Source organism: Oppia nitens, unplaced genomic scaffold (genome assembly GCF_028296485.1).
Source record: "Oppia nitens isolate AA-2021 unplaced genomic scaffold, nextdenovo-longstitch-racon4-pilon3 scaffold2_pilon_pilon_pilon, whole genome shotgun sequence".
Taxonomy (NCBI): Eukaryota; Metazoa; Arthropoda; class Arachnida; order Sarcoptiformes; family Oppiidae; genus Oppia; species Oppia nitens.
In genome coordinates this window covers 5,064,168-5,184,019 of record NW_026533210.1, presented here as the reverse complement: position 1 = coordinate 5,184,019, position 119,852 = coordinate 5,064,168, and the positions used below count along the sequence as shown (strand labels likewise).

Below are 119,852 nucleotides of genomic sequence, written 5' to 3'. Positions count from 1 at the left end.
AAAATGTTGATTTAATAGACAACTTATTTGACAAAATAGTATGAAATAAATTATAACTTATAAAAATTTAGTATTTTTATTGATAAAATATTCTTATAATTATTATTTTTAGATTATAATAGTAATTCTATTTAATTAATATTAAAATTATTTATTTCAAATATTTCAATATAAAAAACAATTAAATAAAATAAAAACAATTTTCATTAGTTGATTTAGAATCTAATTTTAGAAATTTATCAATATAATTTATATATTCTATTATTATTTAAATATTTAAATTTAAACAAWTCAAATAAATATTTTAAACATAAAWTTGTTTTATTGTTTTRTCACAATARATAAAAATAACTTTTAAAACAATTGTATTACAAATAATTTATTAATAAAGTGATTAGAAAAATATATTTGTTTTTTTTGAGGAACCAAGTTATGAGTTARCATATCATAACAACTATACAGTATTTTCTAATCATATAATTGTYATAAAAATATTYAAATAATTATTTTAAAAACACAATTTCATTCAAGCATTTAAACATATTTCTTATATTTTATTTTGATTGAATACATTTTAAGAAAAATTAATATTTTATGATAATATGATATGATATTTTGTTTAATATAAAACAATTAAACTCTAATACTATTTTATTTTATAGCATAATTATTAACAAATGTTATTTTAATATTATATAAGTTCTATAATATAAGTACACAAAATATTATATAATGTAAATCAATTATATTTTAAATATTGATCGCTATATATTGTATTATACATATATATATAAWTTATATATCTAAACATTTAATTACTTTTGAACAACAATTTGAAAAAATCCATAAATAAATTCAAACAAATCATTKTCTGGTCTCTTAGATTTCATTACATTTGCCAATATCTGTGCTTTGATTTTAMTATTTTTTTTAATTGTGTATCCCTTCGTAGTTCACAATATATTGTTTTCTCATAGTTGTAAATATAGGTAAAGCGGCTACAAATAAAACAATAATCAATATTAAATATTTAACAATAAAACAGTAAAAATAATAATAATAATTAATTAAAATTTCATACTTTCTTCAAACGATTTCAAATCATATTCATTGGGTGTCAATAAAAAATTGTGCGAAACTACAGATAAATTACTTTTAATGAATAGTTTGATCCAAATATCTAACTGTTTCTCTTTCGGAGGAATATTCAWAAACACTTTTCGGTGAATCGCTAACTCATTATCAGTTAAATTGCTGAACGGATCAGAAATCCAAAAAATATTTGCATATATTTTAGCCGATTTTTGAAGCAATCGTTCAATATTTTTGACACATTWTCTTTGTTGACAATCCAATGAAAACAATAGTTCGTAAAAATCAACGAMACCTTTGACTCGAGTGACCGAATCTGTGGCGACAACTGATCCCAATCAACACTAATGTCTTGAGACAAATATGTTATGTTTGGTTTTGAATCATAGATGCAGAGCATTTGACACGCATTGGCTCATATTAGWRCTAAATATGTAAGGGTCAGTTTATGAATTATTTTGAAAAAATATATTGTTGTGATCTAAGTTTAAAATTATATTTTAAGTGGCATTTATAACATTAAACTATAAAATAGTTTTGTKACCATAACAATATAAATTTTTAAATTAAACTATGATTGGATTATGTCAATTGCTCTCATGACTGTTTTGAATGGTGTTGTCGGGCAAACTCAATCATATCGGTGTCCACATCGAYGCCATAGATGTGATYAACAKATAATTTGTCATTTAATGTTTGTGTRATATTTCCAGAAYCGCATCCAATATCCAYTATTATATCATATTTTCTTAACAAAAAAAATAGAAATAAACACAATTTTTAAAAATTTCTTATATAAAACTATAATATTATTGAATATTATATTGAAATTTTTTTCTAATATTAAGCGCATATTTTTTAATACCTGTATATAAACKATTAAAATATATAAAATATAATATTTTATAAATATTTAATTTTTAAAAAAATATTTGTCTATGTTTTCATTGTTAATCCTATCTATTAGATCGATTGCATCGCGAATTTGAYATTTATTAGATTTGTTATATTTATTAGCATTAAAMTCCATTTAAATATTTTTCAGATTTTTTTAGAAAAAAAAATATTTAAAACTTATTTTACAAATAACAAAATTTTAGTAATTATTGATATTTTTTTAAAAAATGGACAATGAACATAAATAGTTGCTATTTATATACTAAAACATAATAAACTTTATAATTTATGTTATTTTATTTATTTTAATAAATTATTATATAGTAATAAAATTGTATAATTATTAATATTATAATTGACGTCAAATATAATTTGATAAGACCTTGGACTGTTAGTATGTAATAATAACAAATTATTTGATAAAATGAAATAAATTAAATAATTTCTAAAAATTGTATTTATCAGTAATTAGAGTTTTAAACATAGCATTGTTTGGATCAAAAAACAAGTATTTAATGTTTTAGTTATAGGTGGTACACATATTACGTTCGCATTTGAGGTGAGGGGAGTTGCCCAAAGCGAACTTTTGCGGAGGAGGGGAGGGGTATAGACTTTAAGAACGTTCGCATTTAAATAATATTTTATTTCTTGTGGTGGGGGGGGGGTTAGAGGTTAGATAYATGCGAACGTAATTTTTTTTAAATGACTACATGCGAACAATTGCTAACATAGGGGAGGGGGTCTAGATTTCTTAATAAATGCGAACATAATATGTGAAACGTCCCTTATAATAATGAAAATTAATTTTTAAAAATTTAATAATGATTTCAATTTACTTTATGTTTTTGTTGTCTAAGCAGTACTATTGTTTTACGACACTATTGACAACAAACTGCGGTAAAATTAATACTTTTATAAAGTTATTTTGTCCTCAATTGTTAGGCGCGAAAACTCGTCAGACGTTACCGCGGGTTAGGGATAATAAACGGACAATACTTATCGATAATTTTTTAAAATTAAGATAAAATRGGTTTCACTATTGCGAACAATATATATATATATATATAGTTATCAGCAATTAATATGATATACAGACTAATAGCTAATAGCAATGAATATTATGGTTATTGTATGACTCATACAACAGGACTAATATTTTTCAGTGATTAAAATATTTAATATATTATAACTTAAACAAACTAAATGGTAATTTATGTAAATATTTAATGTATGTAATATATAATAAATATGGACTAAACAGCCTAAGCAATAAAATATGATTTTAAAGTTTATTTATGGCAATGCTATCTAGCATTCTCAACTGGTTTAATTTTGATAATCAAGTTATGGAAATTATATAAAAATTACTTTAAACATATCTATAATAATATTTACAGAATTATTTCAATATTTATATTAAATAATTATATAAATTACGGTTATTGCTCTGATATTGTATTATTTAAATAATTTTAATATTAAAACATAAAATATATTTACAATACATTTCTTGCAAAAAATATATTTATAATATTTTTAGAAAATATTTTGATATATAATACTAATAATCAAGTTATTTATATACAATAAATTTATTTTTTTAAATACTTAAATATTTATTTTACAAAACTATTAAATAACACTTTTTATTAACAATTAAACGTTTATTATATTATTATATAATATTTATTTTTATTAAATCACGTATAAAATATTTCTTTATAAAATTATTAAATTTAATACAATATATACATTATAGGTATTTTCATAATAATTAATTAGATAAATAAAAAATATTCTACTAATTAATAATAATTATTTTTTTTATTTAAGAGTTGGTTTATTTWATCTAACATTATTGTACATAAACTATAATATAAATMAAAAATATTATATTTATTTATATGTAATCTAACTATATTTTATTAAAAGATTTCAATTACTTTTGAACAACAAATTGAAAATATCCGTAAATATGTTGAATCATATCGTTGTCGGGACTCTTAGTTTTCATTATATTTGCCAATATCTGTGCTTTSATTTTATCATTTTTCAATTGTCTGTCAATTTTACAATCGACTAAATATTGTTTTCTTACATTTAATTTTAATGGTATCATTACTGTAAATATAGAAATAACAACAACAAAATCAATAGTAAATAGTTAGCAATAGTAAATAGTTTGTGTTTTATGACAATAACAACAACAAAAATTAATAATAAATATCATTATTAAACAAAATATCATACTTTCTTCATATAATTTTAAAATCATTTCAAATGATTTTGTTAGAAAGTTATGCGAAACAACCGTCAAATTAYTGTCATTGAAATGTTTGATCCAAATATCTAACTGTTCCTCTTTTGTTGGAATATTCATAAACTCTTTTCGGTGAATAACCAACTGTTCATCAGTTAGATTGTCAAACGGCTCATGAATCCAATAGATATTTGCATATATTTTAGCCGATTTTTTAAGCAATCGTTCAATATTTTTGACGRCATTATCTTTGTTGACAATCCAATGAAAACAATAGTTCGTAAAAATCAACGACACCTTTGACTCGACTGACCGAAGCTGTGGCGACAACTGATCCCAATCAACACTAATGTCTTGAGACAAATATGTTATGTTTGGTTTTGRATGGTGTTGTCGGGCAAACTCAATCATATCGGTGTCCACATCGATGCCATAGATGTGATTAACAGATAACTTGTCATTCAATAATTTGGTGATATTTCCAGAACCACATCCAATATCCACTATTATCTCATATTTTCTTTGCAAAAAATATTAATAAATTAAATATTAATAAATTTCTTATATGAAACTATAATTTAATATTATATTGAAACTTTTTCCTAATATTAAGCGCATATTTCTAATATATAAACTATAAAAAATATAATAAAATATATTTTATAAATATTTAATTTTAAAAAAATACTTGTCTATGTTTTCATTGTTAATCCTATCTATTAGATGGATTGCATCGCGAATTTGATATTTATTAGTTTTATTATATATATTAGCAYTAAACTCCATTTTAAAATAATTTGAATATTTTTCAGATTTTATTAGAAAAAAAGATTTAAAACTTATTTTACAAATAACAAAATTTTAATAATTATTTATTTTTAAAAATAGACAATGAACATAAATACTTGCTATTTATATACTACAACATAATAAACTTTTTAATTTATRAGTTATTTTATTTATTTAAATTATATTATTTTTTATAAATTATTATATAATTTTAGTAATAAAAGTGTATATTATTAATATAATTATCAATATTATAATTGACGTCAAATATTATTTGATAAGACCTTKGTCTGTATGCATTAATGACTAATTATTTAATTTTATTTAATTATTTCAACATAACATTGTTTGGTTCAAAAAAATAAAATATTTAATGGTTTAAWWAWATGTGTGAAAAATAATTTTTAAAAATTTAATAATGATTTCAATTGTTAGGCGGGAAGACTCGTCAGACGTTACCGCGGGTTAGGAATAATAAATGGACAATAATTATCGATAATTTTTTAAAAATAAGATAAAATGGGTTTCAATATTGCAAACAATATATTTATATTTATCAGGGTTAAGTAAGGGGGTAAAGCCAAAATACCCCTTAAGATCGAGATTTTTGGAATTTTACCCCCCAGACTTTTTTACCAAATTGTCGCTTAAAAACGAGGAGAAAAGACCACCCTAAAATTTTTAATTTTAATTGATACTATTTTATTAAATGTTATTGTTTAAAAAATTTATTTAAATCTAATTATTTATAAAAAAATAAGTAAAATATTTAAAATCACGTTAAAACTTATCCAAAAATAACATTATTTTAATTTAAATAATCAAATATAAAATTATCTATTTGTCAAAAGACAGTAATCATATTACAATTTAAATAGAAGTTTAAGATATATAAAGTTAGTAAAACAATAAATACTTATAATATAATGTTTTAATAATAATTTTTAAAATTTTAATTAAATAATTAAAAAATATTTTCAATTTTATAATTATTATAACTATAACTTTAACAAAAAATTAAGTTAAATAATTAGAATTCAGTCAATTTTTTATATAAAAATAACATTTTAAAAATAAAATTATGTACCTATAAACTATGAACATTATTATTTAATTATAATTTATATAATTATATTGAAAGTTATAAATTATTGAAATATTAAAAATAACTTATAGTGTATCATTGATGCTTTTATCAACTATTTTTAAATTTTAAATACAGTATTTTATTTTTTGCTAAAATTATACCTGGAATTATTCCTGGAAATATATACGGGAACTTATGAGAATTTTATGGAATTTACATGGGAATATTCGAGAATTTAAGGAATTCTTAGGGAATTATCTCTTGATCTCCCACCTTAGTATTTAATTTTTGAAAAAATTGCAGTTTAAAAATGCATATTCCACCCAGTCTATACACCCTAGTCTATACCCCACCCTAGACCGCCCCACAAWTTTTTTTGCAAATTTCACCCTAGCTTAYCCCACCCACTAAATTCCAAAACCTTGTTTAACAGTGATATATATATATATATATATATATATATATATATATATATTTATCATCAATTAATATGACATACAGACTAATAGCTAATAGYAATGAATTTTTTTATTATTGTATTACTCATACAACAGGACTAATAGTATTTAGTAATTATAAAATATTTAATACATTATAACAAACTAAATGGTAATTTAAGTAAATCTTTTGTATGTAATATATAATAAATATGGACTAAACAGTCTAAGCAATAAATATTTTAAATAGTATTGTAAAAAACAAAACTATTAAATAACACTTTTAATTAACGATTAAACAATTATTATATTATTATAGAATATTTATTTTTATTAAATTATTTAATTTAATACAGTATAAACGTTTACAACATTTTCATAATAATTAWTTAGATAAATACTCAAATAATTAATAAAAATGAATTTTTTTATTTAAGAGTTAATTTATTTTATCTAAAAGTATTGTACATAAACTATAATATAAATCAATAATATTATATTATATTTATTTGTAATCTAATTATATTTCATTAAAAGATTTCAATTACTTTTGAACAACAAATTGAAAATATCCGTAAATATGTTGAATCATATCGTTGTCGGGACTCTTAGTTTTCATTATATTTGCCAATATCTGTGCTTTGATTTTATCATTTTTCAATTGTSTRTCAATTTCACTGTCGACTAAATATTGTTTTCTTACAGTTACTTTTAATGGTATCAATGCTGTAAATATAGAGAAAAAACAATCCATATTAAATAGTTAGCATTTGTGTTTTATAACAATAAYAACAACAAAAATTAATAATAATTATCATAATTAAACAAAATATCATACTTTCTTCATATATTTTTAAATTCATTTCAAATGAATTTGTTATAAAGTTATGCGAAACAATCGTCAAATTACTGCCATTGAATAGTTTGATCCAAATATCTAACTGTTCCTCTTTTGTWGGAATATTCATAAACTCTTTTCGGTGAATAACCAACTGTTCATCAGTTAGATTRCCAAACGGATCATTAAGCCAATAGATATTTGCATAGATTTTAGACGATTTTTTAAGCAATCGTTCAATATTTTTGACGACATTATCTTTGTTGACAATCCAATGAAAACAATAGTTCGTAAAAATCAACGACACCTTTGACTCGAGTGACCGAATCTGTGGCGACAACTGATCCCAATCAWCACTAATGTCTTGAGCCAAATATGTTATGTTTGGTTTTGRATGGTGTTGTCGGGCAAACTCAATCATATCGGTGTCCACATCGATGCCATAGATGTGATCAACAGATAATTTGTCATTTAATGTTTGTGTGATATTTCCAGAAGCGCACCCAATGTCCACAATTATATCATATTTTCTTAACAAAAAAAATATAAATTAACGCAATTTTTAATATTTAATTATAATAATTAAACTAAATACCTGTTAATGTTTTCATTGTTAATCCTATTTATTAGTTGGTTTGCATCGTTAAATTGAAATATATTATTTTTGTTATATTTATTAGCATTAAAATCCATTTAATAATTGGATTATTTATTACTATTTTTTAAAAATTGTTTAGATCTTKTTTTATGATTTATAGAAATTTTTAAATAATATATTTAAATATATTTAAATAAGTTTAAGATTGAATATTATCAATTWTTATTTGTAAACATTAGATATTACAGAAAATATTAAATGTAATCGACAAATATTTTAATTTAATTAATATTCAAATATAAAAYCTTTATATACTTTAAGTAAATATATATTTATTKATTAATYTGTTATTTATCAGTTTATTTTCTCACATTAMTTTAAATGTTTTATATCARTTTAAAATTAGTTTATTGAATATTAAGTTAAATATTATGAAATATATTATGTTGTTTATTTAGTTTAATCTAAAAGTGTGTGATTTAATGGAAAAATTGTATTTTTTAAGACAAATCTAAATATTTATAACAAAATGAGTCAMACTTTATGTTCGTATAAATTATAGTATTAATTCTTAGTCTTAATTTTAATTCTAATTTTATATTTAAATTTTTTTTATCAAATTAACATAAAATATAACAATGATTATATTAAAATTAAAAAATATGAAAAATATAAAATATTCATACGTTATTATTATTTAATCAAATCAATAATTAAATTTGYAAATACTTAATCTATACTTTTTTTTGTTTTGTTTAATATTTTTATTATAGATGTTAGATAGARTATCAGAATTTAAAATAATATTTATATATATATATATAAATGCAATGTTTCACAACAATCCAAGGTCTTTTAAATATAAGATTTAATATATTATAATAGCAATAACTTTMRCWATTCACTGGAAATTAATGCCTTTTAATAGTTTATAAAGTCAAATATAATAAAAGATAATTGAACTTGCACTTTTTTKAAATATAAATATAGATATCACTATTTATTTACAAAACTTTAATATTTGTAAATAATTATAAACTTAATCAATATTGTTCATTATAAAAATTTATAAATTAAAAAATGTGCATTATTTAATATAAAATATAATGATTTTTTAAAAAAAAAAGTTTTAAAATTAAAGTTCATTTTTTTAATTCATATATTTATACCTTTCATTGCCTTAATTATAACAACTTTTTTAAGATTGTATTTTTATCAATGATCAAGGGCAATATTATTTTTTTTAAAAGTACTTTTAATACATAAATTTTACAAGTTGTAACAAAACATTTTACTAAATTTTTAATTAAATAAAAATATATTTTACAAATTTATCATTTTTCCAAAATCACTAAGTTTTTAATTATTTCCAAAAATTTATGAATCGGACATAAATAGTGTTATAAATATTTAAACTCTAAATTTAAATGCCATTATATTTCAATTTAAACAATCTAATTAATAATATAATCAAAATATTATGTTATATTTAGACTGTATAAATTTTAATATTATAATTACTTCATTATAAAATTACAATYATTGTACAAAATAAAAACAATTTTTATTTAATTGATTGAAAATTCAATTTAACAAATACAGCAACATAATTAATATATTTATATAATTTTGGATATATTTAACTTATCAAATACTGTATAATTTATCTATTAAATTATAATTTAAATTTTAACAAATTAAAWCAATTATTGTAAACATAATTTTTTCTAGTTTTGTCACAATAAATAAAAATAACTTTAAAAACAAATATATATTTTATAAACAATTTACTAATATAATGATTAATAAAATATATTTGTTTTTTTTGAGCTWTTTTAAACTGGCTCATTTACTTTTTTGCAYMWGTAGAWTACATTGAATATATGAATAATATTWAAAAATAAACATATTTATTTATATCATACAMAAATTATAAATAAAATAATAATAATAAWAAACAATATAACAAAWAATAATAATAATAATTACATATAATTTAATTAAAATTATTATAAATCGCATACAGTATTTTTTAAAAACTAAAATTCATAAAATTTTAAATACATAAACTATAATTAACAATTAATTATCAATTATACAGTAATTGATATTTTGTAAAATACTGTATAATATTTTAAGCATTTTTCATATACAGAGAATCAATAGTCATTATAATTAATATTTTATGATTTGTCGATTCATAATAAGTAKACTTTTTTCTGTATTAAAAAAATTATTATAATTTATATCAATAATTTATACCTGAAAAAAATCAATCTAAAAATATTTATTWATCATTAACACACACACAYGTCTATTGTGTTACATTCAGCGGCTTATAGCCAGTGTTGCCAACCCATGGATAAGATTTAGGACAGGGCTGACATGTTTTCAAAAAACGAGCCCCATTTTTTGAACCGACATTACAAACGGTTGGATGATTACATGGACCAACCCTGTCCTCGAAGTCACACTTCCAGGGGTCGAAATTATCTATTCGGGACAATGGTTGCGGATTTCTAATCCACTGAATCATCTGATAGTTGGTMACAAAGTAGACATCCTTTTTAGTGATCAACTCGTCGATGAAAGCCATAAACCCTTTYCGATGATGCGGTGTATTAAACCAAGCGCTGTGATAGTATAGACCAAACGGGGCCCGATTGGACAGGTAGTGGCGGTTAAAGTTTTTCATTAACATCTTTTGGACGCCATCCTCGTCGCTCGGGTTGGAACAAGCGTCGGCCATTGAACACCGGCCACCTTTTAGGTCGTGCCACATAACCATACCAACCTCCCAGACACCTGTTCCCCAGTACATAAAAAAACAAACATAAAATTAAGTTATATTTACAAATCACAATTGCATACACTATGTAATCATAAAGTTCAGGATAACTTATTATGTTATCAAATATGATGATAGGTTATCATAACATACCCGGAAACGATTTGGTAGGACAGGGAGCTATCATACACTCATGATTGACGGCATAGTCCAATGTGTACGGCCAGAATGGGGGCGAGTTTTCAAACACCGGCATTGTTGAGTCGTACGTAAAGTTAAGATCATAGAGCATTTCAAACTGTCTATTGCCGCCTCCCTGTAGAAAGGGGGCGCGCATACCCCTTACATCAGCCAAATTGACCCCACCATACATATGCAAGATCTCTCGCTGACCACTGATTTCTTTACCCCATTTCTGTACCGAAAACTTTTCGCCAAAACTATGACTAAATATATATATATAAGAAAATAAACGAAACAAAAATTTTTAAAAAAATTATTTATAAAGAAATCTCTGTACCAATAATAGGGATCTGTTATCAAACTAAGACATACGTTACTGAATGCGATGCCATTTCATGTCCTCTGGAGTACAATGTCTGTACCTGTCCGTAATCAGTCCATTCGTGCGACGCATAGAAAGTACCTAAAATGGGACAACCGTTTGGATTGTATCGATCGCCGAATACTTCCTCATAGATCTCCCAATTGAGATCATTAACAGAATCATCAAACGTAATCATTACCATCTGAGGTATGTCTGTGGCAGACATACCTAACGGTACGGCTGCGCCACCGCAGAAACAGTCGGGTAGTTTACACTTGGATTGCGTGCATTTTGCTGCCGGTGACAATAGTTCAGGTGTTTGATATACCGGTGCCGGACGGGAAGCTAATGCTGGCGATCCTTTTTTCGGTCGACTTTGTTTGTTTTGTTTGGTACGTTTGCGTTCAACCGGTGCCGATACTGTAGTCGTAGGAATCAGCGACTCATCAACAGTTGAATGATAATATAGACCGCTATTGTTGGCACCGGGATCTATGTAATCATAATAATCGTAACCATTGATAGGTGGTTTAGTAGCAATAGTTAAATGTTCGCGTTGTGGTCTAGCAGTTGTTGTTTTAGCTACCGATACGGGTGAATGTCTATTTGTATTAACTGTCCGATCAGAGCTACCATCACCCAATCGTTTACCATTGTGACCCAAATTAAACCTAACAGATGAATCTGGTCCTTGACGTAACTGATCCTTATAATGATAACCACTGTTAGCTCCGTTATGATTGATTACTAGTGTCTCGACAAATGGCTGTGTAGTTGTCTCGACATTTTGTGGTCGGATATTGATTCTTGTATTGAAGTTTTTGCTATCATTTTTAGGCCGATTATGTCTTCTACTATTACTTCCATTGTTAGACTTCTTCTTATTGTTGTTATTGTTGGTGTTATTAACTCTTTTTGATGTCTGTTTGGGCTTAACTCTAACGGATGTCCTATTATTTTGGTTACCATTTTGATTATACTGAAGAGATACTCGTTTCTCGAAAGTGTTTATATTATTATTATTGTGATTGTCATCCCTGACCAATACATACTCAGTTAGTTTAGGCCTCGATCTAGACGGTGATGATCTGCTAATACTACTACTACTACTGCTGCCTGTCTGTACTTTATTAGGCCTAAACACAGCTAACAGTTCCATATTAGGTTTGACTGTATGCACCGGACCTGTTGGCGGCAATATCTGTACTTTTCGTAGGTATGACATGGATGGACCATAATATGAAATGTACGGCTGGTTTTGCTCCGGTAGTAAAATTCTAGGCAATGGTTGTTGTTGTGTCTGAGTTTGTCTATTTTGACTGTTCTTTGACTGCATTCCTCGACTGCCAACAATCTTCAGCAAATCATCGGTCAGCGCAAGTGACAGCTCATCGCCGATATCTTCGTGTTTTCGGGCAATCATTCGTTGGACAACACGAACTCKTTTGCGGCGATTATTGTTGGCCACGGAATCCACTATAAAATAAAGTTGAAAACAAATACACCATAAAAAACATACATTTAGTTAAACACAACYGACAGTTAAAAAAACTTACCATTTTTTACTAAAGGCATGGCTATGATATCCCCGGCCTCGTTACGTGTGGCCACAAATCCGCGAATTTCAATCTTTTTGCTATTATTATTGCCATCTCTGGTCAAATCGATAGCATCGGTAGGTCTAATACGAGACGATTGTTCTCTAAAATGCTGCTGTTGTTGACGTTTCTGATTTTGATAATGTTGTGGCACTGGTGTTGTGTCGTCACTTCGGTCATAATCACCTCCACTTCTATACCGTCTAACCTTTTCTTCACGACTGTCCTCACGACTGCTGTCATCGTTTGTATTTTCTTCGCTCTCCTTATCCATCATAAGTACCGGTATATATTGATTTCGTAAACTTTTGTTTTTATACTTAGAGCTACCGAAGTTTGGCTCCTTATTGTTAATACGATAGACATCATTACCGCCAATAGTTTGCTGATCAGTGGCCACCGATTCAGGTCTCAAACGTTTGCGGATTCGTGTCACTCGGACTACTGGTCGCTTTTCGGCCACTATTTTTTCAATAAACCCGGAATCCTTATCATTATAATCTAATTGACCGCTATAACTATGTATATGATTGCGATCGGGTAAGCCATAGACACCTCCCGGGCCGTCGTGCATATGTACGCCTCCTTTTTCATCAACCATAGAAGATATAGATTCGTCATAACTGGGCTGTTGGGGGTCGGCGTCCATATTAACTTTGTTGCCGTGAATATCATCAATTTTTCCGGCATTACTGTCCAATGCTAACCTACCATCCCGTAGTCCACCAGCACTACGACCCACAACAGTGCCGCCTCCGCCGCCACCACTGTTCCCATTAATCCCATTAGTAATAGCGCCGGTATTTTTAGCCTTATTTTTTGATCGCCTTCTGATATCCAGAGCTCGGATATAAAACTCGGTGTCATTTGTTTGTTTCAAAGTGTTTGGATTTTGTTCTTCACTATTAAAATCTTTATTATTATTATTATTATTGTTATCATAACTAAAATCAATATTCATATCATTGTTGTTATTGTTGTTATTTTTATAATAATAATAATGATAACTACCATTATTATTATTATTTGTATTAAGATTATTATTATTATTATTACTATAACTATCGTTATATATGCCATTGTCTGAGACTATGTAATCTTCATCGTCAGCATTACCGGCATTGTCTTCATTAATATTATCATCACTTTTACTATTAAGTTCTCCTTCTTCTTCTGCTTCCTCATCATTATAGTTGTCCTCATCATTGGTCTCCACTTCCTCCTCATCCCTGTTCTCATTATTTTCACTATCATTGGCTATATTATCATTATTACTATTATTATTATCATTGTTTGTATTTCCAATATTTCTATTGTTATTATTATTATTACTACTACTTCTAGTATTATTTAGTCTATTATCGATATCTTCATCAAATGTTTGATCCAAATCCTCATTAAAAGCTGTTTTTCATGTTTTTTTTAAATATAAATATATATATTTGATATTATTTTGTTGTTATTTTTGTTGCATAAAAATTATTTTGCAAAAAAACACGTAATAAAAAACAATAGAAAAATAAAATTAATATTATTTTAATTTAAAAAGAAAATTATTTTTTTTCTATCAGATATGAAAACAAACGTTAAAAGTTTTTTATAAATGAAATAAAATAAAAACAGATTAAAAGTTATTTTAAGATTGTATTAAGTTTGCATAAAAATATAATATATATAAGAAACATAAATAATTGTCTATTTTAATTAGTAAAACAAATAAAATAAGTGATAAATTATAGTTTTCACAATAATTACTAATTTCATTGTATATATTATATACTGTATTACTAAAGTAGTATATAATTTTCATTACTGACGTATTTAAAAGACATTTGCCTTAAACTTGACATTAAATTGTGATAATTATAATGAATTCCTAAAATATTTCAAATAATTAAAAAGCTATTTATATAAAAAAAACTAATTATTAATACTACTAGTAGTAGTAGTGATAGTAAATAATAGTTTTATTTTCTGAATAATTTAACACTATTTATTGTCTAAAAATATTTTATGACTAATTATTGTTTCATATGTGTTGACACACAGATTATTTGATGACATTATTGTGATGTTAATGAAAATACTTATTATTATATATATATATATTTTTGTTTATTTCATAACTAACAATACGATGTTGACATAAACAGTACAATAGTTATGTTTTTTTAAAAAAATATTTTGATATTTTATATAATAAATTTATATGTTTAGTACAAATATTTCTTAGAATAAAATAATTATGATTTTTATGTTTAATTAACTTTTTATTTATAAATACTTAAATTATTATTTGAGAAAAATTTTAGGTTTTAAATATTTACTATTTACTAAAGTGTAAACCTTTTATTGAATTGTTAATTTAATTACTAGATATTTATAAATTAAACAAAAAAACATTTTATTTAATAATCTTATATTATTTGATAATCAAAAAATTTAAAATATAAATTACTTAAATTTAAATCTTTTGAAATTTTGAATTTATAAATATATGTCGCCATAATTATATAAATTAGTTAGGAAATAGCTTTTAAAAAAATTATTTAATTTATAGATTGTTAAATATTAAATAAGTTAATACATTATAGTATTATTGAAGATTTATTTTTATCCTATCTTACATAAATCATACGGTATTCATAATTTTTATTTTTTTTAAAAATGTTTATCTATTATTTATTAAATTTTGCAATAGTTTGTAATATATAATTTTAAATCATAGAAAAAAATCCTACAAAAAAAATTATATTATTAAACTATTTTTTCTGTCATAGGATTTCCAAATGATATTTTTTATATTTGATTATTTGTATTAATTATATCTATTATAAAATTTTAATGTCTTAAAAACACATAATAAAAATTTAAATAATTTATATTTTTTAATAACATCAACCCATAAGTTTATATGATTATTGTTAATATTATTATTATTATTATTAAACACATTTACCCTATAATTGTATTTCTAAATATTGCAAAATCTGTGAGAATATCACAATAAAATATTTTTAAATAAATAAAAACATTATTTGAGTGATCAATGATATAGCAATGTAAACATTAAATAAACTTTTTATAAATAAAACTCATTATTTAATGTTTGGCATAAAATCCATTGTTTTCAAACACGATTATAAAATACAGTTTACATTTATATTATATAATATATTGTGATATTTACGAAATATATTGTTATATAATTATAGCTAATAGCGATCACTAAACAAATAATATATTTTCATAAAATTTTAAAAAAGGTTTACCTCAATAAATATCAATATTAATTCAAATAACAACGTTTTCGTATATTATATGTATAATAATGTATTATTTTTATACGCTTTGCAAAAAATCATAAAAACTTTTCTGAAGTTTATTAATGATTTATATTTTTCTATTTCATATATTACTGTAATATACTGTATATTAGTAAAAGATCTTATGAAATATTTATTATTTTATGGGAAAATTATTATTTAACTAAATGCTTAGTAGTAAAGTAGATTGTGATCTCTAAACATAATTTGATAACATTTTATATACATTAGTATTATACATATATTGTATATTATAAAATGCAATCTTTCTCTCTCTCTCTCTCTCTCTCTCTCTCTCTCTCTCTCTCTTCAAAAGTTTGACTATTAAATGATTTTATTTGTAGAAATTAATGGCATACAAATTGAGGTCAAGTTTACAACACGTAAGTAAAGTTTTTTAATCTATAACAAAGTTTTTAATTTAGAAATAAACTATTATTTTAATTTTTTAATTAAAAAAACACAGTCGGAAAGTGTCATAAACTGTATTATTAAAATTTATTTAGTAATTATATTATACTGTATAAAGTTTGGATATATATAATATATTATAATACTATGTATAAAAACACTATAATATGTATTTTACAAGTTAGGTTAGGTTTAATTATGTGACACACACTAAAAAAACATACCATATTTATTGAGCCGAGTGCGACCATTGACCAGATTATGAGCGCACTGGACATTGCGAGGCCAGTCACATGTTTGCAGGTCGTGTGAAAAATACAGACCACCCGTACAGGTCTCGTGTAGGGCATCACCGAAAACGCATACATAATATTTGGAGCAATCTTTGTCATCGGCATAATAGCCAAACTGTTCCGGACATTTGAATTGGACACTCCTATTGTTTGTAATGGCAATGCTATTGTTAGCCAAGGCGTCTATGGCAGTCGTGACTTGATTTCGACTATTAATAGCATTATTATTGTTACTGTTATTATTGATGGCATCGGTGGTGGCATTATGTGCACCATTAACAGCACCGACAGCTATAACTGGTTGTATAAATAAAAATAGAAATATTTTATTTTATTAAATGAGTTTATATTTTATTTATATATGTATTACAATAAATTAATAAAAAGCTATAATTTATAATAAAAATACAACATTTTTAACACATTTTTTTGCTGTTATAAGATAGTAGTAGCAAATAATAATAACATTATATACAGTGAACTAATTTTGCGATTAAACTATTTATATTATTTATATACTTTTTTTGCAAAGTTCAATATAACAGTAAAAGTTGTCAACAATTATAAAAAAATTGTTTATAAATAACAGCAATATTTCAAATATATATTTAATAAATAAGTTATGCCTTTTAAAACTTTCAATAAAACTGATAGTTTAAATTTTTAGCTTATATTTATTAACAAAAGTTTTTAAGTTAAAATAATTACATAGCATACTGTTTAAACTATATGTTTGATAATAATTTCAAAAATAATAATATAAAATTTATATAATATTTATTATTATAATAATTATATTAATATTCATTATAGATTATTTAATAATTGTGTTTAAATACATAATAAACTATAAATTATTTCTAAATTACAACCTATAATAATAATTATTATTTTATTTTTAAATAATAAAAATAGCATAATAATGTATAAAGATTTGTAATGCTTTTGTAAGAAAAAAATTTAATTAAATGTATTGAACAACAAAAATCAATATTATTTAACTCAAATATAACAACAAAAAATAATTGTTAAATGCTTATCAAACTAATAGGGAAATAATATAATTGTAGCATAAATTAAAACTTTTATTTTGTTTTTTTTGTGTATAGCTTTTGGATTTAAATACCATAAGCTTTATTAACTCATAAAAAAGCATTTGTATTATCAAAAGATTTAATAATATATTTTTTAGTGCTATTATTCAAAAGACAAAATACAATTTACTACAGTTTACTATACAAATAGACTTAAAACTAATTTATTTTAAATATATAGTATATTATAGCAATAAAAAACACTTTCATACAAACAATTTGAGAGCTAATTTTAAATCATTTAATATGATATTTAAATAATAATAATACACATCTTTATTTAAGCCAAAAAAAWATATATTATAATAAATACATAATAAAGATTTCAAAAAAAGTATTTAAGTAGTTTTATGACTGGCATATAAATGATAAGTATTTTATTGTTGTCTATTATTATAATTATTATAAATAAAACTTTTTCTGATTATATCAATGGTATCTAAATAAAGATATTTTTTGATTATATATTCACATAATAAATATTAGCGCCATTAACATCATTTGAATTTATAATTAAACACACAAACACACATATTTCTATACATATATACACACATACATACACGTACACACACACACACACACACACACACACACACACACATATATATATATATACATACACGTACACACACACACACACACACACAYACATATATTATATCATAATTAATGATAACTTAATATACCATATAAAAAATGTAGTTGTGTAAATAAAATGTTTATTGCAAATTTCCTAAAAACATTTACTGTATACATTTACTTTATAAATTGATAAACTTCTATGTAATTTTTTTAAAAATAATTATTTAACATATTTATAATTTTAAATTAAATTATAGAATAAAATATTGTTTTTAAAAAAACAAAAAAAGTAGTATTTATAAACTGAGTGATAATTATACAAAACTAATTAAATTTATATTTTTTTTATTAATTAAAATTCAAATTGTTTAAAAAAAATTAGCAAATGTGTGATATATTTATTAAGTTTTTTTACTCTACATTATATGCATTTCTAATGAGAAACCTTAATAATTAAAAAAATAATGTTTAAAGGTAGAAATTTTGTTATTTAAATAAAACAATTAAAATTTGTAACTAAATTACTGTAAAAACAATATTAGTATAGTTTATAAACTTAGACAAAAAAAATCTTTAGTACATAAAAATTAAATACAATGGCTATTTTTATTTTTTTTAATTAAAAAAATTACTAACAGTTTTATCAATAAATAACTGAAGTTTATATCAAAAAATATTTCTATTAAATAAATATAATAAATGTATTATTTTATAATATTTGTTTAAATTATTTTTTTTAAATTAACAATTAACATATATGATAAAAATTTATATAATTTATGTAATTAGTAAGCTATATATTGCATAAATTCAAAACTATATAATAAGTAATATTAATAAATATTTATTGTAATTGTTTTTAATTATTTTATAAATTTGTTTCATATTTATGTTGGTCTACTAATAAAACCGAAACCAAAAAAAATAATATTTTCTTAATTTTATGGGTTAGGTTTGTTTTTCCACAAATAAATGAGTTTGTAGTGTAAGTTATTGTTTAAAATAAACAAAACATTGATAATAATGATAACATTTGATATTCATATTGTTGTTTTTTTTTAGTATACTAATATAATATATATATAAAATTATTGTTATACATATGTAAGCAAACTAGAGATTTGAAATCGTATTTTAAAATCAAATCTTAAAATAATATATTTTAATGTTTTTTTTAGTAAAATGATATATCTTAGGCAGATCTAAGTGAAATTTATTATTATAATAACAATACTACTAATAATAATGTTAAATAAGATTATGTATTTATTAATTTAAATATATATATTTTTATATAAATATTCAGTTTATAAATATATAAAATAAATTTATTTATCATTCAATAGATTATTTTAAAATATTATTTAATAGATTTAATGGAGAAATAGGTTTATTGTTAACTTATTATTGGATTTAATGTTTAAATTATCTGATATTTTTAATTTAATGGGTTTTGTTAGCCAAATACTTATAAATAAATTATTTGAATATATATATAAAACTTATTCATAATAAAAATTTTATTAAATATTAGTTATTTTTAGATGTCATATCTATCTAAAATTGCAAATATCATATAAATGTTTTAATTGATATTACAATTTTATCTAAAGTTTTAATACAATATTTCTTTTAAATAAGTATTTTATTTTTATACATTAATACTTTATAAATTTTTTGTTTATTCTATGATAACTCAGTTAAATTTAACTTTATTTTATTTGGTATCAAAATTATAAATTTATCTTAATAATTTTAAACTAACCAAGATATAAACAAAATGTATCTTAAATATATATACATAATATATTTTGTTTGTTTTTTTATTATTATTGAACTACCCTTTATTTCATTATTAATTCAAAAATGTAAAACACACTAAAATTTATGTGAAATATATTGTAATATTATTTTGCAAACTGTTATTTAATCGTGGATTAAGAGCACTCTGTTAGGGGTAGGTCTTAGCAAATGAGTTAATGATTAAACTTTTTTTATTATTATTATTTAAAACAACTAAATAACAAAATTAATTGAAAAAATGATTATTAAACATTTATAAGCCTTTAAGTCATTTTAGATAACTCACAATAAGCTATCATAATATCAAAATAAATTTATATATTTGAGCTCTCATTAAATTTAAAAAAAGAGGAAATAATTTTTAATAGATTAAGTTATTCGCGTGTTATATGCAATGTAAATAGCGATTCAATTGAGTTACCTTAATATAATACAATACATATTGAATTATGAATTATATACATTAAATTTAATAAAATTTGATTTTAATTATATATTACTTTATTTAACAACAATGACTTCATTGAGTTTTTTGTATAACTAAGAGCCACTCAATTTTGATAATTAATTTTATTTATCATCCGATTAATATATATTATTAATATTTATATTACACTATAATTATACACTAAATAATAATTTTAAAAATTTCATTATCTGTATGACTATTGAATTGCTGTCATTTACACACCACTGATGTAATGAAAACTTAATAAACAATTTCCTGATCATCTCATTGATGATGAGTTATATATTTAAACAAATATAATGAGTTTTAAAAAAATAATTGATAATTTATTAATCTTTTTTAATGCTATTTAGTTTAATATACTTAAAATGTTTTATAATATTATTAATAATTATTTATGGTTTTTTTGTATTTCAAAACGTTAGTGGAAATAACATTTGTTAGTCACACTATGTTTAATTTAAAGCAATTATTGTTATATTGATTTGTCTCAAAATATTTATAGTTATATATATATATATTGTGTGTAATTACCATAAATGTTAAGCAATCTATTTTTTGTTTGTTAATTTAAATATTTAAATTAAATAGTTGACCAAACAATGTAACTATAAATTTCTTATCAACCAATTAAACAGTAAATAAACAAAAATTAAATAATAATTGTTATCATTGCACACCCAATACTCAATATATTAGGTCATCAGTTGTTTAGGATTGTAATATTTTTAAACGTTATATTTATTAAATATTTTAATATATATATATATATAGTATAATATTAATTTATTATTATATATATATATATAAATATTTAATAAATATTATGATAATTAGTTTTTTTAATTCAACAAAAATTATTTATTATTTTTAGTTGACATATTATTCTTAAAATAATTAATAAAAATAAGTATAACTTCATCTAGGTTTCAAAATAATTTTTATAACACTTCAAAATAATACATTACACAGTATAATATAAATTATATACTGTATATGTGTGTAAAAAAATTATAGTAACTATCAGTGATCGTACAAATTAATTAGCAATATTACTGTAATTATACTGTAATTAATAAATATATTATTATCTAATTGTTTTTTGTTCAATATAGTTAAATGATATTTTTTGTGCAATGTTTTATAAGCATTTATTGAAAGTAAATTTCAATTAAGTAATTATAATTAATACTTATATTGTAAAAGTACAGGAATTTTCACAAAAAAATTAATAATAAAATAAGTATATATTTATTTATGTTAATAAAATTATGAATACTGTATATTATTTTATAATTATTATATTGTCATTGAAATAAAAACATTGGACATAATATCGTCTTTATATGGCTTTTAATGTCATTTATATTCATAGATTTTAAAGCATAAAAAGGTAATAAATTATAAGAAAAAACATTTTTTATATAATTTTAATTATAAAAAAATCTATAAGAATATGTGTTAAACTTACAAAAAAACTATAGATTTTGAAATCATTTAATTTACAATTAAGTTATATAATAAATTTGGAAAAAAACATTTATATTCGACAATAGCTGAAAATATTTAGAGCATTTATTGTATAAAAAATATTTTATGTAATTTTTTGAATAAATAAATTTCTTTATAATTTTTTTTATAAATACAGTAAATAAAAACTTTCAATTGTAAATAACAATATAAATATTGATGTTTTTATTATATGAATACACCCAAACTGAATATGGATTTTTTTTCATTATTACTTTTTTATTTTTTTAGTATTTTATTTAATTAATTATCAAATAACAACTATAAGATTAAACTTTTGCTTTTAATTTTAAATTTTATTAGGATTTTTTTTTAAATATTAAAATATTTTTATATATCATTGCAATTATATATATTGGTCGATAAAATCAAAAAGATCAATCAAAAGTTATCATTTATTTATTATTTTATTATATAATATTTTATATAAATTATTAAAATGAATATAATTTTGTGTATTTGAAAAATATGTAATGTAAAGGTGTGTTTCAAATTATTAAAAATAAAAATCGTTATAAAAGATTAATTTATTATTGATATAATAAATGATTTTTTTTGTTTCAATAGAGCCATGCATTTGTGTTTAATTGCATTGAAAGCTAAATACTTTTTTCTTAATATTTAACAAAAGATTACATTAATTATATGAAACATTATATATATATTTTAGATATTAAATATTTTATAACTTAAATTTTTATTTTATTAAATAAAAAATAATATATTTATCAAAAAATCTTATATTATCTAAGTTATAAATAAATAATTAAATATAAACATTAATAAAATCAAATATTTAAAAATATTTATTAATAAAATATTTAATTTTTTTATAAATAATCTCACATTTGATTAATTTAAGCACACCTTTGCTAATAAATTTATATATTTTATTAAATTATTAATAAATAATTAATAAAAACTAATCATTTAGTTAGATATTTTAATTTTCTTTTAAAAAATAATTTCTAAAATGATGTTTTTTATTTTTATATTTATATATTAAATATATATTGTTTAAGAGAATGCTATTTAAAAATAAATTTTATTGTCTATAATTAAAGAGTTATTGTAGATTACATAAGATTGAGTGAAACTAATGAATAAAATAAATATCAATCAAGTAATGTACTAAAATATACGTATATTTTATATATCTATAACAATAAAAACTTTTATAGTTTGTTTTATAGTTGCAAAGTGATGGATAGAGAGAAAGAGAGAGAGAGAGAGAGAGAGAGAGAGAGAGGAAATTTTAATACATGTACTGATTTTTTTGGAAATAATATTGTATCCATGATTTTAAATACTAATAACAATAAAATTATTTTTAAATTTTATTTTAAATTCATTGTTTTCAACGGATTAACTGAAACGCGTGTATAATTGAAAGCGATTAACATGTGATGGACTGTAAAAATTCAAAACTAGAGTAATATATGCTTTTAAAGTATTAAAACGGAAATTTGGGACAAAACAAAATTATTTGTATTATTATTATTATTTAGATGCATATGTTTTTACGATGATTTAATTGCATTATTTGTTGATTTAATTGTATTATTTGTTGATTTAATTGTATTATTTTGTTGATTTAATAAACAAAATTATAAATATAATATAGTAATCAAAACAAACATATTAAGAAATCCAATTATTAAATAACAATAGTGCTATCATAATAAACGATATATTTAATAACAAAACGTTATGTAAATATCAATTATACAAATTAACAACAAAAATTGATTTTAATAATTTCATAACAAATAGTCATTAATTTTTTTATTGCTTGTAATATATGGTAATTTTCGAGAAAAAAAACTTTATTTATTTTATGTGTTTTATTTGTAAAATATAGATTGAATGATAAGTTTATTTATTATATATATGTAATATAAATCAATTTTTTTTATTTATAATCTTTTGTTATAATATGTTGAAAATATTGTACTGCATTTTTTAGTAGTATATTGTATTATTATAATAAAAAATATATAAATATATAATAAAGCAATAATAGCCAATAATAATAAATGAATCGTCTTATACTACATGTTGTTATAAGTGACCCAATACTGTATATAATGTTTATTATATAAAAATTTATATACACTGTGTATATGTATGGTATGTAAAACATGAATAAAAAAATTATATGAAATACAAGCATTATTTGACGAAAAATATAAAAATTAGTTGTATTATTATTATTATTATTATTATTGTTGTTGTTATTTAAAATAATAAAAAGTTTTTTTTTGTGGATCAATCATATCATACATATATATATATATATATAATAAATATGATATAAATTATATATATTATATATATATATACAGCATAGATTTTTGATATATAATTCAAGTGGGTTATTTTTTTGTTGTATTTTTTTTATTTTTTTAATAAATTATGATTTATAAAGCATTCAATAAAAATATTTTAGCATAAGCTGCTTATATTATTTGTATTAATTTTACGGTCACATATTGTATACTTATATGAATTAAATAGTTAGGATTAAATCAATTAGAAAATTGTTTTAAAATATTATTTGATGTTTATATAAGTAATAAATACAAATAATAAACAAACCAAAAAAAAGTTTATTATTTGTATAACATATTATTTATTATATTTATTTTCTATAATCTATATATAAATTTATTAATACTTTTACTTTTTCGCATCAATTTATGATAAGATTAGTTTTGTTGAATAAATCAATTGAATAACTTGTAATTTATTGTCATTACAAATCATCTAATATTTGTTGATTTAATAATTTATTTTTTAAAATATTTTAGTCATAAACTAAAGTAAAATATTAATATTGGAAAAAAACTTTCAAATTGAATGTATAAAATATTTTTGACAAATATGTACTTAAATTGTTAGCTAAAACTTATAAGTTATAAACTATAATTTGTTAATACTTTAAAATATTATTTCCTAATGAAAATGTGATTAAAATTACAATTTATTTAATAAAATAAATATTATATGTATATAAATAAATATTGTATTAAACTAATCTTTTTTTATTATAAATTCATTGACTTATAGTTTTATCTTTATTTATATATATTTTTTTAATTTACAAAAATATATTTAGTATTAGTTGCAAAAAGGGTACGGCGTTTACATTTATTTGAAAAATTTATTTTTAAAAAAAATTAGCTGTTATTAGTTGTGAATATTTTTTTAATGTTATATATATTTATATTTCGCGTCCATTAGAAGTGATTTTGTTAATGTATTTCAAATTAACAGAAAAATAATAATATTGTAAAAACTAAATAAAAATCTTATATTTTAATTAGATATGCGCTACAGTTATAAACAAAAAACTACTTGAAAAACTTGAATCAAAGAAAAATATTTGCAAAAATATTTAATATAAATGAAAAAAATTTGCCCCAAAATTTGTGATATTTATACGATATATCAAACATATTTGCAACATATATATATATATATATATATATATATATATATATATATATATATATATATATATATATATATATATATATATATATATACTGTATTTATAGCTGCATTGAAAATAAAATAAAATTAATTAAAAAGTAAATTTTTAGTGAATGTTTGAATAATTTTGATTAAAAATATTTTTTTGGATAATTAATTCGTCAATCAATATAATTCAATATATATATTATAAAACATTTGTTTCAAACAAAATTTATAAAAGAAGATTAATTATTTAAATAAATTTATTATATTAAATAAATTATTATTTATAAATAGAAAAAATAAAGCAATTACTAAAATATTGTTTTATTTTTAAACAGGTATTATTTCGACAAATTAAAAAATTGTAAAACAATTATTATATATTTATTTACTTATAGCTATTGTTTTATAATTAGAATTAATATAATAAAAAAATTATTGTTTTTTATTATTATATTGTTTTATATAGTTATAATAAAAGTTATACAATTAATAAGTGCAATGATGATTTTTCAAAAATGATTGATGAGAAATATAAACTATAAATAGCAAAACATATAAGATTTATGTGTTTCAACATAAATATATTGTTAGTTATTTTTAATTTGTAATTTTATATTTTGTAAAACAAATTAAAAATTTTAATTTCTAATCAAAATAATAATAATATAAATTTATGATAATTAAACAGATGTCTAAATATATATATATATATATATATAAACAGTATATTCATACAATGATTTTAGTTTTTTTATTAAACAAAAAACAAATAAACGTATAAATAATGGGTAAATTAAAATTTTGTTTAATCGTGTGCTTAAATTATAGTTTGTCTGTTCATATTTATAATCAATTAAGACAATAACCAAAAAAAACAAATAACTAAATTATATTATATGTCTAAATGTAGTCTTAAATAAATTATACTAATATATTAAATTACTATAATTAAACCAAACTTTTTTTTGAATGAAGAATTGTTTGTAATTTTTATATAATGTGTCAATTTTTTACTTGTTTTTTCATTTGTAATAAAATTTTACGTAAAATTATTTTTTTAAAAACATTTTTAATTTATAATTTACTATTTTTGTACATATTTTTTTGCTTATATATAGTCAAAGTGGTGTTAATTATTTATAATTATTATATAATTATGTTAATGACAAATAATACTTATTTTTAGTGTTAAAGTTTAATGAGTAATCATTTTATTTATATATTTATAAATAAATAAATATGTTATATTAATAAATTAAAACAATATATTATTAAATAAATATAATTTTATATTAATTTTTTATTTTTTATAATATGATTAAAATTATTTTTTTAATATTAAGTTATTAAATGTTTATATTCTATATGTAAAATAAATATAGTTTCTAATAAATAGTTTATACTAATTATTATTTTTATTCCAATAGTATTATAATAATACTAATAAAAATAATAATAATAATTTTGTTTCATTAATTATACTAGATTTCACAAATAACAATAATATTTTTTTTGAAAGGCTATGTGGGGTTAAGTATTTAATTTTGAAACTAAAAACATTATAAAAGTAATATAATAGCAAATATATAATTATAAAAAACTTGTATGACTTAACACAAACAATAGTGAAGTCAACATTAATTTTTATTGTGTATTTAGATATATATATATATATACTGTATATATATATTTATTTATAAAAATATAATACTTATTGTTTGGCATAAATAAAACAAAAAATATCAATTTTATATTTTTCATTAATTATGCAAACAAATGTCGGAAATTGATTTTTTTGTTAAAAATCAATACATCAAACATTTTTAATTTAACGAATAAAATATTTTATGATAATTCAATTTAAACAGAAATAAACTTTTTTATTAGTGGTTTTCTAATTAAAATTCAATATTTAAATATAAATTAATATATTAATATTATTATTGCCAATCAAATAAAATAAAAAACAAATTTTTGTATGTTTGACAACTTTTACTTATTTAGCAAATACTGTTCATAAATATATATATAATTAATTATTTTTGTGGTCTAAATTCAAAGTAATGCTTAAAGTTGTGGGAAATTATTTAATAAATAAATATTTATTTTACATAAACTTAATAACTGTAACCAACAATACTAACAAAAATCATATTATCATTTGTAACAATATAAATAAATAAATAAATAAATAATTTTGGATATGATTTATCCATCTAATAGAAAACACTTACCCAAACCAATGAATATTATTATTATTTGATTAACAAATGTTTGTCTATTAAAATTGATGAACAAATTTGATGTCATTTTAAATCGGACTCTTTTGAGAAACATTTTTTTATAATTTATAAAATATTTTTCTTATTATTATTATTAACATATATAATAATTTATTATTAAATTTTATTATTAAAAGTTATTATAATTTTATTATTATGTTATTGTAATCTCTTACTGCTATTATTCATTATAAACAGCATTATTATTGTCAGATTATCTAATCATATAATTATTTGATTAAAAAATTTTCACAATAACAACAAAATAAAATAAAATAATGTTTTTGTATTATCAGTTTCACTGAAAACTATTAGTTCCGGTCAGAAAACATTATACTTTTTCATAAACTGATGATTATATTTTAAAAAGTTTATTTTATATTATTTTTTTCTATTAAAAAAAGAAAATGAAAACAAAACACTGGTTTCAATGATACGACAAAAGATTATAATAAATAATACTGTTTTTGTAATCTAATAAAGCAATGATACCAATAAAATGATTATTAAAAAAATGATATTTTTATATAACATATACACACAAAACACGGAATTGAAAGATATATTATTGTTTTAATATTTTAAAAGACAAACTGACTCTTCATTTGCTACACATTTTTTATATACTATATCATCATCTCATGAGACATACAATTAAAATTTAAATATATATTTATATATTATTATTATGTATATATTCATAGCATAAGTATAAATTGTAGGGAAAGTGGTCGCAAATTTTCACAACTATATTCAATTAAAATAAAAACACTACAAAAACAAAACACTATTGAATTAACAAAAAGACGGTTTTATTAATAGTTTTGATACACTTATTCTACATTAATAGTAGTTTAATATTATGCACAAACAAAAAAAACAAATAAACAAACAAACAAAAAAGTTTTTACATTAAATTAAAGTTAAACTTAATTTTAATTTAAAATATGCCAAACACTACTACTACTACTGCTAATAACAGCAATCTTACAAACGGACAGTTGGTTTTTATAGTCCCAGTGAGTGAGTGTTGAGAGTGTGAGAGAGAGAGAGAGAGAGAAATGATAAAAGATTTAACATTTATATCATTACTGAATACTTGATATTAAAAATGATATATAAAATGAAACTTTACTGTCGATTGTCTCTATCTATCTCTACCTCCTCTATATATCAGTCAACCCTTTCACATAACTAGTGACCGGAGTCTCTGACTATTCATTGGCATCAAAAAAAGGAGTGTATAATACTTTAATACACTAAACACACATTACATACACACGATTATAGTCTGAGAGACTATTATAATCTTTAATAACATACACACACAAAGTGAATATACTTTTTTATGTGAACAACGGTGCGGCCTGTATAATGGGTATACTGTGAAAAACGGGATCAAACCTATCATATACTTGTGCTCCAACTCATGTATCTGTATGTGGTATGTGTGTGTGTGCTATTAAAAATAACGGTGCGATGAAAAGGAAAAATTATATACACTTCTCTCCCAATAAGTCTATACATAAGATCTCTCTCTCTCTCTCTCTCTCTCTCTCTCTCTCTCTCTCTCTCTCTCTCTCTCTCTCTCTCTCTCTCGCAACCAATAAGTAGGTGAACAGGTTTTTGGAAGCACTGGTAGTGGTGTATAAAGTGATCATTGATATATATGAAGGTACAAGTGCTGTAACACTTATACCACAGCATAATAATAACAACAACACTTGACGAGACAATTATACCAACATATCATATAAAAGATGAGAAATAATAAAATTAGAAATAATAATAATAATAATAAACCCTTTAAATGAATAAATACATTATTATTATTATTATTATTATTATTATTATTATAGCAATCATTAATTCTGAAATGTTTTTTTTGAATTAAAATCTTTTTATTTTATTTGTCTCTAAATTTATGTCTACTTATGTTAAATAGTATTAAAGATAAAAGAAATATATTTTACATTTAAAATAGTCATTAGACGAGACATTGATTTTTTTGCAAATTTTTAAAAAGAAAGAGTTTAATAATACCTTTTGATTATAACAATAAAAATTAGATTTTTATTATTTATTTTTATTATTCATCATTTAGCTTATAAAACAAATTTAAATACATAAATATTTATTGTCTTAACATAGTTAAAAAATCTTAATATTACTATTGATTATATATCGAAATCTATATATAGAAAATATTATAGATTAAAAATGTTTATAACATTAATCATTAAAAAATTAAAAGACTTAATTTTAATTTTTTTAAATAAATACTATTGTTTGATATTTTTTTAAATAAATATAATACAGTACTTATATTTATTAAGATTTATAAATACAAATTTTATTTATTTGTAATGATTGACCAAAAAATCTACTCTAATTTATTGACATTTTTATTATTTATTAATAGCTCTGTTTGATAGGTTTATTATATAAGTATATAAAGATCTTAATAAAACTTAATGTATAAAAATATAAGGATATATAAAATGTTAAATGCACTAATAAGCATGTATTTAATATGTCATTATTTAATTGTTTGTCAATTGCATTACATCAAAAAATAAGACATCAAATTATATATATCTATAACTGGCAAACAATGTGTCCAAAGTTTTGTTTTAAAAAAATTGATTTTATAAAATGTTTTTAAAGTTGACAAAAATTTTATAATATTTTATATTTCAAGTGTATAATCTAATTATTTATATTATTTAAACTATTGATTATATAGTTGAATTTTTTTCATTTAAAATATGTATTGTTTAAAAATGTAAAATTTATAAATCATTGTTTGATGTTAATATAAAATTTTGTTGTATTATATAATTTACATATATCATCATTGTTTATGAAAACTACAATATAAATTATTAACTGTATATACATTATAAATATATACTATTTTGTAATTTTAATATTAAAGTTAGCTTATTATTATTATTACTATTATTATTATTTTTTATTTTATTTATTATTTTAATATTAAAATTATTGCATCAAAATTAATAATAAAAAATAATAAAAATTTTTGATTAAAAAAATTATAACATACAATACTGTTGTTTATATATCAGGTGAACTAAAAAAAACAAATCTGAAGGTACTAAATAATATATGTACATATAGTATACAGTATATACTGTATATATATATATATATATATAAAAAATAATTTGTAAAAATATTGTACAATACTGTATTAGATTATTGTCTGGTAAAATATATTTGAAAAGCGAAACTAACAAATAATAAAAAAAATAAAAAATAATAAAAATCTTGTAATGAAAATAAAAGTCAATTAATTTTTTCTATATAAACAAAATAAATAACAAATAATATAACAATAGTTTATTTTATATTTATAAGAAAAATAAAATATATTGTATTAGTAACTATCTATTAATTAACTTTATGGTCAATCAAGCCATTAATGAATTAATAGATGAGAAATTAATTGAGAAAAAAATATCATACTTGACTTGACTTTTATAAAATTGTTAAATTTAAAAACTTTATCTTATTTAAAAAAAATAATTTAATTAATTGATTCTTGTATCTAAAAAATATCTAAATTTAATACATTTAGTACTCATCAAAATAGTCTAGACTTAAAATAAAAATTTATAACACACTGTCACACAATCATATACACATAAATTACTTATATATATATATATATATATATATAAAGTATTAATATATTCAAACTGATTACAAACATTTAATTAATTAAATGACATAAATTTTAAGCAATACTAATCATAATATTATTAATTTATTTTAGTTAATTTGATAACATATGAATTAAGTTTAAGGTTAATATACTAAAATAAACTAAAAATTTGTGTTAAAATTTCACCCATAAATAAATAATTAGAAAGACAGTAATGTATATAGTCTATTTTAAATAATTTATATGCTAATTAGTTTTATTTCAATGTCGCTTAGACATAAAAAATAAATATACAAATATACAAAATATAAATAAAAAAATTTTTAGTTGTTTTATATTTTGTATACAAACATAAATATAATGTATATACATTATATATATATATATATATATATATATTGAAAAATAAACAAAATAATTTAGTAAACAAAAGTTATTATTATTTAAATTAGATCCTAAATCGAGATCAAATAAATCATAGTTAAAACTGTAATATTATATATGAATTTATATTTTTGTAAGAAAAATAAATGAATTAATTTTCACACATAAAATACATTAAATTTGTTATAAATATGAAAATAAAATTGATTTATGAGTTATTTATTGTTAAAAATACAATGCTAGATGTTGTTGTTATTTATATTATATTATAAACAATAAAACCAAAACCAAAATAATAATATTAAAATTTGGAKAAATGTAAATATAATAAATTCACTTTTTATATGATATTTATAATTGTTAAAAAACACAAATAAATATTTAAATATAACAATTATAACTATTTACATATAAATAAAAAAAACACTTTTTCATTTGATAATACATTACATGTAATTAGAAAAAAATAATATCATATATAAATAATTTATATTTATAAAATTAACAAAAATAGCTAAAAAAATAAATAATATTTTCTGAATTATTTTTTAATATTACAAATCTGTATTATTTTACATTAAAATACCTTGAACTGATTCTTTATATTCAAATAAAAATATAAAAAAATATATATATAATCTCACAAATTTTGAGACAATGTATATGATTTTTTTCTTAAAAATACTAAATACATATTAAAAGTTTTACATTAATTTGAAGATTAGGTTTAAAAGGGTTTTAAATAAATTAGGAAAGTAATTTTTTCTATATATACTGTTATCTAGATGAAAAAAACTATAATTTATAAATTAAAAAAGGTTAATTGAAAATATTTACCAACATTTATCACCAGAAAAAAATATTTAAGTTTACCTAAATGACACAATAATATTAGTTTTTATAATAGTTTTTTTTATTTGTTAATATTTAAAAAACAAAACATGTGTCTTAAAATAATGTTTAATAAAATAACAAATAATAATAAGCCCACATAAGACTGGCCATGAAAATTAAATACAACAAACAAACAAAAAATTATAATGAATTTAGAAATCATCAAAATTAGATAAAAACTTTTATCACTATTGAAAATCACTGTTAAATAGCCACCGATGACTTTGACCCACAGATACATTATATTATTATTATTATTATTATAGTATATGTTTTATTTGATAACTACCCACCATTTGACTGATGATTTTTTAATAAATTAATATAAATTTTAAACAGTAGTTCATGTTTTAAATGATATTTAAAAAAAATCTTTTATTATAAATATTAAGAAAAAAAACTAAGTTTTATACTTTGTTTGTATCATAGGATGATTGATTGAACGTTAACCCTGGCTATAATATTAATACAGTATTATTATTATTATTATTATTATTATAGTATTATGCATTATTATAATTATTATTATATATTTACTTTTATTACAGTTATGTAATCGTAATGCATGATGAAATAAAATGTAATGATTGATAAATATCATAAATACTTGTTATGTATTATATCAAATAAAATTGATTATTGAAAAAAATGTGACTAACATTTACTATTATAATTGTGATTATTGTTTTACAATTCATGTTTTTTTCAGTACAGTATTTTTTGGTGTGTATTATATTTAAAAATAATCAATTGTATATAAATTATTATTACAGTGACATATAAGTTAGTACTTTAGTTTGTTTTGTTTGTTAATTAAAAAAAAAAATAATAATAAATATTGTTTTGATGTTTAACATTGATTTTCATGTAAAATGTTTAGGTGTTAACACTTATAAAAAKATATACTGTTTATATATATATATATATGTATTTGTGGTATATGTATGTGTTTGGTGTGCCATACATGCATTTATCATTGGTGTCATTATTATATTTGTGATTTTGGATCCATTATTGATAATATATTAACATTGATACCTTGAAAAACAATTAATTTACTTTGAAAAATTTGTTAATTTAAAAAAAATTGTTTATTTTTAAATCTTTAGTATTATATCTTTAGTTATTATATTTTATTAAGAAAAATTCTTTAGCCATTAAATGTTATTTTTAAAAAATTATCAATTAATACAAAAGATATTATCCAAATAAAAGTAGATAATAATAATTATATGTATTTTTTGCAATTATCATGAAATTTATTTATTGATATACATTAAGACCAAATTATTACTAAATAAAAACCTTGTTTTTTATTTTAAATAGTGACAAATTGATCACGATTATTGTTTTTATTATTAATTGCTTATTATTATTATTTTTTTAAATAATAATATGATACTATTTGTTAATTGAGGTCAATTGTTACTAAATTTTTCAATAAAGTCCTATTAATTTAGTTTAATAGACCTTTTTATTATTAACTATCATAAATTCATTACATATAAATATTAATTGTTATATTAATAGGATTATTACATATGATATTATATCTCATATTTTTAATTAATTTTTATATGTTTGCAGATTATATTTAATTGTTAACCCTAGATATAATTTATATTTTATAAAATAAAATTTAAGTTATCATGAAATTCAATATTAGAAATAAAATGTGTTTAACTAAACTCAATGATTTAAATATTGATAACTATTTTAATATTTTATTTATAATTAACACATTAGAATTATAGTATTTAATTTGTTTTTGTGTTTTATTTGATATAAATTTTCACACAATTTATAAAAAAATACAAAACATAATAAAAATAATAAATTTAAACATAAATAATATAATATTTATTACAATAAAAATTGTTTTTTTTAAATTTTAATATTCATAAAATTATTGTTAATACATTAAAATTATGCACGTTATACAAATTATAGTCGGGACTAAACAAAATAAACAATAAAAATTAATATTTACAAATTAACATTGCTAAAGTTCCTGGTTTATAAAGTTTAAATTATAATTTTTTTGTACAATTGTCTAATAAAAAAATAATATTTTAATTTTTTTCATTTAAAAAATTGATTAATTTCTCAAAATCATGCAAATGTTGGCAAATTATCTTTTAATAAAATCTTTTATTTTTTAAAATTTAAAATATTACTCTCATATATATTTAGTGTCTGAGTATTTGCTGATAAAAAAATGTTTACTACATATAAGATCCATGTCTTACATATATTTTGTACATTAAAAAACTGCTTATCTTTCAATTGTATCAAACGATTTGCCAAAACTATCTCAAAAAAAATCTGATGTCGTGTCAGATAATAACATATGCTTTGTATATGTAGTATATGTTATGATGACTTTCAATTTAAATGTATCCAAAAAAATAATATACTGTATATATATATACAGTATATTAACAATTATGTATTTACTTTTAGAGAGAAAAAAAATCAATTTTTCATATAATAATATATTACTGTTTAAATGTATTATAATAAGTTAATCCTTTAAATTTTTCCTCAATTAAATACGCTCTCAATGAATAAAATTTAGCAAAAATTATTCACTCAATATATATATATACAGTCTATATGTATGCAAAATGAATATTAAACAACAAAAAATACAGTATAATAATAATAATAATAATATTTATAATAATAAAAACATAATAAAATAGAAAAATAAACAATTTATTTTTTCAACATTATCATCATTTAAAGTGTAAAAAAAAGTTTTTTTTTGCAATAAGACTAATAAAAATTTATGTCAAATATTTATTTTTTATAATTTTCAAAAAATAACTACTATATAAGCAATTGATTACTCGTTTCAGTAATTATTAGTATTATTATACATAATATTAACCACATGTTTATTGTTGTTAAAAACTTATTTAATTTAAATATTTATTTTATTATATTTATTTTTGTAAAATATTTATGTCATCCAGTGAATTTTAATATCTGGTAATTTACTTGAAATCTGTCAAACTAAAAATTGATGGATTAATCAATAAATTATTATTATTTTTACAGTAAATAAACATTAATAGAAAATTTAAATATTTATTACAAATTAGATTATAAATATTAATTGGTTTTTTTAAATATCAAATAATATTGAAAGCAAAAAAAATTAAATAAAAAAATTAATTAAACCGAAAACAATTGACAAGAAAATACATATATAATTTATTATAAATAAAATAATAACAATTAAATTAACAAAGAGTAGTGTRTGTGTGTGTATGCATGTGTGTGTGTGTGTGTGTGTGTGTGTGTGTGTGTGTGTGTGTGTGTGTGTGTGTGTGTGTGTGTGTGTATGTGTGTGTGTGTTATAAATTGTTGGATAAAATATTTTGTTTTAAGACATATTTATCATACAATTGTATTTGCAGTTTAAGTTTAAATTGAATTTAATAATAAAAATAATAATATTTCAATCATAGCATTGATTAAAATAAAGTAATTATGAAATGAAAAGTTCCCATAATTTGCGAGATCTGTGATTATTATTGTGTGATTTTAATTGAAAAAACTACATTTTACCCACAGTTCACTTTAGTATTATATTATTTTAACAATAAAATATATATTGTATTTAATAATTATCCTGTATTTTATGTTTGTATTTAAATGTGCGTAAAGTGAACAATGAATATAATAAATTTGATTAATTTTCTTTTCTAAATGATATAACAAAATAAAATTTAATTTTAAAAAAATGAAAGATCCATATATTTTTATTATTAATGAAAAAATAATAACTTTATTAGTGCATTGCATATATAATTTACATTACCATTTAGTTATACATTATACATGTATTTTCAACAATTATCAGTAAATATAGTACAGTATAGATCTGACCTAAAATGTACTCTAGGTGTTACACCTATATATATATATATATATCAAATAACATAATTTTTGCTTATATAATAAAATAGTAGTGGGGAACGGTATAGTAAGTCACTGTGTTATGTGTTGATATGCTAACCTCTAAAACCTCAAAAAAACATCCAAACTATCACTTTATTTTTTTGGTTCAATTTTTAATATTGTTTCCGCTTTTGCTATAAGTTTTGCTTTCAATATTTAGATTATTATTTATATATTCATATAATATTACTGAATATAATTTAATATTAATTTTATTGTTGTTGTTGTTGTAAATATTATATAAATTATGTATTTATTATTAAAAACATAAATTTATTTTGTAAACAATGTTGATTTTTTTGTTGTTGATTTGTTTGCTCTATAAAAATAAAAGTTGATATAAAAAATTATTAGTATTACACGATGTCTGAATTAATATTATTTAAATAAATTTTGTATACTGTATTAAAAATATATTATATGTTTTACATATTTATAGTAATAGACTTTATAAATATTTAAATACTGTAACATAATTTTTTTTATAAACTTATTTGAATTTTAAATATTGTCATATTCTAGTTTTTGTTTAAAATTCTATACATTTGAATATAAATTATATTTTTATTTTATAAAATTGTATATATTTTTCTTCAAATATCTAGTTTAGTATCAGGAAAAAAATAAATAATAAAAAGCTAGATTTTTTTCAAAAGCGGAAATTAAAATTTTGTTGTAAATATATTTATATTTGAATAAATGTCATCGTAAAAAAATAATTTTTTTATATTTGTTGTTTAAAAATATATTACAAAAAATATTATTTTTTTAATATTAAATAAAAGATACTTTAAATTATTATTACTAAAATTGAAAATATTTATTATCTTGTATATATTATTATTATTATTAAGCATTTTTATGAATATTTCTATTATAAAATTAAGAAAATATCTTGAATTATATAATAATAATAATAATAATAATAATAATTAATATTTATTATTATTATTATATAATTGAACAATTAATAAAATAAAACTAAAAATATAATTACACATTTGATTTTCTATAACAATAATTGCATTTTAATATTATTAAATGAGATTTGGGTTAAAATTGTTAAAAAAAGAGTTTTGTGTTTTAATTGGAAAAAATTAAAAGTTTATTTTATTATTATAAAAGAATTATTATTATTATTATTATATTTTATGCAAAAAAATATGATAAGCAATTGTGATAACTTTCACATCAAAATAAAACACAACTTTTATGATAAATATTTTGATTGAACTAACTTATGAGTAAAAAACATTGATTTTTTATTATTCAAAAAAATATTATCATATAATAAGTTGTGTGATATATTGGGTGTTTAGTAGGTTTCAGGGACAGTAGAAAAATATAGCCAAAAAAATGTTGTATTTAATGTGGGCAGTTTTGACCGATATTATCATTATACTGAATGTTAAAATTTATTATTAATTAAAAACAAAAATTTCTATATTTTATAATAATATATTTTTGAAAACTAATTAATAGCTATTGACAATTAATAATTTTGTTTTAGTTTAACTTAAAAAGTAAACTATACTAACAAGTTATCAAATATAAAGTATAGTTAATTAGAAAATTTAAGTAAATAAAAATAGATAATTTTTGCTATAAAGTTGTATTGATAATTATATTTCATTATTTAATCTAAATATAGTAATTACCTAAACAATATAGCAATATGTGATTAATAATATACAATATATTTAATAATTTCACAATATGTGATTMAATASGAGTTCAATAAAAAAAAATTCAAGATTAAATTTTCAATAATTTTTATTTATTGCTACAATTATTAGATTTTAGATAAATTTTTATTAATTTTAACATTTGTTACAACAATATTTTTTTAATAATATTCAATAAATTTTTTATTGATTTAATATTTTAATTAAACATAATTAGTTAACATGCATAACAAATATTTTGAAATAATCATTAATGTAATTAAATTTTTTTAACTATTATGATAAGTTATGATTTTTTTCTTGAAAATAATTTTATTAATATTAGTTATTATCAATACATTATTATTTAATATCTTATTGAGTTAACTGAATTTTGTATTCAGAAACATTAAAAAAAATAATTATTAATTTTCTAGAAATAATTTTAGAATTTAGAATTTTAGAAAATAATTTTATTTATGTAGTATAAAAACATATCTTTTTTATTTATTTAATATCTTATTAATTAATTACAATTTATTATTAGTCATTATATTAGTTAGTATCAATACATTATTAATTTAACTGAATTTTGTATTCAGAAACATTTTTAAAAAATAATTATTAATTTTCTAAAAATAAAGTTTCATTTGGTTTTAGCTTAAAATCCCATGTTTTATATTCGGTACAGTATTCAGGTGTCGATCCATAGCATTGACCACTTCCTAACTCAAAGAAATACTTGATAGCATTGTCGTTGTTGTCTTCATATTGATTCCACTGGCTTCTGATGATTACAGATCGGACACCCAATGATAAAATGTTTTGACAGTTTACCGGTAATGTTTTGTTGGCGATGTAATCATTTACCAGTACATCAATTAAAGGAATTGGATGATAGGGTCGGCTAAAATCAATCAATACTTTTTTCAAATCAATTGCTCCGATATTTTTAAGCGGACCCAATGAACTTTCATTAAGTTTTTTTAGATCAACATTAGTACAGATAAGTTGTCCTAATTTTTGCGTTGAAGTAAAATGAATTTCATTGATTTCCGATTTCAATTGTCTTAATTTGGTTAACTCGTTGTGTATTTGATCGTACAGTTGTTTCGGTGGATCCAATAGGTATGGTTTACTGCCGCCGTTATACTGGGCTAACTGATAGGCATCGATATCTGGATAATCGGCTGGACTGCCAAATACCAGTACAATATTGGTTAGAATTATAATTGAATTTAAAGTAAACATATTTTTATAATTTAATAAATTAAGTTAGAATTTATTGTCTTTTATATAAAATTATACTCTTTTATATAAAAAATTTTGTTTTTTGATAAGTATACTATGTATTTAATATAAATTATCAAAATTAGTTAAATAGTTTGATAACTATATTATTATTTTATATCCTGTTATATGATATTTAATACAGAAGTATAATTATCATTATTTCACAAACATTTGTAAAAAATACTAATTAAAAAATTATAAATGATACTGTTAAGTTTTTTAATCAATTTATATTTAGTATTTAGTATAAATAATAATTATTGTATTAATTAAGTACAATTAGTACATTATTTTATTTTATTTTTAGAAATTAATTATAACTAAAATTAAATATTTTAAATAAATATTTTTAAATTACTAATATATTCACCAATAATTAATTTAACAAATTAGCATTTTTATTATATATTTTCTTAATGTCACATAAAAATATCAAAAAATGTATTAAAATTGAACATTTGTTATAACAATAATTTTTTAGTGATATTCAATAAATATATTTTAATTTAATATTTTAATTATACATAATTAATGAACATGCATAACAAATGTAATAAATTATTTTGAAATAATACTTTTGTAATTAACAATTTTAGATTTTTATAATGAGTTGTGTTTTTTTAGAAAATAATTTTATTTAAGTATTATATAAACATATTTTATTTATTTATTTAATATCTTATTAATTAATTACAATTTATTATTAGTCATTATATTAGTTATTATCTATACATTATTAATTTAACTGAATTTTGTATTTAGAAACATTTWWAAAAAATAATTATTAATTTTCTAAAAATAAAGTTTCATTTGGCAATATCTTAAAAGTCCATGTTTTATATTCGGTACAGTCATCGGGTGTCGACCCATAGCATTGACCACTTCCTAACTCAAAGAAATAGTCGACAACATTGTCGTTGTTGTCATCATATTGTCCCCATTGGCTTCTGACGATTACAGATCGGACACCCAATGAGAAAATGTTTTCACAGTTTATCGGCTCTGTTTTATTGGCGTAATAATCATCAACCAACACATCCATCAACGGTATTGGATGATAGGGTCGGCTAAAATCAATCAATACTTTTTTCAAATCKATTGCTCCGATATTTTTAAGCGGACCCAATGAACTTTCATTGAGTTTTTTTAGATCAATATTATCACAGATTATTTGTCCTAATTTTTGAGTTGAAGTATAATGAACATCATTGACGTCAGGTTTCAATTGTCTTATTTTGGTTAACTCATTGTGTATTTGATCGTACAGTTGTTTCGGTGGATCCAATAGGTATGGTTTAATGCCGCTGTTATACTGGGCTAACTGATAGGCATCGATATCTGGATAATCGRCTGGACTGCCAAATACCAGTACAATATTGATTAGAATTATAATTGAATTAAAAACAAACATATTTTTATAATTTATTAAATTAAGTTAAAATTTATTGTTTTTTACAAAAGTCTTTTATAAAAAAAATTATTTATTATTTGATATATATTTATGTATTTACTGTAATCTATCTAGATTATATTTTAATTAGTACATTACTTTAAGGTATACTGTTATCATATGTTATAATTATCACAATATTTTTTTAGCATTATTTCACAAATATTTGTCAATAATACTAATTAAAAAAAATACAAATGATACTGTTAACCTTTGAAGCAAAGTAGAAATGATAAATAGTGTATAAATTGAGTACATTTAAAAGATTATTTTATTTTATTTTTTTGATATTAATAAAATTTCAATTAAATATATTAAAAAACTGTAATTTCAATAATTAATTTGTAAAGAATATATAATATTTTTTAATTATTAATATAATAACAAATAATTTATTTAATAAATTAACATTTTTTATTCACTGTTTTATTAATTTCACTTAGAAATATTAAAAATTACCAATAATTWTTGTAAAGCATTTAATTAAATTATATAATAAATTGTTTATACACTCCTTTGTATATTAATTATATTATAATAAGTTTTTTATTATTATAATATGCATATATATATAAGTCTATAAATATTAATAACAATTAATTAATATAATTAATATTTATATTAATTAATTGATAGATACATAATATRTATATATTACAATATACAGTATTGTAATTATTGAGTTAAATTAATTTGTGTAAATTAAAAATACATATATATATTGAATCATAGACTACCGGTATTTAGTAATTATGATAAGATAGCAATCAACTAAAAAGTTGTTATTTACTATAACTTATTAGCACAAAATTAATAAATAATAAATATATCAAAATCATGAATCTTATTTTTTAAAATCAAATATTATTTTTTAATTTCATAACACGTTTTTAATTTTTAATTAAATGTGTTATCTAAATGATTAAAGAAAACTTATTAATGGTAAATTAAAAAAATTAAATGTGAATTTACTTTTTTTACGAAAAAAAATTCAAATATTCTATTTCATTAAATATTTAGACAATTTTTTATATAAAAAAAGAAAAGTGATTTTTGTGAAACTAAAATTTTAATTATGACAAATWGATTATACAAAAAAATATCAATGTAAATAAAATCTATATATTTATATTATCACAAGTATTTTAACGGATTAATCAAATTGTTAACTATTTTTTAGGGATTAATTTTTTTAGTATATCTTAAAGCGTTTAAAATGACCTACAATTATAAGTTTTAAATATTTTAGTTTTTTTTGGTTAAAAAGTGAAAATCTAATTTCTCAGAAAAACATAAATTAGTAAATTTATTTTAAAATTATTAAATAAAATTTTTTTAGCAAAAAAAATATTATTATTATTTCAAGTTTTAATATCTATAATTAATTTTTTAATAATTTTTTTTCATATACTTATGATTATTATAATAAGTTATTTATCAACAAATATTTCTATATGACACTGAATTTTTCTTATATGCTTTAATTATTTAATTGACACAATGTTACGCCCATTTATTTATAAATTATAAAATTTTAAATTAAATTTTAACTTATTGTTTAGATATTCGCAATGAAAAAAAATTAATTTATAAACATTTATTTTTTTCAAATGTCATATATTATTATTACTCATTGTTTGTCATTGAAAACAGTGTCATTACATTATACCTATAATTGTTTTTTGTCATAATTTTATAGTTGTTTTTAACTATTTTTTGTAAACTAAATTTTTACAAATTTTATAACTACTAATATAGATAAAATTTGAAGGCTAATCCAAAAATAATATATTTAAAATTTAATATATTTAAATGAGTAATGAATTATTTTTAAAAATGTTTAAATAGATCATCAAAAGTTATATTTATATTTTTTATTCAATATAYTGTAATTACTATAATTTTTTATTATGAGAAAAATTGAATGAAATATTACTATAATTATTTTATAATTAAAATCTATAAAATTTAACTTAGAATAAATATATAACTAGTAATCAATAAATTAAATTATAGCATATTATTATTATATCATTCAATAAATTAATATAATTTTTCTTATATATAATGGATAATATTATAAAATTATATTTATAGATTATTATTCATATTTTTAATTAATATAATTTTCAAAATATTATATTTGAAGGATTTTCTCATACACAAATATAAACAAAAAAACTAATTAAATTATATATTTTTAAATTTTTATTTACAATTATTTAAAACATATGAAATAATAAATATAAAAATTTATTGTATCATTAATAATCACATATATATATTATAATCTTATTCATATATAAATGCACGCGTGAACACGTATTAATCATTATAATTAAATTAAGGATTAAAACAAATATAAAATAAATAATATTATTTTTTTATACATTTGACAATATAATAATAATAACTTTAATGATTTCATGTTTACTAAAAATAGCTATTTCTATCAAACATATATATATATATATATATATATGATTAATAGATTTTTATTGATTTATAAATGTCAAATAATTAATTATTAATACTATTATTTATATTAAAATTATTTCATAGTTTGTATTTGCATAGACTTTAAATATAATACATATAATAATTATTATTTTGACATTTATAGAGCTGCCATCTAACGTTTTAAGTATTTCAATTTATTGATTTTTTAAAAATTTAATATCAATTTTTTATTGAATAATTTTTTATTGTTATACTGTATATCATATATATATATATATATATGATATTTTTTATTTAATATATTATCAATAACTCAAGTAAAACATCATACATATATACATAAAACTAACATTTATTTATTTAATCAGTTAACTAATAGCATAGTACTATCATTGAATAAATTATTATTGTTTAATATAATGTTAAAAAAGATTAATATTTTGTAATTGATGTAATAAAATTAATTGCTATCACTTAGTTTAATAATATACCTTTACATAACAATTTATAATATACTATACTGTAATTTTAATTAATAAATTATTTAACAAATCAATACTTTATGAACTCATATTTATAGTCAGTTTTGCGCATTTTATGTGAGCTTTTATTTAGTGAATCGACGACTTCACTACACGTGCCTTATATTTAGCCGCAATTTTTTGCAATCATTTTATTCATTATTCTGTATAATAATAATAAAAAACTTCAATAGTTTTATCGATAAAAATCATGAATTCATAAATTTCTTGAATATAATAATAATAATTAAATATGTTTACAATTTAATTAATTTAATTAATTTACTAAGTTTGTATGTTATTATTTTTTAACATGTACATAATTATATAATTTAATTATTTAAGTAAATTATAAACAAGTAAGTAAAAATTATTAATTGCTAATTTTTAGATTATTTAAATTATATATTTTATAAATTATAATTTAAATAAAAATGTATATGTAAAATGATAAATAATTAAATATTAAAAAATTATAATTATTCTATTAAACTATTGGTTCATTATAAATCATATAACTTTATATTTTGATTATAAAAATTTTAGTCAAAATTATTTTTATTTTTATTTAGTTTTTATCGGTTTGTATATAAACATAAACTAAAAATATTACACTAATTATATTGTAGTAAATATTTATTTAAGTTGTATTTAAATACACTTCATATTAATTCATATTTTATTTGTATTTTAAATAAATAATTTTTTTGTTGTGAGATTTTTTTACTAAAAATTGAAGTCACCATCGCAACAAATTTAACAATAATATTATGCGATCAATTCAATAAGTAATTAATGTTAAATGACTCTCAAATGCAATAAAAAGTTTTTTATTTGTTTTGTTTTTGATGTGCAAATTGATTATTAATTATTAAAACATGTTTGACTACTATTTTTATTTACTGATAGGTTATAAAAGAAAAATTACAGTTATATTATTTTAGATTAAAATTATATTATATATKTWWAACATTTGCYAAAAGTTTTACTGTATTTATTTTTTAGGCGCACCAAACAATTAAAAATCATTTTATTTAATTATAAAAATTTTGATATAATAATTGTTTCAGTCGTATAGCACAGGCATATCAAAGCATAAAAGGTATGGTCAGTGCTATCTAGTGTTGGCAAAAAAGAGAAATGTATAAAATAATAGAGAAATTTCTAGAAAGTTTCTAAAAGAAATTTCTATCTATGGTTTCCCCATGGTTAATTTTGTTCTCTTAATATTTATTATCTTGTAACATTTTTTACAAGTAATAATTAAATAATATTATTAGTTTTTTACTATAATTTTACTATAATATTAATTAATTTAATTATTAATTAATAAAAAGTGAATAAAATTTTACAAAACTGATTATTATTAAATAATTATAATTATTTATATAGGTATCCCATTTATATAATAGTTTATTACATTATAATATTATACATACAATATTGTCTCTTTAATATATTTATAGTATTACAATAGCTATAGATATGGGGATCCCATAGTATTACATAAAAGTTAAATTCTATAGAAATTTATTCCTGAGAAATTTTCTTATGGAAATTTATTAGAAACTTTCTACTTGCCCATCTCTAGTGCTATCCCTTGTATAGTGATTTAAGTCAATAGATTGRCCCATAAAATAGTCGACAGTTATTTGAAAAAGTAATAAAGTTATAGAAAGTGAATATTTTCTATAAATGGCATAAATATTGGTTTTAAGTAAAAGTGTTAATTAAACAATTGTTAAATTTTAGTGAAATATTTCTATTATTAAGTTATTTTCAGATATAAAATATTTATACTATACATATACTTGTTTTTTCTTATAATAATAATAATAATTTAATGAATTTTGAGAATTAATGTTGTTATTTAAATGCTATAAATGTTAAATCTATTATAATTATTATTGTTTAGTTTAAACTATATTTTTTATACAATATTATCCGTTATTTATTAATATATATATATATTAATATTTTACAATTTTAACTGTGTTGTTGAGTAATTAAATTACTATTATTAATAATACAAAATTTATAATATAGCTAGATAAGTTCACTGGATCCAAACTTAATTAAAAAAATAAATATTTATTTAATTTAATGTTAACTTATAAATCTATGTGTTTGGACTCATAGACTCTATAATATAGAATATATACTTAGATTTTTACATATTATAAATAATATTAACATTTTGTTACTAATAATATGCATAATATATTAATTAATACAAATAAATTCAGTAAAATATACATTATATTAATATTATTTCTAAAAATGATTTATTATGACACTAATGTAACCTGAATATAGTATATTATACAATAAATATATTTATATGTTTATACATTAATTCATAATTATAAATTAATAAACATTTTAAGATATTAATTATTCTTTAAAAAAAACATTATTTTATCACAAAAAATTAATGAACAGTTATTGCTATTAATATAAATAAAAAAATATTTTTATAAAATAAATATTTACTGATATTTAATATGATTTGATATGAATGAATGAATAATAAACATAACAAACTTTGTTTAATTAAATTTAAAATAAAAATAATATCATAAAAAAATTTGTTGTTATATTATTAGCTATCAATCAGTTATGTTACCCAACAAAATGCTGGACGACATCCTAAGGTCAGCCATACGTTCGCCGTCCGGTCGACTCTGTATTAAACGACTGTTTATTACGTTAAACATAATGGCATTACTAGTATTTTCGCTGTATATCATAACAAGTATTATGTTATACATAAAAGGACCGACAATTGTGTCCACAAAAATATCTGTACGCGATCTTCGGCAACGACTAAAAGCTATTTACCGGGAGATTCACTCACTGGACGGTCATCTCTATGATCAAAGTCAACGTTTCCTGAGTCAACAGTTGCCAAACAGTCGGTCTGAGTCTCGGTTAATATATCCGCAAGAGATCTATGAAATCACTCGAAACAGTTCCGTATCTAAAGGTCGGTGTAGTGGTAGAGCCGGTGGCGATCTACAAGTGCTTGTAATGGTATTGAATAGTGTTGACAATTATCTGGTACGACAAGCAATACGACATACGTGGGGACGGGATTTCAAACGAGACAAACGGTCAAAGTTGTACTTTGCCGTAGGTCTGTCCAACTCAACAGATATACAAAGAAAACTACTCATCGAAGACAGTGTTCATCACGACATCATTCAGTGGCCATATTTAGAAAGCTATTATAACTGTACGATAAAAGCAATGGCAATACTTCGGTGGACAGCAATGAACTGTCCATTAGTCAAGTTTATACTGAAAGTAGACGACGACACTGTTGTATTGGCCGATAATTTGATAAAGTTTGCCCAAAATACCGATCCGGACTCTATATATGGATACTTGTGGAGCAAAGCATCGGTTAAACGAAATGATGGAGAAAAGTGGACAATCAGTGCTAGTGTTAGTGTTTATAATAATTTATATCAAATAATATTGTTGTAATTTGAATTAATTTGTATTATTAGGATTATCCCTATGAAGTCTATCCTGATTATATCGGTGGTCCATATTTGATCCCTGGTCAAAAGTCTCTAACTTTATACAGGGCTGCCATACTTAAAGCACTGCCAGCCTTACCATTTGAGGACGTGTTTATTACTGGACTATTAGCCGAAATGTTACACATCGAGCGCCGACCTATGCCTGAACTTCTYTATCGGGATCCCCGAAGTGACTGTGATATTGAACGCCTTGACCTTTGCTGGTACTCAAAGAGCTCAATCATATGGCAAGCAATYAATGACACCTCAATGGCTATACTATATCATCGATTCAAAGTATTTGATGACTACTATTGCAATAAATACTCATTTCATAACATATATTCAGTTGTCTACTATTATTACACAAAATTTATTTTTGGTTATAAGCCGTGTATTTTGCATTGAATATATAAATATTGTTATATAAACTGTTTAATTACAGTAAACTAGAGATGTATTAAATAATATTAATTAAATACTAAAATGATARCATAATTTTTTATATTATTATTTATAATTTGTTATATTTTTTTATAATAATATAGAAATGTTAAAACAATAATAATTTGATCTCGTTTTATGTACTTTTTTASACATTACCAAATATTACTATACRAATATATATATATATATATATATATATATATATTATAATTTATTKTAAAATACTAATATAATTTAATAATAAATTATTATAAATACTTATGTCTAATTAGTTTTTTTAAAATACAATTATCAAGCAAWWTTTGTGGAAAATAATTGTCACTCATAAAATAATAACAGAATTTTTGTTTTAGAAATTATTATTTTTTACTAATRTAAACATAAAATCTAAAAACATAATATTATTTATTAGTCTTAAATTAACTTTTATTAATAATTTAATTTCAATCATTAGTAAAATCATTATGTTGGCCAACAAAATAATAGTCCAATCAATACATWGGTCAGTCAAACRGTTCCCAATCCGTAGATTGTGTCGACAAAAACATATATTATTAAATATATTTCTATTTCTACTAATAATAGTGTTTTATATGATTACTATTACTAAATTAAACACAAATCAACCAATAGTTGTGTTCACAAAAATATCGGAATCAGATCTCCGAAACAAATTAAGAGATATTTATCGGGAAATCCATTCATTGGACAAATGGCTATACAATCAAAGTCTTCATTCTTCACAACAATTACTAAATAGTCGTTCAAAATCACGATTAATACCTCCGAAAGAGATCTATGAAATCACTCAAAACAGTTCCATAACTAAAGGTCTGTGTAGTAAACARGCCGGTGCTGACCTACATGTGCTCGTAATGGTAGTAAGTTATGTGKCCAACTTTCGTATRCGTCARACAATAAGACAAACTTGGGGCCGGGATATCAAACGAGACAACCGTTCAAARCTGTAYTTTGTTGTGGGTCTGTCCAACTCAATAGACRTACAAAGAAAACTASTCGAYGAAGACAATGTTCATCACGATATCATTCAGACACCATATTTAGARGACTATTATAAGCTTACAATAAAATCAATAGCAATACTTCGGTGGACAGCAATGAACTGTCCATTTGTCAAGTTTGTCCAGAAAATAGACGACGACACTGTTGTGTTGGCCAACAATTTGATTAATTTTGCYATGAATTCAGTTCCCGATGCTATTTATGGACACRTATGGCATAAACCTSCAGTWATACGTGATAATAYGACTAATCCGGATGAGAAAAAGTGGGCCATCAGTACCAGTGTTTGTATACTTATAATAATTAAATTACAATTACCTAAATTAATACTAATAAATAAACTAACTGTTCAATTTATTATAGGACTATCGCAACAATATATATCCTGATTTTACTGGTGGTATATACTTGTTCCCTGGTCATAAGTCATTATCTCTATACAGTACAGTCATACTTAAAGCACTGCCAGCCTTACCCTTTGAGGATGTGGTTATCACTGGAATAGCGGCCCAAATGTTAAATATTAAGCGCCGACCTATGCCTCAACTAATATACCGATACCCACAAAGTGACTGTAATGTTGAACGCCTTGACCTCTGCTGGTACTCAAAGAGTGCAATCATATGGCAAGCGATTGACGACAAATCAATGTCTTTACTTTACAATCGTTTCAAAGTATTTGATGATTACTATTGTAATAAATATTCATTTCATGCCTTATATTCAGTTGTCTACTATTATTACATAAAATATTTTTATAATTATGAGCCGTGTATTTTAGATTAACATTTTTATTAAAACTGTAATTAATATATAATTTTTATAATAATTTTTGTAAATATTTTACTTAATAATTAATCAAACTTTTATTTTGAAAAATAAAAACTAATGAAAATAATTTAACATATATGGTATTATTTATGTTTTCACATACTATTATATTGATATATTATTAACGATTTAATAAATAAGTTTTTATTTTTATTATAATTATTTATTTTATAATTAAATCTGTAATAAATATAAATTTAGACTTTTTTAATTAATTAATTAATTTGTTATTTTGTTGTCTACTTTATGACTAGTCTAAATTTAATCTTATTACTAATTAATTATTATTATTTTACTTTTATTAAAACATTAAATATAATTCATACTGTATATGGATAAYATATTAGATATCATATAATTTATAAAAAATAAGTGTACTAACAAGTAAGTTATGAAATATTTTTATTATTTWTATATAATTATATACAGTRTACAGTATATTACAGTATTAGGTTACAAATAATATTACAAATATGGATACAAATTTACTCCAAAAATAATCAACAAATTATTTARTTTATAGTTTAGTTTATTATTAAATAAAACAATTGTAAAATAATAAATAAATATGAATTATAATAAATTTATTGTATTAATAGCAATAATATCTATTAATAATAATATAAATTGGTGTCAGTGTTGTTCGTGTATGAAAATGTCAATCGATAGATATTACTGCAGCCGTACGACACAGTATATGATTGTGGCCAACGTTACGACCCGACGGCAAGTGTTAACTACCAATTCAAGCAATCGTGAGGTATGGTATGGCGTCGATATCGTTCAATTGATCAAAGATAATAATACCGATGTGGATGAACCGAAAATCTATACACCGTATACTAGTTCAATGTGTGGCATAGAACTGCTCCGGGATCAACAGTATGTCATATCAGGACCTGTTAGACATAATAAAATGTATACTAATTTGTGTGAATATGTTAAACTAATCAATCAATTAAATGATAATGAAACAAGTTTTRTTGATAACGACTATATTAATATGAAATGTTAAATTTTATTATTTTTTAATGTTTAAATTAATTTTGTTGTTAAAGTTTACTATTAATAGTTCAATATTAAGGTAACTTAATAATAATAATTTTGTGTTTTTAATCTTATATGTTATATATTTTATATGTAAATTAATATTACAGCATAATATATATAKATATATWTATATATATATAATCAAAGTTAATAAATAATATTTATTTTTGACTAAAAATGCTTTTTAACAAATAGATTTATATTTTATCAAACAGTGTTTTTTATACAGATAATTATATAYTAAAATTGCATCTATAATTAACTATGAAAATAATTTTCAAATAATGTTTAAAAATATTGATTTAAAGGTTATAAAAATAATAAACATATTTTGAACAAATGGTTTAAAAAAATAATTTATTTTAGTGAAAAATGTATCTTTTCATTGAGATTATGTTTTTAAATAACTTTTAATTCAATTTGTTTTAAGTAAACAAAGTTGCATTTAAATTATAATAAAAAATATAAAACAATATTTAAGTTTTTTGTTTGGTATTCAAATTATTATGAAAACTAATTACAATACAATATAACATTAACACTATTCTGTTACGTAATCCATATATTAATGCCATAATGTTATCAAACAAAATGTTATACAAATCAATAATTGAGTTAAATTCAACATAAAATTAATTATTACTTTTAATAAATGTTAACAGTTTAATTCTATAAAATAATTTTTAATWAATAAATAAATATAATGTTTAAAAATATATAATTTATAATAAAAGTAAATAAAAATATATAATTTATAAAAAAAGTAAATTAAAATATATAATTCAAAGTTTAATAATATATTTATTCTATAATAATTATTAAAATTATTTTAAAATATTAATTTATATTTACAAGTATTTGTAATGATATTTATTAATATTATTATTGATATTATTATTAAGCAAAATTAATAAAAGATAACTCATTGTAAAAGTTTTTTAGTATTTTTTATATAAACATAAAATTACTTTTATGTTTAAAATAACTTTTAATAATTAATATTACTTTAGTTTATTATTAACACAATTATGTTGCGCAACAAATTAGTAGTCCAGTCAATACATCGGYTAATCAAACACTGGCCAACCCGTATAATCTGTCGACAAAAACTTATATCATTAAATATATTGCTATTACTATTAATAATAGTATTTTATATCMTMAATATTAGTAAATTAAACACAAATCAACCGATTGTTGTGTCGACAAAAATATCTGAATCAGATATCCGACACAAACTAAKAGATATTTATCGGGAAATTCACTCATTGGACGAATCGCTTTACAATCAAAGCCTATATTCTCTACAAAATTCATTAAAAAGTCGTTCAAAGTCTCGATTAATATTTCCGGAAGAGATCTATGAAATCACTGGAAAAAGTCCGATAACTAAAGGTCTGTGTAGTAAACARGCCGGTGCTGACCTACATGTGCTCGTAATGGTAGTAAGTCATGTAATCAACTTTAGTTCTCGTCAATTAATACGCCAGACGTGGGGCCGGGATTTCAAACTAGACAACCGTTCAATGCTGTACTTTGTTGTGGGTCTGTCCAACTCAATAGACATACAAAGAAAACTAGTCGATGAAGACAGTGTTCATCACGACATCATTCAGTTATCATATGTAGAAAAATATTATAAACTTACCATTAAATCAATAGCAATACTTCGATGGACAGCAATGAACTGTCCATTAGTCAGGTTTGTCCAGAAAGTAGACGACGACTTTGTTGTGTTGGCCAACAATTTGATTAACTTCGCTAAGAATTCAGTTCCCGATGCTATTTATGGACACGTATGGCATAAAGCTCTTGTAGTACGAGATTATCCGGACAGTCAGTATAATCGGGATAATTGGAAATGGGCTATCAGTACCCGTGTTTGTATATAATAATGATTGAAATTTTTTTAAAAACAATTAGCAAATTATTTGTTTAACTTATTATAGGACTATCCTAATGATGTCTATCCTGACTATACTGGTGGTATATAYATGATCCCTGGTCAATTGACTTTATCTGTATATAGAACAGCCATACTTAGAGCACTTCCAGCCTTACCATTTGAGGACCTGTTCATCACTGGAATAGTAGCACAAATGTTGAATATTGAGCGCCGATCTATACCCGAGCTTTTATGTCGGAACCTAAAGGGTAACTGTAATGTTGAACGCCTTGACCTCTGCTGGTACTCAAAAATGTCAATCATATGGCAAGGGATTAATGATACCTCAATTGATATACTATATCATCGTTTCAAACTTTTTGATGACTATTATTGTAGCAAATATTCATTTCATACGTTATATTCATTAGTTTACTATTATTATACAAAATTATTTTATAATTACGAACCTTTTATTTTGAATTAATATTTTCAATTATGTAATTAGTATTTTAMTTTTTTCAAAAGTTATTATTGCTAAATATTATATATATTTTAAATAATAAAATTTTTATATTGAAWGCGCTTCTAATAAATGTACAAAGTTTATGATAAATAATTTTAAAGCATATTTTTGTTTGTTATATAWTTATTTTATTTTATCTCAATATATTAATTCAATAGTAACTTTTATTTTATTTATACATTTGTTATTAAAATATTTTTATATATTTAGATCAATATTTACTTAGAAAACAATACAATAATTTTTAACAATAACTATTTTATAATATATCTGTTGTTATGTAACTTTAAATTTACTAACACTTATRTATTTRTGTTTTWAAAAAWATATATAYATATATGAATATTAATTTAAGGTACAAATAGTTTTATGTCTAACTWKMCTAAACTATTCATATATAAATTTATATATATATATAAATTATATATATATATATATATTGTTATCTATACTAATAYTTTATATATTGTAMGGTAAAAAATTCTTAAGTCATTCAGATTTTAATGCCTAAAAATTATTTTATTTATTATAAGTTATCATCAATTAATTATAAACTATAAAATAATTCAAARTTATTAAAGTAGCATTAAAAATGTAATATTTTAGTACTAAATTTAATCAAATATAACAATCGAAATAATAGTTGCTATTATATATCTCTATATAAATATTTATACAGTATACCGGTATTRATATTATAATTAGTGTACCGTATATTATATACAGTATATACAGTATATGTAAATATATAAATACAATAATAAAGTTAAAATASAGKATATGTTTCATTTATTAAATAAGATTTTCTTATTATATTAGTCTAATATTAYTAGAATTAAAATAATTATTTTAAAATTGTTTCCTCATATTTATAATTTATTTTTATTAATTAATAAGTAAATTTATTAGTAAATGGAYATAAAGATTATTAAATAAAATAACAATTTTAGGAGATATTAATATCGTATTTAAAGCTTAGGTCAGTGACTTTATATTATTTTATATTAAATCTATACAATAGTKTGTAAATACTGTTAATTATAATCTATTAAATTTAATAAAATTGTATTATTAATTCTAATTATTAATTAATGTATGAAAATGCATGTAAATCAAAATTTCTAGTAGATTATCATATTTATATTATATACTGTATATTAATTTTTTAATGATAAAGTTAACTGTAAGCGTAAGCAACAATAAGTGTTTATCAATGATATTAATATGAATCACAAATTAGTTTTACTTATTTTCTAATTTAATATCAATAAAAATTTTGTTTGTTTAAACAATTATAGATTATTATACAAATAGATATAATTWTATATACTGTACTATTTTGCATTTATTAATAATATAATTATTAATTAATCATATCAATATTGTAGACTAAATAATAATGATATCGGAATTATAAAAAYCAATAGTTTTTTATATTCATAGTTACTTTATATTCATATTTATTATATTCAAAGTTAAATTGTTATTTAACTTAAATTCAATTATAAATATTATAATATTAATAATATATACTAATAATTATAATAAGAATATAATTATATTGTTGAACAACAATAACAGCAAAATGACCGAAGAGTTCGAAATAGTCAGAGATGTCGATCCAAAGGTTTGGTCAGAAATATTCAATGGTTACCGATATTCAAGGCCATCATCGCTGGCAAACGAGACACTGTCCGTCAGCAAAGAGAACCGATCGCGAGTGACCAGAAGTAAACCGATAAAAATAGGTGATTATTCCATAGAYAACGATCATCACATAGTCTTCGACCGRCCACTGGTCARGTATCTGAACATACCTAACACAGTGTATAGTATGGATCTGCTAGAAGGCTACGACACTGATGTCAATTGGGGTAAATCGCCGTCYAATCACATCTATAAGATGAGCGAATGGATTGATAAAGGCTATCGACCGCAGTCTCAGGATGTCGACGACGCCGACGGTCCGCTACTRGACACCGATTTTTTCTGTGGYCGCACACCACTGGCCTATATCATGACGTTTCCGTATGAAAGATACGAGTCGTTGATCATAACGGCCACAAAGTTTCGCGGAAACATCTATTTGTTTGATTATCGCAAACCACAGCCGCCGCCGGACGATGAGTTYAACCAAATTATATTTAGTGGTCACAGATTCGAGCAATACATGACCAGCGATGACCCGAATCGGCCAAACAAATCCCAAGCGTTCAATAATGACAGAACTGCTTACGTCGGTATTGTTAAGACTAAACTGACCGACAATTCAAGCAATAATACACATAAAATTGTCACCTCATGTGAAATCGATTGTCTTACTCGCGATGCCCGACCCGAATCGGTTACTGTAGACCAGTTTGTCGAGATTAAGGTCACCAATGCATTGAAACCGTTTAAACAGTTAAAATGGTGGGCTCAGAGTTATATTGTAGGCGTTCCCACAATTCATGTCGGCTATCGGGACGACAATTTCAGAGTCAATCAATTAAAGTGTATTTCTGTGGACTCGTTGCACACCTATCGGTCATTTTGGTCGCCCGAAGTGTGTCTCAACTTTTTGCATCGATTCTTGTCGTTTGTCAAACAGATCGTYACCGAAGACAATCCGGATGTTGTCTATCGGTTTGAGTTTAGACCAGAAATTGGTGTCACGTATACTAAACTGGAAGAACCGGGAGATTTCCGTATACTTCACGAGAAGTTCATTGAAAAGTACACTAATTAAGTCATCTATTATTATCATATATTTGATAAGTTTTATCAATTTTGAATTTATGGTCATTTTTTATTATTATTTTGCAGTTTTATATTTTTACTATTGCTTTAAGTTTTACAAACTATTGATTTTCTTTATTAGTTAAATATTGAATTTTATTATAGATTATTATTATGCTGTAGTATAACTGACAGTTATTTTTTACATATTTTTTATGTATTTGTTATTATTGGTAATAATTAGTGTATTGATTAATAATTTTTATAATTAAATTATATATTAGTTGTTAAAATAGTTATTTAAACTGTATTAAATATTTATATAATTGCCAAAAAAGCCAAATAGTTATTGAAATAATTTATTTTCTTATAAATATTTCAACTGATATATAATTCACTTGTTTTCAGCATATTTACAAAAATGATTTATTAAATATAAATATTTCTATTGTAAAAAAGTTTTCTGTTATATAATTTATATAACTAATTTTTGTTTAATATTTTTATTTTAAATCTAATGTTATATTTTTCAAAATAACTGAAATAGTTATTTATAAGTTTTTATAGTTGCTAATAACAAATAGTTATTTATAGTTATAATAAAATAATTAAACAATTATTTATAAGCGTTAAACCGACAAAATAATTTTTTTAGTTGAAAATCAAGACACTAGTAATAATTTTTAGGTACAATCTTAATCGCCCCATCGCCCCATATTTAATTAAAAAATTATTATTAAAATTATAATTAAAATTATAAATGTATTATTAATTATATATTTTTAAACAAAGACCACTTGTTTTTACATTTGACCACATTTAACCAGTGGTCAGTTATGATCAAAATTATTTTTAAATACTTTTTATACATTTTTATTATATAATATTTAAATTTTATCATTGAATTTAATAATAATGACCAAGTTTGACCAATGGTCAATATTTAATTAAAAGTAATTATAAATTATTTATAATGTTTAAAAATTATAAATTAATGATAAATAACTAATTTCTGATAATATTGACGAAATTTGACCATTGGTCACTAGTGAAAATAATAATCAGTAAAAATACATTCAATGATAAAATCTAATTATTATATAATATAGGCTTTTAAGTATCAATTTTGAATAACTAACCACTGAAATTTTGTGGTCAATATAAACATAAGTGGTCTTTGATTAAAAATTTATAATTAATAATTCATTTTTAATTTTAATAATAATTTTTTAATTGAATATTAAATATGGGGCGATTAAGATTGTACCTAATTTTTATAATATTATATATTTTTATTTAAATTAACTTTAGTACAGTATATTATATAAGTATTTTCTGTAAAATTGTTATTTGAATTTATGTATAATTATTGATTAATATTTTTATTAAGTAAAATAAAAAAAAAGTATTCTWATAGATAATATTAATAATTAAACAATTATTTARCTAATGTATYAAAAKATAAATTATTTTATTAAATAATAAAGTATACAATAATAAAATATCTGTAGTMGGTATRGATATACYGKAAGATTATRATAATTAATTAMGARAAGTTYAKTAAAAAGTAMTSTAATTAAGGCATCAATTATTGATCAAAAAAATATTTGWTAAGTTTTTATCAATTTARAGATTTTGAAAATATTATTTTTCAGTTTTACTATTGCTTTRGRTTAATGTTTTAAAAATATCACACATTTATTWATTTTTTAGTTAGTTTAAATATACAGTAGAATTTTATTRYATTATASATKATTATTATTATTATATAATTRACATTTATAGCAGATAATTATTTTTATATATATYTATGTATTTATAATATTGTTAATAATTTTATAATRYACAATTATTGCTTAATATTTTTATTAAGTATAATAAAAAAATAGTCTAATAAAAAATWTATAATGAATAWTAATTTAACAATTGCGGGTATTTAAATAATATTGTTTTGTATATAAAAACATAAATTTATATGACTAATAAAATTTTTTTATAKCAATCATAAGTTATATACAAATAATTATCATAAAAATKAATTCGCTTTATATAYTTTTATCAATAAATGTCTGATAAAAACARAYATTAAAAATATATTTAAATATTTAACTTATAATATGTAATGATTATATTGTTGAGGATTAAAATATGACTATATTTTTACCATTAATTTTATCATTTTATTTGCATTGTATTGAATACTATATTTATTTTAGTACATTTATACTTTATTCCTTATCTACATATTCCTCATAAATACCAGTCATTGTTACCATTCACTGGCACCACAATGAATTACCAACTATCATATCAAACCGTATACATTCAAACTAAAAATCAATGTTTCTGTACAGTATAAATACACAACAGTCAAACAGGCAGTTAGTGTCTTAGTACCAGTTATACCATACATCCCTCTCAGTCAATACTTTTATACTTACTTTTATTACATACTGTACAACACGTGTACTATCTTATCCACCATTATTTTAACCATTGTTTTAATTGTTAAAATCTATTATTGATATCTTGTGTCCAAATTCCTACATCAGTGAAAAATGTGACCACCAATTCATTACAGGCACCGACCATCAAGTTCACTGATTCACCAGATATACCGCTCCGCTGATCATAGATTTGGTTTGTCATACATTGAAGGCTTGGATCAACCCATTGGCTACCACTCGTGTACCACAACTGCAAGATCGGCTCTTATATCACCCGTTGGTCTAATAACGACTTAACTGGTGATCTTATAGTGGATATCTGTCTCATAACGACTCATATCTACTAGTGTTTAGTATCGATTAGACGGGAAGTTCTCATAATATCTATTTAGTTTATTGTCTGAGTAGACATTCCTCTGGAACTAAACAATACTACACATAACAATATATAATGTACAGTATTTATAAATACATAGAGTAAGCACAAAACATTAGATAATTATATTAAAAAAAYATTTATATTATCATAATTTTATTGAAYAATAAAAAGTATACATTAATAAAAATGTCTGATGAATACACAATTGTTAAAGAAATTGATTGCCAATTGTGGTCAAAGATATTTAAGTCGGATTTCAAAAATGAAAATCTATTGCCAATAATAAAAAATGAAACGAAAAGCGTTATCCGAGAAAARCCCGAAAAAATAGGTCAATACCTGTTGGACAAGGATTGCCATTTGGTATTCAAASAGTCARCCGTCARATATCTAGATATTCCGATAATATAGTYGGTATGGATTTACTCGAAGATTATGATAATRATAATRAWAATRATAATAAAAATRATGGYAATTATAGTGTTGCGAGTAGTGTCTGTYCGYCCAWTAAAGTAYATGAATTACTTGAATGGATTGACAAATGTTACCGACCRGACGTCCCGACCGGTCAACCGCTATTGGATACCGATTTTKTCTGTAGCCGAGAACTACTATCGCATATTCTAAGATTTCCGTATGAGGTCAACGAATTGATGATCGTAACGGCCACTAAGTTTCGCGGAAACATCTATTTGTATAATTATAAAACTGGACGATCGTCGACACYCAATAAAAWRTTKAAACAAAWCGCTTATTGTAATCATCGGTTCAGATATTACATGACCACCAATAATACCARTCATTGTCGTCGTACTACTACTACTACTACTGATGARACATTTCAAAACAATGACAATCGCTATAGTTATGTAACACTATTGAAGACCAAACTCAATGACAATATTAGCGGACAGTCACACAAATTAGTCATTTCGTGTTCAATGGATTGTATTAAACGAAATGTGAGACCAGAGAGGACTGATGTCGACCAGTTTGTCGAGTTGAAGATTAGCCATCAGTTGAATGAAAATATTAGAAAAAAATGGTGGTCTCAGACATTTATTGTAGGCCTTTCCACTATAATAGTTGGACTTTTGTATCAACGAATTTCGGGTCAGACAAGTCAAGCACATTGATGTTACCGAACTGACCGAAAACTCAATGTTTTGGTCACCGGATGTTTGTCTTAACTTTTTGCASCRATTCTTGTCGTTTGTCAAACAGGTCGTCGCCGACGATAATCCGGATGTTGTCTATCGGTTCGAGTTTAGACCCGAAATTGGTGTTACATATACTAAACTGGAAGAACCGGGAGTTTTTCGTGTGATTCACGAAAAGTTTATCCAAAAATATAGAAAATAAATAAATATTATAAACTATTATAAAATAGTAAATACAAATATATTATTATTGTTAATAATAATAAAATATTAAATTATTTTAATCAATTATACTATATATTGATTATATAATATTTTAAATGAAAATGAATATATTTATTTCTAACTATAAATCATATATTTAATTGGATAAGACTAAAAATTTAGACTCTATTGATTTTAATTATCTGGGTCAATTGTTTATTAGATTCAAATAATAATTAATTAAAAATTTATTAATTATATTATACTGGATAATATTGTAATTGATTATTTATTAATTAGCCAGATAATTCAGTSGACTAATTATTTGCYAATATATTTTTTTTTGAACAGTCAACCATCAATTATCTGGCTAATTTTAAAATAAATTTTATAAAATTATTAATTACAATATTATTCRGTTTAATATTATTTATAACTTTRTCATTGGTAACTTTTTTTTTAATTTTTCATAATATTATTGATCAAATAAATAAATTATTTAGCCATTAATCAGTCATGTTTTAAGATAATGGCATACATTTACAACTACCTCTATATTGTTGATGCAATAGCTWTATAATGGACTGAAACTTTATTTTTGTGGACAAAATATTATTATACATAACTGACAAACACATTGTCTTCAATAAAAAAGGCCTGAAATTAATGAGAAAACAATTATTACATTTAAAAATTGTTTTTTAAAGATTTTGCGCCCAAAAAACAAAATTTATTAACAATTAAATAAAAAAATCATTGAAAAAATCATAGCCTTTGTCTCAAATATTACACTTATATTTAGTTAGTCTATAAAAAAGCATTTTTTTGTCTGAAAAAAAGTTTGATTTTTCTTTTAAATAATAAAAAATCATTAGTTGTGTGGATATTATACCCAATATAAGAGATATCACACAAAACATACTGTATTTGTCCTGAAAAGAAAATGATGACCGAAAAACATGAACCGAAAATTGTCCGAAATATTACTGACAAAGAGTGGTCAGAAATCTTCAACGATAACAGTTGGCGATACAAACCAACCGATCAACTGTTAGCCATCAATGGTAATGGTGATCAACGACGACCAGTATCGGTGACCAGAGACAAACCGGTCAAAATTGGTGAATACTCGTTGGACAGCAATCATCGGATGGTATTTGACCGRYCACTGGTCAAGTATATACACTTACCCGCGAATACAGTCAAACCCATGGATCTACTGGAAGGATACGTCCAGGGAATCRATTGGACTAAATCAATGTCGACTAATGTCTATAAAATGGGCGAATGGATTGATAAGGGTTATCGCCCGCAGCCGACCGCATCCTATGAACAACTGGTGGACACCGATTTTTTCTGTGGCCGCACACCACTGGCCTATATCATGACRTTTCCKTATGAAAAATACGAGCCGTTGATCATAACRGCCACAAAGTTTCGCGGAAACATCTATTTGTTTGATTACCGCAAACCACAGCCGCCGCCGGACGAAGAGTTCAATMGAATTAGTTTCAGTGGTCATCGATTCGAACAATACATAACCAGCGATGACCMGAATCGGCCAAACGATTCCCAAGTSTTCATTAATGACAGAAGCGGTTACGTYGGTATTGTTAAGACACAATTGAATGACGTATTCAGCGGTAAGAGTCATAAGATAGTCATCTCGGGTGAAGTCGATTGCCTGACACGCGATGCCCGACCCGAGTCRGCTACTGTCGACCAGTTTGTCGAAATTAAGACAACCACTTCATTAAAGCCGTTCAAACAGATGAAATGGTGGTCTCAGTGCTATCTCGTAGGCATTCCTACCATTTATTTCGGTTATAGGGATAACAACTTCAGAGTCAATCAATTGCAACGTATTTCTGTCGATTCRTTGCATAACTACCGATGTTTTTGGTCACCCAATGAATGTCTTAACTTTTTATACCGATTCTTGTCGTTTGTCAAACAGGTCGTTGCCGAAGACAACCCGAATGTTGTCTACCGGTTTGAATTCAGACCACAAATTGGTGTCACGTATACCAAACTGGAAGAACCGGGAATTTTCCGTATACTTGACGACAAATACGTCCAAAAATATGCCAATTAATGCTTAAAATAATTCATTCAATTCATTATAAMTATAATTTTTTTAAAAAAATCAAAATAATATCTATTCATTAAGTATGCATATAATTATAAAACTAAAATTTAAAAGATTATTAAATATAATATTTTTTTTTTAATATATATAAATCATATACTTTACGGTAATTTAATCACTTGATTTTTTTTATTATAAATAATACTATATATTAAAAAAATATACAATTATATTAACATTGAACAAGATTTGAAGTAAATAATTGAAATGTAATAAATTATATTATCGTTAAATTAAYAACAGTGTAAMGAAATAATAAGTTAATAAATTAAAAAAAAAAAAAAATTAAGATTCACTTTCAGATGATTTATCAGATTYACGTAATTCAGGATTAATTGTTATCACATTTTCCAGTYGACGATAACGAAAGCCAGTGGTCACAGCAGTGGTCACTCGGAAGATAAATTGGTTGACAATCGGAAGATCCATGAATAATAGTGAACCGCTAAACACCAATAGTGTGGCAAACCAGTGGACAGTTGTAAATGGATTTTGAAAATAAAATATTGATATAATCAGTGATATAAACTTTCGGATGGTTAATACCAGTGTCACCGTTAGGGAMGTGCATTCACTCATCAATACCATGACATACATTATACAAAAATATTGTGTAATCATATTAATTATAAGGTATAACCAAAGGCACGGTATGTTTAAAAATGTTGGTTCGGAATCATTAAATATCACCATTTGATTGTATATGTCAGGTATCATAAGTATAAAACCGGGTAGCGATAGGGCGTGCTATGGATATGTTATTTAAAAAAATAATTAAAAAAATAGATAAATAACATTACCGGTAATAGTATCAATAATGCAAACATGATRGTRACTAATACCTGATAAAAGACAGCCTCTTTCGGATATTTACCGTATGTTGTAAACAGCACCTCCTGAAAGATGCCCATACGGGCCGACATTATCAGCGCAAATGATAACAATGATATGCCTATCGTATAATCATAAGCTGCTGTGTGACGCTTGATAAAAGCTGCAGCTTCGGGACCTGATATATGGGAACCGGTAGACAATTTGGCACTATCTTTGGCACTGGTGCTCAGTTTTGGCGATGAYGACGACGAAGCCATTGTAGCCATTATGATGCCAATGGTAATGATGGCTACGGATAGATACTTGCATGTAGTGTATTGTCGCTTAAGTATCATAATACCCAACACCATGTTAGCCATCAATGAGCCCTTTATTATTAAATATAAACACAACCAGACACTCAATTAGACAATTAATTCATTAGACATAAACACATAGACATTACACGAGACATACGGATCTGAATATGATATGCAAGGGAACCGATATCTTAAAGTTGAGCGCATAGTTGTTGGACACGTTCACCAAAAAGAAGAATATTACTAATGTTAGATATTTTCTAAATTTAMACAATAAATGAAAAAAACAAATAAAAAATMAWTAYAAATTTTAACTATTTTTCAACAACAAAAATTATACAAACCTAATAGGTATTACAGGATTTTTAGTACAAAAATTGGTGGTAAATATAAATCCTTCAATTGCTATAAATAAAAACTGAGCAAAAGTTATGAGATTTCCACTGCCCGGGGATTGTCTACAATAAACAAAAAATATTATTTGGTAAAAATGTATTTACRATTTTTGATTTATACTGTATAATAATAATTTTATAAATAAATTAGATAATTAATAGGCTAAATAGATTACTAGAAATTATGAATTTTATATGAAAATTATTATTTAATTGAATGAMTGGCTATTCATAGCTAACCTGATAATTGCTTCGAGAAATATGACATTCAGACAACAGGATATCATTACAATAGCGATAACAATCGGCACATACATCACACTATTATCATAAATATCATATAATTTGATTAATACATACAAATATTCATATTTAAAAATTATTATTATTATATAAATTATTTTTGTATATCAMTGCAGTAAAAAATTTYAATATAAATTTTATTTATTAAAAATAAAACAATACTGTTTCTATCATATTAATACAATAATTGCTTAATAATAATACATTTTATTATAAGCAGATAATTATTAAATTATTATTTATTTATTTTTTGAAATAATATCTGTCACATAAAATATATGATAAAAAAAGAAATAATATGATAAAAATATGTTATTTATATTTATATTGCGATTTTATTATACATTTAATAATGAAAATAATTCATTGAAATAAAACATATACCGGTAATATTATWYAGTACTGTAATAAACAAAAAATGCAAATATAATATAATATTTAAATAGCAATATTTAATTGAGCAAATTTACAAACAAAAAATAAAAATTCAATATTATATCATAATTATTATTACAGGTATTATTAATAGCACGTAAACTAATATAATGTTTATATACTGTATATATAAAAACATATTTTTCTATAAACAATAATTATTTTATTAACTAAAATAATATACTGTATATACTAATTAACTTTAATTTATTTGAAAAAATTATATCTATACCAGTGATCAAAATTAAACTTTATAAAACAAAATTGTACAAATAACCTAGATATTAAATGAGTAAATTTTTGTATATATATATATATACTATTAAATATTTGTTAAATTAATATTTACATCACAAAGTTATCATGATATAGAAAATTATATTATCATATATAAAAATTATATATATATATATTAAAAATCGATAATATTTACACACAGACAYATATATTATAATATAGAAAATTAATTTCAATATTATATTAGATTTTATAATTTATACATTTTTTTTATTAATTACAAAATGTATTTTACAAAATATAAGATATGAAATACTGTTGTAAGTAATGAAATAATTAATAAACTATTTAAAAATTATAATAAATATTTATTTATTTTTTAAAAACTTACATTTTTRTAATTTTATTTTATCAAAAATAATAATAAATAAATAAATCATAWTTAATGTCTAGGTTAATTATATTACATAATTATAAATTTGAAATGTAGACTTTTGTTRGATATAATTTCAATAAAAAAAAATAATATATGATATATCATAATATAATTACAACAACAACAACAAAAAAGTCAACAAAACATTATGTATAAAAAACAGGTATTTTTTTGTATAACAGTTTTTTGTTAAATCATATCAATTAAATCAAAAATAAAATCATTATATCATATATTAATAAAACACATGTCAARAGTTGTATAAAAAAAATATTATRAAAAGTAAATGTTTATATAAATTAATGCATAAATAATGTGATATTTTATATAWATATAAAAGTAAACCCTATTTGATTCAWTTCAATAGTAAATAAGTAAAACATTAATACACGTAAATTGTTGATCAAAAAAATAATATTAACACTATTTGTGTCATTAAACAATTATGAGAGACATCTATGAATTTAGCATGATACTATTTTTTAAAAAATTACTTTTATACAATTACCWAGATAWGTTATTATAAAAACAWTTTTATTTTGATATTAATTGAACAATTRCTTCAATGTTAATTGTTTTAATTATTTAATACCTTAATTTAATAACATAAATTTTWRATWTTTTTTGTAATTGTTGWTTAAATAATTTTAGACATTTAAATAATCTCTATATTTTAAATTTTTTTTCATAAATATTAGATTATAGATTCTATAATATATTATTGTTGATATTTATTATGAATTGGATATTTATTACAAATTTTGTTTTATCAAATAATATTATAAACATTATTTTTTTCAAAAACCACTTATTTAACTTTTAAAACAATTTTTTTGTTAAAAAATGAATTTCTATAAACTAAATACTATTAATGTTAGCAWTGATTTTAAAATGTTATTTTATCATATATTGTGATGATTGYAATGTTTGCCAAAAAAAACTATACAACTTTATAATACCGGTACTGTACTTACTATTAGTCACATATATTTTTTTGCACAAAATATRSTATTAATAAAAAATAYTATATTTGAAAAGAATATAGAAATTATACCATATATTTATTAATAAATTAAATTACAAATATTATCTATTTATTGTATTATTTAGTTTAGAAATTTTYAAATAATAAATATACWGATACTTTATATATTAATAAATAAATATATAAATATATTGTYATATTTTTACTTGCATTTAAACAAAATGTTTGTAAGTCGATTCATTAATTTAATCTAATAATCTATATTATTAAATTACATTTTTATAAAAYAACAAAACTAATTCAAATTAACTTTATACAACASTATACTAACTATAAAAACTAATTTAAAAATAAAATAAAACAATTTAAATAAACRTTTATATATAATTGACTAAACGATATTACGTTAAATTTATTTTATTKCATATTTATATAAAAAAATTTATTAAAAAAACTGCGAATTAAAAAAATATTTATATTTATTTTATTGCATTCTCATTAATAGATAGATTAATTGACAATTATTTTTTACAGAYAATTGATATCAAAATATATACATTACTCATAATAAATTATGATAATAATAATAATAATAAAAAATAATATATTYAATAATTCATCATTATCTTTCTATTTATTTTCTTACATATTCTTACATATATATCTATTATTTATARTATTATAACTAAATTACTGTATAAATACCRTATTTTATTAGTAATAATAATATGTGTTTCAATATTGGCAAATAATTCCCTTAAGGGTATATAACCAATATTACCATAAATGTATGCATTTAAATAATTTTCTATTGTATTAKTACTCAATTGTAATTATTTTGCTTTTTGTTATTTTTTTGGTAAATCAATTTACTAAATAAACAATATCAAATTATTTATGAATTAATTCCAACAATGTTGTTTACATAACATTTGTTATATTCACATTAAATGCTTATATACTATATATATATATAAATTTATACCATATATACTGTATGTGATAATATGTTATATATAGCGGTTTTATTTTAATTTAGTAATATTTAATTTTTATTGTATGGCAATTATTATGAATACTACTGTATAAAACATTTTGCATTTGTTAACATAATTTATTTCGATGCAATAGTGTTTTTTATATAAAAGTAATTAAAAATTTTTATTTTATTTAAATGAATATTATAGATACAAAAAAAATATTAAAATGCCAGTAATTTAATCTAATTTATTGCAATTCAATATCAGCTGTACTAACTGGCAAATAGTCAAYACTATTGTATACTGTATATAAAGTATATACTGTATAATGTACTAGCTAACTAAATAGTAAAAAATCAATAAATAATAAAAATGTGTAATAATAGTAATAATAATAATAATAAGTGACATACTGTACAATTTTGTAACTTTTACAATACACTATTACAATATAAAAAATTAATARTAATAATAATAATAATAATAATAATAATATGCTAAAATGATTTACTTTTTACTAATGTATTGAATTTTAATGAAACTAGAGATACAATATTTTAATTATATTATTATTACTAAATAAAAGTACTTTTGATTAGTTTGTAGTGATGATTATATAAAAAAATTGTGTAAATTTCATTAATATATATATATATATTATATAATTAGAACAAACTCTTATATAAATTATTATTAATATTAATATTTTTTATATAATATAAATTTATTTTATTAATATAAATACTGTTTGTTTCAAACAAATGGTTAAATGACGTGTATATATAATGTTATGTTTTCATTAAATATTTTTTATTACTAGTAAATATGTGTTTTAAATAAAATGTTGAATAACTAAAAAAATTAATATTAAATTGTTAATAATATTTATTAGTTATGGTGATGTGCAATTTTTTTAAAAAAATTTCATTTTTGTTTACATCTAAAATATAATAATAATAAAGTTAATTATAAACATAGTTAAAATCAATGTTAAATATTTATTTTGAGACCAATGTTATTTATAAAATGAAATTTCATCAATTTATATGAAAATTTTAATTAATTATGAAAAAAATATTGTATTAATTAATTAATTATTATGTTTAAAATATTCTTTTATAGTTGAAATTCTTAATTAATTGTTTTATTGCTACGGATATTACAATAAAATAATTTATTTTACAACAAAAAAACTTATTAATTATTTTTTGTATTAAAATCTACACACATAGTACTAAATAAAATAACTGTAATGTTTGCTATTTAATAAAAAGTTTTTTTTATTAAATATTGAAAACCACTAAAAATAAATCAATTTTTATCACTGGTGCTACCAAAACAAAAAAAAATCTACATGTGCTTTGAATCTACCATATCCTACAAGTTATCTGTATGAAATGTTTAACAATAATTTATCCAGAATAAATTTATAGTAAATACTGTAAGCAATTATTTAATAGAAATATGTTTAACCAACAAATATGACTATAAAGTCAACATTTTTAATTATATATTACAATATGGCTACAAATTGTTATTATTATTCTTAAATAACAGTAATATTATTAAATAATTTAAAAATTAATAAAAAATTAATTATAAAATTGTATTTCAATTGTATTAATAATTAGATAATAACAATATGTTTTCATTACAACGATTAGTATTTATTAGACTAAGAAATCTATCGACTTATTCAACGCTATTATTCATAACTATTTTTACGTTAATTGTGATTATCGTAGTGTCGGTCAACGTATTTGACATTAATTTATTAGAAAAGTATCACTCATTAAATAATGATGACTACTATTACACTACCGATAAGTCATCAGAAAGTTTAAACATTTTTCAAAAACTTATTACTAATGATAAATCTATTCATTGGAAATCAATGCCATCAACAGTACGTCAATTATCACCGCCGCCGCCACCACCACCAGTGACAACAACTCCTAAAAAGGTAGTTTAGATCTACCGGTGCCAGTGGTTAATAAAACTAAATTAGTGGCCGAAAAAGTGGTGATCAATCCTTCATTGCATCCAAAGATAACATATTATAATCGCACAGAAAGGCTATGGTTTTTATCTAACGGTACGGCCAGACTAACCGGCCGCGAGGCTACTAAGCTAGCTCTCTGGCCGGAGGAAATACCAGCCAATAATACCGTTGAAGATCGGGTGGTCAATCAGCTTATGTATGTTCCCGAGAATTACGATAGAAATCTTAAGCGATTTAAAAAGATATTTTTGAGTACCACTGATATAGACTGGAAGCTGTCGTTGGGTCGCAAAGAGTTTCTCAGGTGTCCGGTCAGTACCTGTCTATTGGTGCCGTCAAAAGACGCCCCAAAAGCGGATCTAATATTTTTTAAGGTATATATAATTATAGACTTTACTGGAAAGTTGTTAACAAAATAAAATAAATTGAATATAAATGTTAAAAAAACAATAAACAGCTATAATATTCATATATTTATTTTTTTTTCAAAACAACTTTCCAGTTGTTGGTAGTGTCTGTTTATATGTACAATATGTATGATATATGTTATAAATTATTATATAAAAGACAAAAGTAGGGCTTTGAGACAAATCAATATATTGATTGTTTTGTATTGTGTTTTAGTTTTGTTGTTGTAATTAATTTTGTTGTTTAGTGACACTTTGAAAACACAGAATAACAACACATTTATATATAGATTTATCTAAAAGTATTTACGGTATTATTATTTTTTTTTAGTTTTTATATTGGTTTGGTATACTGGGTAAATATTTTTAAAAAAATTAACAATTGCATCTACATTATTATTGGAAATTACAATCAAATCAATATTATTAAAATATTTATTTATAATAATTTGATAGACTAGGGCAACAAAAAAAATTTTTAATTCAATAATTTATAGTTTAAATGATTATTTAGAAAATAATATATAATTTTATTCAATTTAATTAGACAATAAAAATTTATAAATTTTATCGTATAGTATAGAAACGTGAAGTCAATTACCGATAATAACTATAACTTCATAATAACTTTAATATTATGTTTAGAATCGATACGGATTTAATGATCTGGAAAAGGATCGGCCGTCCCATCAAATTTGGCTGAAATTTGAGATCGAGTCGGCCGCTAACATACAACTACTCGGTCCCGACAATGCCTTCAATTGGACGGCCACTTATCGACACGACTCGGAAATATCGACGCCGTACTACAAGTTCTATCCCTATGAAGATCAGACCCGCAATAGGGTGACCACTACTAGTCAGCGGCCAAATTATGGCCGAAATAAGACGAAAAAAGTGGCCTGGTTTGTGTCCAACTGTTTTGCGGCTAATAAACGGCTGGAGTACGCCAACCAACTGGCCAAATATATTGAGGTCGACATCTATGGCCAGTATGTTATACTTTAGTTTTTATTATTATTATTACCGTAATTTTTTAACATAAATTTATTGTATTTCTAATGAATTATCTAAAAGGTGTGGTACTAAAAAATGTCTAAAAAAAGATAACGATTTGTGTCAGCAAATGTTGGACAGGGATTACAAGTTTTATTTGTCATTTGAAAACTCTAATTGTAAAGACTATATCACCGAAAAGTTTTGGATCAATGGATTGGCGTATGATTTACTTTTTAAAATATATTAAATACAATTAATAATTTTAATTATTTAATTAATATTATTTTATAATAACTAGCCATAATATAGTGCCAATAGTGATGGGCGCCCATCCGGACACCTATAAACAGTTAGCACCACCGCACTCATACATACACGTCGATGATTTTAAATCGCCTAAAGAGTTGGCCAATTATCTACATAAGCTCGACAACGATGACCATCTGTATAATGAATACTTTGCGTGGAAAGGAATCGGTGAGCTAAAGGAAATATTTATGTGGTGTCGGGTATGCGCTCTATTGCACGCGCCTCCCAGTCCTCGATACTATAAAAGTCTACAAAATTGGTGGGAACCGGAGGGTACGTGTGTACCGATAACGTGGACTAGTATGTCGATTGAGGAATAATTAGCTTTTATATTAATTTATCATCACTAAATAATTTATCATTAATCAATTATCATTTTTGTTATGTTATATCATTTAAATTTTAAATAGACTAAAAAATGTTAATGATTTTATTATTGAATATTTTTTAATTAAAAATGTTTTCTATATATATATATATTTATATAAATAAAATATTAAAATCAAATTTGTTTAAATTAGAGAAAAAATTAATTATATATTAAATTAAAAACTAAAAACACAGAAAATTTTATGCTTAAAAAATGTGATTAGGATTTTGAATGACATTTAAACAGAAAATTCAATCACTTTTTAGACTTTTTGTCCGATTTTCCAGACTTTTTGTTATCCTTTTTGTTATTATTATTATTCTTTTGTTTGTTTTGTTTACCATTTTTTCCCTTTTGGTCCTTATTTTTGTCGGCATTTCTCTTAGTTCTGTCGCTATTATTATTCTTCTGTTTGTTTTCATTCTTCTGTTGTTTCTTTTGTCCAGTCTTTTGTTGATTCTTCACTTCAGATTCATTAGTAGTAGTCGTCGTTTTCTTCTGATTTTTATCAGTCTTAGTCTTCTTCTCTTGTTTCTGAACCTCTTGTTCTGTCTCACTGTCGACCACTTCTTTGACCACAGATTTAGTTTGTTTGCCGCATCCCTGTGTGTCCTAACAAGTCATTAAATAATAAATTATATTATATTTTGTTGTCAATGAAAAAGTCAATTAACAAAATTATTACCTTTTTCTCAGACTTTTTCGGGCAATTTTGTTTCTCCTGTTCCTCAGCAACCGGCTCCTCCTCCTCCTCTTTCACTTCCTGTGCCACTACTTCTGACTCCTGAGTTGCCACAGACTTAGCCTTTGCCTCTTTCTTTGGTGTTGTCTTCACTTTCTTTGCATTCTTCAGCTGCGACTTCTTTGGCTGCACTGGTTTGGTGTCTTCGGCCACTACTTCTTGTGTCAATTCGGGTTCATTTTCGACTACAGCGACCTCTTCTTCCTTTTCTTCTGCCGCCACTTCTACATCATTGGACTCGACTGCCGGTTCCTCAGCTGCCGCTTCTTCGACCACTTTTTCACGTCTTTTGTCAGTTTTTCGTGTTTCCTAATTGTCATTCATTTTGATTTTAAAGAAAAATAATTGAAAAATTAATAAACTATTGAATAGGTTTTAATTTTTTTTAAAAAACTTACAGCAGATTTGGCCGCATATAAACTGACGACTAATAATGAAACAATTAATGTCAATAATAAGTATTTCATTTTTAATGATTTATAATTTCTAAATAATTAATAGATTTCACAAAAAAAACAATTGAGTATTAAATATATAATTATTAAGAAAATATTTGGCACAATATTTATAGGAGACGTTTAACTCGATGGACACACAAACGATTAATGAAAAATATTTAACAAATAAATTCACAAAATATAATAATAATTTTAACTGAAAAATACTCTCACATTATATAGCAGTTAATCAATGCCTTAATAGACGTGTCATTACTTGTTATTATCAGTTTATAATATATATATTAATAAAGTTTTATTGTTTTCCAAACACAGAAACTGTTGACGTTATTACAGTACTAGACTCGGGGTCTTTCAGTGAACTCCCAGTCCCTGCTATCTATCTTTCCCTCCTATTTACGTAAATACTATATATATTTGTTAATTTAGTCATTCAAGTGGTGTTTATTGAAATATATATATATAAAAGTTTATAATTTATTATTAACTAAATAATAATTAATATACTTGCACTTATGTATATATATTGATTAAACTGTATAATTGATATATGAATTATTTTTAATATTTAATTAACAATTTTTATCTTAATAATGAGCGTCAATAGTCAATGATAAACAAGAGAGGTGAATTTTCTAATAATTACTAATTTATTTTTTGTTGATAAATATAATTTCAAAAATAGCATTCATATTAAATTGATTGATAAATAGTTGAGAAAAATTGATTCAAATATTTTTCTAATTATTTATGACATGACTATGATTTCCTATTATGTTAGCTATTCTATCAATAATATATATTATATAATATTTTTTTATTGAACTAAAACATATCTGACATTTTGCTATTTAGTATCTCATATATCGTATCCTCTCATATCAGTCACACGTTGTTTGTCTTTTTATGACTAAATAAAAATAGCTAAAAATAATAGCATTTACGTAAAAATATAATAGGTTTTGATATCACTTTACATTTATAATAAATATATTGTTATTTAATCTTATAATGCAAGTATTTTCTATTTTTTATATACAGTAGTGTATTTATATTAAAAAAATAATAAAAAAAATAGATAATACAATAAAATAATACATAATTTAATAAAATTTAATAATAAGATATTTATATCACAATCTAATGTCATAATAAAATAATTTTTGAAAAGTTATAAAATATAATACCGTAATATGATTTAATGATAAAATTTGGAAGTTTCTATATTTGTTAAAATAAACAAAAATAAATTTTATAGACATTGTTATCAATTTTATATTTTTATTATTACATAAAAGGAAAATTATTTTAATTGACTTTTAATGTACAGTAGTTGTAATTGTTATCAGATTTTTAATAAATATACTGTATTTTATAAAATTTTGTAGATTTTAATATAATATTTATTAAGAAAATTTTATTATATATTATTTAATGTGACATGGTTCATTTTAATTATTAAAAATCTTAATTATAACTTTCCAGTGCTAAGTCATGTACAATATTAATATAACACTTGTATTTAGTTATAATAGTAATAGTAGTTGTAAATTACAACTTGTAATAGTATTTTAATAGATATTTACTTAATTAGAAATTTATTTTGTTATCTATGATATTTACAAATTTTTCAAACTTACTATAAATATTTTATTAGATTCTTTTAGTAGTTATTTTTGGTTACAAAATAAATAAATTATAAATTCACTTTTTATTCAATGTTTATCAATTATCATATATAAACTGCTTATATGTCAATAGCAGTAATTTTACTAATAAAATAAAAAATTTTATAGTTATTCATTACAAATACTTTTTTAAAAAATCTATTATTTAAAATAATTATAATTATAATAAACAAATTAATATTGAAATCAAATCATGAGTTTAATACCCGGTCATCGGCCAAATGTTATTCAAGTGGTGTCACCAAAACCCCGCAAAAGTATTGGTAAATCCATTGGTAATTACAAAAAGGAAAAGTCGGTTCAATGGCAACGAGAAATACAGAGATACCAGCGCTCTGTTGAGTGTCTAATACCGAGACTACCGTTTCAACGTCTGGTGCGCGACATTGTTGTTGAATGGTATCCGGAGGCTAATCTTCGTTGGCAGGCATTGGCCATTGAGGCCCTCCAGGAGGCGGCCGAAAACTTTTTGGTGACACTATTCGAGGACGCAAACCTATGCGCCATTCATGCCCGTCGGGTAACTATTATGCCGCGCGATATCTTTCTGGCCCGACGCGTGTCACGTGCGCTAAGATAATAACATTTTTAAAAAAAGATTTTTTAAAGTCAATTATATTTTTGTTTTGTTTTTGCCATTTATAAACTTTTTTAGCAATTTTATAATTCTGTATATCTGTATAATTTATTTTTTGGAGTTTTTTTTAAAAAAATATTACATTAATTACATATATATTTTTTAATGAAATTTATTTTGCATAAGTGTATAATTCAGTAAATTAGTATTTTTTATAAAGTAATCATATAATTGAAAAATGTGAATTAATTTTTTTTTTGATTTTTATTTAATGAAATTTATATAATTAAATAATATATTACTCTATTTGTATTAAATTTGATGTTTAACAATAAATTAGTTTTTTTATATAAATATGCTGATTAAATATTATATTATAAATACAATACATTTAATAAAGTGTTTACTATTATACTTATTCAATCATATATTTAGCTTGAATTTTGAACCAATAAATCTAAACATTTTTATTAATATATTGTATTTTACAATATGTTGCACAGTTTTGTAAACTTTATTTTGCAAATTTGCATTTAAATATGAAATATAGTGACACTTGTACAGCAAATATATCAAACATTAAATCCCTAAACAAAATGGTCTATTTATTTAAATATATTGACAAACAAATATACTATAATAATAAATCTAACAATAAATTTTGTATTTTATATGCAAATGTCATTGAATTATACAGTCTATATATAATATTATATATAATATTTATATATATATTGAAATGTGTTCATAATTTACTCTATCAATAGATACAATATAATAATGATATTTTGTTTTGTTATATTTTTACCAGTGAACAATGCTTTATACACGTAATAAAAAAAATTATGTGTAGAAAAAATGTTTTACTATTAGATACTATATTTTTGTGATAAATATATTGCATTGAATGAATTTCCCGAYCTCTCTCTCTCTCTCTCTCTCTCTCTCTCTCTCTCTCTCTCTCTCTCTCTCTCTCTCTCTCTCTCTGTCTATGAGGACAAAACATTGATGAATATTTACAACATGTTAAACAAAAATTTTTATCATAAATATAATATATTTTTTATATAATAAATTAATTCAATACAAGTATTGATGCACCAAATATTTTGCTATACATATTAAATATGTGTAACATCAGTAATATCACTGAATAACAATTTATTGCTGACTATTTATAAATTATTTATTTTTAATTTAGAAAAAATATTTTGTATTATTATAATTATTGGATTTCAATAGTTTTGTTTTTTATTATGTATTTTATTCAATAAATGATTTAATAAAATTTTAAGTTAATAATTATTTTTATTTGTGACTAATAAATATTATATTAATTTACTAAACAAAGTTTTTATGTGACACAGTTATGTATAAATTAATTAATAAATTAATAATTTTATTAGGTATATGATTCAATAATTTTTGCTAACAATATAGTAATAATAATAATTTAGTTTATATTTATGATTATTATAGTATTTCAAATAGTGATTTAACTATTTTTTGTGTATATTAGCAATTAATTAGAAAGCCATCACTTAAGCAATAGAGTATTATTTGTCTATATATAGTACAGTATAATACTATATAATTTATGTGTATATTATCATTAAATATTAATTTTATATTTGTATTATTATCATTGTCATTATTGTATAGTATAATAGTTTATTTTGACATTAAATAAACCACAAATAAATAATTATTTATACAATACAGTATGATATTTCTGATATTTAACTTGTATATTGTTTATTAATCCAGTAATGTATAAACATATTGCATATACAGTACATCAACAAATCAAAATGTTTATAAATAACTTGCATTAATGGTATTTATATATATATATCAATATATATATATATATAGTATATATCTATTTATATTAAAACATTGAAATTATATTATTATTACTTATTATTATTATTTTTCCTATTTGTTACATTAGTGAAATGTATGATATTTAAACAAAATTAATAGTATTTATTTAGAAAAAACTGTCATTACTTAGTGTTTATTTTATCCATTGAAAATGTTTTTGAATATAAATATATATATATAGTACTGATTTACTAATACAAAAAAAATTGTTTTCTTTGGCCTGTGTTTGCGATCAAAAGATAAAAAAAATATAATGTAATTTTTATGTATGTGTTAAACGTATAGTTCATTATAAGTGTAATAAACATTATTAATAAGATCCTGTAAGTGTGATATACTATTATAGTTTTACTAAATATATTTTTCCTAACAACTACTAAATTTAATATATATATATATATATATATATATATACTGTAATATACACACAAAAATGTGTTTGTATTAATTATACTGTACTATATATATATATAACACAAGAATTTTTAGTGTTGTATAAAATTGTATTTTCATTATTATTATTATTTATTATACTGTGTGTGTGTCTATGTGTGTATGTATAATATATATAAATGTATATACATACATACATGTATGTATGTGTGTTTCATGAATAAATGCCAATACACTGTTTATATATTTTTTTATTGTTTGTAGCATATTTATGTATGGTATGACTAAGTTTGCTGGTTATATTTTAAAAGTCAATTACTAAAGTAAATATAATATAACTTACTGTACATAATATGTGTATGTGTTTGTCTATGTATAATACAGTATCTAATATTTGAGTAGCAGTTATTTTTTTTGTAAAATAAATGTTGTGTTAACAATATAATCATTTGTTTTACTAAGTTAACAATGTGCTTAAAAAAATATTTAATAATAGGTTAGTATATTTTCACTTTCATCACTTTAATTAAATTATATAAAGTAAAAATGTTTGCAATAATATTAAATTTTTGTTAATATTAAATTACATGTAATGAATGCATTTATATTTAATTAATTTAGCATAACTAATTTTTTATAACAAAAAAACATTTTTTAAAATACAATTCTATATTTATTAAAAATTACTAATAAATATATAGATTTAATAATAATTTGTTAAAATTATATTAAATAAAATGTTATATTTATATCATTAAATTGACTGTATATATCATATGTAAATATATAGTATATTTTTTAGTATATTAATTAATCTAATAATTTTCAAAAACCAGTCTTATATCATTAGTCTAATTATTCTATGAAGAATCTGTATATAAAATTGATATATTTAGTATTATTTCTATATATATACTGATGTATTGTAATATTATATGATTTAATTCAAATTTAATTAATATAACACTAATAAAGGTGTATACAGTAGTCTTAATTGAGTAAAAATTTTAATTAATTAAATACAAAATTTTTAATTAGTTTAGTATTAATACTGTTTATTAACTTGTTTTGATAAAATAATTTTTTTTACCAACATATATAAAGTTTATTAGCTTTATTTGAAAAGTTTTGAGAATCATATCTATCATTATATTTATATATCATTTCTATTTAAATAGTTTATATCAGTATATTTTAATATAAAAAATAAATCATACTATAAATAATATTGAATAATTAATATATTATATAGTGACCAACAATTCATAAATAATAAATTATTAAGTAAACCCCTATATTGATAATAAACAAATATTTTTTTATTGAAAATATTATAACATATATATATATATATAACCATAATGATAAATTCATGTATAGAAGGATATCCTATAAAAGTTTATTTTATTAAAAATATTATATAAATATTTTGCAGACAATTTATTACAACTATAGGTTGCAAATTCAGTTACCATGGAGAATTTAGTTTGTATATTATAAATGTCATAATTTTTTGTTATAAATTTCAAATATTGTTTGTATAAGAAAACTTTTTTATTTTTATGTTATAAAAAAACTAATATCTAATTCATTGATAATTTATTACGATTAGTCCGACAAGTTATATAATATTATACAGTATATAAAGTATTGATTTTATATATTAATATATATTTTTTAAAAATATTTATTTAAAAGTTTATTTTTGATAAAAAAGTTTGGTTTATCTATAGATTTTTATTGTTTGTCTAAGTTTCTGTAATTAGTTTATGTAACCTATTATTGGTCAATCTAATTATAAGTTATTTATGTTTTTATATATTGTATATTATATCTTTTTTGTTGCGAATATAAAATGAAAATTATACAAATTATTAAATAATCAGAATAATTATAAATTTTAATTAAATGAGATTTAAATGTTAAAATAATCAGTAAGGGGTGGTAGACATATTACGTTCACACTTGAGGGGAGGGGGACCAAAGCGAACTTTTGCGAACGAGGGGGGATAGGGATATAGACTTTAATAACGTTTGCACTTAGATAATATTTTATTTCTTAGTGGTGGGGGTGGGGGCAAGTGGTTAGGGACATGTGAACGTGATTTTTTTAAATGACTACATGCTAACAAGGGAGGGAGGGGTGTAGATTTCTTAAAAAGTGCGAAAGTAATATGTGAATATCCCCTAAAAAGTAAATTTTGTTTATATATAACGTAGAATATAAATTATATATATATATATATATATATATATGTAAAGACATTATATTTTTTAATAATCAGTAAATTCGTTAATTAGTATTTAAAAAAATTCTTTAATATACATATAATTTTAATATAAAATATAACAGAAAAATATTGTATTGAATTACATTTGAAATTAATGTATGTATGTATGTGTGTGTGTGTGTGTGTGTTGTCGTGGAAATGAATATATTTATGTTTAAAAATACACACAAATACCGCAATTTTATTGGTAGTGAAACTAAATAATTTGTGTAATAAATACACTAACAAATATCAAATAAATAAAAATAGCAAAAATTGTATTTTAATGTCAAACTTTTTTTTAATATAATATATATACAGTATTATAAACAAAAAAGTATTGTTTATTTAATAGTAATACAGTATAAGTTGATATCAAATTTATTGATAAAGTTTGATAACAAAATATATTGAAAATACTGAAAATCTATTGGACTAAAAGTCAAAATTAAATTATACTGTTTTTTATTTATTTAATATTGTTTACTATGATTTATAGAAAAAATATTTTTTGTCTTAAATTAAAAACAAAATTAATTGTGCAACAGTAGTGTTAATTAATGAAAAATATAAAATTATTTATAAATAAATGTATTAAAATTTTTTTAAGTGAATTTATTTTAATGTATTTTCAACATTAATATTAATGTTTTAAGTGATAAAAATCTATTTTTATTGTAGTATTCTTTGTTTATTAAACACAAATAATTTGTTTGAATAGTTTATAATATTATTAAAAAAACAAGTGTTTTATGATAAGTACTTCATTTTTTTCAAGTATGTAATTGTTATTTTCACAAAAATTACATATATTGTAGTTATGATAAAAAATTTAATTTACTGATGTTTTTTTTATTTAAATATTTGTGTAATTCTACATAAATTCATATAAATGCAAATGTTTTAATAATTGAAGATTTTTAAAAAAAATATGTGATACATTATTATAAATTTATAATTTTTTTCTTATTTTTATTAGTAATAATAATAATGTGAATTTTAATAATTAATCTCAAATTTTATATTACTGTAATATTATAAAAACTATATAAATTTATATGTGAATACATTCAACTAGTTTTGTTAATATATATATAAAATAAATCGATATATATATATATATTACAGTACTGTACATGTAATATACAGTATATAGTGTTCATATTTATAAAAATAATTGCTTTAACTTAATAGTTATGCTTAATGTTATCTCTTATCTAATCAATTGTTTGAGTTTAATATAACAAAACAATTTATGGCTGAATATAATATTATATACTGTGTACTGTTTATAAACAGTTTGTAAAAAAATAATAAACAAAAATAAAATATTATTATTTAAGTAAATATATTTCTAAAACTTAAATTAAATGAAGTTAGTTGTTAGTTACAATTTGTAAGTAAATAATAATTTAATTAATTATTTGTTTTGATTAAATTCTTTTTATTTTTGTTATATAAATAATATAAAAATATTAATTATTTAACTAAATAACACCAATAAAAATAATAAATTGTGGTTAATTTATAAATTATTACTATCTTAATAAAATATTATTGCAAACTTTAAATATTCAATCTTAGTAGTGCTAATTAATATTAATAATTTACCGTTATTTGTAATACTATTATTATTGTTATTAATTAGAAATAGAGATGAAAATAATCAATTATTAAATAATAATATAATTTGTCTGAATGACAATTAGTGTAATTCAAATTAATTATTTTTATACAATAGCATCAATTTATTGTTTTCCTTAACACACATAYACACACACACACACATTACAGTACATACAAACCACTGTATAGTTATTGATTTCAACGAAACAACGACAATCTATCATTTATTTTTCAAGAGATTTACTTAATTATCTGTGAATAGTATTGTGTATTGTGTTTCATAGAGAGAGAGAGAGAGAGAGAGAGAGAGAGAGAGAGAGAGAGAGAGAGAGAGAGAGAGAGAGAGAAATTAGAAATAAACTAAACAAACAGTAATTATAAGCCTCATTGTCATTAGAGATGTCCATTCAAACAGTGAATCAATTCAATCAATAGTTTTATATAAGATGTGTCAATAAAATTTTAATTAATTAAATATAAAATATATATTCACATAATGTAATTCAGTGTTCAATTATTTAAAAATTTACATTAATTTTATGTGCTATTATTACTATAAGTACTTAAATATTCAAATGTAATTATTGAGAATTGGGGAAAAAATAGATTACATAACAAATGAAAATGTTAATGATTTTTTTCTATAACTAAAATAAATCTAAACTTTATCTCTGAAAATTAAAAATCTAAAAATAACATAATCTATTTTAATGATTAATATTTTATTTAATTAATGCTAATTTAAACTAAAACTATTTTCTCTATCAACTGTACAGTATATTTATCTCAAATTAATTCAACAATATAATATCTATTAAATATATATATTAAATTAACCTTTTTTTTTGTTTAATTAACAAAACCACACAATATTATCCAAATATATATACAATAATAGAATAATCATATAATAGATAATATATATAAATTTCCAGATGTTATTTCGTATCATTTGTATATATTTATGATAAAAAGTGTTAACAAAATTCATAATTAAAATTTAAAAAAAAATAATATTCTATTTTTATTAAACAAATTTATTTAAATACTATATATAAATATCAAAATTATATCACGAGATAGTATTTGTGATGAATTCGATAAGTGATTATTCTGTGAATTCTGTGAAAAACCGAGATATAATTGAATACATTTTTTTTATTTAAATTTTTTAATTTTTTGCTATATTTTAAATATCTAGATATATCTCCTATACGTTTGATAACAACATAAATGGATACTATGTCTAAAAAGTTAAAATTTGTGATTATTATGTTTACGGGAATGATCTCATTGTTGGTTATTTATGATCACTTAAATGTTAATCATTATATTTATCATTACATTAATAAGTCAATACATAATTCAATTGTTATCAACAACGGCGTCGGCGACAATATTAACGATATGAATGAAAATGATTTATTATTAAATAACTTCAATAACATTAATAATATTAATAATGATATCGAAAGTAATAATAATAATATTGCAAATAATAATAATAATGTTGAAAATATCAGTGGTGTTCATCAAGTAGTGCACAGCAGTCGACAACACATTAGTAATAATAATAGCAATATTTTAGTTAATTATAAAAGTCATAATAACAATGAAACTCATAATATCTCACACTATGATAGTCAGTATAAAGTTATTAAATCAGAAATCCGTGATTTTGAACATAAATACTTAGAGACGCCAATAGTCCGCCGGTCGGCAAACTCGAGACTACTGTACGCRGATGTTATACGAGAGATAACGGGTATGACTGTCGGCAATGAACGGTGCGATCAAAACTATGGTAACGATACCCGAGTCGTGATTATTGTGATATCCCGGGTAAATGGTTTTGAAACACGAAATACTATACGCGAGACGTGGGGTAAAATAGCCGGTAAATCTCGAGATGACAGTATAGTACTAGCGATGCCCAGAGGCGTCAAAATGTACTTTGCATTGGGACAGACACTGGACAGAGATGTCGAGCACCGGGTACTGGAAGAGCACCGGAAGTTTGGCGACATTTTACAGTGGAATTTCATTGACAACTATTACAATCTGACTGTCAAATCGTTGGGAATCTTGCGCTGGATTTCTATCAACTGTTTTAATGTCCGATTTGTCTATAAAGTGGACGACGACTGTATTGTCAATACTGAAAATCTGGTCAAATTCACTGAGACTATGGACGGCAACACAATTTACGGCCAGTTTTGGCATAAGTCGTACGTCGATAGGAACCTTAAGTCCAAGTTTTACATCAGCCGAAAGGATTTCAAAGGTAACGCCTATCCCGACTATACGGGCGGCCCGTGGCTTATGGCCGGACATCTAATACCGAAACTCTACGAGATAGCCATTACGCGATCGTTGCCGGCTCTGCCCTGGGAGGACGTGTTTGTGACCGGAGTGGTGGCCAGTAAGGCACGGGTGGCACGAAAACAGTTGAAGGGTTTGGTGTACTACGCGTGGCAACAGTTTAATCAATTGAATTATTGCTGGTTTCGCGAAAATATTATTTTCTGGCAAAATTTGGACAAAAAGATGATAATAAATGGCTGGAAAAATATAGTCAATACTCGCGATATGATATGTATTCATAAAGGATCCACTATTTACCCATTGATTACTAATTAATAATATAATAATTCATAAATATATAAATATTTTTTAATAAGCTATGTTTTACTAAATAATTTTTATTTTGATAATTTAGTATTAAAAATACTTTTATTAAATAAATAACAATTAATTGATAAAATATTTTTACACAAAAAATGTTGTTATTATACAATACATAGAAAATTGATATTTTTTAAAAAATGATATATATTTTATTTAAAGTGTAAATACTATTATTTATTAATTGTATATATTTTATTATAATATTAAATTATATAATCAAAAATTTTTAGAATTATTTTTTAAAAAATTAAAGAATATTTTAGTAATTAAAACAATGCAAACTATTTTATCAAATAAAAAAATATAATAAATATAAATCTTTTGATACAAAAATATTATAGTCTAAAAATATAAAATTATTATAATTTAAATATAAAATATTATACAATATTTTAATTATTATATCTATAAAGTTTAATTTAGATTAACAATAATAAATGAATGAATAATCCGATTAAAAATTTTTACTATATTTTTTCAGTAAAGTATTGTGTGGTTAGGGATTAAATGATATGATCAACAGTAGTCAGGAAGTCCTTATCGATTGGCCAGTTAGGTAATCGTGGGTCGATATGAGATCAGTAACCGACATATCAACTAATCAATTGACCAGTTGTTTAAGTTTAAAATAGGTAAGTAATCGGTCAACTGGTTGCCAGTGATGACTACATCATTGAAGAACRGGTAGGTATTAATGTAATGAACGATCAATAAATAGATAAATCAAAATATATGGATAAAATTAGGCATAAAATAAGTTTACAATTAATGCTAAAAATATAYGAAAAACAAAAGGATTTAAATTAATTGATTAAATTTGAATATAAGTTTAATATTCTTAACTAAAATACATCAAATTTTTGTGATTTATCTCAAAASATATTTAAATGTAAATATTWAAAAATATATAAATAAAATATTAGRATTTGTTTGAATAATGCATTGAATATTTAATTTTTAAAATAATACATTATTTTTATATTATTGCAGACAATTGAAAGCATATTTATAAAAATAATTGTAATACAGTTAAAACCAGTTAAGAATGCTAGAAAGCATTTTCAGAAAAAAAAACTTGAATAGCATTGAAAACCATTAGTTTGTATAATTATAGCGGCTATATAGTAACATAAAAATTTAAAAATTGGTTAAATATACATAATATAAATATTGTCATGTATGGTATCAAATGATTCAGTATGACAAAATATTCTCAATTTTAGTCATGCAAGTTATCAAATGACTCAATATGATAAAATAAACACAACTTTAGTCATGTAGAGTATCAATTGACTCGGTATCACAAAATAAACTTAACTATAGTCATGTGGGGCATCAAATTACTCGATGATAAAATAAACAACTACTCATGTGTGTTATCAAATGATTTAGTATAACAAAATAATCATCTATATTATACTTTTGCCGCTTATACTTTTTCTTTGTTCCCGTAATATCAAAATTTTAATGCATATTTTTTATTCTTGTTTTTAATGCTTTATTCAAATCTATAATTAAAAAAATTTCTATAAATTTTCTTATAATTTTGCCGCCATTTTAAAAAAAATTATGTTGATATATTATATCATATTTTTGATGCACAATTCTAAAAATTTTTACCTAATTTTTTTACTTTGGCCGCCATTTTCTTTATGTTCCCGAAGAGATATCAAAATTTTAATGCATATTTTTTATGCTTGTTTTTGATGCTTTATTCAAATCTATACTTAACAAAAATTTTCTTAAAATTTTCTTTACTTTGGCCGCCATTTTCTCTATGTTACCGAAGAGATATCGAAATTTTGATGCAACTTTTCAATACATTATTATTAGTCCTCTAAGCGAATCTGAAGTCAGAATTTCAAAATTCGCAAAATGAAATGCTACAGACAAACAGACAGACACAAAAAGCCATTATAGATTTCAGTAAACAAAACTTTTCAAGTTTTTTTTGAAAATTTATTTAAGGTTTTATAGAAATAACTTTAAATAAAAATTTTAATACATAGTTTCATACAAATATGTTATAATTATAATAAATTATTTTAATACTATTTTTAAATTTTTATAAATAATTTATGATGATAAATYTTATTAACCGTTAATGTTTTTATGATAGATATGTTAAAAATGTTTGATTATAWTTTATTTTTATTATATAAGTTTTATTAATATAACTCGCATTATACCGGTATAGWAACAAATGGTACTATACTTGTATAATATAAAAAYATTTGTTACTTAAGATTATACTATTAAAGTCTCATTTTGCTTGAATTATTATTAATATAAGTTATGACTAATAATTGATTGTATAAAACATAGCAAATATTAACTTATATTAGAATTAGTGTTTAAMTAATCTACTATTGAGTAATATCAAGCAATTTAATCATTATTGATTTATTTTAGTGATTAATCAATAATATTATTATCTGATTTAAAAATTATTAGTATTTTTTTGTAAGTATGTGTATACAGTATTACTTGATATCWTATTAATCTACAATACATTTGCTAAATTGACAAGAAATTTATTTGTTATATTTATTATGACTTAAACGGTATATAATATTGTAATCTTATTATATATTATATATATATTTTTTTAATAATATTAGTATATAATAGAAAATAWTTTATTTTAATAATTAAATAGTTTAAATWATAACTAATGTTTTTGGTGTACATAATTTACTTATTTATATTTTAATTTMAATTTAAAAGCAATAATAATTATCTTTAATATACAATGTAATAAATAATATAACTTAATTWCTAAATTTGATAACTTTCAATAAATATAAAGTTTATTTAAATAATTAAAATGARAAKATCATTATAAATATATATATGATTATMTTATTAATGTAATTAACTTTACTTATAAAATTATAAAGTATAAACTTAATAAATAAAAAATATTTAAACATTTAAAATGAGTATTTAAATATTAACGTTAATTTATATTTATATGATTTTATGTAAGATTTATTTATTTTGTTAATACAGATTAAAGGTAACTAATGGATTATTAATAAGCTTTATTTTTAAATAAATAATTTATTTAGATATAAAACATATTGTTAATGTTTTATTAAAGTATACTATATATAGTTTGAATTATACTAAAATTAACCTTAAGTTAAATAAAATATTAATACTAACGATTTGCTATGCAATAAATAAAATTGTGGAAATGTTGGGTTGCAATGCAATAGAAAAAATAATTAAAATGACTTATTAATATCAAATAAAATTTTTATTAATATTTAATAATAGAACACATTAAAAATTTATAATAATAAAATCTAAATCAAAAAAATAAAATTATAGACAATATAATATGTATTAAGTTATTATTTTTAAAATTATTTAAAGACTATTAATTTTCATATAATAATTTTATACTACATTAAATGCTATACAAAATATATTTTTTTATTATTATTACTTTTAAGATTTTTGACAAAAAAAATACATGTAGTTTTAAATTATAAAAAATATTTAAATAAATATTTTGCTAGTTTTTAGTATAAATTTTATTGAATATTATCAATTTTATAGTAAATATTTTTTCATACTTTAAACATTACTGATATACAATAATTTAATGTTAGTGTTAAATTTTTTAATTGAATTTAATTAAGTTAAATTGAATTGATAATTATAATATAGAAAAAGTATAATATGTTTAAGCATTTTTAAACTTTTATTTACAAATTATTTTCCAATTTTTTATTTATTATATTTATTCTGTAAGATAATATAATATTAATTACAATTTTCTACAAAATATATAATAAATATTTTATATAAAATTTACATATTTAATAAATAGCTTTTTATTTTAATAGATAAAGCTGTTTAAAATAACAATATTTTACATTTACATTTACAATGTTGTATTATGTACTAAATAGTCTATAAAAAATACTTTTTATTATGTATAAATATCACGTTTAAATAAAACTAAGATGATATAATTAATATAAACTATTTATACATATTTATACACTACAATTAAATGTTTTTGAAAATTAATAATAAAAATTATTCAAATATATTATTGATTTTTTTATAATGCAATAAATTTATACATTATGATTCATTTAAATTCTATTTAAATTTATATTACATTATATACAAGTTATAGCTAAAAGAATAAATTAATAATTTTATTAAAAAAAATTATGACATATATTGTTAAGCATTTCATTTAGTTGTCACTACTGTATGTGTTTAGAGATAATATGATAGATATAAATATACTGTATTTTAATGTATGTGTTTTGTATGTGTTTAGTATGTGTTTATTTATTAAATTTAACAAATTCAACATATTATTATCATAACATATCATTCAAAATAAAATATATTAAATGTATTTGACAGTAATTTTAGTCTAGTTATTCAACAAAAATGTATAAATAATATATAAATATATTTTTAAAAATATTTAAATTAATTTATAATTTAAATTTGATAAATATACAACTATACATGCTATTTTAATTTAAAATTCTTACTATAATAATCAATAAACTTTATTTTTAAATTTATGATGCGTTATACGATACAAATTAATTATAGTAAAAATAAAATAAAATCTGTATTTAAAAATAACTATTTAATATTAATTAAATTAATACTTTTTAAAAATTATATGTATTATTTTAATATTAGTATTATACAGTTTTTTATTAATATGTAATAAATTTTTGACATATTTATTGTATTTAGAGTTCGATCAACATTTCCAGTGAGGAAAGTTCACCAAAAATAAAATCCCTCTAATTTTCCCGGAAATATGAAAGATATTATATTTTCCCTACCTTGATTGTTAGAAACAAAAAATAATATTTTATATTATTACAATAAACAGTAGCAATACTTAAATATTTTGCAAAATAAATTGAGAAATATTTTAAAATAAATTTCAATTCAATAAATTTATTGATATTATTTTTTTAGTATAATGTGATATACAGTTTAATGTGATATTTGTTTTTTAGATATTATAATAAAATGTGTTTTTAGAGTTTTATAAGTGGTAGTACATAGTAATAAATTCCCATGGAGTTCACATTGAACAGGGAATATAAGAAACTTTTTGGTAAATAAAACGCGGGATGGAATCTGATCTAACACTAATTGTACTAAAGTGTAATTAATTAATTAATTATTTTAGTTTCTGTATTATAAGTTGTAAATTATCTTCAAAATTATTATATATATATATACAGTATATATAACATTGATTTTGCACTAAATTATTGCAGTAATTAATGAAAAAAACTATCAAAATAGATAGTTACTATTAATTTGTGTTATCTAACATTTTATTTATTATTATTATCAGCATTATTAAAATAATGGACATACTTTTATACTGTATATTAGTATATTAAAGATGTTCAATGAGCATAAAATCAAAACTTATATTTATTTATTTTTTGTTGTTTAATCTAACAAACACATTGAACATTAAATGAATTTATTTTATTTAGTATAGAATATATAGAAAATATTTTTTATTGATATAAATTACTATTTGAAGGTAAAAATACTTGTTGAATAAATTGAATAAATCTTATTTCTAACAAATTTTGTTTCACAATTTTCACTTATAATTTGTTGGAAAACATTATTATTATTATTATATATATATTGAAACTTATCTATAATATATTCATTGGTTTTCATTCATTCGTACAAAAAAATAATAATAATAAATTAAACTCCCGTTTTTCCAAAAGCTAACGGTGCAATTGATAACGGTGCTTAAACACATCAATAGAGAGAGAGAGAGAGARAGAGAGAGAGAGAGAGAGAGAGAGAGAGAGAGAGAGAGAGAGAGAGAGAGAGAGAGAGAGAGAGAGAGAGAGAGAGATAGTGAATAGTAAGTTATAGCGCATATTCAACCAAAACTACTATCATCTCATATGATAACTTGTGTCCATAAGTCTAGACTCAATACACTATTTTTATATATAAATTGTATAGTATATAAACACAGTATAATCATAACAGTTATTTGTATTTTGTGAAACATAAGGATATAAACCAAAAAATTCACATTAATTTCTCACTTAAACTATAAAATAGTTTGTATTTTTTTTCTCTCTCTCTCTCTATCGTCTGAGTGTGTGTTTGTCCGTCAAAACAAAGTCTAAACCGAAAGATATTTTCTTTTCAATATTTTTTTTATTAAATACTTTTCTTAGTTTTATTTATTGGTCTCAATATACGTTTTTATTGTTAATTTTTTTGATAATAATAATAATTATCAAGTTTTATATTTCAATTTATTTGTGACATTAATAATAGTATATAAATAATACTATTGAATATTATAGTATTACTTTACAATGTTTTTATATATTTAATAATTATTATATTAATGATAAATGTTTATAAATATAAAAACAGTTAATAATAATACTAATTGTTGTACAAATTATAATTGATATTCATATTAAATTAAACTTAACTAAATTAAAACTTTTTTAAAAATATAATCAAATTTATAATTCTTTTTTTTGTTAAATAAATAACTAAAAAAAATATTGTCTACAAAAAACATTTTTCATTCTAATAATAAAAAGACATACAATTTTATAAACAACTATTATTACAATGAAAACAAATAAAGTATAAAAATATCTTTATATCTCATTATTTTCAAAACCTCTTGTAAATAATATGTGGTATATATTGTATATAATATTGTTATAATAAAATTATATAAATCATTACAGTATACTATATTGTATTATATTATATATTTTTATGGTCTATAGAATAAAATACTTAAATTATACTGTATTATATATAGTATTTATATTAATTATTATATAGGTTATAATAATAATAATATATATAAAAGTTATAATTATACTACTATTAGTCCAAGTATAATTAATTAAAAACAACAATGGACAATTTAAATAATAGTAAATTTTTAAATATACTATTACTTGGTAATAATAATAATAACATTGGTAATAATAATAATATTAATGAAAATGTAACTAATAAACTATATGATCTAGATAAATTTAATTTGAATAAATTTCCAAAAGATCCCAAAAATTTTGATGCTCTACTAATAATCAGTTATTCGCTAATAATTATTATATCATTTTTGGGTAATCTATTGGTCTGTAAGGCTATGTATGAAAAACGTCGGCCACTGAGCAAAACCAATGCTCTGATCACAAATCTGGCCGTCGCTGACCTCATGATGACTATACTGAACATACCGTTCAATATATTGCGATTTGTATTGGATAACTGGCCATTCGGTGAGACAATGTGTAAGTTAGTGCCATTCATACAGTCGACTTCAGTTCACTGTTCATCGATATCGATGATGTTTATAGCCATTGAACGGTACAGGAATGTTGTGGGAACTGTCCAAGACTTTCGCCAATTCAATCAGCGAAAGTGTTGGCCACACGTACGCACACTTGTGCTCATATGGTCGCTATCGGTACTGTTATCGATACCACACGGTCTATATAACCAACTGGTCAGTGACCGATTTCTGGCTCTCACACGCTGTAAGGTTACGTACCCGAGCCAACAGTTTCGCCAATGGCTGACCATATTTACACTGTTAAGCCAATATCTGACACCGATTTTCATAACTATCATATGCTATATGAGAATCGGACTGTTTCTATGGCGCCGTCGGATTGTCGGCACAGTTAGCGAAGGTCAACGRCTGTCGATAAATCGCCGTAAGAAGCGTCGCATCAAAATGCTGTTTATGGTTGTACTGGTGTTTGCCATTTGTTGGCTACCCCTCAATGTGTACCATATATTAAGTGACTTTAAGTTTATTAACTATCGGTCGGTTCTCTTCTTTACAGTTCATTGGTTTGCAATGTCTAGTGTTTGGTAAGTTATATATTAATTATTATTATTATTATTATTAAATAATTTTTTTTTTGGATAATTAATGTGTAATTAACTCTAATTGGTTTTCATAATTTTTCATTATGCATTTATATTATAATTATATATATATATATATTATATTTTTTATATACAATTTTTTTTAAATAATAAACACGTGTGATATTCACATAATAAATTAATATAAATATTATTTTAATAATTTAAGTTGATTAAAACTGACATTAATAATCTAATTTGTTGAATAGTTTAAAAATAGTATAACTAATATACTATAGTTTTTTTATTAACAGTATATAGTTTATACATTAGTAAATTATACATGACATTATTACTACATATACTGTAGTAATAATTATATTTTATAAAAATAAACTTTTAATATTCAACAAAATTCAATATTAAAAACTCAAAATAAAGTAAAATATATTTTTATTTAATATTAAATGACAAATATTGATTACATAATGGATATTCTAATTTTATATTTTAAAAATATCATTATTCAAAATAAAATATATTAAATAAGGAAAAAATAATATTTTTTTAATTCTTGCATTAAATTTTTCAAATCATTTACATAATTTATCTTATCTTGACATATCATATCATTTTTTTAAGATAAAAATTAATTAAATAAATCCGATTTTATAAAATATTTTGACAAAAATATGTCACTAATTTGGAAAATAAATCCCACTATAATAATACATAAATTACTAATCTTTCCATTAGTAATTTATTATATATTTCAGTATATATTTTGTATATATATAAAGTATCAATACATTATAGCATAGATATTTAAATTTACATTAAATTATTTACATATATTTATAGTACAACACAATCAGTATACTATTAAAAATTATTGTTTTATATATATATATATTATATACACATTATATAAATTATATATACAATATTGGCTTAATAATCGTTTAAATAAAATGCGATTGAAATATATGACAATTTTTTAACAATAGTATTACATACAAAATTACAATAATAGAAAAATAATACTAGATTTCAATAGATTCTAAAGGGAATACATAATAGACTTTTTTGTAACTTTTAACTTTTTTACCCGAAAATGTTTTTCAAAGAATATATATATATATATATAAAAAATAAAATATGTATTAAAAAAGAAAAGATTATATAAATGCAAAAAATATTCATAAATATTATATTATAAGCATTTTGTAAAATTCAAATGTATTTGAAATTATAAAAATTTTTAAAGTGTAAGATTAGTTATTTTTTAAAACTATGTGATAAGCATTCAACTTTAAATGTATTTATAAGTAAAAATTTTACTTTGAATAACCCGACAAACAATTGATATAATAATAATATTTTTTAATATTATATTATCTGATTTATGATTTGCTATTTTAAATAAAACTATATATAATTAACATATAAAAGCATTTTAATGAATAACTAAAATTAAATTCATGAATGGTTTAACAGAATTTAGAAAATTAAAAAATTGTTTATAAATGTAAGCTTTTTGTAAACCAAAATGTTTTGTTTTTAATTAAATTATATATAGTATAGACTTATTTTTATTTATACTTTTAAAATAGTTTTTTATTTGTTAATATAATATAATAAATTAAATTTTATTATTTTTATTTATGCCATTTCAAAAAACTATTTTATAACTTAATCACTTATAAACAAATATTTATTAAATAATTCTTGTTATTTTCAAGCATTTGAAAAACTAAAATTTTAGAAAACTATATTATTGTTTTAGTATAATAGTTATTATCATAAAATATACTTTAYTATTTTAAAGTTTTAAAAAATGTATTATTAAGCTTTTTATTTAAAAATATTCTATTTAAACATAAAAATGAAAAATTTAATTTATAAAAACTTTTTATATATTAAGAATAAAAACATGTTTTATATAAGAAAACTAATATATTATATTTTTGACTTATTAAAAAACAGTAAACCAGTTGAAAATGCTAAGATATCAAAGACATATTTCATCATGTTAAATAATTGTTTTTTTAATTACACTTTAAAAATTTATCAATCTAAATATAATACAATTAATTTAAAAATTAACTATAAATAAAAATTATTCGATTGAACATAATTTAATTTAACAAATATAAAACAAAATTATTTATTTCTAATAATAATTAGTGTTGGCAAAAAAGAGAAATTTATAAAATAATAGAGAAATTTCTAGAAAGTTTCTAAAAGAAATTTCTATCTATGGGATTAATTTTGTTTTCTCGATATATGTTATTATGTAACAATACATTGGTTTTAAATAATAATTAAATATTAGTATTAATATTTTTATTATTAATTAAAGTAAAAATTAATTTATTTAATTATCTTAAATTATATATATAATAAAATGATTATTAAAATTTTAGAAAACTTATTAAAATAATTATAATTATTTTATATATAGGTATCGATTTTGTAAGTAGTGTATAGTGTAATGTAATATGATTAGTATTATGTCTCATATTTATATATTATTTCAATAGCTATACAAATATAAAAAATTTCATAAATTATTTATTTCTAATTAAAACTAATTCTAATAATAATTGATATCATATTATTATCAAATTATTTATTGCTGATAGCCATTAGTCTCTATTAGTAATACAGATATCTATAGACAGCAAATTGCGTAACTCATATACAATCTATATAAAAATATTGTGTTGGAAAAATAGTTATGAGATAATTATACTTGATCATTTATACAATTTATGTTAGTACCAAGATTTTTAGTGGATATAAAAGTACTAATTGTAACCATTAAATAAAATAAGTAATAAATTGTTAGATATTTAGTATTTTTTTTAACTAAGTATATAAAGTAATTTTCTACAGTAATTACTGTTTTGTATTAAGTTTTTATTTTATATTGAGTAAACTATTTAAAACTGAAAAATTAATTTTATTGAATGAATTATGAAATTATATTACATTTTAATTGAAAATTTTTCAATGATTATAAAATTTATTAAGAGGGTCAAGTAAATATTTCTTGTAAAATTTAATTATTCACAGTATCTTACTAATTTAATAAAAATATAATAATATAAAAAATCTTTTTAATTATTTAAAACTTGTATTTATTAGTATGTAGTAGACATCCTGTATTTATATGTACAACATGTTTGTCAACCCATTATTTATTTACTGATAAGAAAGATAAGCAATTTTGTGTAATTTACTACATAAATAAAAATATTAAAACAAAAAACATTTTTAAATACTTAAGATTAAGATTATTTACTTAATTTTAGTTAATCTAACGTAGTTAGAGTTAAAAAAATAAGTTTATAAATTAAATTTTAATTCACTAATATTTTGGTTATCTAATGTGTAAACCATTCATTAACTTTATATTTAGAAATTTTATTATTTTTATTATAATTTATGAAAAGGACCATGATAAAAGTAAATCACACATATAGGCTATTACAAAATAAATAATTTGTTTATCATAGTCATAGTTTAATATTTTGTAAAATTTATTGAAAACTATTATTTAAGTTTCATATTATTTAATTGCAAATTATATTTTAAAGTTATCTAATAATAATATACTCTATTATTAATTAACTAAATTTTTTTTTCCGATTATTTAAGTTTAGGATTTCACGATAACCAACTGAAACTAAATAAAATTTATTATGTTATCTATGAATAATTATTTAAATTATAATAATTTTAGACATCAATAATGTTATAATTTTTTTTAAAAAAAAGTTATCACAATTATAGTTAATTACTAGTGTATACTGTTGTTTATTATTACATATTTAATAACTTATAAAACCAAATTTATATACATTAAGCTAATCTGTAATTTTAAAATGTTAATTACTAATAGAGAAATTATAAATTTTATAATATAAAACATATAGAACTCTCTCTCTCTCTCTCTCTCTCTCTCTCTCTCTCTCTCTATATATATATATATATATATATATATATATATATATATATATATATATATATATATATATTTAATGACATTACTTGAAATGATTATCAATAATAGTAAAATATATTTTTTAAATTATAAAAAAGATCTGATTATTTCACTGAACATTATGTTAACATTTAGCTTTGAAATTGAATTAAAGCTAAATATGATGTGGTATTTCAGATCATTTTTTAAAAGAAAAAGCCATTGTTTTACTGAAATAAAAGATTTATATAGATTTAAAAATATAAAATTTTATAAGAATTACGGTTTTTTATAATTTCATTAGTATTTATAAGATTTTTTCTGGTTTTATCTCTAATCTATTTTTATACATTACTCACAAAACATAAAACATGTGTATTTGTTTTTAAAAAAATACATTATTAAAGTACAATAAATATACAATTTAAAATACATATATATTTTATCAAAAATTATTATAATTTGATTAATTGCTAAACAAAAAACATTGTAAAGCAATGTAAGGAATGTTAGAAAACATTTTTTTAAATTTAATGCATTATATTTTCAACAACAAAAATACAAAATATTCTAATTATTTATATATATATTTTTTTATTTAATTAATTATTTAGAAACTTTTTATGATTAAATAACCACATTAGCCAACAAATGTTTTTTATGATTATTTTTTAAAAATATTTGTTTGTTTTACTTTAATATAAGATATAGTACTGTATTCTATATTTTTGTTTGTTTTTTTATTGTAAGCTTATATTGTAAATTATAATATAAAATTATAAAATAATATATAAAACAAATTTTTATAAAATAATATTTAGCTCACGCTGTTATGTAATATAATAGTGCCATGGTTATTTTATAAACATTTATATATAATAGTATTTTTTCAATCAAGATATTTATACATTTGGTCGACACTGAAAATTGTTTGAGAATATAACAATAAGATAATTTTTTTTAAAAATCAAACTATTATATTAATATATTTGTGTAATTATTTATACCGATACATACATATTGTATATAACATATTATACTGTATATACATGTATAATAGATACATTGTATTTTTGTTGATTCAATTGAATTTTATTAGACATTATATTATTGTATTATCCATTAGAKATATATATACAAGAAGATCAATATTTTATTTCAAACAAATTATTTAATGATTATAAGATAATCTATCATATAATATATGATAGTTTTTATTTAGTTAAGATGTATTTTGTTTCAGACATAATATATTATTTATTGATTATCTATTATTGGTCTAAACAAAACAATACAATGAAACACAAATATTGTACAAATTTTAAGTTTAAGATTTTAGTTTATCTCTAGAATTTATATATATATATATATATATTATTTATTATTTCTATATTATAAATGCTTTAAACATTGATATAAATTTATATATAAATATATATATATACATATATATATATATTTGTTTTTTACTCAAATTTTTAAGAATATCAAAAAATCAATAAATATAATAACAATAATTATTTTTAATATATAACTTTATAAGAAATAATATTTATTTTTCAGTTGATTATTATAATATTTTAAATGCATAGCAAAATGTATATAATTTAGTATCATATTAATATTACATTAACTTAATAAAATTGCTTAAAAGTTAAATATAATTTATTTCTTATTGATCAATTTATTTGCATATATTTTATAATTAATTTGTTATTTTTATTTYAATGAAAATAATTTTTATTAATGAATATTTTAATTTATTATTTTAATTACAAGTAATTTGTTTTATTTTATATAGTTTTCTATTGTTTATACATTATTATATTATGTTAATAWAAAAAGTATATTTATATTTAGCCTAATTATACATACATATAAATAATACGAATAATTATATATATATATATATAACATAAATAAAATTGTAAACATTATATKTAATGTATAGAAAGTGTTGTTTGTGTTTTRTATTATAAATAATAATAAARGTATAAAAAACTAAAATTATAATTATAAACTAACTTTTGCTATAATTGACTGTAATTTTTAATATATACATAAATGTATTTATTTTTAATTTTRATTGACTAYAAATAATAAATCTYTAATAAAAAATAAATTCATTATTGTCTGGTTATTATAGATAAAGCAGYGGAGAGTAAACAAAATGTATATTAAKAAAAAAATGTTTTGTTAAATTGTATCATAACTTAAGCAACACTTTATTATTATATTATTTATATTTGTTTTTATAGTWTGTTATTATGATAAACATGTTTTCATTATTGTATTATTTACAATATATTTACAGATTAGTTAAATTTGTATAAAAAATGAATTAGTTTGAATCTATTATTAATAATAATTATTATTAATTTATTGTCTAATAACTAAAGACAACATTAATTRTAAGTATTATATAATAATTTTTTGACATTAACAAATTTCTATTGCATACATGTGTATRTTAATATAATAAATAAATATTTGAATTATGTTATAATCAACTAAAATATGTCAACATATTATTTCAATAAAAMAAAGTATGATATCTATTATATCTGATTAGTTAGTAATTTAGTTTTGTCGGTCTAAATGCAATCAATACTATAGAGGATTATTATTATTATTATTATTATTACTATTAGTTATTATTTATTATTTAAAGCATAATTTCAACATTACATATTATTTGTTAATTCAATGTTACAAAAAATATGATTGATATTTGYAACAAATTGAGTTTTATTAATACTGRACATAATTTTATTAAATGWAATCTTTAATAATAAAATGTTTTTTTCTATAATATTTATTGGAAAAAAAATTCTTAACACTTATTGGATAATTTTGATATAATCATAATTGATATTAATTTAATTTTGATACTCTATATTATCCATTAAGTGTTAAGTAATTTTTTTATATTATATTATAATATCAATATTATAACCGTTTGTAATATATATTTTCATAAATTAGTTTCTAAAAATCCCTTACATAGCCTATAATGTATATTATTTTGTTTATTACGCTCAAATAGACTATTATTAAAATTATATTTTGATTGCTCATTTGCATAAATATTAATTTTAAACACACACAAAATTAATGCATTTGTAAAAAATGTGTTATACTAAAATTGAACCCATATTATACTTCAATAGATAAATCTAATCAATAAAAATCTAGTAAATATATAGCAATATTCAATTTTAATATAATATGACACATTTTTTAAATATGCACTGATAATCTGTTTAAATTRATATTTATTCAAACGAGCAATTAGTATTAATTAATTAGTATAGTTTATTTTATTTGAGTGTGATAWAAAATTTAATTATATTACTACAAAATAAACTATTTTAGAAAAATAAGATATTAAGCWYACTTTTKAATATATMTATATACAGTTATATATATATATATATATATATATATACAGTATGACAGTGTATATATATATATATTCATATAGTTTATTGTATAATAAATATATATATATATACAGTTATATATAAATTTATATAGTTTATTGTATAATAAAGTAAAGACTATGTAGTGTTAACTCAATTTTATCTATTAATGTCAGTAAAAAATAAAATAAAATTTGATGACTATACTGTATTTACATAGTATCTATAGTATAAATAAATTAATTTTTACCTTTAATTAATAATAAAAATATTAATACAATATTTAATTATTACTTGGTCTTTATATTCCAACTGTATATAGAAATGTGAAATTTCTCTATTATTTTATAAATTTCTCTTTTTTGGTCAATAAAAAATAAAATTTAATTTGATGACTAAATTTACATAGTAATATAATAATTTAAATTAAATATAACATAAAAAAAATATTTTTTCATATTCCTAAAGTTTTTTAAAAAAATAATATTTTTTATAAAAATACTTATCAAAATAAAATATTTTGYAGAACATATCATATTACTAAAATATTGAAAATATATAAGTATAAAATCCATTAAATTTTTCAATTTAAACCCAGAATATTTATGTATTTTTTATAATTTATATTTATTGATTTTTAAAATAATAGATATTTGTTAAACAAAAATAGCTTACAGATTTGTCAAGCTATTGAAATTTTTAAAGAATCAATAATAAAAATATATAATCTTAAAAATTTTGGTTTTGTTAATAATTGTGAAAATTGATGTATATATTGAAAGTATCAAATAAATAAAATCTAAAATATTTATTTTAAAAATACAAGTTTAGTAAAATAAMATTTTCCAATAAATATAAAATGYAGTTTATTTTAAATTGTAAACATATCTATTAATCTAAATATAAAATAACACTTCAAACGTCAAATAATTTTTCYRTAWATAAAATAAAATTAATTTTAAAAATTTGTAGCATATGTTAATACATATGATATTAAAGTTTTAATATGTATGACATCTTTATTGTAATTGACAAAACTATTCAGTATATTATTAACATTATTAATTAAACATTAAAAATCATTACTGAATTCATTAAATATTAACTAAAATTATTTATTTATTTTTTAAGTATATATATATATTTTGTTTTAAAACATTAAATATTWAAATAATTCTCTAAATATATAGTATGAACAACATTTAAAAATAAATATTTTAATTAAAAATTTATGAATTTTATAACTAATAGTAGACATATTTTTTAATTATTATTAAATAACAAATATATTTAATATACTAAATTTTTAAACAGTAATTTTACTGTTTAGATAACGTAACWTATWCTAGTTAATTWATAATAAGTTATTTTTATGATAATATCTACCCTAATACTAATAAAAATCCACACTTTAAATATTTTATTTTAGTTAATATTTTGTCAATTTTTATTTTACTGTTTAATAGTACTATTACTTTAACTATTTTATTGTTTAATCTAAAAAACTATTTAAATTAAAATTTTATTGCACGTTAACACATAAAATTTTTACTATTATATTAATTACTAATGTTGTAAATTACCGAAAATATAGAAAATTTAATACTTGTATWAATTCCAGACTAAATAATATTTAAATTTTTAATTAAATATTGAATAGTTTTAAAATATATATAAATTWATTAACTAATAWGTGCTAAATTAATATTTACTTATTTATTAGAATTTTAATGGATATTAATTTAATATTMTTTTTTTGTAATAAATTTTGCTAAATTTAACATCTCTATGATTTTGACTACTATTTGTTTTATCTAACAATAAATAATAAAAAACTAAGCAATAAACGATAAAAATGTTTATTTCTGYTAATAAAATATCCCATAAATTTTTARGTAATTTACAGTAAAATAATAAAATTTTATTTTAATTCTAATTTTCAGTTATAATCCATTTATCTATTGYTGGCTTAATGAAGAATTTCGTCGAAAAGTAAAGAAAATATTAAGATTTTGGGCAAATAGTGTGTATAACGGTATGTCTATAGAGGAGAGACCTACTGAACACATCCAACTTGAAACTACTGTTCAGATTAATAATAATAATAATAATAATAWTAACAGTAATAATAACATTATTAATAATAATAACAATAACACCAACGATACTAATAATTTATAACTTAACACAAGATATTTGTCAATTTATTTTGAAAATTATACTCATATTTTAAGATAATGGTTAGTATTTTTTAAAAAAATAAATTGTTTCAATAAATWTTTAATAATATAGCTRTAAATAATAATGTCTAACAKTCAACAAATTATTATAATATACAATTATTGTATAAATTTAATATTTTATTCAAACAAACATTTCATTTATAATTATTATATATTTCATTGTTAAATATTTCTATAACTATTCTATTTATTACTAAATTATTACTAAATTCTATATATATTTATTATAAAATACATAATAAGTYTAAAATAATATTAAATAATAAATGMATATAATATAATCTAAACAATCATCAAATACAGTATTAGTCAAATAATTTGTACTRAAATATTAATAACAAATACGTCTAATAAGACAATTATTTATATTTATATATAACTGTACAGTATTTACACTAGCTTTAGGGYAAACAATGCGAAATTGAATTTATATATTAAATAAATTATATATAAATATTTATAGTATATTAATATAATGATTGTATATAATAGAGATGAAAACCGAAACCACTTTCAAAAAAAAAAAATCTAAAAAAACAAAAAATCTAATTAAAATCCCAAARGTTTTGTTCCAATCTATATAAATGATACTAATTTAATAAAATAATAATATGAAATAAAAAAATTATAATTGTAATCATTTATCACGCAAACAAACACACTCAACAAATAATTATATTTAGATAATTTGCATTTAAAAAAATTTAGACAACTTTATTATGCATATTAAATTTAATTAATAATTTTGTAATAAAATTTGCTAATTGTTTTATTATTATYATTATYATCATCATATTAKATGACTATACTTATACTGCTATATTTTTAACATAGYYWTYAAATMGCTTTAKTTCTTCATAAAGATCATCGCCCGGGCATTTAGTGGCCGGATAGGCATCTCTGTGTCCATGCAATTGATAATCTTGTTTAATGAATCCATTTCTGACACCGCATTGCAATAGAYYTSACAACGCTTCCAACATWTMMWMTTCAGKAAACTGTTGGTTAAAATTGCCAACGAATGCAATACCTAACGAAACTTTATTGAAGTCAAGTGTGTGTTGGCCCTCCCGGTTCCAACCGACTCCTTCATATATGAGTCCATCACCACCTATTAGCCATTGTGTATACAACATGTTATAYCAGGTTTTTGTTTGTTRTTKAAAAAAATATAATCATTTTTTYTTAATTTYTAAACATATGATCTAACCTATGATAAAATTCCAGGCAATATCAGGCCATCCTTTACTGGTCTGATGATAATTTTGAAGAGATCTCAATCGTTGTGAACATTCATAAAATCCGTAACAAAYTTCTCCGTCATCTGCTTCKCCCGTGTGATGAATAAACACGTGTCTGACTGGTGTTATACTTGCTATAGTWCGTCGAGCAGGAGCTGCTCCCCAGTTGGCACGTGATATTATTGGTGGACAGTTAGTCAATGAACTTGGTGCTATTAGATATTATTGTAATAATTTTTAAAAAATTAGATTATATCACTATTTTTTAAAAAAMAACTTATTTACCTCTAGCCGGTGAACAAACATTTTGACCGTAACAGCACACCTGTCCACTTCCGCACATACTGTTTACAGGATAACCCCGACAACATTGTCTATTGTTAGTACAAAATCCCCGAACATTGTTATTGGTGGTCAGTTCGCACTGTTGGCCAACCACTGGATGCCCAAACTCATGGACAAACACCATAACAATTACTACTAATGCGACCAAATTTAAKKCAAACATATTGTCTGACTATTTGTTTTCCTCTATTTATTATCAGATTTTTTTTAATACTAACTATTTTCTGAGTGACAATAATTCACATATAATATTAATAATTAAATTTAATTTTATAAAATACTTTTTCAATTATATATATATAATTTATATAATGTTTAATACATTTGTGTCTTTGAATCAGAAAACACTTGCATTGTTTTTGCGATTTATATCATTAATTATAAATGTTTAAAACTAAAATCAATCACATAGTAACAACATTTTTATTAACAAAATTAAATAKTGATAATTTAAAAATACATTTAAATAATAATGTTATGTCAAAAAATTTAATCTACTCTCTAATTAATTAGTATTTAAAACYAATTATTATTATAAAATTTTGTCATCWATTATATTATAGTACATATATTTATAATAATATATTTAATAATAGGAAATAATTTGTTTATAAATTAAAYTAATTAGCATCCTTTTTACGTAAAAAAWTTAAACATTATAATTTTAATCTGCTGTTAATTATTATATTTCAATATTGTAATTATCATTTAACTATTATTTTTATAAAATAATATATTTTTTAWATWTAWAAATTAAAATAAGYTTATTTTTTTAAAATAATAATATAATTATTAATAATAATAATCTAAATTATTATAAAWGTTATTACATTATGAATTAATTTTTATAATTTTAACTAATATTTTTAAAAAAAAACTTTTAATACAATAAAATTGCATTAAAATAAAAATWAATTGTATTAATATAATGTTTTATRTATTATTAAAGTATTAAATAAAACATATTTCATATTTATTTAAATTTTACTTAGAAAAACATTTTAATATAACATATTATAAATATTTTWAAAATAATTTATTTATATTTAAGTATGAAAATATAAAATTTAAATAAATGATATGACAAAAAAAATAAATAAATTATTAAAAAAAAATTATTAAATAAATTGTCATGTGCGTTTAAATTTATTATTAAWTCATCAAAWAAAATWCATTAAAATTAATTRTTTATGTAAACTTTTAAATTATAATATTTACAWTATTTTTGTCAATTAATTTTTATTAAATTAGATAAACAGTGTTAATGACTACCAATGAATAAAAATTGTTATTATTTTAGTTATTATATTAAATAATAAAATTACTATTTGCTTTAATTAATTTCTATTTGACCTATTAATAAATAATATAATTTTAGACATTTGCATAGTATATAAACTTGTTTATATTATATAATTTACAAAATTATCACAAAAATTTAGTTGTCTTAATTAAAAAAAATATTTACAAATATTTACTTATTAATTATATTGATTTGTAAATTGTTTTTTATMTACATTACACCAAATTTTATTAACATGAAAAAACAATTAAATTTCACAATTATTTATGTACAGCCAAAGTGTAATCATTATTAGCTAATATTAAGTAATAATAATTATTATTATATATAAAMTAATAAATTATTTATAGAAAATGCTATTATATTATGTTATCAATAAAGTGTCAATTATTTTTTGAAAGATAATTACATTGAAATTTCATTAGTTATGTGATAAATTAATTTAATTGTTTAATTTTTTTATATACTATAGAATCTCTAGTATATATATATATATATATATATATATATATATATATATATATATATATATATATATATATATATATATATATATATATAAGTATTTATATTTTTTAAAATATTGAAAAAAGTATTTATACATGGCTTTCAACATTTATTTCATATTTAACGCCGGATTAAATTGTAAAGATTAAGATATTGATAGACTTAATGTTCAATTAGGAAATATTTATAAAGAGATCACAATAATCCAAAATAACACAAAATTTCAATAAAACTTATTAACAATAAGATTATCTTTTGACATTAACTGGCATTTATTGTAACATTTATACAACTATCCAAAGTAKATACTACTGTATACAGTATTGACATATTGTATTTAGATAAAGATTGATTTATATTAATAAATGATATTAATGATTATAGCAAAAATAGGTAATAATATACTGTAATATAATAATAATAATAATAATATTGTATATGTTTTATAGATTAAGTTCATGATTGCTGTCTCTTTAAAATAATTAATTGATTAGATATGATATGATTTAAAGTGAAATAATMTAACYATAATTACAACTAATTTTGRASTAATTTATACTGAATATAAATATAATAATTATATTAATTTATTTTTTCTCTATTTGTTTATAAATGTAWATATTAATTAAATAAAAAGTAAACTATACTAGATAAAAATATTTATTTAATTTAAATTCATAGAAATTAAATAAAAAATAGTTGTGACATCTATAGTTTCTTATAAAAACAATATATAATATTTTTATTWATAAAATATACTAAAAATTTATTAACTAATGATATTATTTGACGCAAAGTGGTAGCACTAAACAAGTTTATAAAAAAAATATTTTTAAGTAATTTAAATAGTGTACAGACTATTAGAAATTAAATTAAATTAACTTAAAACTATTTAATAAAAATCATTTTAAGATTATAATTTAACATTTAATTATTATATTTAATATAAATTATATTTTTTCAACAATTGTGCTAATTAAAATACAATATTTTAACTATWTTTWWAAAAAAACTTAAATAAGAATATAAATATTTTTTTCAATGACTATAATAAAAATATTTTCATATTTTTAGAAACAATTATATACTGTATCTATTTATATAAAATTGAAACACCTTATTATAATAGAAAAATTTTTGTGAAATAAATTTCTAAAGTAGATAAAYTGTGTAACATATTATAAATAATAATAATAATAATAATAATATATTTTACAAAACAAAATAATTGAAAATTTTTATTTTTCTTATAAAAGACAAAACATATAACAATATAATTTTTTTTATTGAAAAGATTTAAACAGAATTCAACAAATAATAAATTTATTTTCTTTTATAAATAATTTGTCGTACAATACATACATTAAGACAAAATCAATATTAAAATTTTTCTTTGTTTTTATTTTGTGACTAAAAATAAAAATTCATTTGACTTTAAGTTAAAGCCTTTCATTGTCAGACAAACCCCCGGACAGAGTTTAATATATGTTTGGATCAGTTTTATAGTCAAAATGACTTAAATAGGATAAAGGAGTGTAAAAAAATAGGTGAGTAAGTAAACTTGTAATTTCAATTGGTCAGATAAATAAATAAAAATTAAATAAAATTGTTATAATTTTTTGTGTTCAGATTAATCTAGTAGTGAAGGGACGGGTATTTTAATGATGTTTCCAAATTTTTCAGACGGGTTAAAAAAAATCCAATAATAACCCCATAATTGTAAATAATTTTTTTTAAAAATAAATTATTATATGATCTGAAAAYCATATATCTAAAAAATTATGTTGGTAATTTTTTGTTTTGAATCTTTAGTAGATAGAAGATTGGGATTTATTTTTAAATAAAAAATTTCTATTATAGTTTATGATTCTCTATCAAACTTGAAATCAAAAACAATTAGAAAACAATTTCAAATGCAAAATCTTTTAGGATTATTATTTTGTTGTCGTTTTTTGTTATTTTACAAAATATCTCATATCAAGACATTTGCCTTTTTTCCTTTAATTAAAATATATACGAGTGCTTAGTGTCAATGYATTTATAACTATTAAGAATTTTAGATTAAAACTATATATTTAGTGTACARTATATATAYAATAGMTTATTATACTAAGATTTACATTCATTTAATTAAAATGTCAATAATATATATAGGAATTGCAATTAATTACTAATCAATGAGTCTCATTAGTACACTTAAAATAAAATATAATATAATATATATATATATATATATATAGTACAGTATATGTCATTGAATTTATAYATTTATACTGTCTATGCATTGATTTTATTGAAAAMTTAAGAATTGATGGACACTCATAGTTAAGTAAAAATAAATAAATATATATATTTGTTATAAACAATAATCAATAGTTTGTCATTTATATATATATATATATATATATATATATATTCAATAATATATCATTTAATTGAAAAAAAGTTAACACAAAGCTCTCRTCTCAAGATTGATATCATATAAATGCTTACGATTTGTAAGTCATTTATATAATTAAATTTAAGGTCTCTTTTCTCTCTCTCTCCTCTCTCTCTCTCTCTCCTCTCTCTCTCTCTCTCTCTCTCTCTCTCTCTCTCTCTCTCTCTCTCTCTCTCTCTCTCTCTCTCTCTCTCTCTCTCTCTCTCTCTCTCTCTCTCTCTCTCTCTCTCTCTCTCTCTCTCTCTCTCTCTCTCTCTCTCTCTCTCTCTCTCTCTCTCTCTCTCTCTCTCTCTCTCTCTCTCTCTCTCTCTCTCTCTCTCTCTTTCTTTTTTATTTTCTTTTTTTCTGTTCACTCATTCAAACAATTATTCATTTATTTTTTCGTATATTAAAAAAATTATATAACAATATAATGGATAAAAACATGAATAAAGTTTATATTAAAGTGCTATTTATATCATAATATTTGTCTTAAATAGTAAATCAATAAATTCATTAATTAAWATCTATAAATAATAAYATTTGTCATAAATATAGTAAATTAGTAAAATGTTTTTATAAATACATATCAAATATATCTAATTAAATATTTAGAAATAMAYTTATAAATACTAAATTAATTATTAATWTTTTSTAATTTAACACTTAACTTAATTATCTWTAATATTGTTTAAAATTAGTACAAACAATAWTATTAAAATTAAATATTTAAAATTATTAGTTTAGTTTGAATKAATGAAATTTATTCTTAAAAAAAYTTATGTAMCAATAAATCTGTATTTTTATTTTTATGAAAATACTATATAATAATTTTAATATACCATAAAGTATTTAACGATTTTTATAAATCTATTTATTTGTCACTAATAAGTTGTCACTCAAATAATGTTATTTTATAAAAATAAAATTTAAAAACTGAAATAAATTACAAATCATATTATAAAATTTTATTTTATATGTCATTATATTTTTTGTAAACTTTACTTTTTTTATAAATTTTACTTTTTCATAAAAATACGTCAAACAAATAAAAAATTTAGTAAAGTTTATTACATATATATACATTAAWATATAAKAMATTAGAATATTGTTTACATTTAACTCATGTAAACTTTATTTAAAATTAATTAAAAAATATAATTATAACAAAAAATATAATCATATTAAATAAAAACGTTGTAAATAAAATAAATAATATATGACTATAGTTAGCAAATAATATAAATAAGGAATCATTGAATTATAGTMAATATATAATTCATATGATTAGTATTTTTTATAATATACTTAARGTTCGCAAWAAAMTAGTAATTTCTTAAATAATGAATTTTTACAAAGTTTCCAAAAGAAACTWTATTTTWAAATTTATAGAATAMTAAYAATTAAATAATATTTATAGACTCACCATGTTAATTTTATTTTTTCGATATTTGTTATSTTATAATTAAATATAATTATTAATAATAAAYTATTTCATTAGATTAAATTATWAATAAAATTTTACAAAAAAAATAATTATAGTTTTATATTAACTTTATATATAAGTGTGATGGTCTATACATCACTTAAGCGGTTCCAGTGTCACCAAAACAATACAAAGTTACTTTGTAGTTATAACTATAGTATACTGTATATATTTATGTATCTCTCTATTATAAGTTAAAGTATATTTTAACAAAACATAGTTATTTAATTATTATTAATTATATATGATATTATTTCTACTTTTGAATTCATTTACTGATCCGCTGCAATAATCATGAGAATAAAATAGCCAGTTTTTAATTTGATTTTACAAAAAAGTAAATTTTTATTAATTAATTATATAATCGCCATTTAAATCTATGACATCTCTCCATTTGTTCGGCAACTCATAAATTCCTTTGGAATATCATTCCTCTGGTTGTGAATCGAAAAACTCTTGAACTGCCATTTTGACCTCTTCTCGATTTTTGAATTTTTTCCATCAAGAAAGTGTCGCATTGATCGGAACAAATAATAATCTGAAGAAGCAATATCTGGTGAATATGGCGGGTGATCCACAACATCCCACCCAAACTCCTTCAATAGATCTTTGGTCTTCTTTGCAGTATGTGATGGGGCGTTATCCTGTTGAAACTTAACGCCCCAATATCTTATCAATGAACCACGCTTTTCGAAAAGCTTATCACGTCTTGTTAATTGTTGACAATAGACTTCAGCTGTAATAGTGGCTCCGACTTCCAACAGTTCCCAGTGAATTATTCCCGTCTTATCCCACCAAACAGACAACATTACTTTCTGTTGACGAAAATCTGTTCGCGGTGTCCCAAAAGGTCGTTGTTCCGGACTTCTCCATTCACTCCTTTTATCAGCGTTGACATAGTATATCAACTTTTCATCACCGGTTATCATATGTCTTATAAAACCGTCAGAATTCTCTCGATAAAGCAATTGTTGGCATACTTCTACACGTTTTGCCATTTGCTGAGGAGTGAGATCGTGTGGTACCAAAACAGATGACATATCTCTTGCCAATGGCTTTCAAATGTCTTTGGATGGTAGTAGCATCAACTTCAAGTATATCCCCGAGCTCTTCAGTTGAAAATTTCGGATTCATTTCAATCAGATCCGTTAATACTTCGTTGTCAATCTTCGATGGTTGTCCTGGTCTTTCTTTGTCTTCTACATTAACCCCTTCTTCTTTCCATCTCTTCCACCAACGATAACATGTGCTCTAACCAACGGCTTTCGGGTAGACCTCATTTATATTTGCTGCGGCTATTGATTGGAGTTCCGCGACGATATTCATATTCCATGGCATATCTCACCCGAACGTCATGTGAGTTTAGGCCTTCTAACGGTTCCATTACAAGAGATATCACAAATATTTATTAACACAATTGAAGACTAGTAATGACTGTTATATTTTGTCAACAAACAAAATTTGTAAATATTACAATGGGTCGCACAAATATAAAGTTACTTTTCAATACAGTATAATTCTTACTTTTATTGCAGCAGAACAGTACTATTACTTAATATTATGTTTGTTTGTTTAAATTGATTTATGCTTTATTATTAATTATGTAAATAAGTTAAATTAATTATTATTTTGTTTAATAGCTGTTATTATTAATACATGTAAATGATTAACTATCTCATTATAAATTATCAATAAATTGAAGCTCAGGCTATCGATAGCTAGTCTAGGAGGGGCTTCCAGACTATCATAAACATTGACTACATATTAATAGTAAAATTCTGTTAACACAGACAAGTCATTCCTAGTTCCGATACAAGGACTTCCGATACTGACTACCGATATATAAGCGCAGTTACCAGTGACCAGAGCCCCGAATGGGCCATTCATATACACTGTGTCGTGATTAATAAGCCATACAAATATACCGTAACACTTAGTCTTCTAATAGCAACCCGTTAATAAATTCTGGTGCATCCAAAATTACGGTATCCCGGGTTTTAAAGAGGTTGCGCGCGGGGGAAGGGGTCAAAAGGAGGTCCGGATCCGGCAGACCTCCAAAACTTTCAGCGAACAACCGTCGAAGGCTCACTCAACTGGCCATTAACCACCCGATGTAAAGTTCATCCGGACTTGCGGGTGAATTGGCCAGAAGAGGAAGTCCTACGGTCTCTCGCGTGACAGTTTGGAGGTCATTATGGAGATCTGGCCTTCCTATATGGCTCCCAAAACCCGTGACCATATTGACACAAGTCCACAAAGAAAGGCGGCTGCGATGGTGTCAAGCCAATCTCAATCGGGACTGGTCAAAGGTACTGCTCACGGACGAGAGCTACTTTCAACTCTATCGTTTAAAACTTAAATTGTGGGCACGGAAAAGACCCTCAAAACAAGTTTTGAAACATGGACAAGCAATTATAGTGTGGGGAGGCATCAGCTCTTGTGGAACGACCTCATTATGGATGGCCAGAGGAACCGTGACCGCTGATAGATATCAAGACATACTGGACGAAAATCTGGCCACTGTCGATGTCCTGTATCCCGAAGGGTTTGTGTTTCAACAGGATAACGCACCTGCTCACACGGTCAGATCGACTAAAGATTATTTCGTGAGTAACGGGCTTGAGGTTTTGGACTGGCCACCTAATTCACCCGACCTCAATCCAATTGAAAACTTGAAAAGAGAAACGGATCGCACCACCGATAACTGGGTCGGCAAAATCCAACACATTTGGGATGAGGAGGCGCCTAAACATTTGGAGTTATTAATCGGGAGCATGCGATCCCGATTAGAAAAGTGTATTGCGGTTAATGGTTACCGTATTAAATATTAATTTTTTATTTATATTAATGTCTATATATTATATTTTATATTATTATCACTTATCTTTTTTAAAAATTAATTTATATTGTATTTAATTGAGTTAAATTAAGTCATATTTTATGAAACAATGTTTAGTTAAAGTTAGCAAAATAAGAAATTTCTAAAATATTTACATTACAAATTTACGTATGAATAATAGAGAAATTTATGGAAAGTTTCTAAAAGAAACTTCTGTCTAAAGGATTACTTTATTAAATTTGTTTTCTCGATATTTGTTATCTTGAAAAATATCATTCTTACTATAAATATTATCTAAATTTTATTATTAGTATTTTAATTAATATTCAAAGTAAAAAAATAGTTCATTTAATTACAATAAATTAAAAAATATAAATTATRTATAAAATTTTACAAAAACTAATCATAATTAGATAATTTTATTAATTTTATTATAGTAGTGTTSTGTATATTATRAATSATCAGTACTGTATTTCAATAGCTATATAAATGGTGATCCCATAGTATAATTATAATTTTTATAGAAATTTTCTTAAGAAAATTTTTAGTTACTCATCTTTAAGTGTAGTATATATTATGTATCATTAATTCAGTAATATAATAACCATAGATATGGGATCAYATATTATAATCAATRATAATGAAAAATTWCGAAACTTWGAAATTATTTCTCATTGAAATTTATTTGAAATTTYTATTTGCCTGTAACTGYATTARTGTATAWTATAAATTATTRGAGACATTGAATATTAAAATTTTCTGTTAATTTAATCTARTGTTTYCAAATACATATACTAAGCCAATCTAATAATACTAATAAATAAATATWAATATATAATRAAAWGATATWWWTTAAAATGTAAATAATTTAGTTGAATACATTTATTTTAWCATTGATAAAATAAAATTKAAAGWTTCAAATTTTTGTTTTATGTTGAATAATATATTCTGTTATATTATGTATATTATGTTAWATATTAATATTCATATASAKTATAATTACATGTATAATTTATAAAATTTATWATTTGTKAAATTMAAATATCAACAAATTCATTTAATTTAAAAGTGCATTGCTTGTTTGTTACAAAAATTTAATATAACAWTTTTAAAAATARCTTATATAWTGTATATAAACTATWACATATAAGTAATAKTTAAATTTTAAAATATTTGATYGTATAAWAAAMTATGTACARTATTRYTGAAAAAARCAGTTTATTTTYTTATATTTTATAGTAAACTAATAATTTATATAATATAAAATATACATTACAYGTTGTTTATCAAATATACAGTATTATAACTAAGTAGTYTAAGTTTTATAAATAAAATATTTTCYAAACTAAATTTAATATAMTAAAAAAATTTACTGATAAGAATATTTTATTTGTAYAAATAAATGTTTGAAAATCTATTTATTATAAGTTTAGCAAATATTTTGTTGTTTATAAAATGTACGTATTTATAATTTAATATATATTTTTAAAATTAAAGATTATATGAGATTTAAAAAACATTTATATAWAAAAGTATAAGTGCCAGTAGTTATAAATAGTGTTGGAAAAAAAGAAAAATTTATAAAATAATAGGAAAATTTCTAGAATGTTTCTAAAAGAAATTTCTAATTATGGAATCACCTTGTTAATTTTGTATTCTCGATATTTTTGTTAACTTGCTTTTACATTGYTTTTAYAAGTAATAATTAAATATAAGTAATATTAATTACAAAATTWATTTATTTRATTAAACTATGATATATATATATATATATACTGTATATATATATATTATATTAGAATGATACATAAATTTAACAAAACTGATTATTATTAAATAATTTTAATTATTTTATATATATATATCCCATTTTGTATAATTGTTACTATATATCATAGTATAATAYATATATATTATTATGTCTYATTAATATACAGTAGTATTACAATAGCTATAGATATKGGRATCCTATAGTATAATAATAYARTTAAATTTCTATAAAAATTTATTCCTAASAAATTTTCTAGAAACTTTCTATTTGCCCATTTCTAGTTATAAAACATATGGATTTGTTGGTTAATAACAATATAATAGGATTTTTATTTTTTAAACTATTTAACTAGCTAGTTTATAACAATAYMTTTTTATTTATTTCTATTTTTCGTATAATATGATATTTTATTAAATTTGTTTTGAAAAYAWAATAAAAACTAACAATTTTCTTAAACCAATTATTAAATTTKRTTTATCTTTGTTATATAAATCTAGTATCAAGTTCTGGAAAWTTTTMAATATTTYTTAAAATAATTGACAGAYTTTGATGCGRTTTGTTTCAATATAAAGGTTAACTCAACCGATTAATAAATCWATTAATATATATAATAACAASAAAAAKAGTAATTTATTTTATAAATGATWTTAACTAAAATATTTCAATTTYTAAATAATATTTTTTGAGGTAATTGGTATAGAAAGTGGTGACATTGCGTACGTAATTTTATWACAAAATWTTTAATTTTAMWWAAAATTGATAAATATTTTGTTAAATATATTAATTSATTTATAAATCWGKRTGAGTTAACGTTTATATTAAAAACAAATWGYATTAAAATCTGTCAATTATTTTAAGAGATATTAACATTTTTTTCATCAGAGTAYCARATAGTAAATTTGCTGGCTGTTTTTTATTATTATTTATTTAATATAATAAATAGTATAATGAGTTTATATAATATACTAGCAATATAAAATCATAAATCGCAAGTTTATTATACAATTAAGACAAAGTTTGTTTTTGTTGTTGATTTATTAGACTAAMTTTTTTGCCGTTATTTAAGTGCATTGTTAATCCAATTTATTTGCAAAATAAAAACAAAATTAAAAAAAATTATATATACTTTATGGAGTTTTACGTAGACAACTACCGGTAGTCTAAATAAATTTTTTTTWATAATAATAACATAAATTTATCACTACATATACTATCATAAATAGTAYTGTTTCASTWCTACTGTACTACTCTATACTATTATTTTGTGTAAACTAAGTTTARAAATATTTTTAAAATAAATATCATTTCWAATATACAATACTTTTAGTAAAATRATAAAATAATATTAGTAACTGATAAACTTTATAAAAAAAGTTATGATTTTCCAAAATTTACTTAATAAACATAAAAGTGGACTACAGATAACATTTGACATTTAACATTATGTTTTGCAWTTTATTACTAAAAATAGTAAATAAAAATACATTAAACATATATTYTATGCAATATTATAAATTCGTCAATTGTTAWGTTAATATTATATATATATATATAATATCATTATTGAAATATATATTTTTATTTACAATTTTTTTTAGAAAATATAAACAAATAACAAGCATTTTATAAGCAAATAAATACATTGTTATTATAGAAATATTTAACAAAGTAGTTTTAAATTATATAAAATTTATAAATATATATAAAATAAATACATAACAATTTAAATATATGATAATAAAAAAATAAAAYATATTTTATAAATTATCCTATTTTATGTAATTACTGTATTTAATAGACAATAAAYTATTAAATATTTTTATTTATTAWATYAATTTATTATTCAAAAATTAAAAATATGACTATAAAATAGTCACATAAACATTAAATAATTCYATAAACTTATATTATAATTAAAATTTAGTTATATTTAATATTTARTTTAATTTATAATWATTTTTTTGAAASAAAAACATTTTTATACATTTTTAATTAATACTCTTATAATAAAATAATAGCAATTCAAGCATTAGATGTACAGCCAAATAGTTTTTTGAATCGCCGTTTAAAGCTATCATTGAGCCAACAATAGATGAATGGGTTGTAACTGTATATAAAAAAATAAAATTAATTAATTAAGACTCTSAAAGAAAAAAGATTGAATGACATATAAAACTGTTTTGTATTATTATTATATTAATTATAAATGTCTAAAAAATAATAATATATTATAACAGCATTATTTCTAATAAAATAAATATTTWATTTAATTATTTTTCATATAAAAAATAATTATAATTAATTAATGTTSTTAAGAAATATAAAAATATATTATTTATAATACATTTTTCAAAAAAAATAATTTAAGTTATGTTATAYTATAACTTTGTATAAAAAAATACATTTTTAYATGTTATTTGAAATTTATCTATAATATTTAKMTATAGTATATTTAATATATTCTACATTAGTATATAAATATAATAGTAATATCTATTTGACGTTAATAACACTATAATATTTGTTTCAAAYRTTAAATTTAAACGTCAGTTATAAATCAGAAATTTTTTATAGTATTTAATTTTTTTATCTTATAAATATTTRAAAAYTTRTATTTTTCTTWYATAAAATAGTAAACTTACTATAAGTTACATAAATATTGCATTATTATAAAGTATTTTATGTTTATGTCATTAKCAATTTTATTTACTTATTTTTAAATCATTGTATCTGACATTTTACTAAAATATTTGTTTTSGCAATATTTAAGATGAATAATAACAATATGTTATGTATTATTAATGYTTTTTTATATTAAAGATCTATATAACACTAATATTACATTTCTATAGTAAACAGAAATATGAAACAAATGAWWTAAAAATTTTCTGATAAAAGTTAATACGTTATATAACACAAAATATTTACATTTTTTCTRCTAAAATAATTGCATACTTACAAAACTAAATCAATATTTGATACTTTTTTATGTCAAARGTTTTTTATGTAATTTATATTTACTTACTTTAGCTAATATTATTTTTGTATTACTATTATTATTAGTATTARTATTCATAAAGCATTTTACMATGAAGCCATTGAAACAACAACAATAATAATAATGCATCTCAAATGCATTATTTAAATATATATATATATATATAAATATATATATATATTATAATATTTTATATTATTTTTTACAAAAAATAAGTACTAATTTTTTCAAATAAATGTTTATTATTCTTAAAATTTTTGTTGAGCTATGAATATATCAATACTAATCWCAAAAATATACTATAATTTGTTATGTCAAAWAATAAATAAATATTTTTGAAAAAATAWTTCATAAGATYYKACTATATTATATTGATATTTTTTAAAAAATAAAGTTCAAAAATACAGTACTTGAACTAGATCAATCTACTTAAATATATGTTAAAAATTTCAAATTTTGAAATCTAAAAGTATAACTTATATAAATCTATTTATAACTTTTTAATTTAAGTGTATAATATATTTTGATARCATCACTTAAAAATATTTTTAAGTAAAAACACATAGAAATAACTTAGAAAATTGTATTAGTATTGTTATTAGAAAAATTAAATTTTAGTGCTTAAAAAAATTAAATTAATAAAAAAATTAACTTAATAGAATTTATTTATTTCTAACTTATKRTATATTAAATTAAATTTATTATTTTTATACTAAGGTATTAATATATAACTTTAKTAKAAAAATAATAAATTCAATTCAATTTTTGAGATATTRTATAATATTATAATTSAAATTAATATATYTTTTTACTTTTATAAAATAGACCAATTATTATACTTTAGATACTTTAATAATGTATTTTATATTAAACYGATAGTAATAAAAAAAGCTTTTATCTAAGTTTATTTTTATAAGAAAAATAATAAATATAATTAWTGAATCATTTATTTATAAAAAAWYTTTTATATAACTTACCAGACACTGGACATTGCAAACCAATGTGTTATGAAAAATAAATACGAGTTATAAGTGATGAGCTCGTAGTCGGTTAGCAAATGAAATATATTAAGCGGTAGCCAACACGTGGCAAATACCAGTACAACCATTATTAACATTTTAATCCTCTGTAGTTTACGTCTCATGTGATTATTTCGTTGATTTTCATTCAAATTGCCGACAGTTTTCTTGCGCCACAAAAAACAACTGATCCTYAAATAGCAGACACACGTCAATAGTATTGGTAATAGATATTGACTGAGAAACGATATCAATGTCAGCCTCTGGCGAAACTGTTGGTGTGGTTCCGGRTATTCAACCCGACAACGAACCAGTTGGCCAATGTCTGGATCACCGATAACTATGACACGATTGAAAATGCCGTGCGGTATGGAAAAGACAGCGGCCAATAGCCATATGATAAACAATATRCTGCCACACGATAACCATCGACAACAGCAACGATCGGCCAAATGTTGGTTATGTATAATACTTTTGTATCGTTCAACGGCTATAAACATCATWGTTATTGATGAACAGTGAACCGATACGGACTGTATGAACGGTACTAATAGACACAGTGTTTCACCGAATGGCCAGTTATCCAATACGAAACGGGCGATATTGAACGGTATGTTCAKTGWGGTCATCAACAGATCACTGACCGCCAAATTGGCTATCAATTGGTTGGTTGTGGTCAACGAGTTTTGTCGGCTTTTGCCAGACAAGACTTTACATACCATTAGATTACCGATCAGTGATATTATGACAATCAGTGTATAGGAACTAATTAACAATATATTTCTGGTTTGTTCGTCATCTTCATCGGTGGTCAATGTTTTCAAATTATTCAAAAATATATTCATTGTATAGTTATCGCCAATTGTCGATAGAAATTGATGATCCATTGTTTTGTTTGATGTTTATTTTAATKARAGATAATTAKTATTATTTTTTGSTAATAAAATTGTAATAATATTATTAGTATTAGTATTAGTTTTGATAATAAATTCTWAGTATTGCTTGTTATTATTATTATTATTATTGATATGAATAATATAATCTATTTTTTATAATACATGTAAAAATATCTTTAAAAAGATTAATTGTAATTTAAAAAATAAAAATAATTATTATGTAAATCTTTTTCCATGAATAATTTACAGAGAAATATATTTATTAAAAAAAATAACAATAAAAGTTTCACAATATTGTTAATATTATAATGATATTTTACGTGAGTAGTTTAGTAAGTTGAATAAAAATAAATTAAAGCTTCACAATATACGTGAGCTAATTTAATACATTATATATTGTATATAATGTATATATATAATAATAATAATAAAATAATTTATATTTGAATAAATCTCGTATWTTATTAGACAATCACAAAAGAAATTTTAATTTTATTATTATTAGTGTTAATGTTTTTTTTGTTATTGAGATTAATCTTAGAAAATTGAAACATCTAAATTTATTGCAGTKTATAATAAGTATATATATATATATATAATGATATATAATTTAATCCATAGTAACATACAAAAAAATTTCATTTAACAAAAATATTTACAATACATTATACACTTTAGTTCATATATAAAAAAAGATATCTTATTTTCAATTTATCAATAAAACATATAAACTTAAATTGACTGAAAATAATTTAAATGTATATTATATAAGCTTTCAATTCATAGCAACTTATTAGAGTAAATACGGATAAATAGTTGTTATAGTATCACATCTTTTATAGTATAAATAGTTTGTTGAAAGAGTGTGTGTTTTATATATACAGTAAAAAAGTAAAGATTTGAAGAGCACTGGTATACAAGTTCGGTGTCTATGAGTGAGTGTGTGTGTGTGATGTGTCGGTATGTGAGTGAGTGTATGTGTTGGGTATGAGTTTTCTGTACAAACATATGCGCAAATTGGATATTATTACCGTATTTTTATATACTGTATATACAAATTTTTAATGATATTACTTGTCATTAAATATACAAAAAYTACTTTAAATGTATGGTTGAATAAACCTTCGTCYAGACTATTAAACAATGATTAGTCAATTGAATTAGAATTAATTTTAACAACATTTATGTATTTTAATTATAAATCTTCAAAAAAAACCCACTTTTTGTCTAATTGTCTTAATTGTTAGAGAATGTAACAGATTTTTATTATTAGTCTT

The 119,852-nt window shown here is 20.8% G+C and overlaps 13 protein-coding genes across 14 annotated transcripts; 8 read left to right on the top strand and 5 right to left on the bottom strand.

Annotated features, from left to right (window-relative positions):
• Positions 1-10,311: 10,311 nt before the first annotated feature.
• Positions 10,312-46,115, bottom strand: LOC128955813 (uncharacterized). The gene is made up of 9 exons (XM_054301489.1): positions 46,108-46,115; positions 40,966-41,454; positions 39,496-40,001; positions 16,893-17,258; positions 13,988-14,188; positions 12,890-13,843; positions 11,342-12,809; positions 10,940-11,232; positions 10,312-10,803 (listed from the first exon to the last, which is right to left on the bottom strand). Exons 1-9 carry the CDS (start codon positions 46,113-46,115, stop codon positions 10,313-10,315), a joined length of 4,776 nt encoding a protein of 1,591 aa, XP_054157464.1. The 3' UTR covers position 10,312.
• Positions 46,116-47,184: 1,069 nt separating this feature from the next.
• Positions 47,185-49,747, top strand: LOC128955811 (uncharacterized). The gene is made up of 4 exons (XM_054301488.1): positions 47,185-47,977; positions 48,043-48,451; positions 49,138-49,642; positions 49,714-49,747. Exons 1-4 carry the CDS (start codon positions 47,249-47,251, stop codon positions 49,745-49,747), a joined length of 1,677 nt encoding a protein of 558 aa, XP_054157463.1. The 5' UTR covers positions 47,185-47,248.
• Positions 49,748-51,055: 1,308 nt separating this feature from the next.
• On the top strand, positions 51,056-54,643 carry LOC128955810 (beta-1,3-galactosyltransferase 5-like). Its single transcript, XM_054301487.1, has 4 exons — positions 51,056-51,240; positions 52,580-53,288; positions 53,358-53,568; positions 54,639-54,643. Exons 1-4 carry the CDS (start codon positions 51,056-51,058, stop codon positions 54,641-54,643), a joined length of 1,110 nt encoding a protein of 369 aa, XP_054157462.1.
• Positions 54,644-55,394: 751 nt separating this feature from the next.
• Positions 55,395-56,547, top strand: LOC128955809 (decapping and exoribonuclease protein-like). Its single transcript, XM_054301486.1, has one exon. The coding sequence runs from the start codon at positions 55,405-55,407 to the stop codon at positions 56,545-56,547; it is 1,143 nt and encodes a 380-aa protein (XP_054157461.1). The 5' UTR covers positions 55,395-55,404.
• Positions 56,548-61,632: 5,085 nt separating this feature from the next.
• On the top strand, positions 61,633-62,822 carry LOC128955808 (decapping and exoribonuclease protein-like). Its single transcript, XM_054301485.1, has one exon. It carries the CDS (start codon positions 61,671-61,673, stop codon positions 62,820-62,822), a length of 1,152 nt encoding a protein of 383 aa, XP_054157460.1. The 5' UTR covers positions 61,633-61,670.
• Positions 62,823-63,161: 339 nt separating this feature from the next.
• LOC128955807 (UDP-xylose and UDP-N-acetylglucosamine transporter-like) lies at positions 63,162-64,719 on the bottom strand. Its single transcript, XM_054301484.1, has 5 exons — positions 64,645-64,719; positions 64,354-64,467; positions 64,167-64,269; positions 63,719-64,078; positions 63,162-63,623 (listed from the first exon to the last, which is right to left on the bottom strand). Exons 1-5 carry the CDS (start codon positions 64,689-64,691, stop codon positions 63,162-63,164), a joined length of 1,086 nt encoding a protein of 361 aa, XP_054157459.1. The 5' UTR covers positions 64,692-64,719.
• Positions 64,720-69,648: 4,929 nt separating this feature from the next.
• Positions 69,649-71,817, top strand: LOC128955806 (glycoprotein 3-alpha-L-fucosyltransferase A-like). Its single transcript, XM_054301483.1, has 5 exons — positions 69,649-69,686; positions 69,748-70,156; positions 70,835-71,181; positions 71,267-71,407; positions 71,487-71,817. The coding sequence occupies exons 1-5, from the start codon at positions 69,649-69,651 to the stop codon at positions 71,815-71,817; spliced, it is 1,266 nt and encodes a 421-aa protein (XP_054157458.1).
• Positions 71,818-72,056: 239 nt separating this feature from the next.
• On the bottom strand, positions 72,057-73,331 carry LOC128955279 (nucleolar protein 58-like). The gene is made up of 3 exons (XM_054300934.1): positions 73,008-73,331; positions 72,553-72,918; positions 72,057-72,479 (listed from the first exon to the last, which is right to left on the bottom strand). Exons 1-3 carry the CDS (start codon positions 73,074-73,076, stop codon positions 72,123-72,125), a joined length of 792 nt encoding a protein of 263 aa, XP_054156909.1. The 5' UTR covers positions 73,077-73,331; the 3' UTR covers positions 72,057-72,122.
• A 1,500-nt stretch (positions 73,332-74,831) lies between these two features.
• On the top strand, positions 74,832-75,335 carry LOC128955805 (uncharacterized). The gene has a single exon (XM_054301482.1). The coding sequence runs from the start codon at positions 74,949-74,951 to the stop codon at positions 75,333-75,335; it is 387 nt and encodes a 128-aa protein (XP_054157457.1). The 5' UTR covers positions 74,832-74,948.
• Positions 75,336-78,049: 2,714 nt separating this feature from the next.
• On the top strand, positions 78,050-84,159 carry LOC128955288 (beta-1,3-galactosyltransferase bre-2-like). Of its 2 annotated transcripts, none has more exons than XM_054300943.1 (2): positions 78,050-78,108; positions 82,710-84,159. In XM_054300943.1, the coding sequence occupies exon 2, from the start codon at positions 82,742-82,744 to the stop codon at positions 84,146-84,148; it is 1,407 nt and encodes a 468-aa protein (XP_054156918.1). In that variant the 5' UTR covers positions 78,050-78,108; positions 82,710-82,741; the 3' UTR covers positions 84,149-84,159. The 2 variants fall into 2 exon arrangements, with proteins under 2 accessions (XP_054156918.1, XP_054156919.1); XM_054300944.1 differs by lacking the exon at positions 78,050-78,108 and adding an exon at positions 81,246-81,278.
• Positions 84,160-91,370: 7,211 nt separating this feature from the next.
• Positions 91,371-92,105, top strand: LOC128955804 (G-protein coupled receptor 83-like). The gene has a single exon (XM_054301479.1). The coding sequence runs from the start codon at positions 91,371-91,373 to the stop codon at positions 92,103-92,105; it is 735 nt and encodes a 244-aa protein (XP_054157454.1).
• Positions 92,106-102,560: 10,455 nt separating this feature from the next.
• Positions 102,561-103,589, bottom strand: LOC128955803 (peptidoglycan recognition protein 1-like). The gene is made up of 3 exons (XM_054301478.1): positions 103,278-103,589; positions 102,962-103,204; positions 102,561-102,862 (listed from the first exon to the last, which is right to left on the bottom strand). The coding sequence occupies exons 1-3, from the start codon at positions 103,498-103,500 to the stop codon at positions 102,561-102,563; spliced, it is 768 nt and encodes a 255-aa protein (XP_054157453.1). The 5' UTR covers positions 103,501-103,589.
• A 14,044-nt stretch (positions 103,590-117,633) lies between these two features.
• Positions 117,634-118,566, bottom strand: LOC128955801 (G-protein coupled receptor 83-like). The gene has a single exon (XM_054301477.1). It carries the CDS (start codon positions 118,564-118,566, stop codon positions 117,634-117,636), a length of 933 nt encoding a protein of 310 aa, XP_054157452.1.
• Between the last annotated feature and the right edge of the window lie 1,286 nt (positions 118,567-119,852).

Coding starts and splice junctions, on each gene's coding strand:
- LOC128955806 (XM_054301483.1), top strand. CDS start 69,649: ATGATAAATCTATTCATTGGAAATCAATGCCATCAACA. Junction 69,687..69,747: donor GGAAATCAATGCCATCAACA/GTACGTCAATTA, acceptor CTAAAAAGGTAG/TTTAGATCTACCGGTGCCAG. Junction 71,182..71,266: donor GAGGTCGACATCTATGGCCA/GTATGTTATACT, acceptor ATTATCTAAAAG/GTGTGGTACTAAAAAATGTC.
- LOC128955279 (XM_054300934.1), bottom strand. CDS start 73,076: ATGAAATACTTATTATTGACATTAATTGTTTCATTATTAGTCGTCAGT. Junction 72,919..73,007: donor TATATGCGGCCAAATCTGCT/GTAAGTTTTTTA, acceptor AATGACAATTAG/GAAACACGAAAAACTGACAA. Junction 72,480..72,552: donor CGAAAAAGTCTGAGAAAAAG/GTAATAATTTTG, acceptor ATGACTTGTTAG/GACACACAGGGATGCGGCAA.
- LOC128955805 (XM_054301482.1), top strand. CDS start 74,949: ATGAGTTTAATACCCGGTCATCGGCCAAATGTTATTCAAGTGGTGTCA.